Source organism: Crinia signifera, chromosome 3, assembly GCF_055691185.1.
Source record: "Crinia signifera chromosome 3, ASM5569118v1, whole genome shotgun sequence".
Taxonomy (NCBI): domain Eukaryota; kingdom Metazoa; phylum Chordata; class Amphibia; order Anura; family Myobatrachidae; genus Crinia; species Crinia signifera.
This window is the reverse complement of record NC_139219.1, coordinates 106,789,764-106,933,738: the sequence shown is the minus strand read 5'-3', so window position 1 is coordinate 106,933,738 and position 143,975 is coordinate 106,789,764. Positions and strand designations below refer to the sequence as shown.

General features: G+C 43.2%; 1 protein-coding gene and 1 long non-coding RNA gene across 5 annotated transcripts; both read right to left on the bottom strand.

The window, feature by feature from the left end:
* Nucleotides 1-34,261: 34,261 nt before the first annotated feature.
* LOC146063713 (uncharacterized) lies at nucleotides 34,262-44,226 on the bottom strand. The gene is made up of 2 exons (XR_014471644.1): nucleotides 44,025-44,226; nucleotides 34,262-37,071 (listed from the first exon to the last, which is right to left on the bottom strand). It is a non-coding gene; the product is annotated as an uncharacterized LOC146063713 (long non-coding RNA).
* A 5,343-nt stretch (nucleotides 44,227-49,569) lies between these two features.
* On the bottom strand, nucleotides 49,570-126,789 carry TRIM67 (tripartite motif containing 67). Of its 4 annotated transcripts, none has more exons than XM_083176354.1 (10): nucleotides 125,210-126,789; nucleotides 88,228-88,323; nucleotides 86,680-86,802; nucleotides 79,533-79,643; nucleotides 68,441-68,600; nucleotides 65,193-65,350; nucleotides 62,706-62,844; nucleotides 56,958-57,261; nucleotides 53,923-54,085; nucleotides 49,570-49,790 (listed from the first exon to the last, which is right to left on the bottom strand). In XM_083176354.1, exons 1-10 carry the CDS (start codon nucleotides 126,110-126,112, stop codon nucleotides 49,728-49,730), a joined length of 2,220 nt encoding a protein of 739 aa, XP_083032480.1. In that variant the 5' UTR covers nucleotides 126,113-126,789; the 3' UTR covers nucleotides 49,570-49,727. The 4 variants fall into 4 exon arrangements, with proteins under 4 accessions (XP_083032480.1, XP_083032482.1, XP_083032481.1 ...); XM_083176356.1 differs by having other exon boundaries at nucleotides 65,193-65,338; XM_083176355.1 differs by having other exon boundaries at nucleotides 68,447-68,600.
* Between the last annotated feature and the right edge of the window lie 17,186 nt (nucleotides 126,790-143,975).

The following is a 143,975-nucleotide window of genomic DNA, read 5'->3' as shown; positions in this document are numbered from 1 at the left end:
CTTGGTTCAAAGCTTTGTTACAGTGTGAATGAATATGAATCGCTTGCAGTAAAATAGTCATTCAAGAACTGAAAAATGGGTGGAAGGAGCTAACCATAACAGTTTAATCCAGGCATGTCCAAACTGTGGCCCCCCAGCTGTTGTGAAACTACACATCCCAGCATGCCTTGCCATAGTTTTAGCATTCCCTAATAGCAAAACTGTGGCAAGGCATGATGGGACTTGTAGTTTCACAACAGCTGGAGGGCCATAGTTTGGACATGGCTGGTTTAATCTATACTGATTGCTAATATACCGATATGCACCAAAAGCCCAGATTCCTTGATTGGATTTTTCGTTATCCGGTTATATTTCATCTTTCTTTGTGGCTCAAAGAATTTTAACTCCTCCCTTGCAAAAAATGAATTGGCTCTGCTTGTTCCTTTTTAAAACTGGACTACATATTGCTCTACGTTGTTGTTTATTCTTTTGGTGGAAGTATTGGCTGCAGAGGGTGATGTCTGCTCTGCAGCACAGCAGCATATCAGACATTCGGACAAATGGCCGGTATATCACAAGCCTGTCAGTGGATGTGCAGCACCGATTGATAGTACAGGTCGAGTATCCCGTATCCGAATATCCGTTATCCGAATTATTCCGAAAACCAGACATTCCAGAAAGTGAAAAAATTATTTTTTTTTTGCTAAAAACTCACTGGGGACATTTGTAACAGCATCACTGGGGACATGATATGTAACTGGCACTATATATGTGCAAGACAATGATTGCTTGGCATTCAAATTCAGTGCTGACATAGTACACACATTTTGTTTCACGTTTTGAAACCTTGTTTTTAGAACAAATAAAATATATTTGTGTGTATTTTATGTGGTAAAATATATTTGTGTGTATATTATGTGTTTTATACAGCATAAATGCAAGATACTTCAAAATACATCATTGAAATATTAAAATATTCCAAAATACGGAATAATCCGTTATCCAAAATTCTCCTGGTCCCGAGCATTTTGGATAAGGGATACTCAACCTGTATGTCTAAAGATATATTGGCTCATCTGGGCAGGCAAACTCAAATGCCAGCACAGTTGTTTGTCTTAACCAATATATCAAGTAACAAACCGCTAAAGGTGCGTACACACGGGGTAATATGATCGCTAGCAATATATTGCTCAGCAATCATATTGCTCAGTGTCCCGTTTTCATCTGCGACCAGAGATGGTCGCAGATGAAAATGTCACACTGCCGGGAGAAGAGGCAGGGGAAGTCGGTGGTTGGAGGAGCATGCTCCTCCGACCAGCAACTATTCAGGGGCTGAAAACAGGAGCGCGCACTCAGCGATTTATAGCCGGTGCACACTCCCATGGCTGGCAATATGGTCGCTCAGTGACCATATTTCGAACGATATTAGACAAAATCGCCCCCGTATATGCTTACCTGAATAGTCTGCTCTGTTGGCAAAACATCAGACACACCATCAAGTCATGATGGTGTGTACCCAGATTAAGTGATTTATTGTATTGTTGTGTTTAATACAAACTCTGCATATAGTTGAAGCATTCTCAACAACTGAGATACTGTATATGGTATAATGCATTCTCTACACCAGGGGTGTTCAACATGCAACTGTTCAGCTGCTGTGTAAGTACACATCCCTGTATGGCCTATCACAGCAGATGGAGGACTGCATGTTGAATTGCCCTGCTCTAAACAGAACTTGAATTGACAGAGACTCTTACTCATTACTAATCACCATGACCCCAAAAAAAATAATTTTATTTGCACAGAATATAATTCTGCCTGTTTTCTGTTCTGTTGACTCTGCTTATTGCAGAACAGTGTTGTATTCCCCTTCGGCTGTTATTTTACTTAACTTAATAAACATTATAAGATAGTTTGTTGTGGTTGTTGCATAGCATACCTCTGGTGTGGTTATGCACACATAAATACCTTTTAAGAAAGAGTGTACAACTGTATATACTATTGTATTGTGGTCTAACACACAAAACAGGTTTAATTAGCAAAGAAAAGATATAATAACAAATATAGATAAGCACAGTAGGTATGAATATTTTCAACAAACAGATACTTATAGCAATCTAGATAGGATAAGTATCTCTTTGCTGTAACTTAACAGCCAATATTATTACAGCAGATGTATCTAACATAAATTAGAATTTTAACCAACAAATATACATACGTATGCAAGCGCGTCCGGGATCCAGGGATATCAGTCTTCAGTCATCATGTAGGTGTGTTGCCTTATACCTCTGTTGCCTGATATTTATGTACTGTATACAATAACACACAATGCACTCATGGAACCTCATTTCATTGGTCTAAGAGACACACACCCTCCAAGTCATCAATTGTCCATAGGCTGGCTTTGTTCAGTATATAGTTTCAGGGTCCCACTTTGCAACTCATCTTGATCATAAATATCTTTGTACAAACATATCTACTTATACTCATAACTTGCGAATGCAGTGTGCGATTATTCATCCGCAATAACTGGGTTACTGCTGGTAAAATACTGATTCATTTGAGACCAAACATGATACAAAAAACCTTTGGATATATTTATAGCTGGATAAATGGGGGAACTGTATTTTTAAATCTTAAGTATAATATATATAATAGAATGCAGTTGTTTGTCTGGCTTTTCCCAGCAATAACATTATATCGTAATGCACGTGAGCAGCAAATCTATGCAAACATTTGCATTAGCATTTAGTGTGCTATCCTTTCAGACGCAGTTGGCTACCTCACAAAGGTAGTTTTGCATCAAGCAAATATCATAGTTCCTGCCTTTCAACCCTAATACGCTAACCATATTCCCTAAAGTAAACCGAATAGCATAACTTAAACCACTTAACACACCGTAATTCTAACCCTAAAGAGCAGACAGGTTGGGCCATATGGTTGTTATATACCATCAAATTCAATATTTCTATCTATCTGGGGAAAGAAGACACATCCCCTCCCATATCTCCATATGCGATGCGATCAAAATGATGATTTAATTGTCCATGCACCCTGATGGGTGATTAGTATGTTATATGCACCCCCATGTTTAACGCCACCGCCACTATTAACGCCAAGCCGAAGCGTGGCGAGAGCCCGCGAGGGGCGGTGGTACACGTCTTCCGACCTTTTCATACCCCCCACTATCCACGTCTCCGCGGAGTTGATTATATATAGTGTGGCGAGCCCGAAGCATGGCGCTCACTTTCTGAATCTCTCCTCCTATTAAATGTCACTCATATTCTCTTAAAAGCGATGTGTTGAGAGTGACTGACTGTTTCTGCTGACCCTACAATTGCATTGCTCCACCACATTACACAATTTAGTGGGGACAAATATTCTTGGCACATCCTAATTTGTACAAAAGCTACCATTGTCAACTTTAGAAATCTACCTCAATACCTTATTGTAAATAAGGTTCATTAACTCTTTTTTTTATTTGAAACCACTAACTGTAAATACTCCTCTTTTGGCCTCTCCAATTTTGAGATGTTTTAAATGTAGAGAATATCGGGAGAGACAGGGTCAGTCCATAATATATTGTGATCCTATCAACTTTTCGATTCTACACTCTTCTAGTCTTGAAAATCAGTAAGTTGTTGGTGTAATAGAGCATACACACGGTGAGATATGCACTATTTTTCTAACGATTTTGCTTTGAGATGCAGAATCGAATAGAAAATCCAATGTGCATTGAATGTTTTTTCTGCATTCGATGCAGATTCCATCCCAATGCGCACTCCCGTGTAGTGTTAATCAAAAAGAAAAATAGTCTTGGCAGCCAAGACTATATAGTGGAAATCTAATGTGTTCACTGCAGAATTCAATTCAATGTCCATCTCCTGCATGAAGCCAGTGTAGATCTAATAGCAAATCGAATGGAAAAATCGAATAGAAAGTAGTGGAAATCGAAATAGAGTAGAAAATCGAATCAAAAACGGACTCGAACCGTGTGTACGCACATTTAGGTACAACTTTCATTTATATTGTATCTATTTGTGTATGTGTCTTTTACCCTTTGTTTAATTGTTTAGAAACAAGTGTATATGTTTTAGGATTTTATATACTATAAACTGCGGTCTTTGCTGTTTTCTCATTACTTGTATTTTGGTTTCATTTTTGTCTTTGTCTTAATAAAAATGTATTATGTAACCCTTTGAGTGCCAAGTGAATTTGTCAAAATAGGTGTGAAAATTGCACGGCAAACCTTTTTAGTCATCATAATAGTCTGTAATGTTTACCTTTTTTTTTATAGAAAATATATACTTTTTTTTTACTAGACATCATTATTTGAATTTATATAGTGACTGGCATTTTTAGCAGACATTTTGCACATCTCTCACAAAAGTCTGGCACTCAAAGGGTTAAACATGTTCCTTCACTTGGCTTAAGGGCCCAAGCTAAACAATTTATGTACCCTTGGGTAAAGTAGATTTCCATAATATGTGGCCAATTTATTTACACCTTCCAAAATGGGCAGTGACCCATTATGCTCCCAGAACAAGCCTTTGTTTCCGTAGAATATATTTCTGTAAAGGGTTTTTTTCATGGCAAAGTACAAGCTTTAGTTAAATAGAATTTACCTACTGAACTAAATGCCATCCCAAAGATATTTGGTATTTGACATTTTTTCAAATATTTACTAACTTTCAGTGCTGATGGTTCTTTTTACTGTTGACTAAAAAAGGGTGCTGATCTATGATCTCATTATACTACTTAAAACCTGAGCTTTTTTTCTAACCAATCATTTGTTTTAGCCACCATACGTCATCTACAAAATTAATTTTTTTGAATTTGACACCTTATCAAATCCAATGTCTGCTTGGTTCAAAGCTTTGTTACAGTGTGAATGAATATGAATCGCTTGCAGTAAAATAGTCATTCAAGAACTGAAAAATGGGTGGAAGGAGCTAACCATAACAGTTTAATCCAGGCATGTCCAAACTGTGGCCCCCCAGCTGTTGTGAAACTACACATCCCAGCATGCCTTGCCATAGTTTTAGCATTCCCTAATAGCAAAACTGTGGCAAGGCATGATGGGACTTGTAGTTTCACAACAGCTGGAGGGCCATAGTTTGGACATGGCTGGTTTAATCTATACTGATTGCTAATATACCGATATGCACCAAAAGCCCAGATTCCTTGATTGGATTTTTCGTTATCCGGTTATATTTCATCTTTCTTTGTGGCTCAAAGAATTTTAACTCCTCCCTTGCAAAAAATGAATTGGCTCTGCTTGTTCCTTTTTAAAACTGGACTACATATTGCTCTACGTTGTTGTTTATTCTTTTGGTGGAAGTATTGGCTGCAGAGGGTGATGTCTGCTCTGCAGCACAGCAGCATATCAGACATTCGGACAAATGGCCGGTATATCACAAGCCTGTCAGTGGATGTGCAGCACCGATTGATAGTACAGGTCGAGTATCCCGTATCCGAATATCCGTTATCCGAATTATTCCGAAAACCAGACATTCCAGAAAGTGAAAAAATTATTTTTTTTTTGCTAAAAACTCACTGGGGACATTTGTAACAGCATCACTGGGGACATGATATGTAACTGGCACTATATATGTGCAAGACAATGATTGCTTGGCATTCAAATTCAGTGCTGACATAGTACACACATTTTGTTTCACGTTTTGAAACCTTGTTTTTAGAACAAATAAAATATATTTGTGTGTATTTTATGTGGTAAAATATATTTGTGTGTATATTATGTGTTTTATACAGCATAAATGCAAGATACTTCAAAATACATCATTGAAATATTAAAATATTCCAAAATACGGAATAATCCGTTATCCAAAATTCTCCTGGTCCCGAGCATTTTGGATAAGGGATACTCAACCTGTATGTCTAAAGATATATTGGCTCATCTGGGCAGGCAAACTCAAATGCCAGCACAGTTGTTTGTCTTAACCAATATATCAAGTAACAAACCGCTAAAGGTGCGTACACACGGGGTAATATGATCGCTAGCAATATATTGCTCAGCAATCATATTGCTCAGTGTCCCGTTTTCATCTGCGACCAGAGATGGTCGCAGATGAAAATGTCACACTGCCGGGAGAAGAGGCAGGGGAAGTCGGTGGTTGGAGGAGCATGCTCCTCCGACCAGCAACTATTCAGGGGCTGAAAACAGGAGCGCGCACTCAGCGATTTATAGCCGGTGCACACTCCCATGGCTGGCAATATGGTCGCTCAGTGACCATATTTCGAACGATATTAGACAAAATCGCCCCCGTATATGCTTACCTGAATAGTCTGCTCTGTTGGCAAAACATCAGACACACCATCAAGTCATGATGGTGTGTACCCAGATTAAGTGATTTATTGTATTGTTGTGTTTAATACAAACTCTGCATATAGTTGAAGCATTCTCAACAACTGAGATACTGTATATGGTATAATGCATTCTCTACACCAGGGGTGTTCAACATGCAACTGTTCAGCTGCTGTGTAAGTACACATCCCTGTATGGCCTATCACAGCAGATGGAGGACTGCATGTTGAATTGCCCTGCTCTAAACAGAACTTGAATTGACAGAGACTCTTACTCATTACTAATCACCATGACCCCAAAAAAAATAATTTTATTTGCACAGAATATAATTCTGCCTGTTTTCTGTTCTGTTGACTCTGCTTATTGCAGAACAGTGTTGTATTCCCCTTCGGCTGTTATTTTACTTAACTTAATAAACATTATAAGATAGTTTGTTGTGGTTGTTGCATAGCATACCTCTGGTGTGGTTATGCACACATAAATACCTTTTAAGAAAGAGTGTACAACTGTATATACTATTGTATTGTGGTCTAACACACAAAACAGGTTTAATTAGCAAAGAAAAGATATAATAACAAATATAGATAAGCACAGTAGGTATGAATATTTTCAACAAACAGATACTTATAGCAATCTAGATAGGATAAGTATCTCTTTGCTGTAACTTAACAGCCAATATTATTACAGCAGATGTATCTAACATAAATTAGAATTTTAACCAACAAATATACATACGTATGCAAGCGCGTCCGGGATCCAGGGATATCAGTCTTCAGTCATCATGTAGGTGTGTTGCCTTATACCTCTGTTGCCTGATATTTATGTACTGTATACAATAACACACAATGCACTCATGGAACCTCATTTCATTGGTCTAAGAGACACACACCCTCCAAGTCATCAATTGTCCATAGGCTGGCTTTGTTCAGTATATAGTTTCAGGGTCCCACTTTGCAACTCATCTTGATCATAAATATCTTTGTACAAACATATCTACTTATACTCATAACTTGCGAATGCAGTGTGCGATTATTCATCCGCAATAACTGGGTTACTGCTGGTAAAATACTGATTCATTTGAGACCAAACATGATACAAAAAACCTTTGGATATATTTATAGCTGGATAAATGGGGGAACTGTATTTTTAAATCTTAAGTATAATATATATAATAGAATGCAGTTGTTTGTCTGGCTTTTCCCAGCAATAACATTATATCGTAATGCACGTGAGCAGCAAATCTATGCAAACATTTGCATTAGCATTTAGTGTGCTATCCTTTCAGACGCAGTTGGCTACCTCACAAAGGTAGTTTTGCATCAAGCAAATATCATAGTTCCTGCCTTTCAACCCTAATCGGCTAACCATATTCCCTAAAGTAAACCGAATAGCATAACTTAAACCACTTAACACACCGTAATTCTAACCCTAAAGAGCAGACAGGTTGGGCCATATGGTTGTTATATACCATCAAATTCAATATTTCTATCTATCTGGGGAAAGAAGACACATCCCCTCCCATATCTCCATATGCGATGCGATCAAAATGATGATTTAATTAACCATGCACCCTGATGGGTGATTAGTATGTTATATGCACCCCCATGTTTAACGCCACCGCCACTATTAACGCCAAGCCGAAGCGTGGCGAGAGCCCGCGAGGGGCGGTGGTACACGTCTTCCGACCTTTTCATACCCCCCACTATCCACGTCTCCGCGGAGTTGATTATATATAGTGTGGCGAGCCCGAAGCATGGCGCTCACTTTCTGAATCTCTCCTCCTATTAAATGTCACTCATATTCTCTTAAAAGCGATGTGTTGAGAGTGACTGACTGTTTCTGCTGACCCTACAATTGCATTGCTCCACCACATTACACAATTTAGTGGGGACAAATATTCTTGGCACATCCTAATTTGTACAAAAGCTACCATTGTCAACTTTAGAAATCTACCTCAATACCTTATTGTAAATAAGGTTCATTAACTCTTTTTTTTATTTGAAACCACTAACTGTAAATACTCCTCTTTTGGCCTCTCCAATTTTGAGATGTTTTAAATGTAGAGAATATCGGGAGAGACAGGGTCAGTCCATAATATATTGTGATCCTATCAACTTTTCGATTCTACACTCTTCTAGTCTTGAAAATCAGTAAGTTGTTGGTGTAATAGAGCATACACACGGTGAGATATGCACTATTTTTCTAACGATTTTGCTTTGAGATGCAGAATCGAATAGAAAATCCAATGTGCATTGAATGTTTTTTCTGCATTCGATGCAGATTCCATCCCAATGCGCACTCCCGTGTAGTGTTAATCAAAAAGAAAAATAGTCTTGGCAGCCAAGACTATATAGTGGAAATCTAATGTGTTCACTGCAGAATTCAATTCAATGTCCATCTCCTGCATGAAGCCAGTGTAGATCTAATAGCAAATCGAATGGAAAAATCGAATAGAAAGTAGTGGAAATCGAAATAGAGTAGAAAATCGAATCAAAAACGGACTCGAACCGTGTGTACGCACATTTAGGTACAACTTTCATTTATATTGTATCTATTTGTGTATGTGTCTTTTACCCTTTGTTTAATTGTTTAGAAACAAGTGTATATGTTTTAGGATTTTATATACTATAAACTGCGGTCTTTGCTGTTTTCTCATTACTTGTATTTTGGTTTCATTTTTGTCTTTGTCTTAATAAAAATGTATTATGTAACCCTTTGAGTGCCAAGTGAATTTGTCAAAATAGGTGTGAAAATTGCACGGCAAACCTTTTTAGTCATCATAATAGTCTGTAATGTTTACCTTTTTTTTTATAGAAAATATATACTTTTTTTTTTACTAGACATCATTATTTGAATTTATATAGTGACTGGCATTTTTAGCAGACATTTTGCACATCTCTCACAAAAGTCTGGCACTCAAAGGGTTAAACATGTTCCTTCACTTGGCTTAAGGGCCCAAGCTAAACAATTTATGTACCCTTGGGTAAAGTAGATTTCCATAATATGTGGCCAATTTATTTACACCTTCCAAAATGGGCAGTGACCCATTATGCTCCCAGAACAAGCCTTTGTTTCCGTAGAATATATTTCTGTAAAGGGTTTTTTTCATGGCAAAGTACAAGCTTTAGTTAAATAGAATTTACCTACTGAACTAAATGCCATCCCAAAGATATTTGGTATTTGACATTTTTTCAAATATTTACTAACTTTCAGTGCTGATGGTTCTTTTTACTGTTGACTAAAAAAGGGTGCTGATCTATGATCTCATTATACTACTTAAAACCTGAGCTTTTTTTCTAACCAATCATTTGTTTTAGCCACCATACGTCATCTACAAAATTAATTTTTTTGAATTTGACACCTTATCAAATCCAATGTCTGCTTGGTTCAAAGCTTTGTTACAGTGTGAATGAATATAAATCGCTTGCAGTAAAATAGTCATTCAAGAACTGAAAAATGGGTGGAAGGAGCTAACCATAACAGTTTAATCCAGGCATGTCCAAACTGTGGCCCCCCAGCTGTTGTGAAACTACACATCCCAGCATGCCTTGCCATAGTTTTAGCATTCCCTAATAGCAAAACTGTGGCAAGGCATGATGGGACTTGTAGTTTCACAACAGCTGGAGGGCCATAGTTTGGACATGGCTGGTTTAATCTATACTGATTGCTAATATACCGATAGGCACCAAAAGCCCAGATTCCTTGATTGGATTTTTCGTTATCCGGTTATATTTCATCTTTCTTTGTGGCTCAAAGAATTTTAACTCCTCCCTTGCAAAAAATGAATTGGCTCTGCTTGTTCCTTTTTAAAACTGGACTACATATTGCTCTACGTTGTTGTTTATTCTTTTGGTGGAAGTATTGGCTGCAGAGGGTGATGTCTGCTCTGCAGCACAGCTGAAGTGACATTGCTGTGCCAGTGCAGATTGCCACATCCCATGAGGGGTCATTTGTCAGACCCTGTGTTTGCATCTCTCTACCCCCTCCCAAAGTCTGTGTCCCCTCCCTATCACCCTGTCTCTCTACCCCCTCCGTGCCATTCCACAGCTCTCTACCCCCTCTGTACTGCCCTGCATCTCTCTACTCCCTCCTTACGTCTGTGTCCCCTTCCTACCTCCCTGTTTCTCTCTACCCCCTCCATGCCGCCCTGCATCTCACAATCTCCTACCCACCACGCTGAGTCTCAGCACAACATTCCTACTGCCCTGTGTCTCTCTCCCCCCTCTCTACCACCCCGTAATCTCTCCACCCCTTCCCTGCATCTCACTATCATCCCCCTACATCTCTCTCTGCTCCCTTCTGCCATGCTTTTCTCTATCCAATTTCTACCATCATATGTGTGTCTATCCATTCCCTACTGGATAGGGATAAAATGGATAGGTGTGTATGTCATATAGTGTAAGTGGCATTAAGTTTCATAATGTGTAATGGGCAGTACAGAAAGGGGGGGTGCCAGAAAATATATTGGCTGGGGGGAGCAAAATTTATAGTTACACCACTGTGTCTGTTGCTCTGCTGTGTGGAGCAAGAGGGGATATACACATAGGCACCACACTGTAGTTTTGCTGCTGGGCTGAAATATATTATACCTATATTATAATTGTTGGCAGGCTCTGGGTCATTCATACAGTACATATATATATATATATATATATATAAGTCATAGTCCAGAGCAGCACACCTTAACCAAACGAGCAGTGGACGCGGTGCCTTCCAAACCCCCTCAGGGTACATACAACACTCCAGACGGCGGCACTCGACAAGAACGGAATGTCCAAGCAGGTAAGTATTATCAACGTTTCGAACTTTTACTTAGTTCTTCATCAGGATCCTGATGAAGAACTAAGTAAAAGTTCGAAACGTTGATAATACTTACCTGCTTGGACATTCCGTTCTTGTTGAGTGCCACCGTCTGGAGCGTTTTATATATATATATATATATATATATATATATATATATATATATATATATATATATATATATATATATATATATATATATATATATATATATATATATATATATATAGCAGTAATAAGCGGCACTCGGAGGCTGACGTAAATGGTGAATAAAGAGGAAATTTATTCCATGTGCAGATGAGAAAACGTTTCGGAGCTCTGGGGCCCCGTCGTCAGTTCAGGCTTTTCCCTGAACGGACGACAGGGCCCCCGAGCTCCGAAACGTTTTCTCATCTGCACATGGAATAAATTTCCTCTTTATTCACCATTTACGTCAGCCTCCGAGTGCCGCTTATTACTGCCCCATATACATCCTGAGGACTCATCCCCTCTTGTGAGAGGGCACCGAAGCAAGCATCCTCTGGCATCCACACCCAAGACCTGAGTGCCGGTCTCATGGTAATGAGCCAGTGACGCGGGGGTGGGGGGCGGGTAGCTGACATCACCGGATGTCAGCTGCCCGGCCATATCCACGCCAGCGTGCATGCATATATCAGCAACCGAAAAGTCACTTATATATGCGTGCACGCTAAACATCAAGATGTGGGCGGTTACCCGAGCCATGCGAATGGATGTTTATGCAAAACATCCATTTGCAGCTGTTTGGGCGAAGCCGCACTTTGAGGGGGTGGCAGGGGGGCGGTCGTTCACCGGGCGGGGTTTGGTGGAATCGCAAGGCTGCGAATTCGCAGCCTTGCTAATCAACCTGAATAACCCGCATAGTCTGCTGTGAGCTTTAGACCAGATAGCATGCCTGGAACCAAACATTAATGTGATAGCTATGTGTATTGTAGCTATTTTGAGCAATAGTGTTAGGGCCTGCAGAAAAGTGGGGTCCAGTGAAGGGGGCTGCAGGCTAAAATGCATTGATCAATTCATGAACTAAATCTCCACTATTTATTATTATCAGTTAATTTAGTGCATACCTCCCAACATGACACTCTCCAGGAGGGACACAATGCTCTATTCCTGGACTTCCCTGGTAATGTATGATTACCATCACCAGTGGTGAAACACCTTTCTTAAGCCCCGTACACACGGGGGAGATATATTGCTGAGTGTCTCTCCTGTTCATCAGCGACCAGAGATGGTCGCTGATAATCAGGAGACTCTGCCGGGGGAAGAGGCCGGGAAATAGCTGATCGCAGGAGCAAGCTCCTGCGACCAGCGACCATCAGGGGCTGCACACGGGAGCGCGCACCCGGCGATTCATCGCCGACAGCACACACAAATCACTGGCAATATGGTCGCTCAGCGACCATATTCCCAGCGATATGTGCTGAAATTGCACCTTTATCCATTAACCTGTTCAAAACAGGTATTGGCAGTCATACAGTAAGAGGGAATTCCAGAAACATAGCATTCTGTCCCTCCTGGAATGGGTCATGTTGGAAGGTGTGTTAGTGTGTGCAGAGCCCCTACAATTTCTGTTTAAATGATGTGGTCACAAGCCATAGGGCACTCCAAAACAAGAAAGGTGAGTGCCAATGTTTAGTGTATATTGTTTATTAGATTCATTTTTTAATTAGTCTTATTGTGGTCACATTCTATCATGCACCCTGTTTTAACCTATATTGCATAGCTTATGGCAGGCATGTCCAAAATATGGCACTCCAGATGTTGTGAAACTACAGGTCCCATCATGCCTTGCTACAGTTTTGCTATTAGGGAATGCTAAAACTATGCAAGGCATGCTGGGACATGTAGTTTCACAACAGCTGGAGGGCCACAGTTTGGACATGCCTGGCTTATGGTAACCATTTCCCTAGATGATTAGTGACAGGTGTGTTGGTAGCTGCTCACCTTTAAAGGCACAGTCTGCTGTGAGCCTTAGACCAGATAGCATGCCTGGAATCAAACATTAATGTGATGGCTATGTGTATTGTAACCATTTTGAGAAATAGTGTTAGGACCTACAGAAAAGTGGGGTCCCGTGAAGGGGGCTGTAGGCTTAAATGCATTGATCAATTCATGAACTTAATTCAGGCAGGAGTGCAAATGGCCATGTGCATGGTAGAGGCTGGACCCCAAGGGACAGGGGCACTGTACTGTAGCCGCCTGCAGCACCCGCTGTGATCAACCTGTCAATCATTTACTGTGCAGACAGCCTGTGTCTGTCAGACCTGCATTATTTGCCTGGCAGCCACCTGCACGCCCATCCGGGTTGATCACAGCAGGTGCTGCGGGTGGATGAATAGGGGGGGGGGGGGGGGTGTCAGACATTAGGGGCTGCTGGACAGTGTGTAGGTGCCTCAAATGTTTGGGGCCCCCAGTGAAGGCTGCCCCTGTCGCCCTTCTATAATCCAGCTCTGAACTGATGTAATTATCTTGTGGAGGACTGGTCTACTACTGCATCTTTAAAAACACTGGTTTGCAAGAATCTATGACCTGCAAACTATTTGTTCAAGGGAACAGGATTGCCAGCTAGCAACATCAGGTGGGTAAGGCAGCAAACCTCTCGAATTTCACTGGGACAGGGGAGACTGAATGAAGTTTTCACCTCCCCTGTACTAAAAAAAAACAGAGCAGCATGTCACGTGTACATGAGCCCGGGGCCGCTAGTTCAGTAACAATTACAGTTGTTGAGTCCGGCAGACTTAGAATTATAGTAACTGAGATAACTTGTGTTTCTATTGCTAGTATGCATTTCTTTGTGTCCTGACACTTTTCTAGCAGGACTGATAGGGAAAAAGAGTGGGTATCCATGTTGAACCCGCAAAAATGTATGGGGTGGAGTCAGACTTCTGTGTATTTATAAAGAACCCCAATGTTAACACTGAAAGGGTTAACTCTCTGTGACTCAGGAGGGTGTTGTGGTCTGAGTGTATTAGTAGTATGGGTACTTGTGTATTATCATCGCGCCCGGCTATGCTACGTTTTAAACGTACCCGGCGCCGTGATAATACAGTTGTTGATTGTGTGTGTAGTATTTTATACTTAACCTCCTCCGGGCCGGCCACCGAGTCCATCGTGCCGCTGGGGGAACATCACATGGTTTCCTGCTCCCCCAGCGGCACTACGCTATGCATACATTGTCCAATGCGAGTGCCGGAGGAGGGGAACTGAACGCTGCCGCTGGGAGTGACCGTGGATCGCAGGGAGTCCCGGTGGCCGGCCCGGAGGAGGGTAAGTATAAAGCACAACGCACACACAGAACACACATTTCCCCCACTAACAACGTCCTATCCCCACTATTCACGTCATACCCCCAGTATCCACGTGGGCGTGCAGTTAATTTTATAAAGTGTGGCGAGCCACTGAGCCCGAGGCATGGCGAGGGGATGCATATCCGCGTCTGCTCGCCACACTTTATAAAATTAACTCCACACCCACGTGGATACTGGGGGTATGACGTGAATAGTGGGGATTGAAGCATTGTGTATTATCACAGCTCCAGAACAAGCTACGTAGTTTACATAGCCAACATAGTGGTGTATTGGTATTCTCAAAACACCACTACGTAAACTATTTAATGGGCACCGTGATAATACACAAGTACCGAAGTATGTAATCTAGGTAGATTATTCATTGAATGTGACTCTGATGCAGGTGTGATTACCATTGCTTTTCTTACCCGTGTGGGTTGTGGAAGAGAGGCCAAACACCATAACTCTCCACTGATACCATTCCTCTTTTCAGTAAAATCTGAGAAGATGTCTATAGTTTGGGTGAACTGATATAGAGTGGAAAATTTATATTAAATCTATTTTAATATAGAATCAGTTCTTTCTGGGAAGGTATGGGATGTCTGGAATACCTTCCATGCAAAACCTCCTTGATTTTAGGTATTAGTTTAACGCCTTGACATTTTAAGACCGGTCTTATAGAGTCATCTTGCTTTACTATTGGGACTTCATGGCTTACCCAACCTCTTGGGACTGCAGTTTTTATTTTTCCTTGGTGTAAAGTTGTTGTCAGTACCCCCATCTTATTGCAAAAATCTGAACTAGCAGCCCAGGTGTGCGCTCACGGGATACAGTCGGATGGTCGACAGTCATTAGGTAGACACCACTAGGTCGACATACTGGAACGTCGACAGGTGTCTAGGTCGACATGGCACAAGGTCGACAGGTGGTTAGGTTGACACAAGCATTTGGTCGACATGGTCTAGATCGACAGTCAAAATGTCGACATGAGGTTTTTCGCAGTTTTTTAACCCCTTCACGACATTTGACGTATATATACGTCATGGTCGGGAAGTACTTCCCGACCGTTGACGTATATATACGTCATGGCTTTAAACTGTCACCGCGTCTATAGACGCGGTGACAGTTTGGAGATGTCTGCTGTCCCTGACAGCAGACATCCCCCCTCGCCGCCCAGGGGGGGCAGGGGTGCCCCCCCCGGTCGGCGATCGCTGTGATTGGCTGTTCAAATCTGAACAGTCAATCACAGCGTTTCCTGTGTTACCGGCGGCTAAGCCGCTCGGTAACACAGAAAACGGTGGTGATCGGTGCAGCACCGATCACCACCGAGCGGCAGCACCCCCCTCCCACCCGCCGGGCACTCACCCGGCAGCAGCAGCAGCTCCCCCGGCTCCACCGCTACGTCCGGAGCGCACGCTGCGCTCCCCTCCTCCCCCCTCCCCCCCGCAGCAGCAGCAGCAGCAGCATCATGCTGCTGCTGGAAAAGTTAAAAATAAAATAAAATAAAAAATAATGTGCAAATGTGTATATATATATATATATATATATACACACACATATATATATATATATATATATATATATATATATATATATATATATGTGTGTGTATATATATGTATATATATGTATATATATATATATATATATATACACACATATATATATATATATATATATATATATATATATATATATGTGTGTGTGTGTGTGTGTGTGTGCGTATACCGCACCGATCACCAACGATCGCCAGCCCCCCCCCCCTCCCACCCGGCAGCCCCCCTCCCTCCCACCCACCCGGCTGCCGCAGCGCCAGCACCCCTCCCACCCCCCCGCCAGCCGCAGCGCCAGCCCCCCTCCCAAAGCTGGTGACCAAAATGGGGTCACTTGTGGGGGGGTTCCACTGTATTGGTGCTTCGGGGGTCTTGCTAATGCGACATAGCACCCGCCATTCATTCCACCACCAAAAATCACTCCTTCCCTTCTGAGTCCTGCCATGCACCCAACTGGTATTTTTTGGTCACATGTGAGGCATTGCCGTACCCGGGAGAAATTGGGGCACAGATTTTGGGGTGCTTTGTCTCCTTCATTCCTTGTGAAAATTAAAAATTTTGAGCCAGAACTGCATTTTTGTGTAAAAAATTAAATTTTTTTACACAAAAATGCAGATCTGGCTCAAAATTTTTCATTTTCACAAGGAATGAAGGAGACAAAGCACCCCAAAATCTGTGCCCCAATTTCTCCCGGGTACGGCAATGCCTCACATGTGACCAAAAAATACCAGTTGGGTGCATGGCAGGACTCAGAAGGGAAGGAGTGATTTTTGGATTTTGCAGCACAGATTCTGGTTGAATGACCCCCGAAACACCCATACAGTGGAACCCCCCCACAAGTGACCCCATTTTGCAAACTACACCCCTCAGGGAATTCATCTAGGGGTATAGAGTACATTTCAAACCCCCCGGGGTTTCACCAATTTTGATACAACTGAGCTGTGAAAATGAAAAATTATTTTTTTTCATTTTCACTGCCCAGTTGTACCACAATTGGTGAAACCCCTGGGGGTTTGAAATGTACACTATACCCCTAGATGAATTCCCTGAGGGGTGTAGTTTGCAAAATGGGGTCACTTGTGGGGGGGTTCCTAACTTTTAGCATCTTATGGTGCCTAGAAACCTACATGGTGCCTAAAAAATAATCTCATAAAAAGGAGGCTCCAAAATCAAGTAGGTGCTCCTTCTATTATGAAGCCGGTGGTTTGGTCACCGTGCACACTAGGGCCACATATAGGATAATTATGAAAACCAAAGAATTGGGGGAATCAATTTTTAGTCACATTTCTCTAGTAAAATCTACTGTGTTCCTTAGAAAAATGTATTAAAATTGAAAATCCGAAAAAAAAATGAAATTTTGAAATTTCACCTACACTTTGTTTTAATTCCTGTGAAACACCTAAAGGGTTAACAAACTTCCAAAATGCTGTTTTGAATACTGTGAGGGGTGCAGTTTTTGAAATGGCATCATTTATGGGGGTGTCTCACATACAAGTCCCTCAAAGTCACATCAGAACTGAACTGGTCCCTAAAAAAATCAGTGTTTGAAATTTTCTTGAAAATTTGAGAATTTGCTAGTCATATTTGAAGCCTCCTAGTGTCCAAAAAAATGAAAAGGAGGTTGAAATAATAATTGCAACATAAAGTAGACATATGGTCTTTGTTAGTTATTAACTATTTTGAGTGGTATGATTATTTGTCTCACAAGCAGAAAATGTGACATTTTGCATATTGCTAAATTTTCCATTTTTTCACGATATTTTGGTATTTTTCACAAAAAAACACAGACTGTATCGACCCAAATTTACCACTAACTTGAAGTACAATGTGTCACGAGAAAACAATCTCAAAATCACTGGGATAAGTAAAAGCAAAAAAAAGTTATCCCCACTTAAGTGAGACATGTCAGATTTGAAAAAAAGGGCTCTGTCATGAAGGCACAAACTGGCTCTGTCATGAAGGGGTTAAGCCAACATGCGCCGACAGGCAGTATTTCATGCCCTACCATCCACTAGGGCATGGTGGGAGGATAAAATAGTGCCCGAAGCATGGCAAACGCAGTGAGCTGACAGTCCATGTTGACTGTGTCAACATTCAGAGCAAAAAAAAAAAACAGTGAAAAACCCCATGTCGACCTTTTGACTTTCGACCTAGACCATGTCAACCTAATGCTTGTGTCGACCTAACCACTTGTCGAGCTTGTGCCATGTTCACCTAGACACCTATCGACCTTCCAGTATGTCGACCTAATGACTGTCAACCATGTTTTGGTCAACCCAATGATCCATACCCACGCTCACATGACCGTGTGCGTGAACACGGTGAACGCGCGCCCCTGCTGCTCCATTTTTTTAGTACATGTGAGGTGACTTTCACCTATTCCAGTGAAATTCAGGATGCTTCCTGCCTTACCCCCCTGCTGTTTCTAGATGGCAAGCCTCCCGAACAACAAATAATGGGCATACTGTTTTAGGATAATCTGCCTGTCACTGAAATCGCTGCCTTGAGTGGTCTGCCATAACTTCTTTCAGGCCTACAGTATATTCCTTGGCCACGCTATAGCTGATAGATTTACTTTCATTAACAACTACTACTACTGCTGTGAATGCTGTCCTCTTGGTCTCATTCATTTTTTTTCACTTTAAATGACAATTGCAGATTGTTTTGGCAATTGATTGTTTTTTTTATTTTTTTAGTGTGCATGTGCAGCTCTCTATAACAATGGAGGTAAGTTGGGGACAAGACAAAAGTGCATTCAGGATATATTGGGTGTGAATTTTGGATGAGATGGCTGGTTAAAAGTAGTCATATATTCGCCTATGACTTTGAGTATCCAAACTCGGGTGCCAGTTGAGAGCTAACTGTGATGATAATGACCACCATGTCTGTCATCGAATGGGTATAAGTTACACTCATGAATCCAGATTTACAAAAGTATTTGTTTTCAAAATTGAAGATTGTTATTGTTGTCTGCAAAGAAAAAAGTTTACAATTGTCTTTGTAATCAACTGGCCTCTCACATGCTCCTATCAAATAATTTACTTCGTGACAGATTTAGCAGAGTAATAGTCTTAACGTGCTCATACATTACACCAATTTGACCTGATCCTGACGGATCGGGCCAAGAAATAGGGCCAAATCGGAAGTGTTTGACGTCCCCCTCTGGTCCGATGTGCGGTCACGTGCGGACTTCTTTCCCATCTGACCTCTGACTCGGGCCCAGAGTTGGAGAAGGGGTCGAATTCGATACATTGCCTTTGCAATTGCATTACAAGGGCCTCTTTTTATGTATTGCATGCAATCCTGCCACCTGAGAAGGTCTTGGGTGGCACGAGGGGAGAGGGGGTCGGATGTCCATACACTGCTGTGATACATCTTGGTAGTGTATGACCACCTTTTGCAATCGAAAAATGGTGCTCCAGACAAATTGTCCCTAACTGTAATTTTTTCAAACACACAAACAGATTGGCTGACATTTATATTTAGTAACAAGTTATAAGAATATCCCTTGATGTTAAATCTGCCCCTTAACCCTTTGATTACCAACGTTATATCTTCACTTTGGCAATTTGCTGTACTATGTGTGCATTGTGTGCTACAATTTTTAGCATCTCTTGCAGTCAAAGTGAATCCACACTTTTATTATGGAATTTTTATAAACAGGGGGGATACAAAAGAGAGAGAAGGGTTGGGGGATATATGAGAAATCCATGACCCAATACTTTGGCAAGCAGATAAAAATCTGAAGGGATCCAAAAAAATACTTTGACTAAATAACTGTTAAAACAGAAATGAACGCATCAATAATTCTATGATTTTATTACACTCTGTTTTCTTAAATACTGTTATTATTGCTGCAGGTGGCGTTAGCTTGTTGCGCAAGGTACTAGCCACAGCGTATGAGGCCTACCCTTTGCGCTAAGCAGCATGTGTTTGTTAGAAGCAGCAACCATTTTGTCAACTATGACTTGCACAAAAACATTATAAAATGGCTGAAGATTCAGAACAGTGCTGTATATGTGTTAAATAGAGAATTGTTTTTGGTTTTCTAAGTTTAAGAATGTGATGTTAGCAGTATAGTGGAGCAAGGACAGCCAGCTAGTCTCTACAAACTTATCAACAATATGAGAACAGGGCCACACTTGCGTAGACCCCAAGGCCACTGAATCTTTCCCTAGTAACAAGTTAGGTGGGTGTTGGGTGAATGATGACATCATGATTGAAAGCAAAGCTTGCCAATAAGACTCAATGCTTATGAGTAATTAATTAATTCATGTGATTAAGGTTTAAATATCAGAGTTGGAGAAGGAAAGGACAGGCAGTTGAGGAAGAACAGCCAAGCAGGGCCTGTAGGTAACTGTGAAATGAGGTTTAATGGCTGATCACTGTCCTTGATAGATTTCCATTTTGAGTTGATCTAGAATTACTGTTTAAGTGTTAGCTAATCAATTTTATGTTTCCTGTGTTAGTCTGCATTTGCAAATACCTGTAATTAAGTTAATTTACAAGTAAAGCATTGTCATACATTTTTTTTTACAAGTTTGTGTTGGTGTGCAATTATTTCAGCGTTTGCCGTTATATTTAAGTGTTATAAAGTAATGTTCCATAACTACGCGTTATCATAGCGTTAGTCGTAGTTATAGACATATCGGCAAAAGGGAACCTGGGGCATGCTACCAATGTAAATAGATTTGAACCCATCCCAAAAAGAGAACCAAATTAATAATCATAGTGGCAGGCCAAATAAATGTGAACTGGTCAGTCTTATTCTCAATTAATGGAGTTCCACCTGGACAATAACATAGAGGCTAAGTTTATATTTATTAGCAGAAGTGAGAAATCTGTTATTTAGTAGCGTTGAGAATGTACCATATGACTTTTAATGGGTTTTTATGAATTCAGAAATGGACTGGAATGGAAAATGTATGTTCGGGAGCTGCATCACAATGAGCTGTAAAATAAGGATGGATTGGGTTTATTTTAGGACAGGGCCAGAAGGCGTGAGGACAGAGGATCCAGTCTCTCCAACATAAATTCAAGGTGTAAGGTAAAATTTTAAATAATCTGGTACAAGGTACCAATGCAGATAATCGTATAAGGAGCATTCTGTAATGTGTACTGAAGAGGGTAAGGTTACAAGAAATACCCATGTGCCCTGGTCAAATGTATTATTCCAGTGTTAACTAGGGATGTGCACCAGCCACTTCTAGTGTTTCGTGAAGCATATTATGGATCTGTATCTCTGGCAGTGTTTTGAATCTGGATCTGTTCCAAAACTCCACCCTTAAGTGTTTTTGTGTTTTGTATCTGTATTTAAAAAAAAAAAAATCACTAAAATCGCAGAATTTGGGCTTTTTGCTCCTATGCTTTTATTAACCTCAATAACATTAATTTCCACTCATTTCCAGTCTATCTTGAACACACCACACAATGTTGATTTTAGGCCAAAAGGTTGCACCTAGGTAGCTGGATGACTAGGCTAAGCGGCACAAACACATTGCCCATTTAGGAGTGGCACTGCAGCAGCAGTTTGAAAAACTAGGCACCAAATGACAAAAAAAGAGGTGCAATATGGAATTGTCCTTGAGCCCTCCCATCTACCCTTATGTCGTGTAAATAGGACATGCGCACTGAAGATAATGTTCCAAACCAATTTCCTCCACTTTTTCTTTCCACCTCAAATCACTCGGGGATATAGAAAGAAGAAGAGAATATACAATTGTAATCGGATGACAACACTGAAAAGAATTTCCTCCAAAATCGTGTGAGGGGATATTCTAATAGAAGGTGCTCCCAGAGTTCCCAGTAGATCCAAGGGTCATCAGTATAGGGTCACCACACTCTTGTGCATATGAGCAAATGCTTACATGTATGCTTACATGAATATACTTAGGACAACACCTATAAAGGTATCTTTATGGGGTATAGATTCTCACAAACTTCTCCAGATAAAAAGGTTTTATTCCATTAAAACAAGGCACAGGGCACACTCTTTGACAGCAGAAATCACCACACTAGTTGGAACCCGGGTAACATGTGAGTAATACTGTACTGTATCGAATATGGTCCTGCACCAAATGAACTATAAAATAGACACTGGTTGCGACGCGTTTCGGCACACTGCGGTGCCTTTATCAAGTATTGTGTCTAAAAAAATGCAAATACAAACATTATTATAAAACCCATTAATAATAGGGCATATAAAAACTAAAACAAAATGGCGACTATATATACATATATAAATACAAACATTATTATAAAACCCATTAATAGTTCATTTGGTGCAGGACCATATTCGATACAGTACAGTATTACTCACATGTTACCCGGGTTCCAACTAGTGTGGTGATTTCTGCTGTCAAAGAGTGTGCCCTGTGCCTTGTTTTAATGGAATAAAACCTTTTTATCTGGAGAAGTTTGTGAGAATCTATACCCCATAAAGATACCTTTATAGGTGTTGTCCTAAGTATATTCATGTAAGCATACATGTAAGCATTTGCTCATATGCACAAGAGTGTGGTGACCCTATACTGATGACCCTTGGATCTACTGGGAACTCTGGGAGCACCTTCTATTAGAATATCCCCTCACACGATTTTGGAGGAAATTCTTTTCAGTGTTGTCATCCGATTACAATTGTATATTCTCTTCTTCTTTCTATATCCCCGAGTGATTTGAGGTGGAAAGAAAAAGTGGAGGAAATTGGTTTGGAACATTATCTTCAAGCGCATATATGGACTGAGTTTTTCTTTCTATTGTATGTTTGATGGTCCGGTGACCATCGTCTGAGTTCTTTGCTGCATTAAGATTACAGCGCCAGTGGTGAAATTGTTTTTTCTTTGTTATATAGGACATGCGCACTGTCTTTAACAAAAATCATTTCAGCGATAGGGTCTGCCACAGGAATGTGGCTGAAATTATTGGTTTGTTTGGGCCCCACAAAAAAAGAAGCAAATCATCTCTCCCTGTAGAAAGTGGCTCTACAGAGGCAAGATGTCGTCCTCATCCTGCGATTCCTCACCCCCTTCAGTACATACATCCTCATCCTCACAGATTATCAATTAATTCACACTGGAATACACAATTACAGGTCCCTCCTTAGTCTTTGGAGGCAATTGCTGGTCTTCGTTGAAGAATTGATAATTCATTTTTATGAACATCATCTTCTCCACATTTTGTAGAAGTAACTTCCTACACCGCTCACTGACCAGGTTCCCGGCTGCACTTAAAACTCTTTCAGTGTACACCGTGCAGGAGGGGGGGGGGGGGTGACTCAGGTAAATAGAGCCAGTTTGTACAGGGGCTACCAAACTGCTTTTTTTTTTCCTGTCTGACATGTCTACTTGGATGCTGTCACCAAAGTAATCCTCTACCATTTTTTTCAAAGGTGACCGCATCATATGCAGTGCCAATAGACATGGCAGCAATTGTTGGCAGGTCCTTCAGTCTGGACCAGATGTCTAAGCTCGCTCCTGCCTGCCCTGCATCACCGCCAGTGGGTTGGGTAGGAAATTTGAGCTATTTCCTCGCAGCCACTGGTGTGGTAGAAAATGAAGGAGTAGCTGTTGCCATGTCATGGTCTGCTTCAGATGACAATCTCATTACCAGCGGGTCTTTTCTCAACACACCATTATCACTTTCAAAGCAAGGATTGAGCATGATGGCCAAAATGTATTCCTTTGACTTTAATAGGCTGACCACCTTGTATCCTGGCAAAGCGTATGAAGGGCTTCATCGACAAGAGCTGCACGCTTTCCAGAATCCCATTACTTTAGCTCCTCCTTCAATTTCTCCAGCTTCTTCTGCAACCGCCTGATGAAGAGAATGACCTGACTCAAGCTGGCAGTGTTGGAACTGACTTCATCTGTTGCACGATCAAATGGCTGGAGAACCTTGCACAACATGTAAATCTCCACTGCGCTTGAGTCACTATGCTCGTTTGCCTATGTTGTAGGTAGCTGTGTAGGATTGAATGGTCTTTCTCCTCCATCCTCTGCAGCATATAGAGGGTGGAGTTCCAGCAACCTCTTGTCTGAGGTGATGACAGGGCAAGTTCAGGAGGTTTTGCTAGCACTCCAGTCATTAGCAGGCAGTGGCAATTTTGTGGGCCATCACAAGCATTTCCTACATGCTCCTGTCACCTTCAAATAAATGCTGCACCACCAAATTTATTGTGTGGGCAAAACATGGCACATGTTGGAAATTGCCAGTATATGATGCCTGCACAATGTAACTGGCATTGTTCAACGCCACAAATCTCCAGAGTTAGAGATAGAGAGAGTCTAAGTGGGGTAAGCCACTGCTTAATGATTTCCCTCAGTTTCTCTAAGAGGTTCTCAGTGTTGTGCCTCTTACTGAAACCTGTGATACACAGCATAATTTTATAAGAAGAGAAAGAAAAGTATGTCCTTGACGGGAGTAATACAGAAATCAAAATGCAAGGCAATGCTAATATATTGAGCGAACGAGTAGGCACCACCGATAGCCGGCATGCGTTTCGCCTCCAGCTGTGTGTTAATTCAGTTCATATGTAGCGGTAACACAGGGGTTAGCCGCACCCAAATCAGTACTCCCAACCACGTACACTTGGTCTCTTATGCGTGTGGTATATTCTTGTATTGACACCGTGTCGACCATTGCAAACTAACCAATACCTTACCCATGGTTCCTACACTAAATATAAAGGTAACCTGTACTATAAGTTCCTAGTGGTGATACAATGTTGCAATAAAGTATTTATCTGATTCTGCAACACTTCTTCTTGGACTCGGCACACTATAAGCCTGCATGCCATTTCAGACATGATCATGAGCATGCCAGCATAAATCAATGATATTCCTGCAGATGTAGGAGACACAGTGGGTCAACTTGTAGAGCCATTGAGTCATTATACAAATAAGAATGACCACTGTGATGGGTGTATCTGAGACATCACTGCATTAAAGACCACACTAGAGCAATCGCACTCAAACATATCAGATGTGTGATATATACTAAGTATTAAGAAGACGACACAATGTCGATTGCTGCAATCTGAGCAACATTTCCCACAAGATTCTGCACCCTCAGACTATGAAGGACTCACTTACAATGAGCCTGACATAACAATACAGTGTATCAACATCACAGTTATAAACCCTGCTTATTAAACAAGAGTGAACCTGGGTGCCAATAGATTGCAAGTGAGAATTGCAAACAACCCCATTGGGATAACTCAATCCTTAGGGGAATAGAGTATCCACACAGACCATAACCCCATGTGTTATCGCTGGCACTATACCCTATTTAATAAATAAAGACACTGAGATACAATCTAATTTTATTTGGTACACCAATGTCGACTTCAGATAACATGTAGGTTATTACATACATCACACCAGTGTAGGCTGCAGTTTTTGATAAAAACACCTTACCCTTCCCCTGTACTCACGTTTAAATGTTTTATGTGTGTTTGTCATATTTCGCTAAGTTTTAATAGGACCAATAAAGGTTAAATTTTATTAAGGACTACTTAGGTGCACCCGTCAAGGACATACTTTTCTCTCTCTTCTTATAAAATTATCTAATTTTTGTCCAGTGGTGGCACATCTCCCGTGAAGTTGAATTGTAGGTTGACGCCATATCCAACAAATTCCAGCGGGGTCCTAATCTCCTCAATCTGAATGAGGATCCTGTGCCGATAGCCATCTCTCCTTTTTGTTGCTCTGATACACAGCATAGCCTGCCTTGGAAGGAGCTGGCGTTTCGGAGATGCTGCTGCTTTTTCTGCAGAAGGTGATGCATCTACCCAGTGGGCTGTCACAATCATATAGTCCTTAGTTTGCCCTCTACCACTTCTCCACATGTCCGTGGTTAAGTGGACAGTGGGTACAACTGTTTTTTTCTGACATCTCTGTACATCCTGGGTATCACCTGCCTAGTGGAGTGGAATCTAGAAGGGATTTGGTACCGGGGACACAATACCTCTATAAATCATCTAAATCCCACTCCTCTGCTGGCGTACACTGGACACGCGTCTAACACTAACAAAGCTGTCAAGGCCGCAGTTATCCACTTTGCCATAGGATGGCCACTGTCGTACTTCATCCTCCTCGCAAGCAACTGTTGGGCGGTGAAAGGCTTAGTGAAAGACTTAGAGGTGTTCCGACTTCCCCTCTGGGATGATGAAAGACTCCCAGCAGCAGCAACATTGGCATCAGTAGACACAGCGCTGCAGGATCCTCTAAAGGAATCCCGTACAGATGAGGAGTCAGTCATGCCGGTGACATGGCCTGCAGGACTACCGGATCACAGAGGAAATTGATGAGGAATGACTTGCTGGTGTGGCAACTAAACAGTGACTTATGAATGAACTTCAGGTGATGCATTATTATTATTATTATAATTTTATTTATAAGGCGCCACAAGTGTTTCGCAGCGCCGTACAAAGGAACAATACAGGGAGACAAAACTTGGCATAACATTGAATAAATAACAAAAATACAGTACAAATAAAGAGCACCACAGTTCAATACACATTACAGCTTAAATGTAAGTAGTGAGGACCCAATCCACATACAACTAGAGGCTTGAGGCCAATGATGGAGATGAGTATGAAGATGGTCACTGAGTGTTGGAGTAAAGGAGAGCTGTGAGTGAAATGTGAAGAGAAGTGGGCTTTGACAACAGGAGAGAAGAGGGCCCTACTCGGAGGAGCTTACAATCTAGTAGGAAGGGGAGACAGACAGATTACAAGTGAGGATGTCCCTAGGTGGCCAATGGCCTTACCCATGCTTATTGCAGCATTGCATAAGCTACATATGGCGAGACAATTGTTGTCTCGATCTGGATAACAATGATTCCAGACCAAAGAGGTGGAATTTTTGGTCTTCTGCCCAGGCATGGTGATGGCCTTTTGCATCCCACGGACAACAAAATTCCATGGGTGCTTCCGGGCCCAAGCACCCACGAAAAATATTGTGCACCCACATGCTCGTCATTTACCAATGGGCCTGTGGATGGGTGCCAGAAAATCCGGCCCTGGCAACCTGCACCTGTTTCCAGAGGGGCATCGTGGGTCTGGGCTGGCATGCATCAGGTCATGATGTCACATGGAAAGGAGGGTGGAAAAACAAGACACATATTGCTAAGCTCTCCTCTCAGAATCAGTCTGGAGAACTGCAGTGTTTTGAAAGAAAATATTGCAGAGTAATCCGCATTCCAGTAAGTTTGCATTACACCCTGCCGCCTATTTTACAGATCACAGAATGCATCTAAGGACAGAACTATCTCAGTGGCTGCAGATGTATTGGCATCTATTTGTTTCTACCAAAATCAACGTGCTAAGGTGTGGGGTTGTTTAGGGCACCACTAGCACTAGTACCAGGTCTTGTGACATCACGCATCACCAGATGTAAACCTAATTGCCGGTCCACACCCCATCACCAAAGAACATGCCCCTTTTCATGAGGCCACACTCCCTTTCAACAGGCTTGAGCACCCAACAGCAAAAACATAAATTGGCACCAATACCTGGTATATAACTTTGACACCTTCAAACTCAAAATCAGGAACTGGACTGTGGGGGATCCTTCCAGCATATGCAAATCGTGGAAGGAAACACCTCCTCCCGTACAGTGATGGGAAGGTCAGCCAATGCAACCACCCTTGGACTCTCCTTGGGGATTTGTGATACCATGTCTTTAGAAGGCACAGTTGTTTGTTATGTTTTTGTTAACAGCTTAACTCTCTTAAATTTTCTAGTTGGGGGGGAGATCATTGTGTAAAGCTAAACAACTAGTCATGAACATAGGCCAGGGCCATAGCCATTCCGTGTCTCTCCGTGTTGTAAATGGCATATTGGCAAGCTTACGTTTATCCTCAAATGATTTACATTTATTTTTTCCTTCAAGTTACTGAACTTTGCCATTTTGGATTTGACTTGCGCTCTATGATGATGACATTAGGCATTGACCTTGGCAGAAGACGTTGATGGCACTTCATGTTCTACAGTATGTCATAACTAGTGGAAGCAGCTTCAGCACTAGGAGGAAGTGGTTCTTGCTCTTTCACTATCTCATCCTCCAAATTTTTGTTATCCATTATGTTGCTGGAGTTATACTAAAATGCAGCACAGGAGAGTGTACCCGTAAACCACACACACGGCAAAGCCTAAAACAATTATACGGATTAAAATAAACTTTTTTGGGAGGTTACTTATTATATGCGGCACAGTACAGTGTACCACACACACATGACAAAGCTTTGAAAAATTAGACGGATTAAAATAACCCCCCCCCCCCTTTTTTTTTTTTTTAGAGTGTACATTGTACTGTCACTGGATTTATACAGCTGTCACTGGACTTACCAGTATCACTAGACTTAGCGGCAGTACCAATGAACTTAATGGCAGTACCACTGGACTGTCACTGGACTTATACGGCTGGTGACTGTACCACTGGACTTAATGGTAGTACCACTGGACTTAATGGCAGCACTGGACTTAACAACAGTACCACAGGACTTAACGGCAGCACCACAGGACTTAACTGCAGTTCCACTGGATGTAACGGCAGTACCACTGGATTATCACTGGACTTATACAGATGCCAGCGGTACCACTGGATTTAACAGTAGAACCACTGGGCTTAACAGCAGTACCACTGGGCTATCACTGGACTTATACGGCTGTCGGCAGTACCACTGAAATTAATGTCAGAACCACTGGACTGTCACTGGACTTAATAGCAGTACCACTTGACTTAAGGGCAGTACCACTGGACTGTCACCGCACTTATATGGCTGTCGGCAGTACCACTGGACTTATAGGCAGTACCATTTGACTTAATGGCAGTACTGGACTTAACAGCAGTACCTCTGGACTTATCGGCAGTACCATTGGACTTAACAGCAGTACTGGGTTTAACGGCAGCACCACTGGACTTACCAGCAGTACTGGACTTAACAGAAGTACCACTGGACTTAACGGCAGTGGCACTAGACTTAACGGAAGTACCACTAGATTTATCAGCAGTACTGGATTTAACAGCAGTACCACTGGGCCGTAATGGCAGTACCACTGGAATTTCCGGTAGTACTGGACATAACAGCCATATAATTAAAAAGCCATATGATCTATAGTAGACTCACAGAATGCCACATCACACTGAATCCTTGTTAATCTTGTGATTACCAGTGGTCTAACTCCTGGCTGTATTGGAGTCATCTGCCCTCCAGATGTGGGGGATAAGGGGAGATGCTAGTGCCTGTACTTGTGCTCATCTATAGTTAAATGTAATTATGTGACTACAGACAAAATGAAGGGAGGGCATAGGCATTTGCACAGGGGGTGCCGTACAACGCAGAAGAATAAGGTGCCATAGTAATCCGGGAGCTTACAATGTCTTCTCCATTGCTGTCCAGTGCCATGAATATGATGCTGCCTTACTGTGCGCTGCTGCTTGCGTTATCAGGGAGTTGGGACATTGAGAAGTGAACTGCCCGGAGCAGGAACATGGCTATTTCAAGTCTAGTGCTGGCTCATGGTCCAATCGTAGCTCACGGTCCAGCAGCCAATCAGGAGCTGCAGCAGCAAGATATGAAATAATCGCAGACCTGCTATAATACAGCCAGGCTTCCCAACACTCTATGTCTGGTTGCCATAGCTCTACGAGAATTTAACTCCCCAGTGACAATGAGCATTTAACTACCTGATGGCAACAAGCATTTAACTCCCTCATGGCAAAGAGTATTTAAGTCCCCTGGCAAGGAACATCATAGTATGTGGTATAATGTGCAATGGGCATCACGATGTGTGTCAAAATGTGTAATGGGCATTATGGTGTGTGGCATTATGTGTAATGGGCATTAAAGTGTACATTTTTACAGTGCGTCTTCAGAGCACACTGTCCCTATTTCTAGTGTGTGTGGGGGGGGATGATTAATTTTTTAGCCCATATACAAAAATAAGTCACCTATTTAGTTTGAATTGATGCCCGGTAGGCAGTGATAGACATACCACACCAATGGTGCACCCCCTGATAATATGGTATTCACATGCTTATGGGGGGGTGGTGTATTATTTGCTGGAAATAGACCTATCCATAGTCTTTACCATACAGATGATTTGCTCAGTGCCATGCTTTTAGCCAAATCCATTGCAATCACTAGTGCTAGACTCAATATAATGATACTGATTTGTCCAGTACTGCAAATCCTCACATACTGTAGATTCCCACCAGTCTTCTCCAGCAACCATCTTCCATATAAAGGTTGTCTTCTAGCTATATTGTTTGTAGATACTGTAAGATGCAAAAATACTCTTCCTTCATAGACCATCATGTATAAAATATAGGTTCCTTCAGACCTTTGTGGATTTGGATGTTACACCAAAAATAATTATTTAATTTGTGGTGTGGGTAACAAGATTGGTGAATGTGTTCTAGAACCTGAGCACATGGTAGATGATTCAACTGTTCTGAATGCACAGTCCCAGAGTCAGGTGGTTTATTATTATTATTATTATTATTATTAATAAGGTTCCCAACCATTACAACTTGCATTTTATCAGTGCTTTCTCTGTAACAATTATGTGAAAGTAGTCATTATGCCATGTCTGAGAAAGCTTTCACAATATTACAATCTGATAGACTGTCAGAGGTATTTTGGTATATCAATTTGTAATATTGTCTGTCTGTTTAATGAAAGACATAAGCTCCAGACCCAGATTTCACAAGCCCTCAGCTATCTCCTGTGCATGCAAAGTAAGCCTATATGAGATGTTGTGGTGGTATATACTGTGTAAGTAAGCAATGCTCTTATTGCTGTTGCCAAGATGAAGATCGCAGAGACATATTAACAAACACAAATTGCTTTTGCTAATAAAGCATTTATGCAGAGACATACTTTTTTTTAATAACATGTTTTTACTCCAATTCCAGTCTCTGAGATCATTGTGCATGAATTATCCTAACACTCTGGCCTACATTTGGCCATGCATGTGTATCTGCCTTGGTACTTGGCAAATCTGTAAACACAGCTTTAAGGCTTAACCCTTCGAGTGCCAACATCTCTGTGAGAGATGCGAAAAATATCCGCTAAAAATGCCATCCGTAAAAAAAAAAAAGTTTTTTTTTTTTTTAAAGATTATATTCCCTATATAAGGTAAACATCACATTTGCAATTTTCACACCTATTTTGACAAATTCACTTGGCACTCAAAGGGTTAAATACATTTTGTTCAAAACTAAATATAAGGCAAGAAATTGACAATATTGATTGTTGGCAGTATTATAAGAATTTTATTCAAAATCTGGTAACTACATTGATGCAACATAGGCCACATTCCCACAATGTGAGACGGGAAGAGAGATTCAGTCAGTTCTCACCAAATCAGGACATACAAACATTGATGAAGCAGTACAAAATTAGAAAAGACATTGTTTTACTGTCATGGAGAGAAAGTCAAGGTAAACAATAAGAATCTAACTGAAGCTGCTTACTATAAGAAAAGAAGAAAATGAAGAATATAAACAATACTGGAAGTTGATAAATCGAATTCATAGAACATTGCAACTGAATAGAATTCAGGCCTATGTTTGTAAAATATGCTACTCCATAAGACAATATGGCCGATTCAGTTGGGGATGCAAATGTTGCATCTTTGTACGGAAATATTCAACTGCTGGCTTTTTTGATTAGCTGACTGCATGCAACAAAGCAGCATTTACTCAATATCATAACCATCAGTCAATGTATTGTGCGTTACTCAGAATTAAAAAACTAAACTGCCAGGGTAGTGAGACTACATCCGAGGAAACGCATTCGGGGGTAGATTTATGAAGCCGTGATAAGGGAGGAGAAGTGATAAAGTGCCTGGTACTTTATCACTGGCCAATCAGCTTCTGACTGTTAAGTTACAGGCTGGGTTTAAATAGAGCTGATTGGCCGGTGATAAAGTACCAGGCACTTTATCACTTCTCCTCCCTTATCACTGCTTCATAAATCTACCCCTCACTGACTTTAGCACACTCCCAAAACTCAGGAGACACTCAGTCTTATCCCAAAAACACCTGCTGCATGTAAATCACGCTGCAGTGTCCAGGGTACTCCTACTGGGTTCCAGTGCCGTAACTAGGTGCAAGCACAAAGTCTCTTAGGGTGCACAATCACCTGTGCCTGGCAATAGTGCCCCTACAGTGGCCTGGACTCCAGGGACTTTTCTAATGTGGGCAGCGGGTGACCCCACCCCATGTGCGTGATGTCACACACAAGAAGGCAGAGCCACCATATTGCACTGGGTCCTGATGCATGAACCATCCCAAAAACATTGGTGCAGGCTTGAGTAAGTAAGTGTCAGAAGTAAGCCCCTGTGACGAAGCCTCGGCGGTGGGGCTTTACTGCATATGAAAATGGGGGTTTTACTACATTTTTTGTTGAGTGCAAAATCCGACTAAAATTGCCTCTCTAATAGGGTAAGAGATACCTGTCCCCAAGTTTTAACTAATTACGTATACTCTGATAGTAATGTGCTGAAAGAAAAGAAAATAAAGTTTAACCTCCTTTCCATTGTTTTCTTGGGTTGGGAGTGTGTTCAGAAGGATATTCCTTCAGCATTTGTATCTCTAGTGCCACCACCTCTGCATAAGTGCTCTTAATGTGTTTTACTGGTCTTGAGCAACAAGAAAACTTATGTGAAGTAGTATAGTGTAGCAGTTGAATTTCTGTTAGTAAAACAGAAGTAAAGGAGCAAAAAAAACATATTTTGAGGGATTTCTTTTTATAGCTTGCCAACCATTTTATAACCATCTTCCATGCTTTATAATCACTTATGAATGAAAAACAGCACTAAAACATGCATTTGAATCTACTACTGTATGTGATCCCTGCATTCTCCAAGAACCATACAAGGTGTCTGGTTTGCGCTACAATTCTGTAACAGAGCATTTTGATTTGTCACCTGGGATCTTGACATTGCTTAGAATGAGACAAGGAAACATCGGGGTAATATGTCCACGGTGGAGCAGTTACAAAGCAATGGCACAAGATACTTTACATATACTATTGATCCTACAGTCACATTAAAGGAACATTTTCTCCAACTTTTGATGGTACGGCGTTGACAGAGGTGTGTCCCCGTTTAAATGGGAAGGGTTCTCATGCACGTAAAAAAAATATCGCTCCTCTTTTTTTGGTGCCTCACCAATTTGTAGAAAAACCTATTAAAATAAATCAAGCAATTTTTGTTCCGATTTTTTCAACAGAAAGGCCACTTCTCATGCGGTAGCACAATAATCACAGAGAGGCCTCTTTTTATGTGTTTCAAAAATATGTTTACAGGACCACACCTCTTTGTGGCCCTTTAAACAGATATTGAAGATAATGCATCCAGGAATATAAATGTATCACAGTGGTAAAACTGATTATGTGTTCCTTTGGTGAGGGCAGCTCTGACGGGCAGAATATATACAACATTTAAAGTAGTAAGAATGAAAATTATGAATCATTTAAGAGCCATGACTAATGTTCTTGTAATTGTTTTGCAAGTCACAGTGGCTTCACGGGAAGCCGTATTCATCCAGTGCCATGTTATTTGTGTTTCTGAAAAAAAGTATATATTTCAGGTTGCATTGTATTTACTTATTATAATGCAACTCACTGATTGAGCCATCTTTGAATTACCTTTATGTTGATTCATATCTATTTCACATTAGATTCTTAAAGCTTTCCTGGCTTGTAATGTACTTGAATAAGAAACAATATTTTTAAATTGTATATGAGAGAAGTTTGCAAAATGTGAACTACTGTACTTGGCAATAGTTTCCTGATAAAGTAGTTCAAATAAAAGATGAGAGTAATAATGTGAAGGTACCATCTTGAACCTCATTTTTCGATGGTTGGAAAAACAATTTCAGGCAATAATGATAAAAATAGAATAGATTTTCTTTTTTTTATCAGATTTTAGGTAATTGTCAGTATTAATAAGCATAATGAACAAGTAGAAATTTTGCGTCTCTCTAGTTAAGATGATATGCTAGCATACTCCTGTAGCACTTTACTGCTTGGAACAAATGGTAATAAAACAAGACTGGGTATTAACAGACAAAGAAGTAGGAGGTCCCTGCTCAGAAGCTTACAACCTATTGGAGGTTTCAGATGATGGTGTTTACTACACCCAAATTATACCTCATATAAATTAGATGTTTAAAAAAAAAAGTATTGTAGCATTTAAGGCCTTCTGGCTAGTGTCAAAGTTACTTTTTGAATGCATTGTGATTAGCAGTCTTATGTGTTAGGGGGTAGAGTGTGCCATGCTGGTGGGGGTGTGTTAGGGGGTAGAGTGTACCATGCTGGTGTGGGTATGTTAGGGGGTAGAAGGTGGTAGACTGGCATTGTGGACATTTATGGGTACCACTGTTTGGAAATTTTTCTAGGGCCACTTTGACTTTCCAATCCACCCATGACTCCAGGAAAGGTGTTGTACTGGAATTAGCATAAATCGCAGGCACAACTGCAGAAAAAGACACAAGGATGGCTGCAGCTGTGTCGATGATCTGAGGCCCTATGAGGAGGAAACCCAACCCAGTCACCAGCCTCACCTCCATGAGGGCTGCTTCCAGAAATTTCCCAGGCTGGTTTTCCATCCCAATCTTCCCCTGATGAATTACTCTATGTGTGGATTCTTTGCGGAGAAGAAGAAACATTCTATAAATGGTGCACCCCCATAGGATAATTACAAAGATGTTTTTATCATGTCCTATTTAAAAAAATAATAATAAACCCCGCCCCCTTGCAGAGTATGTCTACACCATGTGCTCTTCCTGTAATGTGTACCTCCACAAATTGCATATTCTTCTAGTGGTGACCTATTCAGTGTACCTCAGATGTTGCCTCAGATGTTTCCTCTGCGGGCAGGATATGTTTCACGTGGATGTTTCCGTCTAGGGTAAATCACACTACTTTACACTCATCTGCTTTCCCATATGTGCATTGGGCCCTTGCATGGTTAATCTCCCACTGTGAACCTTTGTAGTGCACCCAACATGGCTGCCTCATCTGATACACTTGTGGATGGGGTGAAAAATGCATTGACCTGACTGTCTTGTTGGGACAGTATTCTACAATGAAATCACCCATTTTGTGTAATTTCTTCTAAGGGTAACATATTTCACCCAGGGTAATCCTACACAGAATGTCCAAGAAGGCTGCCTCACCTAGTACCTTGTTAGGTGCCTGTACCAATGCTTACTCTGCTCCCAAGGTTTTCTTTTATGTCTGTGACTTGTCTATAGCTGTGCTACCTAAATCCGTGCATTGTTTTAAAATTTGTAAAGCGCTTTGAGTCCTGTTGGAGAAAATTACTTACTTACAGTGTACCTTTACAGTGTACTTACAGTGTACCTTTATGGTTTAGAACAGAGCAATGGGCAAACAGAAGGATGGTGAAACCTAACCACTGATCCATAGTATAAATGGTGCCCTTCTCCTGACCTTTTGCACAACAGTAGCTCATTCCCTAAAAAAAAAATTTTTAATGATTGAATTCAGCAACAAGGAAGAAAACATTCATTTAAAATAGTCATCTTGCAGCCCTCAAATATTTCTTCTTATAACAGATACCTCAGTCTGCACCAAGCCCACTACTGCCCAAAACAACCAGAGTAATATACTATATATGGCTCATTACAATTAACGCATTTCTCCACTTTTTTTCTTTCAGAATATCTAACTTTGGGCATAGAAGAGCAGCCCTCTTTAAAATATGATGTAGATACTGATTTCTAGATATTTTGGGTCTCCCAAATGTTACACATAATGTCATGTTAATAGGTAGTGGTAGAAATACTAATTTGTTCTGGAAGGTGTTAATATTTTTGATGTATTTTTTATGACAACTGTTTTTTACTTTGAATACCTTTTTTAATAGAAGGTACTTTATGTATTCAACAAACATAATTAGTCATACATCTTCCCAGAACTAGTGCATCTGGAAAGTATTTACAGTGCTGCACTTTTTTTTCAAATCGAAGAAATAAGTTTTTCCCCTCAAAATTCTACACACAATACCCTATGGAAAAAGTTTTTGGAAGATTTTTGCAAAATTCTGCAAAATAAAAAAACGAAGAAATCACATGTACATAAATATTCACAATCTTTGCCATGAAGTTCAAAATTGAGCTTAGATGTATCCTGTTTCCACTGATCATCCTTGAGATGTTTCTACAGCTTAATCGGAGTCCACCCGTGGTAAATTCAGTTGACTGGACATGATTTGGAAAGGCCCACACCTGTCTCTATCAGGTCCCACACTTAACAGTGCATGTCAGAGCACAAGACAAGCATGAAGTCAAAGGAATTGTTTTTAGACCTCCGAGACAGGATTGTCTTGAGGCACAATCTGTGGATGGGTACAGAAAAATATCTGCTGCTTTGAAGGTTCCAGTGAGCACAATGGCCTCCATCATCCATAAATGGAATAAGTTCGGATACACAAGGACTCTTTCTATAGCCATCTAAGCTGAGCAATCAGGGGAGAAGGTCCCTAGTCAGGGAGGTAACCAAGAACCCAATGGTCACTCTGTCAGAGTAACAGCATTCCTCTGTGGAGAGAGCGGAACCTTTCAGGACAACCATCTCTGCAGCAATCCACCAATCAGGCCTGTATGGTAGTGGCCAGACGGAAACCACAGTCCTTAGTAAAAAGCACTTGGCAGCCTGCCTGGAGTTTGCCAAAATGCACCAGAAGGACTCTCAGACCATGAGAAACAAAATTCTCTGGTCTGATGAGACCAAGATTGCATGTGGTGTGAATGCCAGGCATCATGTTTTGAGGAAACCATGCACTGCTCATCACTAGGCCAATACCACCCCTACAGTGAAGCATGGGGGTGGCAGGATTATGCTGTGGGGATGTTTTTCAGCAGCAGGAGCTGGGGGTAGAGGAAAAGATGAATACAGAAATGCACAGAAGCATTCTGGATGAAAACCTGCTCCATAGTGCTCTTGACATCAGACTGGGGCAACGGTTAATCTTTCAGCAGGACAATGACCCTAAGCACACAGCCAAAATTTCAAAGGAGTTGCCTCAGGACAACACTGTCAATGTCCTTGAGTGGGTCAGCCAGATACTAGCCTTGGGAAAAAATGAACAGAAAAAAGAAAAGAAAGACCAGCGCTAAGTAATCTGGACGTAATTATAACCCAAAAGATATGTTACCAGTGTTTCCACTACTGCTGCTGTTTTTTGGGACTGCTCAATAAATCCCAGTAAGAACAAACAGAAAATGGGAGAAAAACTGCGCAAGGGGAAACACTAATAATAATCAAAGGAATTTATTACACAATATTAAATGTACATATGGTATGTGGCCACAACCTATAAAAACTTAGGACATAAAATACATCCACATAAAAATGAAAAAATAAACAAAAATAAGAATATATAAATATATATAGTATAAAAACTACATAGCACAAATCACACACAATATCAAGCTTAGTGGGTGCCTCTGCTGATTAATAATGCAGGTTAGTAGATTAGCAAACTGAAAACTGGTATAATTGAATCCAGAAAGTCCATATACTCAAACTGGTAGATTTTTACTTAGATGGAGTTAGTAAACTTGCAGCATGTAAAAGATGTTATAAACTTCAGAATGAGTTAAATAGGTTGCCTGGCCAGACAAAAAAAGTTAATATAAAAGCTGGGTATATACCTTTGGAGACCTGTGGTGAATTACAGTCTCTGATGCCTTCCAGTTGCTAGAACTGAATTTCCAAATTTGTATGCAACTATATCCGGAGTTTGTGACACCAGTGGCTTAGAGATGAATAACAGGTCCCCTCAGTGCAGTATCAATAGTCTTCAGTGATCTGGAGAAGTGGAAATAAGTCTCTAACGCGTTTCCCCGCCTGCTGTGAGCGTCGGCGGCTTCCTCAGAGAGAGAGAGAGCGAGTAAATCGTGCATAAAGTATCAGCTGCTTCCAAGGGTGTATTTATACCCCAGTGTCTCGGCGTGTCTGCGGCGCATATCGCTGCCGCGCACTTCCGCCTGCGTCATGCGTGTCATTCAGAGAATGGTAATAATCATTGGCTCCGTTTGGTTGACGCGTACTTCCGCATAGCGTCATGCGGGTCACTTGCGGCGCATATCGTTGCCGCGCACTTCCGCCTGAGTCATGCGTGTCATTCTGATAATGGTAGTGATCATTGGCTCCGTTTGGTTGACGCGCACTTCCGCGTAGCGTCATGCGGGTCACTCGTGTATCACCTATTACAGACCCGTTTCCGGGTATCATATTTCTTGTGCTTTATTAATCAGTTAGGTATTTACATAGAACGGAGTTCTTGGTCGCCATTTTGGATAAGGGTAATGGTGTGTATATGCCCTTTCTTCACTGTTTGTTTTTACTAAGCGTATGGGCATTATAAACAGCGAATACAATAACCGATGACCTGCATTACATATTAAATAGTCTCAAGAATAGCAGCTTATTGTTTGGATAATCCATACTAACATTTAAAAACTACAAATATATAAATATATCAATTCATATACACATATCTATCTCTTTATTTAGAAGGAGTCTGTAATGTTAGGAGTACATAAAAAAAATTTTCTATTAAAAAAAAATTTTTAGTCTTTATATATCCATTAAATCGACTATAAATATCTTTTGGGGTGGATAAAAAAAATAAAAAAAATAAAATAAATTTTTTTTTTTTTTTATTATTTTTTAATTTTTTAATTTTTAGTTTTTTAGTTTTTTGTTTTATTATTATTTTTTGGATGTTAACTATACTCTGACATGCATAGGATAAAGCAATTGAAATGCACATTGTATGAGGTATGGAGGTCTCAGTTTAATCTGGCCGCCATAATTTCTATTTTAGTCCAATATAATAATTATTAAAGATACAGGCTGTATATTGATACATTCACTTAAACATTTATAAGATGTTTTACTTTATATTAATTTACTATGCCATTCCTGTTTATCAAAAGACATAGCGCACACTGTTTGGTGGGTTCATGAGAGTTTATATGGAACCAAGAACATTAGTATTCATACACATATAACAACGTATTCGAGTGTAAACCTACACCAAAAGATGTTCAGGAGCGCCTGGCTCGGTGGTCCAGATGGACCTCCGGTTCCACCGGGCCAAAAAACGTCCCCAATTCAAATTCAGTGCATATATTAGCTACATTGCTAAACATAGGCATATCCAGGGTCGTTCTATTCAATGGAACAGATAGACCTCTGGTTCTACTAGGTTACTCATATTTCCCTTCTTGGTATGCCACTATGGTGATACACACATATATATAGGCATATAATTTCATAATCAAATTACCAACACCAGGCTACATTTTATTTTTATTATTATTATTATTATTGTGGGCAGTGGAGATGGTGGGGCATAGCTTATGTCTACAGTCTTGATGGCCCCCCATTTTTCCATCTATCGGAGCGCTCTATCCTCAGTGCCCAAAATAAAGCTCGTATGGAGTTGTTTCAAGATTATTTAAATAATAGAACCCCTTAAAGACAGTTTAGCTCAATAGTGTCATTTAGACCGTATGGAGATAGAGATCCTATCCGGTAGATCCAGTAGGCCTCGCGACTGCATAGCTTCTTAAATCTATCTCCTCCTCTGATGGTATTTCTGATGGTTTCTATTCCAATTAGTGTAACTGCTTCTATTTTCCCTTTTTGGCATGAGAATACATGGCTTGATACTGAATGTGATTTCAGGCCACTAAGCATGTTTCTCCGATGTTCCATGGCTCTGATGTGGACAGTACGTGTAGTCCTGCCCACATACTGTTTGCCACAGCCGCAAGTGAGTAGATAGATTGTGTAGGTTGATCCACAGTTGATAAAGCTCTCTATTTTAAAGCTTTCTCCATTTGTTGTGGAGTTAAAGCTCTCAGTTTTTCTTGGGGCCATTTTGCAAACCATACATTTATCTTTACCACAACGATGGTATCCTTTTGGTCTTTTTGGGAGCCATTGTGTTTCCTGTTTTGTTGTTTTGTTTTCCTTTGTTTCCATAAAACCTGGAAAGTGGCTCTGGGTAAGTTTCATTTTCAGGTTATCCGCCCTTCTGAATATCATGTTACCATCTAGTTTTAAATTTGATTTCAAGAGTGGGTCTTGGGTTAGTAGCATTGTATTTTTTCTAATAATACCACGGATTTCTCTTGCGCAGCCATTATACTGTGTGGTAAACATATCTGACCTATTGTTAGTTTCTTTGGGATTATCTTGTTTTGATATGTCTTTATTTTTTCTTTTTTGGCTTTCTAGCAGTAGAGACCTATCCATTTCGCTGACCTGTTTATATGCTTCTTTTAAGGTGTTCTCAGGGTACTTCTGTTCTCTGAAAGCTTCTAATAAGGTCCCTGCTTGTCTTTTGAAACCTTCCTCACTTGAACAGTTTCTTTTCACCCGTACCAGTTGTCCCTTGGGTATGTTTTTCTTCCACCCTGTGGCATGTGAACTTTCATAATTGAGATATCGATTTTGGTCAACCGGTTTCACATATGTCTCAGTACAAATGGAACCGTCAACTATCCGAAGCGCAACGTCCAGAAAATTAATAGAAGAGGTGCTGTTTGTGCTTGTAAATTTCAAACCAAATTTGTTTAAATTAAGATTATCAGTGAATTCAGAAAGTGAATTAAGATCCCCATCCCAAATAATAAACAAATCGTCAATAAATCTGCCATAGAGGACCAGGCTCGCACCGAACCCCTCCGCCCACACATGTTCATCTTCAACTATGCCCATATATAGGTTGGCGAAACCGGTTGACCAAAATCGATATCTCAATTATGAAAGTTCACATGCCACAGGGTGGAAGAAAAACATACCCAAGGGACAACTGGTACGGGTGAAAAGAAACTGTTCAAGTGAGGAAGGTTTCAAAAGACAAGCAGGGACCTTATTAGAAGCTTTCAGAGAACAGAAGTACCCTGAGAACACCTTAAAAGAAGCATATAAACAGGTCAGCGAAATGGATAGGTCTCTACTGCTAGAAAGCCAAAAAAGAAAAAATAAAGACATATCAAAACAAGATAATCCCAAAGAAACTAACAATAGGTCAGATATGTTTACCACACAGTATAATGGCTGCGCAAGAGAAATCCGTGGTATTATTAGAAAAAATACAATGCTACTAACCCAAGACCCACTCTTGAAATCAAATTTAAAACTAGATGGTAACATGATATTCAGAAGGGCGGATAACCTGAAAATGAAACTTACCCAGAGCCACTTTCCAGGTTTTATGGAAACAAAGGAAAACAAAACAACAAAACAGGAAACACAATGGCTCCCAAAAAGACCAAAAGGATACCATCGTTGTGGTAAAGATAAATGTATGGTTTGCAAAATGGCCCCAAGAAAAACTGAGAGCTTTAACTCCACAACAAATGGAGAAAGCTTTAAAATAGAGAGCTTTATCAACTGTGGATCAATCTACACAATCTATCTACTCACTTGCGGCTGTGGCAAACAGTATGTGGGCAGGACTACACGTACTGTCCACATCAGAGCCATGGAACATCGGAGAAACATGCTTAGTGGCCTGAAATCACATTCAGTATCAAGCCATGTATTCTCATGCCAAAAAGGGAAAATAGAAGCAGTTACACTAATTGGAATAGAAACCATCAGAAATACCATCAGAGGAGGAGATAGATTTAAGAAGCTATGCAGTCGCGAGGCCTACTGGATCTACCGGATGGGATCTCTATCTCCATACGGTCTAAATTACACTATTGAGCTAAACTGTCTTTAAGGGGTTCTATTATTTAAATAATCTTGAAACAACTCCATACGAGCTTTATTTTGGGCACTGAGGATAGAGCGCTCCGATAGATGGAAAAATGGGGGGCCATCAAGACTGTAGACATAAGCTATGCCCCACCATCTCCACTGCCCACAATAATAATAATAATAATAAAAATAAAATGTAGCCTGGTGTTGGTAATTTGATTATGAAATTATATGCCTATATATATGTGTGTATCACCATAGTGGCATACCAAGAAGGGAAATATGAGTAACCTAGTAGAACCAGAGGTCTATCTGTTCCATTGAATAGAACGACCCTGGATATGCCTATGTTTAGCAATGTAGCTAATATATGCACTGAATTTGAATTGGGGACGTTTTTTGGCCCGGTGGAACCGGAGGTCCATCTGGACCACCGAGCCAGGCGCTCCTGAACATCTTTTGGTGTAGGTTTACACTCGAATACGTTGTTATATGTGTATGAATACTAATGTTCTTGGTTCCATATAAACTCTCATGAACCCACCAAACAGTGTGCGCTATGTCTTTTGATAAACAGGAATGGCATAGTAAATTAATATAAAGTAAAACATCTTATAAATGTTTAAGTGAATGTATCAATATACAGCCTGTATCTTTAATAATTATTATATTGGACTAAAATAGAAATTATGGCGGCCAGATTAAACTGAGACCTCCATACCTCATACAATGTGCATTTCAATTGCTTTATCCTATGCATGTCAGAGTATAGTTAACATCCAAAAAATAATAATAAAACAAAAAACTAAAAAACTAAAAATTAAAAAATTAAAAAATAATAAAAAAAAAAAAATTTTATTTTATTTTTTTTATTTTTTTTATCCACCCCAAAAGATATTTATAGTCGATTTAATGGATATATAAAGACTAAAAATTTTTTTTTAATAGAAAATTTTTTTTATGTACTCCTAACATTACAGACTCCTTCTAAATAAAGAGATAGATATGTGTATATGAATTGATATATTTATATATTTGTAGTTTTTAAATGTTAGTATGGATTATCCAAACAATAAGCTGCTATTCTTGAGACTATTTAATATGTAATGCAGGTCATCGGTTATTGTATTCGCTGTTTATAATGCCCATAGGCTTAGTAAAAACAAACAGTGAAGAAAGGGCATATACACACCATTACCCTTATCCAAAATGGCGACCAAGAACTCCGTTCTATGTAAATACCTAACTGATTAATAAAGCACAAGAAATATGATACCCGGAAACGGGTCTGTAATAGGTGATACACGAGTGACCCGCATGACGCTACGCGGAAGTGCGCGTCAACCAAACGGAGCCAATGATCACTACCATTATCAGAATGACACGCATGACTCAGGCGGAAGTGCGCGGCAACGATATGCGCCGCAAGTGACCCGCATGACGCTATGCGGAAGTACGCGTCAACCAAACGGAGCCAATGATTATTACCATTCTCTGAATGACACGCATGACGCAGGCGGAAGTGCGCGGCAGCGATATGCGCCGCAGACACGCCGAGACACTGGGGTATAAATACACCCTTGGAAGCAGCTGATACTTTATGCACGATTTACTCGCTCTCTCTCTCTCTGAGGAAGCCGCCGACGCTCACAGCAGGCGGGGAAACGCGTTAGGGACTTATTTCCACTTCTCCAGATCACTGAAGACTATTGATACTGCACTGAGGGGACCTGTTATTCATCTCTAAGCCACTGGTGTCACAAACTCCGGATATAGTTGCATACAAATTTGGAAATTCAGTTCTAGCAACTGGGAGGCATCAGAGACTGTAATTCACCACAGGTCTCCAAAGGTATATACCCAGCTTTTATATTAACTTTTTTTGTCTGGCCAGGCAACCTATTTAACTCATTCTGAAGTTTATAACATCTTTTACATGCTGCAAGTTTACTAACTCCATCTAAGTAAAAATCTACCAGTTTGAGTATATGGACTTTCTGGATTCAATTATACCAGTTTTCAGTTTGCTAATCTACTAACCTGCATTATTAATCAGCAGAGGCACCCACTAAGCTTGATATTGTGTGTGATTTGTGCTATGTAGTTTTTATACTATATATATTTATATATTCTTATTTTTGTTTATTTTTTCATTTTTATGTGGATGTATTTTATGTCCTAAGTTTTTATAGGTTGTGGCCACATACCATATGTACATTTAATATTGTGTAATAAATTCCTTTGATTATTATTAGTGTTTCCCCTTGCGCAGTTTTTCTCCCATTTTCAGATACTAGCCTTGAATCTGATTGGCCATATCTGGAGAAATCTGAAATGGCTGTGCACTGACTCTTCCCATCGGAAGCGGTACATCTGTCAGAACAGACTTAGGTCTACAGTCATTAGGTCGACCCCGGAAGGTCGATTGGCCCCAAGGTCGACAGGGTTCAAGGTCGACATGGGTCAAGGTCGACATGACTTAAGGTCGACATGGGCCAATGTCGACATGGGTTTAGGTCGACAGTCATTAGGTCGACATGAGTTTTTCACAGTTTTTTTTACCCGAATATTGACACAGTCGACAGGGACACAGTTGGAGTTGAACCGAAGCCCCTCGCTTCGCTTGCAATGCTTCGGGCACGGTGCCTCGCTACGCTCGGCACACTATTTTATTCTCCCACCATGCCCTAGTGGATGGTAGGGCATGAAATTCCGCCTGTCTGCATGTCAGCTCAAAAAACAGTGAAAAACTCATGTCGACCTAATGACTGTCGACCTAAACCCATGTCGACATTGACCCCTGTCGACCTTTAACCCTGTCGACCTTGGGGCCGGTCGACCTTCCGGGGTCGACCTAATGACTGTCGACCTAAGTCTGTTTTGACAGATGACCGTTTCCCTTCCCATCCAACCTGTCGGAACTTGAGAGGTGCTGCAAAGAGGAAATGGCGAAACAGCGGCGCACAAAATTGCCCCCCCCGGGAAAACTTCGGCGACCCCTCCCACCCCAGTTAAGAAACAAAGCCCCCCTCCCAGCCCAGTTAAGAGACAAGACACCCCCCCCCCCCCCGGGAGCTGGCAGCGGGGTCCGTGTGGCACGGGGGTACCTGTGGTCATAGAGGTCCCTGCAGTGCTGAGTATTAAGTTGGCAGGGTCCCTGCAGTGACCTGGAAATAACTAGTGCTGTCCGCCAGGCAGCGGCAGGGGAAGCGCTGCTAGGTTTGAAAACACTGTTTCACGCTGATTGGCTGATTCAGCCAATCAGCGTGCGGCCAGTGCTTTCAAAATCAGAAGCAATTCCCAAGCCGCCGCCCGGCAGATAGCGCTAGTTATTTCCAGGTCACTGCAGGGACCCCGCTAACTTAATACTCAGCGCCGCATGGACCTCTATGACCGCAGATACTCCCGCGCCGCACAGACCCCCCTGCCAGCTCCTGCTAGCTCCCCGCTGCACCCACAAGGAGGGGGAAGCTGGGGGAGTAACAATAGCACCCGCAGACCCCCGGTGCCTCCCCGCCATCCCGGGGGCTGCTGCGCTATAGTTACGCCACTGGGGCGAAACTGCCCACAGATAGGTGTGCCAAGCTTGTGGAATCATATTCAAAAAGATGATCCTGTAATTGCTGCCAAAGGTGCATCAACAAAGTATTGAGTAAAGGCTATGAATACTTATGTACTGTACATGTGATTTATTAGTTTTTTATTTTGAATCAATGTAAAAAATATCCCCCAATTTTTTTTTCTTGTTGTCATTATGGGGCATTTATGTAGAATTATAAGGTAAAGAATGAATTTATTTCAATTTGACAAAAGGCTGTAATATAACAAACTGTGAAAAAGGACTGTAAATATTTTCTGGATGCACTGTTTATGTATTATTCATACACAGTAGTTATCTACTGTACTGCTCTGCTATACCTACTGGTAAATCAGACAATGCAACAAACCACTGTGCAAACTGGATCTGCCTCTGGCACTGGGGATTCAAAAGTGTCACCTAACACCTACTGTATAGCTAAGAATACAAATTACAATGTGGACCTTTGGCAGTTGAGGCTCAAAATTTGGAATAAAGAGTTGAATCCTATCACTTCCGGTCCCGGGGTGCACGTGGCATGTACACGTGGCTGTGGAACACACACTTCCAGTTTCAGGTGACACGAAAAAGCTGGAAAAAACAGGTATTAAAATTCAGAATTTTGCCTATAAAAACCTTTTACTGGAAATGTGGTTCTTACACTTGAAAAAGGCCTTCCGTCTGAATCCCAGTTACCTGTGGAGGGGACCTTTTCTGCTGATAATCCACTTGTAACAGTGGGGCTTAACTGGGTGGTATGTGGCTGAAAAAGCCCATTCTGGACACCGAGATATCCCTATAAAGCACACACCAGCAGCTACTTATGGTATACTCATTTTTTGCACGTTAAGAAAAAAAACGGCAATCATTACATGTACCTACATATGGTATACCTTTTGTGGGGTGTGGTACAGGGTTCCAACAGTCATTAGCCCGACGTCGGGATCAAGACTGGCTGGACTCAGACAGCGTGGCGAGTGCAACAAAGCCCCTTGCGGGCTCGCTGCGCTCGCCATGCAGCGGGCACGGTGGCTCGCTACGCTCACCACCTATTCTATTCTCCCTCTATGGGGGTCGTGGACCCCCACGAGGGAGAGTAGCCGGTGGCCGTTGGGAACCCGTGTGCTGGTATTCCAACAGTCGCGATCCCAAAGTCCGGTAAATGACTGTCGGGACCCCATCCGACACCCCCTTTTGTCTACATTGTTTGCATTTTATATGCATACTGTATCTGAACTTTAAAGGAAATAACTGCAATTATTACATGCACTTTATTAATATATGGTATACCTCTTGTCTGCACCGTATGCACTTTCGACCTTATTCTGCTTCACATGCAACGTTGCAACAATTCGTTCACAACCACCCCCCTCACACACCAAGATCCCCCGCACGGCTGCGAATTGATGATTTGCATAATCATTCATTTGCAGCTTTGGGTGCGAGGGATAAATCATTTGATGGTCAGCGACCATCGAATGATTTCTCCATCGCTCGCAGATCAGAGACACCTCTATGGTGTCTCTGATCTGCAAGCGCCCTGTGCAGGAAGCAGGCAGGCAGCTGATATCTGCTGACATCAGCTGCCCGTCCCCTGCACCTGCGTCACCGGGTGATTACCATGGGAACTCCCAGAATTTTCATGGGAATTCCCATGGGCTATGCCCCCCCCCCGTGAGTGTGACGGCAAACATGTAGTTCACCATGCCCGCTTGCACCCTGCATCTGCACATGTGCGGAAATGCGCAGACCCAAAACATCGCCCCCCTCTGCGTGCAATCGCGCGGGGGACCGATCAAATTAGAATAACCCCCTTTGTATTTATGCATCTTGAAATTGATACCCCCAATAATTTTTTAACATTAATTAATTTTAATATTTTTATGTAATAAAAATCTTGTGTGCATTGTCAATTTAAGGGATTTTATTGTTGATAATCTGTATAACCACTATTATTGTGAAACTGTCTGTATAGTCATTATTCCGTTCAATGACATACATGAGAAGGTAGTGCTACATATATTCCATTCTATTCATACTTTTCCTCGTTTAGTCAATACAGGTCAAAGGTGTTACCCTGTTTATAGTGGAATACGTTGCTGCTATATTCAGATAGCTGGGCAGATTTTTACTCACTTATATACAGTATTTATTCTTACATTTTTGAAAGGAGAATGAGACCACTGGAACTACATTATACAATACTACTTACAGGCTAGAAACATCCCTTAAAGCGTGAATGCCTTATGTCTAACAGTATTACACTATATGTACTTTTAAGTTTAAAGAACTATAAACAAAACACAAACCTTTTTTTATTTTCACAGGTGTCACTTTCAATAGTATGTCACATAATTTATTCTACACATATAGCACTTATTTATTTTACTATATGAGAGTGCCAATTGCAAAAGATCCACATTGTACAGTATTTGGTAAATCAGACCACTTAAGGCTTGGCTGCTTAAAACCAAAGGTGTTTTGGAACTGAGCCATACATTGTAAACGGGGAAATGTAGCTAAAAAATTGCAGATATTTTTATTATATCTGTATTATAAACTGGAGAAATTACCCTAAATCAATAACAACCATTAAGGGATATTGTAGTTCTATTAACATGTTGAGGGATCCCAGTTCACCAGGGCCTATCCTAGTAACCTGGATGCCAGTGTCCCTTAGCCCTGATAACCAATGTTATTGATTATTAAACCCCTGATAAGCAGCCACCTGGACCTGCGATAACACATGGAATTGGGGACTTATTAACCCTGATTCCATGTGTTTTTGCCTGATCGCAGGTGCATTTTAGGCCAATAAAAACAGACACTAATTAGCGCTAATTAGACACTAAAATACCATGATAATGACCATTGGTTATTAATTGCAATATCTGACCGAAACGGCATCAGAGCTAATAGAATAGAATCCAATTATTGTATTATCCCTTGAGGTCAATGTTATTAACATTACATCTGAATGCAAGAAAATGTTCTGCCACTGGAAACAAAGCACAGGCTACAGCAAACAGAGTATGCTTATTTAAAAATTACAGTATAGCTGGCAGCAGGAATTAAATGTTAATAAGAAATGACCATCAACTTCTCAGTAAATTGTGAGTGAATCGGCTGGTATTTCCAACGTAACAGACTTGTAGATTAATTTACTGTAGCGATGGTAGACCTATGGTTTTAAGATGTTAAAACTTGGAAGCACTGAAAAATTCTGCCTGGCCACTGGTGTCATTCAGGGGGAAACAAGTCATCTACTTGCATGAAATAGCCTTCAACATAAATCTTCAGAGCACAGAAACATGGCTGATTAATGTGCGTTATGTAACGAACTTGAAGCCATCCACAGATTGAATGAAACAGAATAATAAAATACTGTATATATATTTACAGACCCTATATTCTTAGCACTTGGGGTTAAATAAAGACAGTCATAACAATTCACCCCACTCACTGCTTTGAATCGATCTTGAAAAGGTTGCAATAACCCTGTTAAGACTTACTTTGGTAAGTCACCCTGTAATTCCATGATGCCTGTAAGACAGTACAGCTCCTCCATATCCTGGAATCATTCCTTCTCTTTTAGGCAAAAGGTAAGACTGTAGTATAAGTACTCTCATAGAACAGTATAGCACCAAAGGCTGCATTTAGATATTCATATACAATACAGCAGCCTTTAAATACATAACATTGTATCACAAACTACACAAAACATATGGTATACCTAACAAATTCTGCTCATATATACACTTTTGAACTACTAACCACTATAATGGCTAAGAACATTGATCTCATAAGAGAACTTTCAAAGGGGGACTGAGCAAATATTCTTTGCCATTATTGCCAGGACTGGATCAAATCTTATATTATCTTATAAAAATGGCTGTAAAAAACCCAGAATATTAGAACAAAGCACTGTATGTTACAATTTGTCAATGGTAAACACATAAAAAAGCAATATAATTAGAGAGAAAGCTAGTGACATGGAACTAAAACTACAACATGTGATCCAGAGGCAGGAATAAGTGCCCCCGACTTGCACCTCACTTTCCACAGCTCACCCCCCATGACCAAGAACTCTGAACTTGCTTCCTCATTGGATACATACATTTGTTATTTTTTAGACTTCAAATGTAAAAACAGCACATACTTCACGTGCTCTCATCCTACTTCAGAGAGGGAATATTTGATTCACTGTATAATCCCTATTTTTTTTTTGCATTTGTCTAGATTTTATCTCACACTGGTTTTCTGTGCTTCCAAACAAAACAAAATTATATTTTCTGTTTTGAAGCATTCTAAGGCGAATACACTATATAAACATTGTGTGCATATGGGATCACTGATGACAAGGATATCATACACTTATAAAAGGGAAGCCTAGAAAAATCTAAACCAACTGAAATGGATCCGGTTCAGACTGGTGTCTTGCTCTGCCTGAGGATTGTTGGAACCTCCAGCCCCGTATGTAGAGTAACCTGTGGAGAAATAGAAGAATGAATAATTTTGGACTGACCAGAAACATCTGATTGCATGCACACAGAACAAATGGTATGTATTTAAATTGCTGATGGAAGGAATAATGATTGACAGAATCTCCGCAACTAAATGCCAATAGACAATATACTGATACATACACAACGCTGATAATTGAAACACCGACAACATCAAAATACTGACGAGTAAAACACTGACACAACCACAATGCCTAAATAATGACAAATATTGGCGAACACAGTTTTTCTTCAAAGACCGGCTTATTCATACTTTAACATCTCAGTGGGCATAGACGGAGATATAAAAGTGTGTAGAGCACAGCGAGGCACCGTGCCCAAAGCATGGCGAGCGCAGCGTGTGGACAAGGTACACGAATACGGTATCCATGTTGACATTATAACTGTGTCCATATTTTAACATGTTTGGTATTATGATCATGTGAATATATTGAATGTAGTCATTTCAACAGTCGGTAAGTGTCGGGATATTGACCATAGGTATTTACACCCTGTCGGTCTAACAGTGTCAATCAAGTAATTGTCAGTAATTCAGTTGTAGGTAAATCATGCTGATCCCGAACAAATACATTGGATATCATACACACCTACAACCTAGTTTAAGTTCTATCTAATAAAAAATAGTTTATATTCGTTAAAACTCAAAAATTCTGCATCAGAGGTAAATGATGGAGATATGGATAAAGGTGTTTAGATGACGTATATATCATTTTTATTCTCCCTTTCTCCAGATGAGCACAGATAGAGTTTAGAAAATGTTGAATTGATGGATTTGTATTAGTTTCCCAATACTGGACAGCATAGTAATTAATTACTAACATTTACTATTTTCAGGAACACCTACTGTATAAGTATCTGTTTGTGGTCATTATTTAGGTGCAGATTATTCAATTCTGGAGAGCAGATTGCTATAGTTACTTGGTTATATTCCTGGCAACTAGCTCTGGAAATATGTGTGAGACCACATACTTGCATAAGCTACCAAGGAAAAATGTTGCCAGCCCTAAACTGTACTAGAAAACATTTACTCCTATATGTGTGTGTGATCCCCTCTCTGTAGAATGGGTGCCCTTTAAAAATGTTGCTATGGGAACAATGCTAATGTGGACAAATGCAAGGTCATGCACCTTGGGAGACATAACCAGTGTGCTAGTTATAACCTAAAGGTGCCCACAGACGCATCAATTATCGAATGCATTTTGTACTTTTTAAGTACAAAACGCATCTTATGTACAATTATCGGGTGGTGTTTATGGGCTTGTGCGACGCGATGCGCGTTCCCGGGAGCCCGATATTGTATGTCTAAAAAAGTACGTGCTGCACGACTTTTAGACTACATCTGAAAATTAACAGTACAAACATGGGTTCATCACATCGCATCGCATGCATCCAAGTGCACATCGTATCGCAAGCTGGAAGAAAAATTGTATAGAACCATTGTACAGTCAAATACGCATAGCACAGTAAAATTGATGCGTCTGTGGGCACCTTAAGAGGGGATGAATTGGGTCATTCAGTACTCGAAAAGGATCTAGGAGTCCAAATAGACATAAACTGGGGTGTAGTGCTCAATGTAATATAGCAACAAAAAAGGCCAACAAAAATATCGCATGTATTAAAGGAGCATGGAAACTAGGGATTCAAAAGTAATTATGCCTCTGTACAAATCATTGGTTAGACCACACCTCGAATACGCAGTGCAGTTCTGGGCCCCGCACTATAAAAAGGACATCATAGAATTAGAAAAAATCCAAAGAAGAGCAACAAAGCTTATTAGGGGAATGGAGAATTTAAGCTACAAGGAAAGATTAAACAATTGGGGACTATTTACACTAGAGAAGAGACGTTTAAGGGGGGACATGCTCAACATGTATAAATATATTAGGGGCCCAATATAAGGAACTGTCAAACACCCTTTTTTCTACTAGAAAGGAATCTAGAACGCAAGGGGACGAGTTTAGATTAGAAGAAAAAAGATTTGGTTCATCTAGAAGAAACATTTTCTTTACAGTCAGAACAGTCAAACTTTGGAACTCTCTTCCTGAAGAAGTGGTGTCAGCAGACACTATAAATACGTTTAAAATAAGGTTGGATAAACATTTATTGGTTACAAACATCCATGGGTACGAATAAGTAACATAATCTGTCTTTAAAATATCAGAACATACTACACAACAAGGGAAAAACTATTATAAACATAGGTTGAACTAGATGGACGCAAGTCTTTATTCAGCCTCACCTAATATGTAACTATGTAACCACAAAGTTCCACATACGCCCCTGATAGAACCTTTCTCTAGATCAGTGATTGACAACAGGCAGTCTGTAGAACTTTGAGCTGCAAACCTCTTTTTTATTGAGGTCCAATATTTCATTGTTGCTTTGTTCCCTGTCATTACCAGAATTTATTCTGTAATTTCTGCACCATTGATTGATCTTTGCATGTCAAAATGGAACCTCCTCCGTGCTTAACTTTGGGCTGAATGCAAGCAGAAATGAATGACCTTGCACCTCTTGGACCCAAACCCCTCATTCTTCAATTTGTTAGGGAAAATAAACTTCCACTGACAAGTGGTCCATCTCCTTTGCATTTTAAACCACAATCGCCTCTTCTTTTTTATTAATACCTAAGCCAGTGGTTCCTTAACTGTGTACCGTGGCACCCAGGGGTGCCTTGGGGAACTTTTAGAGGGGTTCCCTGGATTAGTGGTCTATGCCCAAATCAAATTATCTATGACCAATGTACAGTAATAGGCAAATTGTGGACAAACAGAAGTGAATCCTGACCATTACCACATAACTGACCCTAAAGATGACCTATAAATACAATTCATTTAATTTAATATGTTTTTCTGATTTTCTCAAAGAGAAACTTTTAGCCTAGCGGTTCTGTAAACAAAAAAAAATTCTGATACACAGGATCCACCGCATGTTTCTAATGTCCACTGAACAATATTGTTAATGAAATCATTCAGTGTATATGTATTTGTCCAGGAGTATATGGCAGTTCAAGGGGAAATTGTTTGTGATATTGTTCATAAACAAGGCCAAACCTTGGACTAGTAAAACAGTGGATAGAATCAGTCATTTTAGGATTATTGAATGCAGGGAAGGTGAGTGTTAAACAAACTTTTTTAACCAAATGTTTCTAAAAACTTATATCCATGTCAATCGAAACTGTTTCTATAAGGGAGTGCTAAGATTTGGTGGTCTGCATTTTAAAGTTACCTCGAGACATGAGTGAAACCAGTCTGTAGAATAGGGGTGGGCAATAAGTGGGCCACTTAATGCCCACCCCTGCTGTAGATAGTAATCAAATAGCCAAAACCCATTTTTAGTCCTGTTATGCTTCATTTTTAAATGAAGCATGCATGTTCCATTGTCTCCAAAATCAAATGTATTACTATTTGTATTACTACATTGTAGTTAAGATAATTGAGACAGCAGAGGATGAGTCTGAAAAAAATGGGCATGGTCTGTGCTGAAAGGGGCATGTCTTGGCTATGAGCTACACCCTCATTTTCCCGCACTATGGTGGCATGGCCAGCGCTCTGTGAGCTGCTGACATGCCCCCAGTCCCTCTCTGCATAGATGCTTGCATTATATTAAGATGCCCCTATTTGTACTGGGCAGCCATTATAACTTTAAACATGATGTTTTTGATGAATAATTAAAGTTCCATTGTCTGCATTGAAAAAATCCTTCAAGTGTCAATGTTACTGAGTTACTGATTCAGATTTGTACGTAAACCTTATGGTTGAAGTACAAATGGCTAGTTGTCCGCGCATGCGCAAGACTCGTTCTTTGCATGTGGAGAAACAATACTGCAAGTAACCCGTTTGATGGGTTCAATGGGGGTGGCAACAAGCACTGTTCTTTAAAATGGGAGCATGTCATCCCTGTTTTGTAGTCGGACTGGGCCCATAGTCTGCACTGTTGGATGCTTCCCAGTAGCTGTGCAATTACATTGGAATCAGGATACTACCGCTGGCATTCTACTGTCTTTCCTGACAAAGTTACCATTGACCTAACTTATGTATCCTGAGGCACAATGGCACACAGTGTCGTTCAAGTTTTTACAAATTTCATGACTTACTTGTACATTTCGGTTGAGACTTATTGCTGGCATAAACACACCATCAATGTTCTCAAAGGCTACAGGTCCCTGCTGCTTCCCATTAATATGAAAAATGAGTATACGTTTGTTAAGATCCAGGAGTATGCCTACTGTGGTTCCCTTGCTCACACCTCCTTCTGTTCTATAAGATAAAACAAAGTTAATAAGGAACAAATAAGTACAAAGCCAGTAACCAAATTCCCAATTCAAAATAGTTACGTATATTAAATAGAAAATATACAGAAAATACTTATACTTTATGGTTCTAATGCAGCTGTAACTTGCAAACAAAGGTTAATTGCAGAAACCCTCAAGGATTGTAAAATTACATAATTCATATAATAATTTATGCATTTACATCACAAATTGTAGCTCCAAAACAGGATCAAGGTATTTGAAACTTGGATCTTTGCACAGTTCGGGAGGGGATGCAGTTAATATCCCGGCGGTCGGGATCCCGGCATTCAGAATCCCGACGCCGGAATCCCGACCGCCGAAATACCGACCGCCGAAATACCGACACATTCTCCCTCCGTGGGTGTCCACGACACCCCTGGAGGGAGAATAAATTAGTGTGCCGAGCGTAGCGAGGCACCGGGCCCGCTGCGTGGCGAGCGCAGCGAGCCCGCAAGGGGGGGGCGATCCACGTCCCCCCTTGTCGGCATTTCGGCTGTCGTGATTCCAGCGTCGGGATTCTGAACGCCGGGATCCCGACCGCCGGGATTCAGTACTGAATCCTTCGGGAGGTCTCCATTCTAGAATCCTGCAAAAATGCTCAAGATGTCAGTCACTGGGATTCCCCTCAACCAATCAGACTGAGTGCCACACCTGATTGGATGAAGCAGTCTCCACAGCCCAGGGGTGGTGGAGACAGCCTCAGGCATTAGCACTGGATGAGTTAAGCCAGGGGAAGGGACCACTCCCCTAAGGACCCTGCCCAGGGCTGACCAGCCTGGGTGTTAATGTTTCAGCTGGGGGACCTTGCGTCAAAAGTGTCCTCGGATGAGGCATTACACATCACGGGGCTGATTTCAAAATATGGGGGACCCCTATTCTTTTTGTTCCCTATATTTTTGGAACCAGGACTGATCCAAGAGCCTAGTGCTAGTGCTTGTTTCTAAAAACAGAGGGGTCCCCATCACTTCCCCCCCCCCCCCCCCCCGTATTTGGGAAACCAGGACCAGCTCAAAGACCCCAAAGCATTTTTTTTTTGTAAAGAAAAAACTTCCATTACTAAAAAAATTTAAATTGCAACTTTACAAAAAGAAAAATAACACACTCCCACATTTCCGGTACAAAAAAAAAGTGATTTCTGGTTTTGTCTAAAAATGCGCATCCTATTACATGTGCATTTTTCGGTTGTGACATGTGCAATTATTATAGCTGTCTTAAAAAAAACATTGCATCCTATTACATCTCTCCTCCTATGTTTTCTGCAGTACAAGGTAACATTGTCTGGGGATCATGGGTAATCACCAAATAAGTATTAAGTATCATTTGAAAGAGGAATATGCAGAAGACAAGCCCCACTCATCGCCTGAAGCAAAGGGGTTGATCACAACATTTTTTATTATATGTAGTACATATAATGACTGCAGATGTCACATTTACATAACTAAAATGCTTTTCATTCCATAATAAAATGTAGGTTTTTTTTAAATCTTAACTTACTCTGAAATAGGGAACTGTAAAGCAATCTGATGGGCATTTCTGCAGTCTCTAAAGTAATACATGCATACCTCCCAACTGTGGCTACCAGATAATTGCATACCTCCCAACTGTCCAGATTTTTGTGGGACAGTGTCGTTTTTTGGGACTGTCCCACTTCCCACATGGGGCTGGCAGTGTCCCGCGGTGAGGTGGGGGGTGGGCTTTTGGGAGTCCCCCATGCATAATGCTGCTTTGCTCAGCCAAGCAGTGGCGCTGGGGGCTTGGTCTGTTCCGTGGTCCCTGTTTTCCTAATTTTCTCAGCACTGCCTGAGCATCTCCTCCATGCACTGCTAGATGCTGTGTGAATAGGCATGACATCTATCGAGTGATCCCCTGCTGCTTTGCAGTGATCACTGTCTGTGCAGGACACTGCAGTCTGTGAGTGTGACAGCGGGACAGTGTCTAATTAGCGGGACTGTCCTGCTGTAATCAGAACAGTTGGGAGGTATGAATACCATGCATGTGATTTCTCAATGAAATTAACATTTCTCAATGAAATGAACTTGTCTCCCTATTCATCGCTGCAGGGGCTTGCTGCCCTGCGATTTTGAGCAGGGAACGGAAGGCATGCAGGGAGATGGAAATCTCCCTGTCTGCCCCAGAATGTGTGTGGGGAGGGGGCGGAGGAGAGCTCCCGGGGACACAGGCAGCACAAGCTGCCCCCCCTGGGAGGGCTTGCAGGGGCTCTGTGGAGGGAGCCGCTGCACTGGTCCCACTTGTGCATATGTAATGAGCGGGACCAGTGTGAAGTGAATATATAATGAGTGGCCCCCTGCTGGCGAATGTGTAAAAAAAAAAATTATTAAAAATGAAATATATATTGAAAAATAGCATGCCCCTTCACAGAAAAAAATTACTGATTTTTTTGCACCCCCAAAAAAATACCCTTTATTTTAAAAGATCACATTCCAGTTCACCTTAAGTTGTCGAATGCAAATGGTGAATCATGGCGAAAATCATGCTGAAAGCAGTTCTTCATCCTAGCATTGAATACACTCTCCGTGAATCGCAGTGAAAACCACATTGAAATACACCAGCGAATTGCAGCGAGCATGAAACGCAGAACTGGCCAGCATTCACTGTTTGCTTTTAGCGAACAGTGAACATTGAATAGGATGAATCAGATTTTCAGTGAAAACTGCCTGATTCGCCAAAAAAAAAAACAGTGAATCGGGAGCATTGAATACTGCCCAAAGGGTTAATTAAGACTGCAGTATTAGACAGATCAGTGCAGCTTACTTTCAGGCAATGTATATTAATGTGTAAATTCATCCATGCTTTAAGACATTTTAGTTACAACTTACCGGTTAGTATGAGAGTTGCAATGCATGAACCAACTACGGTTATTGTCCACATACATTGCCCAGGCTTTATCATCCTTCCCAAGCATCATATCTTTCACCACATTAATTCTGGCAACACCAAAAGCTGGATCAGGATGGTTATCATATCTGTCGACCTGTACCTCCCAATAGTGGACTCCTTTGGAGAATGCAGCAGTGCCTAACACCACCCTGTCGTCATAACTGCTACAAGAAGCTGTCATGTTTTCATTTGATAAAACAATATCCCGATGTGCAGAGTTTGAGTCAAATGTGAAAAAAGCCACTGGTAGAAAGAAAATGAAAGATATCAGTGACATTTGTCAGACATGTTATATACAGTACTGTGCAAAAGTTTTAGGTAGGTGAAAAAAATGCTGCAAGGTAAGAATGCTTTCAGAAATAAAAGTGTTAATAATTTATTTTTATCAACTAACAAAATGCAACGTGAATGAACAGAAGAGAAATCAAAATCAAATCTTTATTTGGTGTGTCCAACATTTGCATTCAAAACAACATCAATTCTTCTTGGTACACTTACACACTGGTTGACTCGCAAGGGTGAGAATTTGCATCCGAGCGAGTCATTCAGAATAACCCCCATAGTGAAGAATTTTTTAGGATTACAGTCAACCACTGGTGATTACTGTCTTTATTTGTATATGTCGGTTGAAACAAAGTCATTGACTGATGAGTTAACATTTAAGTTTGTTCACCAAATGGCTGGAAAGTGGTACAATTATGTCTGCAGGCAACAGTGAAGCATGGTGGAGGTTTCCTGCAAGTTTGAGGCTGCATTTCAGCAAATGGAGTTTGCGGATTTGGTCAGAATTATTGATGTCCTCAAGAAAAATACAGGCAGTTACATATACATAATGCAATACCACCATGGAGTCATCTGATTGGCTCCAAATAGGACCCCAAACATACAGCCAATGTCATTAACAACTATCTTTAGCATAAAGAAGAACAAGAAGTCTTTGAAGTGATTATATGGCCCCCACAGAGCCCTGATCTCAATATCAAGTCCATGTGGGATTATAGAAGGATTTGAGCAATCCTACAGCCACAGAAGATCTGTGATTAGTTTTCCAAGATGATTGGAATAACTCTCCTGCCAAGTTCCTTCAAATGCTGTGTAAAAAGTGTACCTAGAAGAATTGATTGGACAATTCATGTTATTAGGTCACATTCATTATTACCCAACAACCTCACACTTTCCAGTATAACTGCATATCTGTGCAATATATGATACAGCGCTAGGGTTTTACTGAAAGAAATTTACAATTACCTTGGTAAAAATCATTTTAATATGCATTCATAAATAAAAAACACACACAATATACAATAATATTAAAAGCATAATGAGAATTCTCTTGATGTCAATTGGGTATGGGGCAAAAAAGTTAGGTTTAAAAATTAGGCCAATATGTTACAGCTAGTATGAAAATTTCATGGAGGGAATAATAAGTGATGAGTACAAGCTTCAGCAAGAGAAAATGAAATAGGGGTGTGAGGGGGAGATTCACTATATAATATAGAAAAGGGGGAAGGGGATAGACCGTGAAAGAAGGGGGGGGGGGGGCATTATTAACAGGATCACAAATATAATAATAGAACACACAACAAGAACCAAAGGTGTTAATAATAGAGGTTTTTATATTCCTGAGTAGCAAAAGAGCAGCACATTAAGCAAAGTGAACATTTTTATATCTTAGATATTTTTACACCTTAGACCAGGGCTGGGCAACAGTGGCCCTCCAGATGTTGATAACCTACACATCCCAGGATGCTTTGCATTAGTTTTGCTTTGTGGACATGCTGAAACTGATGCAAGGCATGCTGGGATGTGTAGTTCAACAACATCTGGAGGGCCGCTGTTGCCCAACCCTGCCTTAGACCTACAAGTAGCTGGAACCGGGGAACGACAGCTGAAACGTCACACTGCAACTAAAGTTACATCTTAATAGATATATGTACCTAGAATTATAGGGGATTTGTATATGTTAAATGTATGATGTATGTGTCTTTAATGTGCACAAAAACAAAATGATGACACAGATAAATATTTTAAAAATCTGTGCATGTATATTAATGTTGAAAAGTTTATAATAAAGAGGAATAAAAAAAAAGAAATATCTCAGCTGAGGATATTGTACCTAACATTAAATATCTCATCAAATAATACAAGCTGGACACCCCCCACCCACCTCCATCATCCTCAAGAGGCGCTCCACAGAACGGTGAGAGACAGGAGCCCCTGCTACTCTCAGTGCCAGCAGCCATTTTAGGCTGCGAGTCATCCCTGCAGTAGCTTTCCCAATATGCCCGCATTTTCCCCCTGCATTCCTCCACTGACTGCTCCTTTTCTGCTGTCGGCGGGCTGGGCCAGCAGAACCGGGAAACACTTCACGTAAGCCTGTGGGTTGCAGCCTGGCTGCCCTAATCAAGCCGGGGCATAAATTCTGGTAGCGCCCGGCGTGGCACCACGGATTGCGCAAGTACAGGCCTGGAAGAGGTGAGCTAAAAAAAGGAGGGCATTCAAAGCGTTTAAACAAGATGGGACACCCAAATTATTTGCCGCATATAAAGAATGTAATTAGAAATGTAAATATACAATCAAGATGGCTAAATTACAGACTGAACGTAAAATAGCCACAGATAGCAAATCTAATCCCAAAACATTCTACAGTTATATAAACAGAAAACTGTTAAGGAAGGAAAATATTGCCCCACTAAAAAATAAGCAGGGTACCCTGGTAATAGAAGGAAAAGAGAAAGCGGAATTATTCAATGAATTTTTTGCTTCGGTATTTACAAGGGAATAATCTTCAGAAGATTTCCCACAGATTAAATGCTCTTGATTGCTCCCAAGCTGTGTGTTTGAGTGAGGAAATAGTTAAAAATAGATTACAAAACCTAAATAGTAAAAAATCTCCTGGCCCGGACAAAATACACACTAGGATACTAAAAGAATTGAGTTCTGTCATAACACTACCATTATATTTGTTATCCGAGGAATCAATAAACTCGGGGATGGTGCCAAGGGACTGGCGAATAGCTAATGTAGTACCAATATGGAAGAAAGGTAGAAAACTAACCCTGAAAATTATAAACCGTTCAGCCTAACATCCATTGTGGAGAAAATATTCGAAGGAATAATAAGAGATAGTATCCAACATTTCTTATAACAGGAGGAAGTAATACATAAGGCTCATCATGGGTTCGTCAAAAATACATCATGTCAGACTAATTTAATTAGCTTCTATGAGGAAGTCAGTAGGGGGCTGGACTTAAGGAAATCTGTTGATGTAATACTGCTTGATTTCGCTAAATATTTTTACACAGTGACTCATAAAAGGTTATTAATGAAACTAGGTAAATGGGGTTAGAAGATAACATTTGTAATTGGATTAAAAACTGGTTGCACAATCGGGGACAGAGAGTGGTGGTAAATCGCATACATTCCAGCTGGGGTAAGGTCCAAAGTGGAGTCCCGCAAGGTTCAATATTGGGACCCACCTTGTTTAATATATTAATTAATGATATTGGAAGTAACATAGGGGGTTATTCTGGTTCACTCTTTCTGACAAAATCCTTCTTAGATGGACAAAACCATGTGCACTGCAGGGGGGCAGATGTAACTTGTGCAGAGAGAATTAGATTTGGGTGGGGGTTTTACTTCAAAGTGAGATCTATATTGCAGTGTAAAAATAAAGCAGTCAGTATTTTCCCTGCACAGAAACAAATTAACTCACCCAAATCTAATTCTCTCTGCAGTTGTTACATCTGCCCCCTGCAGTGCACATGGTTTTGTCCATCTAAGAAGGATTTTGTCAGAAAGAGTGAACCAAAATAACCCCCATAGTGAGTAAAATTGCAATATTTGCACATGACATGAAATTGAGTAAGGTAATTAACTCAGGAGAGAATGTGGAAACACTACAAAGTGACTTAAATAAATTGGAAAGGTGGTCGGAAAGGTGTCAAATGCAGTTTAACGTTGATAAATGTTAATTATGGGAACAACAAGGAACAAGCTACTTATAGGCTAAATGGAGTTATTATCTTTATAGGGAATTCTGCTGTAGAGAAGGACTTGGGGGTAATCATAGATTAACTGCATGCATTAAAAGGGGAATGGATTTAAGGATGCAAATGTGATAGTGCCTCTTTACAAGGCATTCGTGAGACCACACTTGGAATACTGTGTTCAGTTCTGGGCACCGCACCTTAAAAAGGACATAAATTAATTGGAACAGGTACAGAGAAGGGCGACTAAGCTAGTACAAGATCTCAAATCACTTGAATACAAAGATAGAATAACCAAGCTGAATATGTTTTCACTGGAGAAACGGAGGTTGAGAGGTGACATGATTAGTATGCTCAAATACAGGATTGGGAATCATATGGAACTGGGAAATGATTTGTTCACTAACAGGCCTAGACTTAGGACACTCGGTCATGTACTGAGGCTCGAGGAAAATAAATTCCGAACTGAATTAAGAACAGGATCCTTCACCATTAGAGCAGTCAAATTCTGGAACTCATTGCCTGTGGGGGTGGTTACAGCAACTACTCTTAATGAATTTAAATTAAAACTGGATACATTTTTGGCCACCATGGAATCCTATAGATACAACTTAGTCAATTCAGTAATAGCAAGTCAAATACTGTAGGTTGAACTTGATGGACTAACGTCTTTTTTTTCAGCCTTAATTAATATGTTACTATGTTACCTCTATCTGGCATCCCGTATTGGGCATAGGGACACCCAGTCACAGGCTGGTCCATGTCTGGTAGTGCCACCCTGCCCTTATTGATTTACACCCTCACTGCATCTAACATATATGGTTCCGACCCCAGAGCACTGTTAGGAGGTTGCAGTGCTATTATTGCCCTGGCTGTTGCCTACACCCCTCCTTATGACTCACAAGTAAGAGAATTTGATGCAGGGCCGACAGCCAGGCCTCATACCCTGCGAGTACAAGAGATTAAAGGCAGGCAATTATTATGTACAGAAATGTGTTCTGTTTGTAACAAATTTGTATCCTGCAGAGATTTAGAGAAAATCTTTTTACAAGAGATTCAGTAAATTATGAATTTAGACTGTGGAATTCCCTTTTACAGAGAATGTTATAATGCAAATGCTTTCAGAACTCTTAGCTCTAATTTCAGTAGTTTGGAAAGAATGGGAGTCAGGAAATATTGAAACAGGAAAACACTGGTAAGAAAACAATGGAACTTAAAAACACAGATTTAATGTTAACACAATACAGACCACATAATAATAGATCAAAAGAATTAATATTAGTAAAAATACATGTACAGTATGTAGCAAGTATAAACTATACATCTATCCTCCATGAGATCCTAGTTGCGTTGTAGATAATTGACAAACATTTTTCATTAAAATGTGTCTGCATATAAAATGGAATATTAGTGTTCTCCAGGAAAACACTGTAATGTACAATTTTGTATGCAGATACAGCTGCAGTTGCACACAAAATTGAGGCATGTAGCAATCACATATAATTTTAATCAACAGAGGTTGCTTGTGTGTCCTATACAATCTGTTTTGCCAATAAGATCCATTTTTATGGGAAAAATTGCAAAACAGTGACTAGAAGGGCTGTTTGCCTAAAAGGTGGCTAGATGTATGTGAACACATATGTATCATAGACCTCTAATTGTGCATATATGAACTTTTTAAATGTGAACAAAACATACCATCAGATGTCTGTAGAACTACTGTTTTGCTGTAAGGTCCAAGGCCTGTTGAATTAAATGCTTTGACTCTTGCATTGTAAGTGCTGTTGAAGTGAAGACCGTCAATTGTGCATAAAGTCTCTTTTCCCACATAAACTTCCTAAAATATAGAGCAGCAAAAACACACAAATAGGTAATTATTCTTCTGTTCATCTACTAATGTTATACAGGAATATTAGACAATGATTCAAATATATTTGTATGCTGGATCATGATACAGTTGAGCAAGGTTTCATTTGAAGCCTCTTTTATGGACTTTTATATGATAGCATGTGTCTTTGGGGAAAATGCAGTATTTATAAAACCAAAATTTAGTATTTCTGAAAAATCCAAGTTTTTTTTTTGGAATACCAATGTTGTTTTTTGTGGGGATTATGATTGGATTATCAGATACAAAAGGTTTCACTTTGGATTGTTTGTTACAGTAATGAAAGTAAGACCTACCTAAACATAAAGGTGTACAGTAATTGTGGGCTACATGCAAAATCAGCCAGTATTTCCATGCATAGAAAAAATGTATCCCACCCAAATCTAAATCTCACTGCACATATTACTTGGTATTCGGATAATAGGGCAACCGTTAATAAGTCAATACCATATGGTCGACCATTTCAAAAAGTCGACATAGTCAAAAGGTCAACATTCACAAGGTAGATGGTACAAAAGGTCAATGGGTTCAAACGATTGACACATATGTTCTATACATGTTTTTTGTTTTTCAAACTGAGGCATGAACTTTAACTGGGAATAGTAACTTCTGGCGAGTGCAGTGGTAATGGAGTGAGCCACAAGGCCTGAAGCATGGTGAGCAAAGCAAGCTCACAAGGGTACACATTTCTACTAATTGGGGTCACATATAGTAAAACATACAATTTGATACCCACAATAAAAAAGACCTTGCACAATAAAAAAGGCCTTGCGTTGACCTTTTTTGTGTCTATCATTGCCATGTCGGAGCTTTTGACCCTGTTCACCTTATGCATGTCGACCTATTGATTGTTGATTACTGTAGATCTTTTAATCCACAGCTGTTACATCTGCCGAGGGTGGACAATCCTGGGATCGGGATCGGCGGGATCCCGGGATTTTGCACGAAATTGCCGGGATTTGAATCCCGGGATTGGAGCTTCCAATCCTGGGATTTCGGGATTAAACTAGTCTAATGCTGGGCAACGTCTGAGCACTCGCTCAGACGCTGCCCAGCTACTCCTGTCCTGGCTGCGCAGCGTGATGTGGTCAGAGGTCGCGCTGCGCGTCACACTGTGCAGCCAACTGAACACGCCCCCGCTCTCTACTACCGGAGCTCTTCACTGAGAACTCGCCTGCCACTGTGATCCGGTTAGGCATGACTGTGTGTGGCCGGGAGAGGTCAGGCGGCGAGCGAGTTGTGACACCGGAGGTGGAGAGCTGTGGCCTGCGGAGCGTGACCTATGGGTCACGCTGCGCGTGCTTCAGCACTGAACCCGCTAGCCACCCGACTTCTCCCGGCTGCACAGTGCAGTGACACACTAACATCCCTCCGGCATCACACCAGCAGCCTCCCTCAATTCCACTCCCGCCTGTCCCGCTCAAAGTAAGGCAATGTGGGGGAGAGTGGGGTGGTTTTCTTATTAGGGATGCCAATCCCAGGATCCTGGGAATCCCGAGATTAAGCATTTCCAATTCCCGGGATTGAAAAAATGCCCCGGGATTGGCATCCATACATCTTCCCCACATGCGGTGCAACATGATTTTGCCTAGTTGCTGACCCGAGTCTAGTCGCTGTCCCGGTTCTAGTTGCTGACCCGGGTCTAGTTGCTGACCCTGGGTTGTAACTGTGTACAGAAACTTGCATCGGACCTGAGTTTTAGAAAAGATCATTGCTATATAAATGATCTGAGTAGAAGACTGCAAGGGTTGTCCCACATATACTGGGTGGAATACAGTAAAATAAAGACTGACAAAAAACATTTGGAGACTGGTTAGCCCTGTATAGAAAGTGGCATATGGATTTAATACACAAGAATGTACCCTTTGTCCAGACAATATAATCTAGTGAAAAGTGAGGGTGGTATTAGATTGCTAAAGCGGAATACATACAAAATCCCGGTGGTCAGAATCCCGGCATTCAAAATCCCGACACCGGAATCCCGACCGCCAAAATCCCGACAACGGGGGACGTGGATTGCCCCCCCTTGCGGGTTCTCTGCGCTCGCCACGCAGCGGGACCGGTGCTTCGCTATGCTCGGCACACTAATTTATTCTCCCTCTATGGGTGTCGTGGACACCCATGGAGGGAGAAAGTGTTGGGCTTTCGGTGGTCAGGATTATGGCGGTCGGGATTTCGGCGTCGGGATTTTGAACGCCGGGATTCCGCCTGCCGGAATTTCAACTGCATCCCGCTAAATCTATGGAGCACTGTACTTCATTACATTACAATAAAATGGAATATATAATTTCCTTTCTTACCCTAAATGGACCACCATCTCCATCATCTAGTTCCAAAATATATCCTTCCACAGGATTGTGGGCAAAGGGTGGCATTCTCCAAGCCAAAGTAACACTATTATTTCTAGTGCAGCATTTCTCCAGCTGTAGTAATGGTACTGGGGGCACTGTAACGGGAACTGAATACAGATTAGTGTAACTCTGCCCTTACCCCTCCAGCAGTTGTACATAGATGAATTAGCGGGGTATTTCTTGGAGCCACACAGACACAATTGAACACGTGATATGCTATGCTGTACTGATGACAACTGATGATGTAGTGATGACAATATGTCTAAATAAAATGATATTGAAGCTTTAAAATGAAGGAAAAAAACTGCATTGATGAAAGTTGCATGTTAGTCATCTCAGATTCTCCAAAAAATGTTAAATGTTTCACAGATGCAATATTTCCTTATCAACCAGACTTTTCTAACAAAGTCCATTAAACGCCGCATGCACGCCAGCCCACCCCCCCCTCACATAGCGAATTCCCCCGCACGCGTAGGAATGGATGTTTAGCATTAACATCCATTCACAGCTTGTGTGCGTGGAGGAAATCACTCGATGGCCACCAAACATGGAATCATTTCTACAGTGCACGCAGACCTAAGACACCTTGGTGTCTTAGGTCTGTGGGCACCCTGTGCGGGAAGCGGGTGGGCAACTGACATCCGCTGATGTCAGCTGCCCTCCCTGCACCTACATCATCTGTGAATTATAATGGAAATGCCCATGAAATGCTGGCCATTCCCATGGGTGTCACCGCTCGACAACGCCCCATGCCCCCCTCCCACATTGCTGTGTGCGAGTGTCCGGCGAATAGTCAATTTGGTCACTGGCGGGCCCTTTCAATATCTTGCTATGGGGTCCATAAAAGGTCTATTTTACACCCCTGGCTTCAAGGTATGTGGAAATAGAATACGGTCATTGGGTCTACAGCAAGTTGGTCAACAAGCATTGGTTTGACATCGTTAGGTCGACATTGTTCGAGGTCGAAATGGTTCAAGGTCGACATGGATCAAGATCGACATGGGTCAAGGTCGACATGGGTTAAGGTCAACAGGTCATTAGGTCGACACAAGCATTAGGTCGACAGTGTCTAGGTCGACAGTCAAAAGGTCGACATGGGGGTTTTCACTGTTTTTTGAGCCGACATGTGCAGACAGGCGTTATTTCATGCCCTACCATCCACTAGGGTGTGGCGGGAGAACAAAATAGTGTGCCCGAAGCATTGCGAGCGAAGTGAGCGATGCAAGGGGATGTGGTGCACTGGAAACTGTGTCCACGTCGACTGTGTCGACATTCGGGTAAAAAAAACAGTGAAAAACCCAATGTAGACCTTTTGACTGTGGACCAAGACATTGTCGACCTAATGCTTGTGTCACCTATTGACCTGTCAACCTAAACCCATGTCGAACTAGACCCATGTCGACCTTGTCCCATGTCGACCTTTCCCAAGTCGACCTAAAGGTGTCGACCTAATGCTTGTCAACCAACTTGTTGTAGACCAAATGATCCCAACCCGCTGAAATGTAGAACTTCACCTAGATGTAGAGTGTGTGAGAAGATAGAGACTATTAAGACTATGACAATCAGTTTTTATTAACTAAACTGACCAATTGGATGTTACTTCACTGTAAAGATATTACCCTTACTGAAGTCTGTGTAGATTCGACTTTACATTACATTACTGTCCGCATTTGTTTTTGACTATCGGTGGCCGTTTTCACTGAAAAAAATTGACAAAATTGAATAGGTCGAATGTCAATCCAAACTAATCTTGTCCGAAAAGGACAATTTATTACAGATTTATCGTCGGGCATTGAATACCACATCACCCCTCTTACTAATTTGGTTAATAAGATGATGAGTTCCCCTATCATTTTATGCTCTGTAGAGAGGAGCTAACTTATTTTGGCATCATAACTGTCCCAAAACTGGCTTATGCCATTTAATGTAATGATGGAATAGTTTCTTCTGATGATTTTGGCCATCCTAATTAGAATTCATGACTTAAAATGTAATTATTCAAATTACTATTTGTTCCATTATAAAGTGTAGGAAACATTAGGAAAATGTACATCTAAAGTTAACGCAAACATTTAACTCTTTTGAAAGACATACAATATGTGACAATATTTATGAAAGACATATGGACCATGGCATAATAATAATAATACACTATAAAGTCTAAAGTGTACTCGTCCCCTATACACAGTGTACCGTTGTTTCCTCTAGTTTTTGGCGGATGGCGATCCGGTGGACGGTGCCAGGACATGGACTCACGAGCGTCTAGATCAGTGGTAGCCAACCCTAGCCCTCGAGAGCTACCAACAGTTCACATTTTCCAGACAACCTAGCTGCTGCACAGCTGCACTCATTAATCACTGACACATTTTAAAATATACACAGATGGAGCTAATTAGCTCACTTGTGATTCTGTGAGGAGACCTGCAAAACATGCACTGTTGGTAGCTCTCGAGCACTAGGGTTGGCTACCCCAGGTCTAGATCCACATATATGTTCAGCCTCCAGCTTGCACAGCAAGGGTAGTTCAGATGTGGCTGTAGTTGATTTACATTCACCAAAGTACTGATTATCAGTAGTTTGTTTATGTGCAGGACCCATTCTGCGCATAATTGGCATCAGTCTTAGTGATTGACAGACTGATGCCATTTGGGGGTGGGGAGGGGGGCTTCAAATGGAGGCATGTTGTTGCAAGGGAGGGAATAGGTCAGGATCTCAGTCAGAGAATGGAGTTTCCTGGCCTCTGTATAGGACTTCCAGTGGCCGGCTTGGGTCACACAGCCGGATGATGGTGCTGGGCAAGATCCAATACTGCGTCCTTGCACACAGTTTGGATCAGTAATGCAGCAGGAGGCGTGACACCTTCGGCATTATTACCATATTAGTGTTATTGCTGCTGCTGCTGCTTCTATATAACAACTCCAACCACAGGCCCAAACTCCAATCAGCCCCAAAGACTGACACATGTACTCTCTGAAATCACATTGAATGAGACACTCCCAACCAATTATATATATACACAGTATATATATATATATATATATATATATATATATATATATATATATATATATATATATTGTAAAGACTGTCAACTGAACTGTGTTCATTTAATTATACCGTCTCATCACAGGTGCACACATTTTCATGTTGTTCATGTACATCATAAAACACAAAGAAAATGAGAACTATGAGCTCACCCTTACATTTCATCTGAATAAAATCCAGCTGGTGTATGGCCTGAAGTAAAGGATCGCTGTCCAATGTGAGGTCAAAATCAGGAGACACTTTTGGTTCCAGTGCACCTTTAACCCACTGGTCCTGGGAGCATTGAACTCGCTTTATCAAAGCATCTGAAATCTTTAGTAGAGCACCAAAGTCAATATAAAAACGTATTTTCTCTAAATATTAAAAGTTAACCACGGTGTGATTAAAACAGATATACATCTTATTATAGAAATATAGTGAATCAGTTGCTTAATGAAGGATTCGACACTCAACAAAATTTCTGCAAATCATGAGCAAACACAGGATTTGCAAGGAGGGGGTCCAGGGAGGGGAAGAGTGATGCATAGGGTTGAGACTGAGGTGAATCAGTATATAGCAGGTATATCAGGTCCATTAAACAAGTGTAAATAGATACATAAATTATTTACATAATATCTGGGTGTGATATGACTGGCCGACGGTCGGGATCTCGCTGGTCAGTATACTTAGTATACCCGGCCGCCGGTATTCCAACAGAGCGGCGGGTGCAAAAATGACCCTTGCGGGTGTGGTGGCTCGCTGTGCTTGCCACAGCTTCTATACTGCTTCTCTGGGAGTTGTGGACCCCCACGAGAGACTAGCCCCTGTTAGTTGAGTTTCCGACTGTCGGCAAGTCATTCGGCACCCCAATATCTATCTATCTATCTATATATCTACTGAGCTAGCCTATATACCGGATACATAGATTAACCCTTTGAGTGCCAATGCTGCTGTGAGATATGTGCAAAATATGCCAACCTCGCTTGGAGGAACTGTTTTTTTGGGGTGCAATATTTAACTAAACTTCAGTAGCAGATCATTGCCAGCAATAACTAAAGTCAAACATACAGGAAAAACAGGCGCTGGTGACTGTTGGTGGTGATGAGATGGTAATATTACTAATAATCTGGCACAGCTAAGGCTCCCAATATACAGTATTACAGCAAATGATTTCTGTCAATTAAGAAAGCACTGCTGTGTCAGCTATAAAAGACTGAAAAACATATCGTTCATGAAAAAAATTATTAGAAATTTATGAATACACATAAGTATTAATTTAGGTAAAAAGTCGTAAAATACATAAAATCACAAAACATTACGTATAAACAAAACCTACATAATTATCTAATCCTATTGAGACATGGAAAATTATATATTCTCAAAAAAATATAGAAAGTCATATTATTAAACAAAGTCCTGCTAATAAGGTTGTAGGACCTCTTTTTATCAATCAAGTCCTGCTATTGAAGCTGAACTTTATAGTAACAATTCTTGTTGGAAGTTGCAACATTGTATATTTGCAAATTAAAAGGCTGCATTTGGCAGCAGGGGGAATCCAGAGGTTAAATAAAATACAAAGTAGCAACTTCTAACAAGGATCGGTTTTCTTCTCAACCCACGATTTGCGGGTGTTTCAAAAGGGGCGGGGATAATTCCGAGGGCAAGGCTTAATCCCGGGCCATGGCAGTGAGTTTAATTCGGCACTGGGGGTTATTCAAACCTTATTGGTTCTCTGCTGATTTGCAGAGACCTGCAATCAGCTAGCCGAAGCCCCGCCAGAGTGATTACCTAAAAATCCATTCTCAAGTCATTATCAAATGATTGTTCCAGTATATTCTATCTGTGCGTAACCCAGGACTTACTAGTACGGTGCAACGTCACACGACTTTCCTGAAAATACCAGGCTGCTCCTAAAACGGCCAACAACAACACCAACAAATGCTGGCTTGCATATGGGCAGAGATTAAAAAGACGCTGGATATTATCACTGGATGGCTATGTGAGCCATACGCATACAAAGGAGTTTGATTATCACCCGGCCTACGAATTTGCTGCCTAGCATCATAGAAATCAGGTCTAACGAAACCCCCTAAATGATTAAATGCTTGAGGTTATTTCATTACAGCTGGCAAAATTCTACATGTGTATGGCGAAATACATAGGAACATTTTGTAAAATAAATATGACTAATGATGTGATATTTTATCTTTGCATCATCACCATCAACTCCAAAGATCATCTTAGCCTTTAAATAATGTATGTAGTTCATTCATTGCGTAAAATGCTTTTTGGTGTTGTACAGTATTTGGGGGTTTATTTTGGGGGGAGGGGGGTCTTGGATCACATATGCTCTACACATTACAGGGACAATTTAATTGTAGATGGTGTTACATCATATAACACCATATCTTGAACACATCACCCATACATGCAGCAGCCCAACGTCCTGATTTTTTCTGCACACATCTATAGGGAAAATGTGTGATGTTGAGATGATGTTGGAGTGATATCATGACAATATTTTAGACATTTACCCATCATTGCTCCAACACAACCTGGAATTAATGCTCCCTAAGAATAACAGTAAAAAGCAATAATATATACCACAATTCACTACAGTATATTAAGATAGATTGCTACTAGCCAACATTGATTATAATGCATTGCAGCCACAGCATGACCTAGGAAACTAGGATACCATAATATTTTACACAAGTGAATCATTTTACGCTTTAAACCACTCTTAAGCTTCTATAAAAGACTGAAGGGATTCAGTAAATGAATCCACTTATGTTTCCTTGACAAATCCACCTACTTTACTTTACAGATTTCATTGTGACTGTCATAGTGAAATTTGTATTTGTAGTGTGAGTTTTACTAATATTTGAGTATGAACATGAGCATCATTCGTTATAGTAAATTTCACCCTCACATATAATTCTGTTGGTTCCAGCAATGCCGCATTGCTCGCAACAGGTCGACTAAACTCACTCACTGGTCATCTCGCAGCTTGACTACTGCAACATTTTCCTCACTAGTCTCCCATGCTCCCATCTTGCTCCTCTCCAATCTTTTCTCATCATCACAGCTGGACTTATCTGCCTCTCCCGCCACTCCATATCTGCCACTCCCCTTTGGAAAAATCTGCACTGGCTCCCATTCTCTACAAAATCCTCTTCAAACCTTCACAAACAAGGCCCTCTCTGACTCCACTGCTCCCAACATCTCCAACCTCATCTGCATGCATATTCCTTTCCTCCGGGACAATAGTTTTATCTCTACTCTGGTCACTGCGTCCTATGGGCAAGACCAAGATTTTGCCCACGCTGCCCAACTTCCCTTGCACTATTAGACTCTGCCCAAATTTGCAAAGCTTCAAACAGGTGCTGAAATCCCTCCAGTTCATCACAGTTGCTTTCCCAACCCCCTGTCACATGCCTTGTTTATCTCTGCCTTGCTTATTTCTGTCCACTTTCCTCTTGCTCGCACCTCATGTCACATGTCTGTCTCCCCCACCCCCTAGATTGTAAGCTACTTGGAAGGGGGATCTCTTCCCTCCTGTTGTCACAGTCCATTTTCTTGCCCTTCAATTATAGGTCTCTCTTACAGTACTCAGCAACCATCTATACTGTACCTGCATTTCTTCTTGTTTGTAACCCTTCATCTATTCCTTATCTAAACCCTTCATCGATTCTTAAACTAAACATGTCTAAAACTGAGCTGATCATCTTCCCACCCTCCCACATTACCTCACCTTCCACAATATCACTTTCTATTGATGGAACAACGATCTCCTCTAGCCACGAAGTACGCTGCCTTGGCGTTACTTTTGCTTCCACTCTCTCATTTAAACCACACATTCAGCATCTCTCACAGTCCTTTCCTTTCTATCTCAAAAATATTTCCAGGATCAGACTCTATCTCACCCAGGATGCTACAAAAACCCTCATCCACTCGCTAGTTATATCCAGATTGTAAACTACTACTTTCTGGCCTCCCTGTAAAACACCTCTCTCCAATCTATCCTCAATGCTGCAGCCCGTCTCATCTTCCTCTCCAAACATACTATGTCCACCTCCCCTCTCTTACAAGCCCTGCACTGGCTCCCCTTTCCCTTCAGAATACAATTCAAGCTCCTTACGCTCACTTACAAAGCCATGACCATTCTTCTCCCACCTACATATCTGACCTTGTCTCTCTTTACACTCCCACCCGCCCTCTCCACTCCACAAATGCACATTGCCTCTCCTGCAAACTGGTTACTTCCTCCCATTCCCGCCTCCAGGACTTTGGCCGTTGTGCACCGTATCTCTGGAATTCTCTACCCCTCTCTATTAGACTTGCCACCTCCCTACAAAACTTTAATTGGGCACTCAAGACCCACTTCTTCATTAAATCCAACCATCTCTCATCCTAACCCTATTTTTATGTTTGCTTCTATCCCTGCTGTGTCACCCCAGTTTGTCTGCTCCGTACCTTTAGAATGTAAGCTCTAACGAGCAGGGCCCTCTCTCCTCATGTGCTTTTCTTAGAATATATCTCTGCCACTGTTATAATTACATCAGTGTCCGCTGCTGCAACTGTCTTTTCATTTACTATGTACTTGTCCTAATTTGCATTTGTACTGTAAATCACAATCTTTCTTGTTTTGTTCTTTGTATTGTCAGGCGCTGCAGAACCCTTGTGGTGCCATATAAATAAACGATAATAATAATAATAATAATTCCAATGGCTGCATGCCCCTATAGTCCACCAATTATTCCTCTGCTTCCTTACATCTCAGCTAAAGTTTGTGGTGCTCATTGTTACTTGTGCTCTGTTTTACTTTTTATTGTTGCAATGTATGCTACATACACGGCAATGCAAATCACTTGTGGCTCCTTGTAAATGAAATAAATAATAATAATATTAATTAGCTTGTCTTTGGAACAATGAAGCATAGACCGGCAGAGGATAAAAGGTCTATATCTATTTACCTCCTTAGGATGGTACAGGTTTACCATGTACCCCCTACTAGGAATCAGTCTATTCTAACTTTCACAGGTAATTTGTAGTACAAGTAGCGAGCATGCAGTTTGTCAGTGTACAAAATAAATATAATTACTGAATACATTGACGTAACTACCGAGGTTGCAGCTGCTCCGGGGCCCGAGCTGTCTGTACAGAAGGGCCCTCAACTTCTCTGCACCAAGTTACACTGCATTGTATAACAATTTGAATATGCAGAGAAGTGCGCTGGAACCGCCGTAGTGGCATATCCACCCTCCCACTCACCTTAGATTGGAGGCATCATGCAGACATTCATTTTAGTTAAAGCAATATAACATCAAACATAGCAATAAGGCAGGGGTGGGGAACCTTTTTTGTGCCAAGGGCCGTTTGTATGGGGAAAAAAATTATTTGGGGGCCATAAGTAAAAATTTCCCTTACAAATTGTCCTGCTGCAGCCGTCCCACGCTCCGGCGGCTGCTGTTGAATAGGACTGACAGTCTCCGGCTGCTGTTGATTAAGAGGAATCTCGCGAAAACTACCGACCTCACGCCAGAATTCCCCTGTACTTGACTCCCGGCAAAGCCGTCGGGCGGGTGGGAGGGCCACTCAGACCGGCTACGGGGGCCGCATCTGGCCCCCGGGCCTGAGGTTCCCCACCCCTGCAATAAGGTATCATATTTAAAGCGATAATGCAGACATGGTTCAAATGCTTTATTTAACATTACTACCATGTTGGCACTTATATTTTGTACACTGTTGGTTGATCCTTTTATGTTTAAAAGTCTATTGCAGAGACTAATAACTTAGGGATTCAGATACTCAAAACACACTTTCCTGGGAGATAATGCAGATCATGCTTCGCCTGTAACCCAGGCGAAGCAGGAAGTGTCTACAGTGATTGTTTCTAAACACAGCCCCGCCAAGTGGAGTGCTGCAGTGCCAGCAGTGATGCACGCTGACTCCTTCTGGATGCACTGTGTGCACTCAATAATCTCTCCAGTCCTGTTAAGTTATTGTAGCAGCATTTCATTTTTTAAACAAATTTCATTGACACTCACTTGTGCTTCTACATTGAGGAGAAGCAGATATCAGCAGCTAGAGGTGATGATGAAGAAGCTGACGGTAAAGCTGGGTACACACTTTTTTTGGCCTGGTACGTGGTTTCTGGATGAGTCAGAAAACAACCTGTTCACGTAGATGGGCGCCGCAAATCTAGTCACCAGAGACACGTATAGTCCATGTCGGGGCATTCGCTCAATGATCGGCAGAACGGGCCGGGCAGAGGGCGGACGCAGGGGCCCGGCCAGCAATTTATGGAAGTGCCCACAAAAACGCTGGGCATATCCCGGCGTATGCAGGCGTACTCATGCATCCTCGGGGCAAGCAGCTGATGTCACATGACAGGGAACTCTTACGCCTTATCAGCTTGTTTGGCGCTGAGGAGACAAGTATAGGGATTAGTGCGGCAGCTTTTTAAAGTGCAGCGTCTGGGCCACTGTCAAGCAGCACGGATTTAAAGGGCTCTGTTAGAGTATATAGAATGTCCTGAGCCAGTCAACTCTGTTTGAACTGAGTAGACAGGACAGGTATGGGCAGCAAAGCTGCAGGTTATACAGTGCAGTGTCCCAACCAGTGTCAGCTGTGCATCTATACTAGTTAAAAAAACTGGGGCCTGTCACTTTTGTTAGCACTGCAGTGACAGGCATGGTCACCAGTGCTACAGGATATACATTGCAGTGTGCTTTACCGTGTCAACAGCGCTAGAGTGAAGGGGGATGTGCTCAATAGGTTGACAGTCAACAGGTCGACACATAAAAAGGTCAACATGGTCAAAAGGTCAACACAAGCAATATATCGACATGGATAAGGTCAACATTAAAAAGGTCGACGGGAGTTTAACGTTTCCTTTTATATTTTTTCATCCTACTGTAACGATCCAGGTGGACATAAAGGAAGAATATAATAGTGTGCTGAGCGTAGCGAGGCACCATGCCCTAAGCATGGCGAGCAAAGCAATCCATGCGAGGGGACGCGGTACACTTATACAGTATAAATGTCGACTTATGTCAACATAGACACCAAAAAAACATGATAATTATGTTAACCTTTTCCACCTCGACCTATTGCTTGTGTCAACCTTTTGACCATGTCGGCCTAATGCATGTCGACAGTTTAACTGTCTACCTGTAATAATTGACCTGTTGACTATCGACCTAATTACTGTCGACTCTATGACCCATACTGCGCTACACTATTATGGAACTTCTCAGCCTGTCAGCCATTTTTGTGCTTATGTGACAGGTTTGGGGTCCGGAGCTGCAGGATTATACAGTGCAGCATGGGGGGCAATGTCAGCAGGGATAATGGACATGCTCACAGGCTCAGCACTTCCATGTTAGTGTATCTGTTAAGCTCAACACAAGTGCAGCTGACATTCCCCTGTACGCTGCACACTCCGCCAGCTCCTGTCTCCGTGGCTTTGTGAGGGATGAGGCTGAGAAAGGACAGAGCACCTAATTTTAATGTATAGATCCACTTCTGTTTTTTTACTAGGATGTGACGTTAGGTGAGGGCGAAAGTTGTTAGATGCATGATGGGAAAAGTAAAAATACAGAAGTGGTTCTAGCCGCAACCTACTATTAACGGAGCAGCACTGTCAAGGTTTTCACTACCTCCTGCTGACAGCCCACAACTGCCTCCCCAGAACCGTCTCCTTTTGGATGCCCACAGCCTCCTTCCCACGGCTGCGTAAAGCTGGGCACATGCGACCGCCACTCCACAGCTGTCTCCCGCTGACTGCCCACCAGAGTCTCCCGCTGCCACCAGTGAGGTGACAGCTAAGGAGTGGCTGGGCAGAGCGGATAGAGAAGAAATGATCATTTGTGATTTTATTGTGTGTTTTTTATATATTTTCATATTATATATTATAATGAATTGTAATACCCAATTGGTCAAATACAATTTTTATTAGCGCTCCACCACCCCTTTCTTATCACCATAGCATAACCTTTTATAAAATCACCTCCACTCCCTGTTGATGCTCCAAAAAAAAAAAAAGTACCTAAACATTTGAATCCCGGTCATGAATATTTGGCGCGATTGCCGTGATTTTGAAAGGGTGGAATAAATGCCCAAATGTAAACATTTGAATTCCCCCCAAGGAGTCAAAAGAGCTATCCTATAACCATGTCTGTATAAGTGCAAGCTGTGCAACATAATACTAAAAACGGAATTGCATAAGTGCTTTAACACCGCATACTCTGGACCAAGTAAGAACATCCAATCATATCAGGGTTTATGACTTTAAGGCTGCCAGCTCCACGAAATAGAGGGTGGGGCCAGCGAATGTGCCCCAAAAGAGGGTGGAGCAGGGACTAAACAAATAAGCATGTGGGGGCATAGCCATTGCGATTGCATCAGATGAGCAAATTCAGCTTCTTTCTTTCTATAAAATAATTCAAGCTAATGCGTGGTGAGCTGCTGTAGGGGACAAACGGAGACAATGCTGGATTTGTGAGGGAAAATTAGTGTGTGTGTGTGTTTATACTGTAATAAAGTTTTACTGTTCTCTGTGTCTGTGGTTTTTTTTAACTTTCTTTTTACAGGTGGACTACAAGTCCAAGGTGGCCCCTATAACTCCCTGCATGCTTAGACTTGTGATTCGCCAAGTACCAGAATGCAAGGGGGGGGCTGCTAGGACTTCACCTATAAAATGCAATTTTGTTTTTTTCCACCGCCCACGAATGCCAGGGACAGCCCCGGGCTTCAGCCCTGGATGGGTGAAGCCTGGGGGCGAGGCCCTTTACTGGGGGGGTCTCCCCTCCCCCAGGTACCCCATCCAGGGCTGACCAGCCACGGTGAGCATGATAGGGCCAGGGAACCTTATGTAAAAAGTGTCCCCCGGCTGTGGCATGACACCGCAGGGGACCCCCGGTTATTTTGTCCCCCATATTTTTGGAACCAGGACTGGTCCCAGAGTTCGGGCTGGTTTCAGAAATATGGGGGACCATACGCTTTTTGTCCCCCGTATTTTTGGAACCAGGTCCAGCTCAATGGGCCCAGGGCTACTTATGCTCAGGAGGCACCCCATACTGTTTTTTTGTCCACAAATTTGCTAATTTATATGACTAAAATTCGCACATTTTCATGACTAAAAATTGCAGCATATTGCAGTTTTTGCAGCAAATTCACGTCTATGTCTATGTTAAATAGACATTTGTAGTATATGGGTACTTCTGTACGTGCGTCTCATTTCGCTATTTAATACACATAGGTGCTATGGTGATACAGCAAGCATACATTCACCATACTGCCTGTAGCAGGCCAGATTTGAGCAAGCAACGGGTTAACAAAAGGCTAACAAGCATGAACCACATCTATGGAGCGAGCAATGGCATACTGTAGGTTTTACATGTCTAAGGGGAATGATGAAGGTGCGTCCCATTACACTAGTTAAAACACACAGGAGCTGCTGACAAAGGCACAGACCAGTGGCGTAACTATAGAGGGTGCAGGGAATGCAACTGCTATGGACCTGGCGGGTTGGGGGGGGGGGAGCAGGCAATCCCCTGCACCCTTTTTATTTATTTTTCTAAATTGCTGTGCTGATATCCAGTGCGGGGGATGCTGTGAGGTGGCTGGCAGGGGACGCTGCAAGTAGGTCAGAGGCTGTGGGCAGGGGACACTGTGGAGGACACAGAGGCGGCAGGCGCCAGTGAGGGTAATGGAGATCCAGGCAGCTTTCAGTGCCGCAAGAAAAAAAAAAGTGCATACAATGAATGGGCAGCCAGTGATTGGCTGAGAACTCTCTCAGCCAGTCAGCAATAGGCTGAGAGAGCACTCCCTGCCCGACTCTCTGTTACTCTCGCCGGCATCTGCCGCCTCTGTGTCCCCCGCCAGCCACCTTGCAGCGTCCACCACCCCTCTCCACCTCACAGCATCCCCTGCCCGGCTGCACATAAGATTTAGCAAATCTTATGTGTAGCTGGTCCGAGCTCCCGACTCCGTTCTGATGCACACGGGACCACGCATCAAGTCAGACCGGGTGTCTAGACCTGCGATTTGGCCAGATTTCACTGCCCAATCGGGACCAAATCGCATAGCCTTTCATCTTTACTAAAATTTTGATTCACAAGTTGGAGCATAGACTATTGCATAGGTCAACAATGTCTTGGGCTTGGACAGGGCAATTGGAATCTCTTCTGCTTTTGGACCATGCCACCACAAAACTACTTATGTTACATTAGTTTATGAGATTGATGATGCTTCTCTGGATGCGGCCTCTATTCTGTCTAGGATGTCCACATTGGTGGTTTCTGGTAGACAATCTCTTTAACTCAGGGATTCATACCAAGCATCAGAACACACGTTAGAAGCAATCCCATTTGTGGGAGAGTATCTCTTCAGTCCAGACTTGGAGAGGATTACATTTTAGGCTACTGCTAGTTCGGACTGAAAAAACTGAAAAAGTCACTTGATTTTTATACTTCTCTTTAGCTGAATAGGACAGAAGTCAATCCAGATTTCAATATTAATCCTTTGAGTGTCAATATCTCAGCTAAATAGCAGCTAAAAATGCACACATCTCTGAGAGATATTGCAAAATATCGGATAAACATGCCACCGCTGCTCACATTTATTATATAAGTTCAAATACAAATATTGTATAAAAAAGATTATATTTCCTATGTAAGGTAAACATTACAGGTCATTATGATGACTAAAAATGTTTGCTTGGTAATTTTCTCACCAATTTTGACAAATTCACTTGGCACGAAAAGGGTTATGGACAATTCAAGGATAGTGGATGAGTGGATAAGATAGTTACCCACTGAACCGGTTTAAAACTAATGACTAAACAGTCCTCTTGACTTTAGTTGCTAGAATCCCATATTCTCTGATTCAGGGATGGGGCAGTTAAAGAGAGGGCTCATGGCTACAAAGGTAAAAGGCATTGTTGTTGCTACACATATATACTGTATAAATAATATGTACATTTTTATATTTTATTTTATATATATATATATATATATATATATATATATATATATATATACATATATACAATATGTGTGTGTGTGTATATATGTATGCAACTTTAATTGAATGAAAATGAACATTTATTTAATCTGGATATTGATATATTGATGCACAGAGGCGCCACATATATAGTAATAGAATATTAACACTAATGTACCTCAAATGTCATGTGAAAAAGTTCCTTAGATATCACTTATCACATTATAATCAGTAAGGCATATATTGTACATGTACCTGTAAGAAGCCAGATGGATCATTTTCTTTGATTACTTCAAGGCAATACTCCATCAGCCCTGTCGACTGGCGTAGTTTTAATGTACAATGATTTATCTGGTCCCAAACAACCTGAAAGTACAGTAAAGCCGCAAATTTCAGATAATCCCCTTTGAAAAGGATTAGGAGATACTGTAGTATTGTTGGGTTTGTACAGCTGCAAGATGAGGTTTTAGAAGTACATCTTATTTAACTGTCACGTGGCTGAGCAATTTGTTTGTTCCTCCTTCTCTTGTACTGCAGACATTTAGTATACATCTAAAGATGTCTTTAGAGTCAAGCTTTCAAAAGTAGTCCCCCTAGAAACGTTAAAAAATTTGCGTTTACATGTAAAAAGATGGGACTCCAGCAAATTTCACTGATATCTCCTCTTTTAAACCCCACCTTGTTACATAGCACTGAAATATAAGAAAAAATAAAGACTACATTGTTTGTTTTTATAAATAAACCTTAACAACTATATAAGAATAATCATGGGCAGAAGTTATAGGATGCTTGCAAAGTCAAACACAGAGGGGGTGATTCTAGTTCACACACAAAGCTTCACAATTCACAGCTTTGGGCAGTATTTATTGCTCCCGATTCACTGTTATTTTCGGCGAATCGGGCTGTTTTTTCACTCCCTATTCAATGGTCACTGTTCGCTGAAAGCCGTGAGTGCCGGCCAGTTCTCCGTTTCATGCTCGCTGCAATTCGCTGGTGTATTTCAATGGTTTTTTTTCACTGTGATTCGCCGAGAGTGTATTCAATGCTAGGATGCAGAACTGATTCAGCAGCGAGCCCCTGCGGCGATGACAGGGAGGGCTGGCAGCGAATGCTCCGGAACCCTGTGAATGCGCAGCAAATCCTAAACAGGATTCGCTGCACATTGCGAGAAATGACATTGAATACCTGCCTTTGAGTGTTCTTTAAATGCCACCCGTCACCTGCGCACCGAGTTCCCCTGCACGCGTGCGAATGGCTTGCATGCAGGGAGGAAAGCATTCAATGGTCGACTACCATCAAATGATTTCTAAGGTGCACGAAAATCTAAGACATTGGTGTCTTAGATTTGCGGCTACCTTGTACAGGAAGAGGGCAGGCAGCTGACATCCGGTGATGTCAGCTGCCTGTCCCCCGGCACCTGCATCATCACCAAATTACCATGCGAACACCCAGCGTTTTCATGGGAACGCCCATGAAACACTGGGCGGCGTACCCATGGGCACAGCCCATCGCCACCACACACGCCCCCTGCCTGCACTGCTAGGTGTGAACAGAATGGCAAACAGTTTGCCACACCTGCAGACACCAAGCGACTGGACATGCTCATGAAGTTTATGCGCATGCACAGTCGCTCAACATCACTCCCCTGAGCAATGAAATGAGAATGACCTCCAGAGTCTGAGTGTGTGAGAATGCAATACTAAAAAAGCCTCCATTACTTACAAAACAGGCCACAGTGGTCATTTCAGAAGGTCCACAAGCCAGTGGTTTTTAAGCTGTGTCAATATTAGAGGACAGTGACTGTGGAAGTCAAAACTGCAGTGGTTAGTGGTTCCAAATTTTAAAACATTGGATTAGTTTAAATAGTTGGCATAGCACTTCACCCAATCTGTTCTAACTGGAGTGACTCTGTAGTTATCTTCGCTCCTGAGATTTACAATGCTGTTGCTGACATGTTTGTATTCCTGGAATGGGATCATTCGTCAGACTGCATTTAGGTCTAAAGTCATTAGGTCGACCCCACTAGGTCGACTGGCAGGAAGGTCGACCTGACTTAAGGTCGACATGGGCCAAGGTCGACATGACTTAAGGTCGAATTTGCATAAAGGTCGACATGAGGAAGGTCGACTGGTCATAAGGTCGACATGGGTTTTTCACTGTTTTTTGATCCGAATGTCGACACAGTCGACATGGACACAGTTGGCAATGAGAATCGGACCCTCGCATCGCTCGCTTCGCTCGCAATGCTTTGGGCACGGTGCCTCGCTGCGCTCGGCACACTATTTTATTCTCCCACCACGCCCTAGTGGATGGTAGGGCATGAAATACCGCCTGTCGGCACATGTCGGCTCAAAAAACAGTGAAAAACCCATGTCGACCTTATGACCAGTCGACCTTCCTCATGTCGACCTTTATGCAAATTTGACCTTAAGTCATGTCGACCTTGGCCCATGTCGACCTTAAGTCAGGTCGACCTTCCTGCCAGTCGACCTAGTGGGGTCGACCTAATGACTGTAGACCTAAATGCAGTCTGACGAATGACCGCATCCCGTATTCCTAATATTGCTCTATTCTTTATCATGACTGTAGATGTGTTGCAACAAAATCAGGATGACACGTGCAGCATGAATGTAATGCAGGACTTTACTCAGCATAAGCCAGACAACAAGTGAAAGTAACAGGAGACAAACAGGAAGTGAGTCGCCTCAGCATGACATCATCTCCCATGATGCACAGCATGCATTTACAATGACCATTTCTATTTTTTATAAGCATGATTTAATTGCTGCCAGCATTGACTCTAGAATGGTTAACACTATTGTATCTGTCTCCATCCCTTAACCCCTTCAGTGGTGTTTTTTTTTTAGTGAGCACTCCCAACAGGGCAGGTCTTTTTGAGAGAGCGCTCTCTAAAATAACCCCACCGCTGTGTGTCCTGGGACTGGGCAGAGCTGCTTTGCAATATATCTGCCACTGCCAGGTCCTGCCCCCTGCAACCGGGAATGCCAGTGTTAGCACTGAAGCGTAGCATGGAAATTTCCAGGATTACCAGTGAAGGGGTTATTCTTGACATGCAAAATTCGATTTGTTTGATAATTATTAAGATGTGTATACCTGGTGCGATTTGGGCTATCAATTTTTGACTATATACTAACGTTAGCAAGTTAGTGCAAATTGCACCATGTTTGCCAGCAACTGATCCCAATGCGAGTCCAGCGGCTTCGGAATTGAATGTAGAAATAGTGTATCTGATTCCACTCTACTTGAAATTTCATCTTTTGTACACTATTGCACAGTACTACACCAGCAATGGACTAACTGTTCCTCAAGATCTACTAACAGTTCATGTTTTCCAAACCACCTAGTTTTAGTGATTACTAACGAGCACATTTTCAAGCATATGCTGCATTCTTTCCTAATTTAAACATTCTACAGATATACAGGGGGCCTGGAAATGACTGAAGACAACCCTGTACTACATCAAATTTGCCATTAATCAAATTTACAGTAGTTCACTCCAATCTTCTCTGGTTTTTTTTTTAAGGGAATTTTTTTTATTGAAATAATGAGAGACAACGGACAAGAGATCCATAAAAGACAAATTACATAACAATACAAAGAACATAAACACCAAAAATAGGTCACGCTCAGTGGCGTAAACAATAGCACCGTAGCCCCCACGGTCACGGGGAGGCACTGTGTAAATGCGGGTGCCGGGGGCTGCGGGGCTATTGTAATCCCCCCATCCCCTGCAGCTTTACCTGTATTCGCTGCGTTGTTCCCAGCTCCCCTCCTGGCTTCATTCTGATGATATGGAGACAGACCATCATAAAGGGCGGGATGCTATATAGCAGAAATGCGGTAAAAACCCCGTTTTCGGGGTTTCTACCGCATTTCTATATGCTATATGGCGCCTCCGCAGTGTCAGCGCTGCGGAGGGAATCGCCAGCTAAAGCTGGCGAATCCCTGCAGAAGCCTATGGGCTTCTTACCGCAGCGCTGTTTGAGGGATCCGTCACGGATCCCTCCCAGCGTGCCCTGCGGCCGGCGCCGGGGTCTGCGCATGCGCAGATGGACTCCCGGGTCACAGACCCGGAAGTCCAGCGCCGGCACCGCATCGCAAGGGACAGCTCTTACCGCAAGAGCTGTCCCTTGCATGAATAACGGCATATGTTATAGCATATGCCGTTATTAAAAATGCGATGTCCGGCGATAATGGGCGCGGATGTTACAACATCCCGCCCAAAATGTCCGCCCCCATATAGTAGACAGTTCTCTGAAACTGTCTGCTATATGGGGGCGGACATATAGCACATACAGACACCATACCTCCCAACTGTCACGATTCCGTCGGGACAGTCCCGATTTTCGGGTCCTGTCCCGACGTCCCACCCGCGGCAGGCATTGTCCCGCTGCGGGGGGGTGGCAGTTGGGAGACCCCCCAATGTAGTAGAATAGACGCTGTGCGCATGCGCACAGCGTCTATTCTCGTATGAAAATGAGGTCGCGGCTAATTAGCATAAGCCGCGCCCTCATTTGCATACGCCACGCCCCCTTTTCGGACGCTCGCGCGGCTTCGCCGCGCGAGTGTCCCTATTTCTTAACTATTTCTTAACATGAAAAGTTGGGAGGTATGAGACTGTATGGGGGCGGACATTTTGTGATGGTCCGTTCTTCATAGCATCAGATTGAAGCCAGAAGGGGAGCCGGGACCACAGGTAAATCTGCGGGGGAAGGGGGGGGGGGTCATGGGCGGCCAGGTTGGGGGACATGGGCAGCCAGGGAGGGGGGGGTGGGGGAATGCTGCTTTATTATAGCCGGGGGGGGGGCTCAAATTACAGTTACGCCACTGGTTAGTATTTAAAAAAGATTACAGTAGAAATATGAATAAGAATTTCAATAAAAAAGGAAAGTAGAGGGCTTTGGGGTGGCTACCCACAATCACAAGAGGAGAGAAAGGTGAGCAGGGGCAGCCTGTCCAAGGCCAGAGTTAAGCTGCAGTGCATACACACTATGGCCCTTATTCAGATCTGATTACAGTACAAATTTGTTTGGAAAATGGGCAAAACCATGTGTACTGCAGGTGGGGCAGATGTAACATGTGCAAAGAGAGTTAAATTTGGGTGGGGTGTGTTGAAACTGAAATCTAAATTGCAGTGTAAAAATAATGCAGCCAGTATTTACTCTGCATAGAAACAAAACGACGACAATTTTTTTTGCAGCGGGGAGCAAAATTTATAGTTATGCCACTGTTTGACCGTGCTGCACCCCTTCAGTGGAACACACTCCCTCGCTCCATTAGACTCTCACCGACCTTGCAAAGTTTCAAGCACGCACTGAAAACTCACCTATCCATCAAAGCATACCCTTCCAAAAACTAGTCCTACATAAACTAGCTGGTTCTCCGACCCCTTGCCTGTTTACATCCTGCTATCTAGCCACCACCCACTTGTTTGCACCTCCTGTAATCTGTCTGTCTCCCCTTCCTACTAGATTGTTAGCTCCTCCAAGCAGGGCCCTCTTCCCTCCTGTTGTCTAAGCCATCTTCTCTTCACATTTCACTCACAGCTCTCCTATACTCAAACACTCAGTGACCATCTTCATCTGCCTACTCATCTCCATCATTGGCCACAAGCATCTAGTTGTATGTTAATTCAGTTCTCACTACTTATATTTAAGCTGTAATGTGTATTGAACTGTGGCGCTCTTTATTTGTACTCTATTTTTGTTATTTATTCAATGTAATGCCAAGTTTTGTCTCCCTGTACTGTTCCTTTGTACGGCGCTGCAAAACACTTGTGGCGCCTTATAAATAAAATTATAGTAATAATGATAATGGTGAAAAACGTTCAGTGTGATCACATTAATGATGGGCGCTCCTGTGGCTCGTTATCAACGCCCCTTTCTCATCTGTACATGCAGTTCAATTTTGCCTATGTCATTTCTACCTAGGTGCATATCATTCATAGGGCCCGATTCAATGTTGTTCGCTGGGCTGCGAATTTGCAGCACAAGTGATAATTGGAGGACTGCGCATGCGCACGGTCCTCACTGTGCATGTGCGAGCCACTCCGTTTGCTCAAGCTCCGAACGCCTGTGCTCGCATTGACAGTGAATAGCTGTTTTGGGGTGTGCTGCAGGCGTTTTCTGGATGTTCCCCAGAAAACTCAGGCTTTCCCTGGCCAGCAGGAGGCAGGGCCACTGATGTCCTCAGCGGCCTCCTTCTCCCCACAGCTTTTGCAGTACTGAGTGAATCCTGGCTCATTCAGCGCTACAAGCAGGGGGGGGATTATTCAATGGTGAATAATTTTTACCCTGTATGCACGGCTGCGAATGTGGGGGGAGTGCGGTGGCATCCGTACTGGGCTCCAAACACTCACAGACCAGCAAGTAAGTCTGAATGGGGCCCATTATGTATGAATGATAAAGATAAATATTACATAAAACAACATGGTCAGTGGTGAAGCAAACTCTTTGTCTTTATCTTTATCATTTGAAATTGTTCAGTGTGTATGCTCTATATCGTTCATTCTGTAGCTCCGGTGAGTTCAAGGGAAATAATGAAATCATTAGCTCCCTTTATTGCAAAGTGTGTATGGGGCATCTGTGAGGGAAGTTGGTAGTAGGATAACAGTTAAATCAGGCATTCCCAACCACGGTCCTCAAGGCACACCAACAGTGCAGGTTTTAGTGATATCCAGGCTTCAGCACAGATGGTTTAATCAGAATCCCTCAGATAATAATTAAGTCACCTGTGCTCAAGCTTGGATATCTACAAAACCTGCAATGTTGGTGTGCCTTGAGGACCGTGGTTGGGAATGCCTGAGTTAAATGCTGGGGGACACAAGAATGGGAAGTCCGCCATCTCCTATTACTAATAATATCCTTTAGCTACAGTACCATCCCCAGCTATTAAAGTGACTCTTGTAGTCTCTTACCCCAAAATATAATGGAACAACATAAAAATAGCATTTAACAGAGAAATAACAGTAGGTGCACTGTTATACCCCTTTCACACCGCACTTGTTAAACGGTATATTGCCGTTTTTTTCCATTTCAACATGTTTAAGGCTGCAGTGGGAAAGCGCCAGAGTTCTTTTTCACGGTTAAAGATAACCGGTATTTCAAAACGCTTACATGTCCTACACGTTTCAGAGCAGTTTTTTATGCAGTGAGAATGGCTCTGAAACAGTATTTAGTTAAAACAACAGATTACAGGCCTGTCATAGGCTGTCCCCTGCATTCTGCCTTGAAACGTGTTCTGTGGATTAAACGGGTTGACTGATGTGAATGGTTTTTAAAATGGTATTTAAAACGGTAATCTACTGCAATGTGAAGGCTCAGACCTGTTTTAAATACCGTTTAAAAATACCGGTTTTAAAAAGTTTGAATATGGTGCTCACCTTGAATTTATGTTCTCGTTCTTTAGTGACTTTGGTGAGTAACTTCGCTTTCTGACGATTTAATGCATCCACCAAAGCATCACATTGAGCAACCAAGCATGCTTCATACTCCAGTCCATTTTCCTAAAAGCAAGTCAATCATGCGAAAGGTGTTAGCTATACTGAGAGAGAATAGGGAGAGAAACTCTAAAAACTAACAATATATATATATATATATATATATATATATATATATATATATATATATATATATATATTGCTAAAGATTAATATTTAGATTTGTAGTTCTCAATCCTAGAATACTCTTTGCTCATTTTATCTTAATAGTATTTTATTTCTTTTTGCTTAAAATGTCAAAAGGCAATACAGTTAAACATTGATTATATACAGTATTATGTATAATAGTGTGAAGACATTTTTGTTGTACAGTATACGCACTCCCATGTGCACTTTTTCATAGAGAGTTATGGGGCCAAATGTAATAGGGTGTGAGAAACAGAGAGTGAGAGGTTTTGAGTTTTCCCATTTTTTAAAAATGGCAATCATTTACCATGTGCTGTGGAGATGGCCATCAACCATTGATGTTGTGTAATCATCGATGGTTTATGACCGATGTAGAACCCAATGGTTTCCCTCCATCAATGACTCAGTATAACCGAACAAAAAAACTTTTTCACAAAGGAATGCTGAAAACATCGGTACTTATGTAATATCTGGGCTCCCATTTTTCTTATGAGACCGCGTCCGCTCGCCACGCTTCGGGCACGGTGGCTCGCTGCGCTCGCCACACTATATAAAATCAACTCCATGCGTAGTTGGATAGTAGGGGTATGAAAAAATGGGGTGCATTCAACATGGGAGCCCAGATAATACATAAGTACCAAAACATCATTATTGAACTATTAAGTATCTGGGTTATTCACCTGCTCATATTATGATGAAACTTAGCAATATTAATAAGAGAAGAGCATGCACCTATTTTCCATATACTATATGAGAGAATAGCTGTAACTGTAATAACTACAACACTCTAAGACTATGTTGTCCCAGAGTGCCCACCCTGCGGAAACCCCCCCTCTGCCGTATCCCCTAATGCTTGTGTCAAGCTAATGACATGTTGACTTAAGCCAGGCATGTCCAAACTATGGCCCTCCAGCTGTTGTAAAACTACAAGTCCCATCATGCCTTGCCACAGTTTTGCTATTAGAGAATGATAAAACTATGGTAAGGCATGCTGGGATGTGTAGTTTCACCTTCCCATGTGTCAACCTTGCCTCATGTCAGCCTTCAGTCATCGACCCAATGCATTTTTTTTAAGACACCTGTAATTTTATATGCATTTTGCTAAGGAAAATAACTGCCTACTGTATTTGTCTGTTCTGCTAACCAATCAATAAACAGGCTTAATCCATCTGCATCATGATTTTTTTAGGGGTAAAAGGAAGGATAAAAAATCCCTATGTAATAGGATCACTTAATGTAACAATCGTTACACAATGGTGTCTTGTATAACTTTTTTAATGCACTTGCATAAGGGAGATATAATACCTGAATTTGCTGAAGTATGTTCTTTAGCTGAACCAAGAATTCTTTGGCTTCCTTTGCTTTATCAGAAACTCCACTCAAAGCCTGGGAAAGCTGTGCCTGTATAAGAAGAGAAAATAAAATATCACAGATGTGAACATCATTTCCATCTATTAGTATTCAAGGAACTTTTACGTGATTGCTGTGCTCTGCTTGTAATTCTCTATATGTGTCTATAAGCATGCAAATGTACCAGTTTCATGCCTAATCTATACATCAGCCCTCACCATTAGGGGAATCAAAAACAGCCTAATTAAGTTTGCTATTCCTGAAGAGAACTTTTATGGGAAATAAAGCCACTGAAAGACCTTATGAACTCATATGAAAAGGTAAAATGCAGCTATATGTTTTTTAATCACTACACTACACTTCATCCCTGTTTATTTCAGTTTGATTTCCATTTTACTATAGGTACATTTAAATAAAGCTAATATAAGTATGCAATGAATACTCTTTATAATCTTTCAGCTTGGTGTCTTTTAAAAAAAATGATATTTATATAATTATTAAGAATATTTTTAGTAAGTGTAATAGTACTTTGGAGTGTTTGTGCGATATTGACTGTATGTTTTTTTTTTTTTTTTTTAAAGACATTTTATTCGAAAATTTTCCAATAATATTACAGACATAACAAATAAAAGAATACATCGTACAAATAAAAGGAATCACTTGTAGTCATTTGCAATCATCTCAAATTGGACCACCTAACATTTCACCTTGAAAGGTCAAAACAACACATCCATATCAGTCTCGAATATAGTAACTAATCAGTGAGGTTGAGACAAAAAGACGATTCTCTCATATAGTGTCACTCGTCATGATCTCACTGGTCCTGAGAAAAAAGGGAACCCGAAGGTATGGCTTCTCTGATCATTGCAGAGTATTGAGACAGTCCATGGGTAGACCAAAGAGTGAGGAGTGAGTAGTGAGATATACATCTAAATATGGTATATTAGAATGTTTCGAGGTTTTATGTCCAAACAGAAATCTATCATATTGTGACTCCTAATATAGCAATGCAACAAAAACAGTAATCAACATACTTAGAAATTAAGGGGGAAAAGGGAGGAGGGGGGGTGTGAAGATAACAAACAGGGGAGACAATACAACATTCATCGAAAGATATCTTTGCAGAAACACTGGATCTAAGTGACCTGGCGTAACATAAACCAAGTGGTGTTTTCAAAGATTTTTTGAATGGATAACTGAAGCTCAGGGTCAAGCGATTGTATATAGATTATTATAGGTATTACTCCCTTTTCTATATCACACAGTGTTGCCTGGCGTTCATAAAACAATATATTAAGAAGCGAGTTTTTCAATTCCATAAGTGATGGGGCAGACTCGTGAATCCAGTGGGTCAAAATGAATTTTTTAGCCTGAACTAGTATTAGAGTAAGAAGTGGGATTATTTTTTTTATGGGGTCCAAGGTTCCAATTTGACTTTCTGTTTTTATGTGGAAAGAGTTAATGAGTTTATTGAGGGTCATGTGAAGTTTGATCAATTACAGATATGTGTAGGTGTAGAGTGTTTATTGCTATGCTGAGAGATAAACCCCACTCCCAGACGAAGTCTATGACAACAAAATTGGTTGGAGGTGGCTAAACTAGGAAGGCACAGTCACCCAACACCAGAATGGGGCTTGAATTGTGTGATGTCAGAACTGGTGAATTCTGTATTCCCAGCTGTGACCTGTGTGGGCTAGTAGAGGTGCTAGTAACTGAAAGCAGGATGGTTTGCTGAATCAGAAGGTCATACAGTGATACACATGAGAGCAGCTGGAAAAGAGAGTTTGGCAGAGACCAGGAACAGGGGCGAGGAGTGTAACCTGCCAGTGGTCTTCGCCAGGGAGCCCCACAATGAACTTTGGACTTTTCTTCACCTGACGAGCAGGTTGTAGCCCCCTGCCCTGGTCCTCTGAACACTGTGGACAGATGACTAGATAACAGGAAACTCAGGGAAGTGTGCATTTGAGTGATTGAGACAATTGATGGTGAGACTATCAGTCTGAGAACCAATGGTAACTGGTAGCTTGAATACTTGGTGAAGATAGTTGTCCTGGAAATCAAAGGAGAGATCTGGCCTGGGAGCCAGAGAGGTACTGTATGTTGTACTGGGAGCCAATGGAACCGAGAACCGATATTGATGTCTTTCGGTCTAGTAACTGATGTAGGAGTCCTTCGGCTTGGGAGCCAGGAGAGATAATGTACAAAAAATTGGATCCGATGAGAAAACAATCGATCTGGGAATCAATAGTTTTAATATCGGCCAGGGAGCTGATGGTATAGTCTGTGAACCGATGGTGTGGCCTGGGAGCCGGTACTATAGTTGGCATGGCCTGGGAGCCGGGAACAATATTTTGGCACCAATGTATTCTTTGGCCTGGGAGCCAGGAGCGATGTTTGACTATCTGTCTGAGAACTGATGTTATATACATCGTCCGACGATGCTAGTACTTCGGCCTGAGAGTTGGGGATGTTGGTGTAACAGTCTGGGAACAATCGGTCTGGGAACCGATGGTGACTATCGGCCTGGGAACCAATGGTGACAATCGGCCTGGGAACCGATGGTCGGTTGTTGGCCTAGGAGCTAGTAGTGACCTCTCCTGGGGATAGCTGGATGTGGCAAAGGCTACTTCAATAGGCAGCTTCAGGTGCAATAAGCTGGAAGGTAGTCTGGCAGTTGGAGAGTTAACAAGAATGCTTGGTTAGCAGCAGCAACAGGTCACAGGTGGATATTAATGCTAGATAAGGGATTGCCTGAAGCCTAGACTGCTGACTGGAGAATCACACACACTGGAAACAGACTGGTAGTTCAATCCCCATGGCCTGTATGTCATTGGCTGTAAGCCACAGCATCTCTTAACTCAGGACCTACCTGTGCACACATTGATCATGTGATCAAGTGCAAAGGTAAGAGGATCAATGCTTGCAGGTAGTCTATTGGAGCAAGAGTGTCAGCTGACTAAGATGTCATGGCAGCGCCAATGCAGGGTGGGCCTGGCGTGGGATCATCGTAGGATGCCAACTGGACACAGGAGATAACAGGTAACATCCTACCATGGACTGCATCCGGAGACAGCATTGACAATGTTTTTTTTTTAATTAGAGCCATATTAATTAGAGATGGAGGCATTAATTATATTGCAGACTTAAATTGACGCATAGTTTAAAAATGTAAAATAAATGATAGTTTTTATTTTTTGCATGTAGGTGAGGGCCCAATTTTTATTTTTTCACATGGGCCAACCACACACTAGTTTTGCACATGGGCCAACCACATCACTGGAAGAAAAAAAACAATCACTGCACTAGGTGATAATAGTGAACGCTCTAGTGTTTCAAGAAAATGCCACAAATGGCGTTAACATACAGCATACTGTAAAATATACACATTTTATTGCACTTATATATATATATTTAAAGCAAAGACATATTAAAAAATTCAATAAAATAATATTACTAAATAATTAGATGTATATACAATATCACACATAAATAATAGTAATAAGCAGGAATATTAATTAGTGGATTAACCCCTTCAGGGGTGGGGTTTTTTTTGGGGGGGGGGGGGGAGCGCTCCCCACTGGGCAAGTTTTTTATGGGGAGCGCTCCCTTAAAAAAAAAAACACCACTACCTCCCCAGGTCTGGGCAGCGCCGCTGCACTGTCAATCAGCGGCTGCCCGGACCTGCACCCCCCGCGCCGCGTCCCTGTCCCTGGCAGCAGGCTTGTCATAAGCCGGCGCCGGGGACTTCAATAAGAAAACTGGAGGGGAGGGGGGAGGAGGAGGGAGGAGGCGGCGCCGCAGAGGGGAGGGAGCTGGGCAGCACGAAGCTGCCTGAGATCACTGTGTGAACTCAGCAGTGCTGCCCGGCTCCAAACAGTGACAATCCCGAGAATTTTCCAGGCTTGCCAGACTGGGCACTGAGGCACAGCCCGGAAAATTCTCTGGACTGCCACTGAAGGGGTTAATAACTGTCCAGATAGTGTACTACTTAACTTGTTAGTATAGGATTTGTCTCTTTATTTATTTATTAACCATTTCTTAAATAGCGCAGCATATTCCGTTGTCTCTTTAGCATTGCACTTTAGAAGGCTTTTTATAATGCTTTATATAAATATTTTATGTGCCTGACCACTCTGGCCAAAGTTGTAAAAGCTAGAACTTTATTATACAATTTCTTATATAGTGCAGACATATTCCACAGCGCTTTACAGATAAGTTTTGAACATTCACATCAGTCTCTGCCCCAGTGGAGCTTACAATCTATATTTCCTACCACATGCACACACACTCATTCATTCTAGGGTTAAGTTTTGTTAGGAGCCAAATAACCTACCATTATAATTTTGGGAGGAAACCCACGCAAGCACAGGGAGAATATACAAACTTTACAGAGTTAGAGCCATGAGGGGAATCGAACCCATGACCTCATTGCTGTGAGGCAGTAATGCTAACCATTACACCATCTGTACTGCCCCAGATTCCCCCCTAATCTACATATATGGAAGGCTCTGATTAATGACATTGTGGAGCAAGAATTGTATCTATTGTATACAGCCCAAGGAATGCTACTCACAAGTAACACAAGATTAGAGATTGAGATTGGTTTGCTGCATATGTACAGTATATAATGCATTCTCTTGTTGTATTTTACAGATTAACACCCCACAGCCTATGACATAATGGAAACCATATGGCATTACCTACAGTATATGGGATGGGTACGAGATACCGGCAGTCAGGATATCGATACCGGCATCCCGACTGCCTAATACAGTGGTTCCCAACCCTGGTCCTCAAGTACCCCAACAGTGCACGTTTTCCAGGTCACCCGGCAGGTGCACTCATTATTCAGGCACATTTGAAAAGATCCACAGGTGGATCTAATTATAGCACTTGTGATTCTGTGTGGAGACCTGCAAAACATGCACTGTTGGGGGTACTTGAGGACCAGGGTTGGGATCCACTGACCTAATATACCGAACATGTTCACTCAACTAAAGTAACCCTAACACTCCCCCTAACACTCTCCCTTCAGGGTAACTTTAACCCTACCCTCCCGCAGCCTAAAAAGGCAGTCATGCTGTAAATTTCCCCCAACCCACAGCCTAACCATAACCCTCCTCCTGTATCCTAATGCTACCTGGCATACTTACTGATTAGGGTTAGGTATTATGCCTATCGGGATTCTAGTTCTAGCTTTCGGACAGGTGTCGGGATACGGCAGTATTCTAATAATCACCTGAATCCCATCGGTTGAGATGTCAATTACAGCCCATCTATGAAGAATTGTAGGATTATACCTATGGGTGTTAAAACTGTGCATATGCCAAGTGGATAATGGTTGGAAATGCAGTGTGCAATATGTGAATGTGGAATAATAAGTACTGATGCGATATATTGGAAAATATAAAGTTATTAGGTTTAAGCACTAATACAAACCATTAATAAAAGATTAAACCAAGAATAAAAGTACAGTAAGGATATTAGCAATGTTGGTGTGGAAGTGTAAATGTTTACCACAGGATGTGGGTGTTCTGGTCATCAGTCAATCACAATGTTAACAATGCAGTACCAAGAATCCCACTGACTGACTGAATAGCAGTGAGTGACATATTAATTCAGTCAGTTGAATACTTGGTACTGCATGGTGAGCATTTACACTCCCACACCAACATTGCTAATATCCTTACTGCACTTTGGACTCACATCTCACTTGTATGAAGATATAGCCGCAGTCACAAACAGAATATAGGCATGCCATATATCATGTTAATCAGCAATGTCTGCCTTTTCATTCGGTTGACATCACAATGCAAATAAGATGCATTCATTAGATTACACACACCACGTCTCTCCCGCTGCATGGCATAGGGCCTTCTTCTGGTTCACTCTCAGAGGCAAATTCCTTCTCAAATGGACAAAACCATGTGCACTGCAGGTGGGGCAGATGTAACATGTGCAGATATAATTAGATTTGGGTGAGTTATTTTGTTTCTGTGAAGGAAAAATACTGACTGCTTTATTTTTACACTGCAATATAGATATAATTTTGAAGTAAAACCCCACCCAAATCTAATTCTCTCTGCACAAATTACATTTGCCCCACCTGCAGTGCACATGGTTTTGTCCATTTGAGAAGGAATTTTCCTCTGAGAGTGAACCAGAATAAGGCCCGATTGATGTATGAGGACAAATCTGTATGGTGTATGATTTGCTGCAGGACTTTAATTCAGCCTTATTAAACAATGAGCTACTGGAGGAGATTTATATGGCAGCCAGTTAGTGGAGGTGATTTGTATGGAGCCATCAGAAAACTACAGTGTTAACTCTTTGAGTGCCAAGTAAATTTGTCAAAATAGGTGTAAAATTGCCAAGCAAACAATTATATTCATCATAATGACCTGTAATGTTTACCTTATATAGGAAATGTAATCTTTTGTTTTAAACATAACATTTTTTATTTGCATTTATATAACAAATGTGAGTGACACTGGCATTTTTAGGTGAGAAAAAAGTGTTTGTTAAAGAACATTGAAATGTGGAGGCTTGGACTGTTATTGTTGACCAAGATGATGCAATGATCAACAAAATCGTTATGGCAAATGCTAAACCACTCAGGATAACAATTCTAAACCACTCAGGACAACAACTGACAAAACTCTAAAAAATAACAAAAGCTACAGTAGGTGTCCAGGCAGAATCAGGGGGTTATTCTAGATGAATTTGCAGCCTTGCTAGTCCACCATAGCCGCCTTGCGAATGGTGGCTTGGCCACCACCCATTCATAGTGTGCGTTTGCACACACTGGCAGCGAATTAATGTTTTACATAAACATCCAGGGTGACATTCTATGGGATGCGATTATCGTTTTTTTGCGGTAATTAGACCACAAAATGGCGATATCGCATTTTCCCATTAAATCGTTTATTTAATGGGATGCGCTCAGGGACTGAAATCGCATATTATGTGCGTTAAGGTATGCTGAATAAAAATGCGAGATTAATTCGCATTTTTATCGCATCCAGATGTTTTCGTATAGAAAACTATACAAGTCGCTTATTTAATGCAATGCGCATTTGCACATCGCATTATTTAGGTGACTAATTATCGCACTTATTTCAGACCAGGGTCTGTTAGGCGAATTAGCCAAAACCCTGCACAGATCTCAATGTTCTGTGCAGGGTTCTGCTGTAAAAAATAAAAGAAAGGGTTAAAAAAAAAAAAATACCGAGAGCGGGGTCCCCCGCCCGAGTATAACCAGCCCCGGGCTCACTGAGCCGGTGCTGGTGACATAAAATCAGGGTCCCCAACAAATAGGGGTCCCCTTGATTTTATGAAACCAGCACCAGGCTCAAGGTCCGGCGCTGGTTCCCAAAATACGGGGGACAAAGTGACTAGGGGTCCCCCGTATTTTAAGAACCAGCACCGGACACAACCAGCCAGCAGGGTAATGCCACAGCCGGGGGAAACTTATTATATAAGCTCCCGCGGCCAAAGCATTAACCCCCTGGCTGGTCAGCATGGGCAGGGGTCCTGGGGAAGTGGGGACCCCCCCAATGAAGGGGTCCCCCCCCTCCAGGACTTACCAGCCCATGTTGATAGTCCGGGGCTGTCCCCGATGCCCCTGGGCGGTGGGCATCGGGCTGATGATTTGTGTAAAAAAAAAGAATTAAAACTAAACTAGGTCGGTCCCTGGATCCTGGGTCCGTCCTCCGGGGCTCCAGGGCAGAAGAGTCCGGTTCCGGGGCCTTGGTCCTGGTTCCGGGGCTGGTCCTGGGGTTCCGGGGCTCCTGGGCTGCAGAATCCGGGGTCCGGGATCCGAGGTAGTCCCCAGGGGTACCTAAGGAAGCAAATCCAACTTACCTGGTCCCCGGCGGCGACCTCGGACTCCTCACCGGTGACTGCGCTGCTCCCATCTGGTACCCGGCTTGCAGGACTTTGACGCTGAGATGTTTCCTCCTCGGCGTCTCTGCACAGAATGATTTCTTGGCCAATCAGGAGCCGAGAAAGTCGGCTCCTGATTGGCCAGAAATCATTCTAACTAGAGACGCCGAGGAGGAAACATCTCTGCTCTAGATGCGCTGAGATGTTACTTCCTCGGCGTCTGTATTCAGAATGATTTCTGGCCAATCAGGAGCCGACTTTCTCGGCTTCTGATTGGCCAAGAAATCATTCTGTGCAGAGACGCCGAGGAGGAAACATCTCAGCGCCGGTCAAAGTCCTGCAAGCCGGGTACCAGATGGGAGAAGCGCAGTCACCGGTGAGGAGTTCGAGGTCGCCGCCGGGGACCAGGTGAGTTGGATTTGCTTCCTTAGGTACCCCTGGGGACTACCTCGGATCCCGGACCCCGGATTCTGCAGCCCAGGAGCCCCGGAACCCCAGGACCAGCCCCGGAACCAGGACCAAGGCCCCGGAACCGGACTCTTCTGCCCTGGAGCCCCGGAGGACGGACCCAGGATCCAGGGACCGACCTACGGGCTCAAGGTAGGTAAGTATCAGTGTGTGTGTGTTTTGTGTGTATTAAAGTTTTATTTCACAGTGTGTCAGTGTGATTTTGTGCACTATTTTTTGCACTGCAGAACTACAAGTGCCAGCGAGCCCTTTAATGCCCCGCATGCTGGGACTTGTGGTTCCCCAAGTCCCAGCATGCGGGGTAGGCTTGCTGGGACTCATAGTTCGCCAGTATAAAACAATAGTTTTAATACTTTTTTTTTACACAAATCATCAGCCCGATGCCCACCGCCCAGGGGCATCGGGGACAGCCCCGGACTATCAGCATGGGCTGGTAAGTCCTGGAGGGGGGGACCCCTTCATTGGGGGGGTCCCCACTTCCCCAGGACCCCTGCCCATGCTGACCAGCCAGGGGGTTAATGCTTTGGCCGCGGGAGCTTATATAATAAGTTTCCCCCGGCTGTGACATTACCCTGCTGGCTGGTTGTGTCCGGTGCTGGTTCTTAAAATACGGGGGACCCCTAGTCACTTTGTCCCCCCTATTTTGGGAACCAGCGCCGGACCTTGAGTCTGGTGCTGGTTTCATAAAATCAAGGGGACCCCTATTTGTCGGGGACCCTGATTTTATGTCACCAGCACCGGCTCAGTGAGCCCGGGGCTGGTTATACTCGGGCGGGGGACCCCGCGCTCGTTTTTTTTTTTTACACTTTGCGCTGTCCTGCAAATGTGCGATTTTCAGACATGAAAATCGCACATTTTCAGGACTAAATACAGCGCCCCTCTTCGCACTTTTCAGCCTCCAATGCGCATCACATTAAATATGCGCATTTTGACTGAAAAATGCGATTTCTAAAAGTGCGATTTGCGGCGATGTGGTGCGCAAATAAAACATGCGCATTTAGTGCATAGCATAGAATGTCACCCCCATTCTCCCACATCATTCAATGGTCACGACCATCTAATGATGTGGAACATGCACGCACATCTAAGGTTGCTCAAAGCAACCTTAGATCTGCATGCACATTCTGAGGGAAGTGGATGGGCAGCTGACGCCCCCTGCACCCATGTTATCGGCCCATTAGCATGAGAACACCCAGCGTTCTCATGGGATCGCCGATGAAACGCTGGGTGTTTCCATGTGCTGATGGTCCACACCCAACCCCCTCTGCCCTCCGCTTGCAATGTTTTGCGTCTGCACATGCGCAAGGACATTTCTGCGCATTTGCAGATACAAAACATTGGACCCCTTGCAAATGAAGGGGTCTGTGGAAGGTTAGAGTGGGACAGATTTCCTTAACAAGTACCTCTTTTATCTGTAATACATGCAAGTGTTGACACAAGAGGAAAGTATGACTGGCGTGAAACAGATACTGGAATACCTGAAGTATACAAGCTCCTTAAAACAAAAGTTTTCAAAAGCATTTGGAGATGCAGGCCTTCTGTGAAGCTGAATGGGGATCACATGACATAGACATTCATTTGAGATGTTGATGTTTCACAAGGGGACCTTCAAGGGTAGGAAGGCAGTGCATTTCATTTTCTTGCTGAAGTGTTCAAAACTGACAAAGACAGGGAGATGGCTGGGGAGTATAGTGAGATTCAGGGTCTATGAGATTGAAGAGTCTCAATCAGTGGCGGCTCCTGCCTTTAGACTTAAGGTGCCCACACACTAGAACGATTTTTGGGCCGATTGGCCGATATCCGATAAATCGGCCGATATATTGTCCGATGTTTACCGATAATCGGTCGATGCGCGCTCCCATGGATCTTTAGCTGAATCTTCTGATCTTACGTGCTGCACTAAAGATCAGAAGATTTAACAAAAGATCCATAGGACCGCACACGGGATCTTAAGAAAAATCTTAAAGATGTGCGCTTGCATGAAATCTTTTGTCCAGGACGGAAAAAAGATTTCAAGGCTAATTTATGCGCACATCTTACGATCGCAGATCTTTCTATTGTGTGGGCACCTTTAAGGGGGGCTGCAATTGCCTGGTTACTGTTCATTGCAAACGGAACGCAACATACAGATACTCTACTTGAAATCACCTTAAACTATGGAATAAAGTAACCTTGATAATGATTACTCTGTACCAGTGTTTTTGTTCATATACTGTAAACAAATTATGTACCCATATGCACACAAACACAGGTACAGAGCAAAATACACACTTTGAATAACTTTAATATTAATTAAAGTACAGAAAATGTTACTCTTATTAAAGATCTACACACAAATAAATAGTTTAAATAAATATTATTCACAGAGGCTCAAATACTATACAAATAAAAAACTTCCATGCACCTCTGTATTGCATGCTGTAACTTCCTTCAGCTGCATCACACTGAAGTCTGGGCATGCTCACTGCAGAGGATTTGCTTCTGCTGGGCTGCAAAGGCAGCAGCCCATGGAAGCACTGTAGCTCTGGTGATGTGCACAGAATGGCTTCCTGTTGGAAAGCTATTGCTGTCATAGCTCCATGTACTGGCAGCCCAAGTGGGGGAGGAGTTTTCAGTTCTTATGATGGGCAGTAGCAGCTTCCAATAGGAAGCTACTACATGCTGAACTCCTCCCCACATGAAAGGAGGTCACATATGGAGCATGACTCCTGACAGGAAAGACATGTGATCATGTGACACATTAGGACTGGGAGAGACACAATCCATCCAGCCAAGCATTGACTAAGACAGCAAAAACGTTTTGGCCGCTAATAAAAAGGGATACAGATCTACCGCTCTTACGGAATTCGGTCCTCACATGTTTCAGAAGAGGGCGCAACATCAAGCACAGGGTCATGAAAGCTGAAATAACGGAGCGGACTAAAAAAAACCTGGGACACTTTCGCACTAAAAACACGGGGAATTACTGCTGTTTGGGATGCACGACCTGCAGCTACCTAGAACCGGGACCTACATTTACACACCCTCACTCAGGAAAAGTGTATAAGATCAAGAGAATATATTCATGAAATTCCTCCTTTGTCATCTACCTGCTGAAGTGCCCGTGTGGTCTTGCCTACATAGGCAAGACCACACTCAAATTCAAGGAAGAATGGCAATGCACAGATGTGCAATTTGCCATGCTATTGAGGGCAAAACCTTGGACCAGCCAGTAGCACGGCATTTCGCCGAAGCATGGCATGGTCTATCAACTCTGCGGTACAAACGACGTGCCGGCATCCATACGAGGAGGTAAAAGAGACCGCCAACTTCTACAAAAAGAAGGCAGATGGACATACGAGCTGAATACAGTTAGTCCACATGGCCTCAACGAGCAACTAAGGGGCAGATGTATTTAGCCTGGTGAAGAGATAAACTGGAGGTAAAGTGGAAGGAGATAATGCACCAGCCAATCAGATGTGTTTGAAATATGACAGTTGGGAGTTGATTGGCTGGTGTGTTATCTCCTTCCACTTTTTCCACACTTTATCTCCAGTTTATCTCTTCGCCAGGCTTAATACATCTGCCCCTTAATCTTAATTGCTTTTTGTAACAGCATGTCTCAGCCTGCAGAACCTTGAGTAACTATGTATGTACGGGAGCTCAGAGACTATGATAGTTTACTGCACAGCCTATTGTAATTGCCTCTATCATAGCCACCACGTCTTTGAGCACTATATTAAAATTTATCACATTTGGATGTTTTTGTGGGTTACCTAGCAACCAGTCAACCCCGGCAGCGTGACGTCACCAGCTGAGACGCATGCGCTGCGGGACTGGTTCACGTGCACTGGGCATCTTGGTGAAGGGATAAAGGTATGATTCATACCTTTGATTCATGTTATGTACTTCTGATGAAAATTTGTTTAACACGAATTGAAACGTTAAGGCAATCTTTGTCTCCTTGAGTTTTTCTTATGCTGAGAGTGCCGCCAACCCCCTTCAGGATATCTATGCTTTTTTGCTTATAGGAAGGCACCCAGGATCTTTATATACAGAGAGTGGAGTGCCGACATCCACGTCCTCTCTCTCTCTCTCTCTCTCTCTCTCTATATATATACATATATACTTTTTTACTTTTGAATAAAACTGGATACTGGGGATACAACAAACACGGCAAGAAAATAAGAATTTGTTGTTGATTAGCATGATAAGAACTCATGTTCTAATACACATGGAGTAGTGTTATGAGCTGTTGTGGCTTACACTATGCTTCTGGGTACCAACCATCACTAGGAGACCGGATGCCGGAGCAGCTGTTGCTAAGAGACGAGGATGCCAGCAGCAGCAATGAGTCTTAGCTGGTGTTATTAACTTGCTGCTTTCTACGTGCTGTCTCCAGTGGCAGACCTACATTTTTGAGACAATGAAGCTTGAACTATTAAGGGGGTCTCTTTTCAACCAGCAGCAGTGAAAGGGGGATTTCCTATTGCACCTTGTGGCCTCCCAAGCGGCCCCACCCCAAAGTAGATACATCCCCTGCACCCTCTATAGTTACACAACTGAGTACAGTATATACCCCATATACTTAGAGACTAAATAAAGTACATACATACACTTTTGATGCAACAGCTGGCACTCTCCCCATCTTACAGCATAGCACATAATAAAACACAAAATAGGTGTCCCCAGAGTGATGAAAACAGGGCTTCTCATAAGGCCATGACCCTTTTTTGCCACACAAGGAATGCCACTGGGGTGGGTATGTAGGCTTTCCTTTATCATCAGACATAAAATCTGTGCTCCTAGTCTTTGGTCCAGTAGTGCCTTTTAATGAATCTGTTACTGTACACTCAGCCTTACATTGGATACATGATGCAGCACTGACCGCCACGACCCCTATACACTTCTATACACCTGCCATACACCTCCCAGACACCTTACCTCCAGCATGCATTAGCAGCAGCCATCTCTGTGGCTACTTGGGTGTGTGACGTGATCCACTGGAAGGGCTAATGTATGTGGGTAAATGGTGTGCAGCAGTAGCGCATCAAGTGGGTCTGGTAACCTGCTGTGAATCAGGTGAGGATTTATTAAGCCTGGTGAAGTGATAATGTGGCTGGTACTCTATCACTGGCCAGTCAGCTCCTAACTGTAATCTTTCAAACCCAGCCAATAACTTGACAGGAGATGATTGGCTGATGATAAAGTACCAGCCACTTTATCATTCACCATGCTTAATAAATCTGCCCCTCACTTCTGAGCCCTTCTGTCTGGCATGCTGCTCTATCCATGTATGAGTGGATTTAAGGGTAGCTGTGGGCCATGGAGACAGCCAAGGCCCCATTGCTTCTGCATTTCCTACACTTACAGTAGCTGCACCACTGCTGGTAACCTCATATTATTATCATATATTACAAAGGGAAGTCATTAATTCATGCCTGGTTGATGCCTATAATGACATAAATATCAGCATATTTTGGGTGGCTCAGGTGGATTCAGTATCTCACAAAAGTGTAACACTAGCATGATATGTAATGTAATGTACGCATTGTATACTATGTATTACATTACATAGAAACAGGGGCATAGGGAGGGCAGAGCCAGCGGAAGTACGAGTTTCGGGCGCCAAAATATCACAGGGCGCCAGAGCCGTGCAACTCAAGCTCTGCCACCGGCACCCCGCCCTGCTCGCCCGCTGCGCTATATTCAATTAAAGTCTCCCGCAGTGTCAGTCACGAGCAGCGGCACAGCCTATTGCGCAGGCTGACAGAGAGTTCCGATGCTCCTATCAGCCCACACCACATCTCTGGTTGCCAGGCAACCAGAGATGCTAGTTCTCCTTCTGCCTCCAGCAGAGATCGCATCTCTGGTGCGGGTTGCTCGACAACCAGAGACGCTCAGGCATTTCTGTCCGGTGGTTCTTCCTCCAGGCTGTTGCCAAGGCAATGGGGATGCCAGCCAGTGCGCCATTACTCATGTGCAACATTAGGGTAAGGGGGCTGGTCAACCTGGCCACTGACTATTGGTCACCATATCCCTTTTAAGGGATTCAGACCTGACCAGCCTCTGTCGGTAATAGTTCTTGCTCCACTGCAGGTCCTGTTGGTCTTGTTTACTATCCGCTGTGCCTGGTCGGGTCTGTCCTGTCCTCTCGTCCGAGGAGGCTTCTGCTGTTCCCTGTCTCAGTAAGTGCTCCAAGTCAATTCCCTGGTGTTATTTTATTTCTATATTCTTTTTATCTGCAATTTGCAGTACAGAATTTCTTTATCATGTGTAGTTTTCTTGTTCAGGCCTTGGCTGGTTCTGAGTTTGCCGTGGGGTTCCATTTAGCCCTGAGGGGTGAGTTCTTGTCTTTAGTAATTGTTGTGTGTGTGTTACTATTTGCTCTTGTATTGTTTGGTGTTTTACTGTGTTGTAGTGGGTCTGCGATGAGGTCATGTGTTTCTGGTTGCTTCTTTGATTTCCTTTTTCCTGGTATTGCTTCAGGAGCCATTAGTTAGCATCACCCCCAGCTAGGCCCTGCTAGTATTTCCTTTTGGTCTTCCCCAAACAATCATCAGTACCATGTTCATCTTAAGGCCTGGTTGCACCGGAGTTGGCCCGGACTTAATTCGCCCCTTCAAACGTGGCGATTATAGGTGAAGCTTAGCAATTGCGGGTACTGATCATTCTTTGGGGCAGGACAACAGAGTTAGTGTAGGACTCGCTGTGGCCATCCTAAACAGCGGTCACAGCTGCTGGGTTAACACCCAAAATCATAACATGCTGGACCACTAGCCAATAGGTGCTTGCGATCCAGCAGCCAATCAGAAGCAGCATTGGCTGCTGGACTGTGAGCGTCTATTGGCTAGTGTTCCAAGGGGGACACTTGTGATTGAAAATGGCGGTGGGGAGTGGAAGAGCTGGGTGTGCGGGTGAGCGGGCTGCATTCCCCCTTGGCAACACGCTATTTCAGTCCCCCTTGGCAAAGAGCTATTTCAGTCCCCCTTAGAAACGAGTAATTTCAGTCCCCCTTGGCAACGGGCTATTTCAGTCTCCCTTGGCATCAAGCATGAAGCCCCCTGGTATCGAGCATGAGGCCCCTGGCATCGAGCATGCAGATCCTAGCAATGAGCAAGTAGGAAAGTTGCACTTATGTGTCAAATGTGTAATGGGCATTACGGTTTGTTACATAGTATGTAATGGTCATTACGGTTTGTTATATAGTATGTAATGGGCACCATGTATGACCTTATGTGTAATTGGCATTATGGCATGTGGCTTTATGTGTAATGGGTATTACAAAGTCCGCTAAAATGTGCAATGGGCATTACGGTGTGTGGTATAATGTAAGGCCGTGCCCCCTTTTTGCAGTGCAAGAGCCCCGCCTACTAAAAATCAGTGGGGGGGGGGGGCGCAAAACATGCCCTTGCTCCGGGCACTGTGGCACCTAGCTACACCACTGCTAAGAAAGATTTATTTCACATTCTACCCTGCAAAACAGAGTATGTCTGTCATAGTAAAATCTGTTTATGTGATAATGATAATGATCTGGGGCTAAATGCTGTAAAGACTGCTATGCATACTGTATATACTGTTTTGCCTTGTTATTGCATTAATAGTTATTTTCAGTATTCTAGTTTACACCTACTGTATGTGTTTCTGTTTCAATTACAATTGGTGGTCTTAGTATTAAGTCATCCTTTAAGTACTCGCAGACCAGGTTTTATTATCATTCCTACAGCGCACACAGCAAGAACTTTTATTAATGAAACAGATTTATAGCATATTGATTTGCCACTGTACTGAACTGCTACAGTAGACTGCAGTTTTCAACAAGAAAATAGCTAATGAGATCATAGATTCTGAAATGAAGACTGCCATATGACTTTTTCAAGGAGGTCATTTATTCAGATCTTAGTCCTAACCAGGGCTTAAAGTGGTCCTGGAGAGGTCGTGGAACTCCTTTCCCCTAACACCGAACCCCTCATTAGGCATTGCCTAGACCAGTGCCAGGGAATTTGTGCCCTGCCTCCCACAAGGAAGAGGTCTGGTCACACAAGAGTAACTCCAATTAAAATGACACAGTAGCACAATCATATACACATTACCCCGCATGTAGTGCCCTTGATTCATATAAAATCACAGAGCAGTTCCCCTTATACACATAATGTACACAGTTGTGCTGCTTATACACATCTGTCTCTGTCACTCCATCAGTTCACTGTCCATATCCCTTAGAAGCTCTGTGCCCTGTGTCCCTCCAGCAGCTTCCCCACCTCTGAGCCCCTCCAGCCCCCTCTCACCATGTCTTCAGCAAGCACAGAGCCTGCTCCTCTTAGTAGCTCTTCTTCACCTCAGAGGCATCGATGTCATGACATCACATATGCCGTGCCAGAAGAAGAAGCCGCTGGGACAGGCTTCTCTGTTGAAATTACTGTTCAGGTCTGTGATTAGAGGTGGTGAAACTCATTTCCACCGAGTCCCCCCCTTACTTTAACCCTAACAGGAATCTGTCATTGAAATATATCACACACTCTAAAGCTGGCCATACACTTGCGTGACTTCTCTAAGTGGAGAAATCATACGCAATCCCCCTTGAACTGCCTGGCAGCTTCCCATGCAAGAGGATCACATATGGTACACCGTATGTGGTCCTTTTTGGCTGGCTTAGCTGTGATGCGACACACCCTACATGCAGCACGAGAGACCCAGTAGCTCTGATGCGATTCACACGGGACCGAGCATCTCATCAGACCTGATGTCAAATATATGTAACAAGTGCCTAGTTGTTCAAGAATCCATGCAATGTTATGCTTTGTTTTGAATACCAAAAACATATTTCTTTGCCAGGTTACCCTGTACTGTTTTACTTCTGGCCACTATAATACTTACTGCTTCGCCACATTAACGAGGCGAAGCAGGAAAGGACATCCACAAGATGTATTAACATCTTGTCTGCTGAAGTGGGGTTTAGCGCAAACTCCCCCCTCCGTCGATGACCCCCTCCTAGAGACAGTAAATCAGTTCACACTGACACGCTGTCTCCTTCCCCCCTGGCCAGCTGGACTGGGCATGCACGGGATCTTGCTACTCACACAAGATCTCCAGCGCAGCCCAGAGCCAGCAGCAGGGACAGCACTGGCTCACCGGCTCCTTCATACAGGGTGGAGAAGCGGTATCAGTGCACATAACGTGTGATGATACCCCTTCTCCCCCATAACGACTCTTCATACATCTGCTCCATTGTTAGTACTGGCATACCCTGCACCCATTTTGTTCAATACTTACCCTTTATTGTCCCACATCAGCAGCAGCAGCGCTGCAGAAATCACTAGGAAAATGGCATTTTCCTGGCATTTCATGCATGCGCAGTATAAAAAGCACTGGGGAAATGCCCACTGAACCATTTTCCTGGAGATCTGTGCATACACAGTAGACTCTAGAACAGTGCTAGGGTCGAGCCCAGAGTCTACAGTAGTGCAGTCTAGAGAGACTTGTACTTGGGGCCTCTATTCTACCGAAGCCATTTCCTTTTGCTTGGATTGTTAGGGGAATAGAGAATGGTGTAGGTCAACATTAGGCATCTATAACCAGGGAAGGATAAGCTGAAAGCAGGGCATAAAGTGGTCATGCAGAGGTGGGGGAACTCATTTCTTTATGCCACCTAATTACACCCCATCCCCTCCCCCCATTAGGCAGAGACAAGGCCAGTAGTAGGGTTTTTGGCATCCCCCTGCAAACTAGAATGCGTTCCTGTAAGGATTACTGTGCAGGGCCAATGTGGAGGTTAAAATGTTCCATCTCACCATTAGAGGTGGTAGAACTCAGTTCCACCCATTCCCCCTCACATTAACCCCTGGCTGAAAGTATGCCTAACCTTGATGTTTGCATCAGGACAATGAAAATACATCACCTTAATAAAAGCCAGATACAATTTGACATTTATTAATGTGGAGCCAGTAAAACCTGGTGACTGTCTTGAATGAGAGGCTGTTGTACCAAATTACAAAAAGAGGTGAGGATGTGGTGAGGAACAGCAGGTAGTTCACCAGCAACTTTATTAGACCTTGCTCAAGGTCACATAGGGGGCTCTTAGTGGGTTAAATATCTCTGGGTCTGTGGCTCGCTAAACCCAAACCTATTTCCGTAGCAAGATGTAATCACTGTATACTTTGATCAGTTGGTAAATCATTTTAACTGCTGATATGACCTTACACAGAGAAATCTGAATACACTACACACTCAATATTTGGCCATGTTTCTGCAAGCCCTGCCATCTTACAAGTGATGTTGTGACAGTATCATCTATATATATATATATATATATATATATATATATATACTGTATATATATATATATATCTAGTGTCCGCTTGTGTGTCTCTGAAACATTGCCGTCTGTTGGCAGCGAGTGAAACTACATCTCTTTCACACACATGCCCAAACACAGAGGAAATCACAAGGTAGCAGACTAGTTTTTGAAGTATTTGCTTTGAGCAGGCTTACTAGTGACGGATATTAGTCTAATGACCGTGTGAGGAAGCAGTGGTCTACCTACTGTGGGCTGGAGGGAAAATAGATTGAAATATAGAGAACATTACACATGTGACAGGTAATGTTACCTTGCTTATTGAACCAGTCTAGTACTACACGCCTGTTGCCAGCATACCAATAACTATAACCCAGACCTGACTCTGGGTCACACGTAATGCTGATGCATTTGAAAAGCTACAAAGTCCCACAAGCGCATGCATCCCACCGTATGTATGTACAAAGCTTCACTTGCGATATACATTCTCAGAGGGGGAAATTTACTAAGATGGGAGTTTTATTTCACAAGAAATGTTGCTATGGGTAACCACTCAGAATCTATCAGAGGATCCTTGAGTGCTGCACCTACTGCTGCTGCTGTTGCTGCTGTGAGTCGACTGTCATCCCAGAAAGGAAGTCGGAAGACCATTTCTACTACTTTAACTAAGCAATTGACTGTCCAACAGTCCTTTGCGATGAAGTATGACAGTACACACCCTGTTGCACAGCGGATTACTGAGGCCATAACAACTCTGCTGGTGTTAGACCTGCGCCCAGTATCTGCCTTCAGTGCAGTGGGATTTAGACAGATGATGGACATACTGTGTCCCCGGTATCAAATCCCATCTAGATTTCACTTCATTAGGCAAGCGATTTCCAGACTTTACAGGAACACTATGAAAAGTGTCCTCAAAAATGCTGTTGTTCCCACTGTCCACTTAACCACAAGCATGTAGACAAGCGGAACAGGGCAAACTAAGGACTACATGACTGTGACAACTCACTGAGTAGATGTATTGCCTTACGCAACAACAGCAGTACGTTTTAAAAATGCACACAGAAAACGGTAGTAGTGATTTGCAAGATATTCACATTTTTACATAATTGCATCCATATTCTCATTCACACATGAAACAATAATTTGAATAATTAAAATATAACAGTTTATAAATTGTAGAGGAGACTGGATCTAAATAGCCTAACAATTCTATTCTAGTTCACAATCGGAAATTACACTGTATACAGTATCGTAGGTGCTGTCACACAAAGTATCCTTTATTTATACTATACCAACAATGTTTCCTCACTAATGTGGTAAACCTATGAGAAGTCTTATCTACAATAGTTAATAGTGAGGGATACATAAAGTAGTACAGTATATACTCATATTGCAGCATTGACTGCAGCACTACTGCACTTACAGTATATATGGCTAAACAGGGCAGCGCTACTGGACTTATATACTGTATGTCAGCACAGGGCAGCAGTACTGTCCATATCTACTGCACTTATATATGACTGCACATGACAGCTATTTGGCATCACAGGACAGCAATACTGGACTTATATATGGATGTAAAGTTTAGCACTACTGGACTAATATACAGTAGCGCCGGGCAGCACTACTGGACTTACATGGCTTGTGCACTTATATATAGCAGCACAGGGTAGCACCACTGCACTTATATATGGCCGCACATGGCAATGCTACTGGACTCTTATATGGCTGCACAGCGCAGAGCTACTGGACTTACATGGCTGCACAGGACAACACTTGTGCACTTATATATAGCAGCACAGGGTAGCACCACTGCACTTATATATGGCCGCACATGGCAATGCTACTGGACTCTTATATGGCTGCACAGGGCAGAGCTACTGGACTTATACTGTATATGGCTTCACAGGTCAGCACTACTGTATTAATATACACCAGCACAGGGTAGCTATACTGGACTTATATATGGCTGCATAGCTCAGCACTACTGGACAAATATACAGTAGCACAGGGCAGCAGTACTGGACTTATATATGGCTACACAGGACAACAATACTGCACTTATAAATGGCTGCACAGGGCAGCACTACTGCACTTACATATGGCTGCACAGAGCAGCACTACTGGACTTATATACCGCAGCACACGACAGCACTACTGCACTTATATATGGCCCCACAGGGCTGCCCTACTGGACTTTAATATGGCTGCACAGGTCAGCAATACTTTTGTAATATACAGTAGCACAGGGCAGCACAATTGGACTTATATTTGGCTGCACAGGGCAAAACTACTAAATTTATATATGGCAGCATAAGACAGCACTACTGCACTAATATATTGCTGTACAGAGAAGCACTACTGGATTTATATATGGCTGCACAAGGCAGCGCTACTGGACTAATATACAGCAGCACAGGGCAGCACCACTGCACTTATATATGGCTGCACTGGGCAGCGCAACTGGACTTATATATATCAGCACAGGGCAAATCTACTGGACTTATATATGGCCGCACAGGGTTGCCCTACTGGACTTTAATATGGCTGCACAGGTCAGCACTACTGTAGTAATATACAGTAGCACAGGGTAGCCACTGGCGTAACTATAGCACCGCAGCCCCCGCCACCGCGGGGGGGCGCTGTGCATATGGGGGCGCCGGGGGCTGCGGTGCTATAGTTACACCTCCCCCCAATCCCCCGCAGGCTTACCTATTTCGCCTATTTTGGCCGCCCCCATATAGCACACAGTTCTCTGAAACTGTCTGCTGTATGGGGGCGGCCATTTTGTGGTGGTCCTCAGCAGAAGAACGGAGCCGCCGGGACCAGCGAGAAAGGTAAGGCTGCGGGGGATTGGGGGGGTTTGAATGGGCGGCGGGGGGCGCCCCCCCCCCCTAACGGCGGGGGTGGGGGGGCGCCCAAAACGTAGCTACGCCGCTGAGGGTAGCACTACTGGACTAATATAAAGAAGCATAGGGCAGCGCTACAGCACTTATATATCGCTGCACAGGGCAGTGCTACTTGACTTATATATGTCTGCACAGGGCAGCACTACTGGACTAATATACACCAGCACAGGGCAGAACTACTGCACTTATATACAGCATCACAGGGCAGCACTACTGGACTTATATATTGCTGCACACAGCAGCACTACTGGACTAATTTGAAGCAGTATAGTTCAGCACTATTTGGCTAATATACGGCAGCACACGGCAGTACTACTCAACTTATATATGGCTGCACATGTCAGAACTAATGGACTAATACAGATGTAGAGCCTCTTGTTCACCACCAGCTCTCACCAGATCCCCTCCGCTGGTTAGGGCTGGCTGAGAGGTGACACATCTGCCAGGGACGTGTGAGCGTCTCACACGCATGCGCGTCCCCATCACTCGGCGGCGGGGAGCAGAATCCCTGCCCGTATCCAATTAACGGAGGGCAGGGTTAGGGGGGTGCGGCTGGCTGAGGGCAGCAACGGGGGAGCAGCGGGAAGGAAACTGAGGGGGGCAGTGGGCTCAGACGGAACAGGGCACAAGGGCGTCTCATACGTGTGCATCCCCTGCCGCCTGATGGCGGGTCCTGGCAATTGGCGATAGAATCACCAGGACCAACACTAATGAGAGGCGCTTCAGCCATATACAGCAGCACAGGGCAGCACCACTGGACTTATATGTGGCTGCACAGGGCAGCGCTACTGGACTTACATATGTCATCACAGGACAGCACTACTGCACTTATATTCGGCTGCATAGGGCAGCACTACTGGACTTACATATGTCATCACAGGACAAAACTACTGCACTTACAGTATATATGGCTGCACAGGGCAGCAGTACTGAACCTATACAGTATATGGCTGCACAGGGCAGCACTACTGGACTTGTGGTGTATAAAGGGCCTGATTCTGGTTGGTTTGCAAAAGCAAACTCCTTCTTTACTGAACAAAACCATGTGCACTGCAGGTGGGGCTGATGTAACATTTGCAGAGAGTTACATTTATCTGAGGTATGTTCTCTGTGTGAAATCTAAATTGCAGTGTAAAAATAAAGCACACAGTATTTACTGTAATAACTTACCCAAATGTAACTCATTCTACACAAGTTACATGAGCCGTGTCGTAGAGAAGCGCTCTGCACCTGATCACTTGAGCGGCAGCAACAGCAACCTGATGGCTGTGTCCGCCTGCGCTCCCTGTCCTGCTGGTGGGCAGTCCCAGTCCCCACGCGCTGTCAGATTGACAGTGCACCTGTGTGTCCCGCGCTGTGCTGAGGAAGGAAATCCTGCTTTGCACAGTTCAGTAGTGTGTGATGACGGTGACATTATAATATATCCTGAGTTCCGGCACTTCTACCTGCCGGAGAGCAGGCCTGTCCTGTCAATCCCCGACAGAGCGTTCCCAGCAGTAGCCCTGCTGTCAGCCCTTACAGACCCACAGCGTCAAGCCTGCCACAGAGACCTCCAACCAGTTAACCCTTGACTACTTGTTAACTCTGTGCTCACTACAATAAACCACAATTCCTGGTTAAGCCTACAAAAGTGTGTAACAACACCACAAACACCCCTATATACTCTGCCAAAAAGCCCCGCCTGCAGTGCACATGGTTTGGTCCATTAAAGGAATTTACTTTTGCAAACCAACCAGAATCACCCCCAAATTGCACTTTCACATGGAAACATAGGAACACCAAGCAAAGGTATGATCTACGATGGTTTACCATCCCAACATGAGTTGTAAGATGGCAGGGTGGGTGTGATGTCTGCGTCTAAAGTTCCCATCAGCAGCTGAAATTCATTGCCATATTTTCGAGGTGTACAGTGATAATGCCATAACACAAAAACAGGCTTGAGTTTGGTGTATTGCCTTAGATAATAGTAGGATAGACATTCAAGATGAGCAGCAAATCGTTTGGCCAAGCATGTCCAACAAAGGCTCTGCACCAAAATTAAACCTGTTTTAATTACATGAAATTATAATGGAAATTAATTCAGCTGCTGAAGTTCACTATGGAGACAGAAATCTGATCACACTATACACCTCAATAATTGACAATGTTTCCGCCAGCCCCACCAACTGATGTTAGGACAGTATGACTGATATGAGACACAGCCTATTGGTCTTTCTGGGAAGCAGTGTTCTACCTACTCTAGAGTGGTGGAAAATTAAAATGAAATATAGAGAATATTACACATATGAGAGTTATCTTCATTAATAAACCACCCTTGTGTAATGGATGCAGGATATCACACAGGCCTACACCACACACCTTGTACCCATGTAATTATTAGTATTGCTGCATCGGCTGGTATGGTGTCCTTTTTCCTGGAGATTTGTGTGTGTGCAGTATAAACATCTATTACCACTTTTACACCAAAACTGCTGGGTCGCACCCAGGTTTTTGGACCCGGATGCGACCCGGCAGTTGTTCCCTTTTACACCAGCGTCCCCTGGCATGCCGGGTAGGGGATGCCAGTGAATTTGGGCCCTGAGCCGGCTCTCGGAGATGACATCATCTCCAAGCGCCGGGAAACCCGCTGACCGTCACCCCCGCTGTGCCGCCTGACACCCCAGCAACGACGACCAACATGCTGGGGGTAAGCCCAGCACCCAGGTAAGCTGCTGGGCTGCCCCCAGCCTCCGTGCGCCCCCAGCCTCCGTCAATGAGGTGACACAGGCATCCATTCACCTCTGCTGCTGTCTGCATAGTACCGCAGACAGCAGCGGAGGCTGTACGCAGCCCCTGCCCAACCTCCGGACTGGCCTCAGGGAACTGCTGTCCGGAGGTTGGGGCTCCCTGATTGGAGGAAAAAGGTTACCCATTTACACGGCCCCTGACTCCGGGGAAGCCCCTTGTCCGACCCTGAACATTTTCCGGGTCGGACACCGGGTAACGGGACCTGGGTTATTTTTTTTTTTGCCCTTTTACACCAAGCCCCGTCCCAGACTGGAGCAGCAATAATCCGGGTCGTGGCTCTGGTGTAAAAAGGGTATATGTGAACATATAGAGTCATATTCTTTGAGACCTGGGCATGTGCAGTAGGCTCTGGCATGGAGTGTGCCACAGCTGCCAGAGAATAGGGGGTCCCCTTCCTCTCTTAAAAGACCCCTGTGTCTAATACTAACAATATCATAAAGTCACACATGATACAATGTCAAAAAGACAAAAAGGGGGTATTTAAGGCCCATACACACACAACAATGTGTCAGTAATGACCCATCATTAACTACCATTGTTTATTTTCACCCTTGAAGTGAAAATGAACGACCTCAGCATTGCCGGTGATCGCTGGTGCACGACGGATGACAAATGACCACAAAGGATTCAGGACATTTTTCTATTGAAAAAACAAACAATGTTAACGAGCATAGCCAAATTGATCTGCATGCATGGACGATGGCTATGGTCTTTAACGACCCGCGGGTAGGCACATCGTTGGTAGTCCTCCGTTATTGACAGCATAAACACTAGACAATGTAAAAAGATTTACCTCCTAAACGACCCTGAACTAAGTCATTCTGGGTTGTTCAGGAGGTGATTTATAATGGGGCCCTTCATCATCATTAAGAAGACATCGTTGTGTGTGTATGGGCCTTTCATTTAGCTCAGAAAGTGACGTAAACACATGGGTCGACGGTTAATTCACAGATCCAGGTGTTTTTCCCCACTGTCAAACTTTTCACCTAAAAAGACATAGAGAAAAGTGTAGGTTTTTAAACCAGGCCAAAAATCGGCACTTATTGAATACCCTGCTAAAGCGGTGTGCAGTTCTGACCATATGTACTCTATGGACAATTGAAACCGCATGAACACTTGCTGGCCAGAGGCACTTCTGTTGCTGTGCTATTTTTTTTTCCACTATGCAATAAATGAAAACACAATAATTATATAACTATAACTAAAAAAAAAGTAGAAAAAATTGCATTTTCATAATGGTGTGTGTTTTAATAGCCTTTTAGTGCTGTTTCACTTTAATCTGTTCTGTTATCTTTATTATTAGTACAGCAAAAGGAAGAAGAAAACAATAACATTGCATTGCTCAATATTCTGATGCAATATAAACCAACACCGCAGTCACACCTATAGCATCTTCTTATTATCCCGGAATAAAAATAATATACAGTAGTATGTACTGTAGTATGTACTGTAACACTAGTCAAATAATCACAGACTGTTATATAATTAGTTCTATATTCCTTCATTGGTAAGTGGGAATTAGGTAAAAGGAAATTATAAAATAAAATATAAAATATAGAGAGATAAAGTGGAGAAATGTAAAGAATCATCCAGTAAGCTACTAACTGTCACTTTATAGGCTGTATTTAAATATGGCAGGAGCTTATTGGTCAATACTTTGGGCTGATTTAGAACTGGTTGTATATGAAAAATGGTGTTCTAGCCAGTCACGTGGCCCCTCCACTGCGCATACCTTCCAACATTTTTATCTGACACCACAATCCCTAAAAGGGGGTGTGGCTTTGGGAAAGGGGTATGACTCTGCAGAATGTCCACAGTCGCAAAACCGCATTTTGCCGCTGTGGGGGCATGGTCAGCCCTCTGTGTGCTGGTGGCCATGCCCCCTGTCCCGCTACCTCCCTGAACAGATGCTGAACTAGGCAAAGCAGCGACAGGCAGATGGACTCCCAACTGCCCCCCACCCGAGGGACATTGCCGGCCTCAGGTGGGACATGGACAGTTCCCAAAAATTGGACAGTTGGGAGGTATGGACAGCGGTCACATTTTTTACAATGCAACCATCGATTCAGGGCATGACCGCATACGCAGATTGTCTAAAACGGCGGATTAGCGATTTTTGGCAATTAGTGTCGCTTACTGAATTAGGCCCATTGAGCTCACCTATAGTAATCAAAATGTATGTTGATCATTTATTCAATCACTGTAAATCCGTAATGACATTTCTCAGATTTGTTATAGACAGTTCCATTAATTATGTATCATCTTACATCTTTATGCTGTAAATGTCAACTCCTGCACATTAGCAAACATCTGTTTTATCTAAATCAAAAAACATTTTCAATTTATGCCATTAATGTTAAAACTGATGGTATTGATATCCTGGAGCACAGGATCCCGACAATCAGAATACTGACTGATCATTGTGAATATTTTCACCATAACCCTTCCCAAAGTCTAACCCTAGCTCATTCCTCCTGCAGCCTAACCCTAAATGTCCCCTCCTGAAGTCTGACCCTAACCTCCCCTCCACAGCCTAATCCTAACCAACCACTAGGGTGCCAAACACTAGTATTTATCATTGGGTCGGATTCTGACCATTGGAATCCTGCTGTCAGGATCCTGACCACAGGTCATACTGTACTTGCCAACCTTATGGCTGCTTCCTTTGGAGCATGGGTCCACAATAGTGGCCTAATTCAGTATCAGCTGTAGTTTTGCGAGAAAAGGCAGCACAAGGCAAGGCCACCCTGCATGCCAAGTCCCTCCCTGTGCTGTGGCAGAGGGCCGCCTTGTTTTAGATCGCAGCAGCTACATGTGATGTCATGCCTCTCCCAAGTGCCTCTGACAGCAGGCTCCCCACACGTCGGCCACAAGCACAGGTCGAGATGAACAGGGACGGGGGTGGGGGTGTTGTGTGACTGGCTAGGCTACTGACACGCTTCCTTGGCTGCACTATTGAGGCTGGCTGTACTGCTAAATCTAACCCTAACCCTCCCCTGCTGCAGCCTAAACCCTAGCTGTCTGTTCCGCAGCCTAAACTTCCACAGCTTAAAGCCCAACTTTTCCTCCCTCAGCCTAACCCTAGCCTTCCCCCCTGCAGCCTAAACCCCAACCTTCCTTGCCAACTTGAACCTTCCCTGCCGCAGCATAAACCCTAACTTTCCCTCCGCAGCAAACCCTAATGTTCACTCCCACAGCCTAAACCCCAACCTTCCCTCCCACAGTATAAACCCCAACCTTCCCACGCACAGCCTAAACCCTACCCTTATCTCCAGCAGCCTAAACCCCAACCTTCCCTCGCACAGCCTAAACCCCAACCTTCCCTCGCACAGCCTAAACCCCAAACTTCCCAGCTGCAGCCTAAACCCCAACCTTCCCTCGCACAGCCTAAACCCTACCCTTATCTCCAGCAGCCTAAACCAAGCCTTCCCTCCCACAGTATAAACCCCAACCTTCCCTCGCACAGCCTAAACCCTACCCTTGCCTCCAGCAGCCTAAACCCAACCTTCCCTCCCACAGTATAAACCCCAACCTTCCCTCGCACAGCCTAAACCCTACCCTTACCTCCAGCAGCCTAAACCCCAACCTTCCCTCCCACAGTATAAACCCCAACCTTCCCACGCACAGCCTAAACCCTACCCTTATCTCCAGCAGCCTAAACCCCAACCTTCCCTCGCACAGCCTAAACCCCAACCTTCCCTCGCACAGCCTAAACCCCAAACTTCCCAGCTGCAGCCTAAACCCCAACCTTCCCTCGCACAGCCTAAACCCTACCCTTACCTCCAGCAGCCTAAACCCCAACCTTCCCTCCCACAGTATAAACCCCAACCTTCCCTCGCACAACCTAAACCCTACCCTTGCCTCCAGCAGCCTAAACCCAACCTTCCCTCCCACAGTATAAACCCCAACCTTCCCTTCTGCAAGCCAACCCTAACCTGTTAATTATTGAATTCAGGTGGATAAAATCAAGCACCCTTGGTGTGCCAAATTTGCAACTATGGTGAGAAACACCATGCTGCGATATTGCCACTTAATGCTTTTCTATGAGCCACTGTGTAGCGTTAGATGCACATGCATGAAGATGGGAGTCACACGTGGTGATTCGTGGGACAATGATGAGTGTGGCTACATCTGTAAGCACAAAAAAAATTATCAATTGGAGCTTAATGGAATGGTTTTCCATGGCCAGGCAGCTACATGCATGCCTCACATCACCAAGTCCAATCCAAGTGTCAAATGGAGTGGTGTAAATCACACCAACACCAGACTGCGGAGCAGTGGAAACATGTACTGTTTACTGACGAATCCCACTTCTGTTTGGCAGTTAGATGGGAGAGTCTGGATTTAGCGGATGCTGAGAGACTGTTACCTGCCTGAGTGCATTATGCCAACTGTGAAGTATGGTGGAGGAGGAATAATGGTGTGAGGCTGTTTGAAGGGTTTTGGCAATGCCCCTTATCGCCTGTAAAGGGTACTACTATTGTATGTGGTGTTATTGTGTGATGTAATGTGACCAATGGACATTACTGTGTCGTGTAATGTGAGTAATGGACAGTAATGTGCAGTGTATTGTGAATTGGTACTATTATGTGGTCATGTAACTAAACCCCTATATATTTGCTACAAGCCTTAAGCCATACTCTCCAACATGATCCATTCCATTAGGTACAAAATGCTCTGCTTCTGGACTTCTTTCTTAATTTAGGATTGCCTTCACCTTTTCTGGATCACTGTTATCATTACTGAACTAGTTCAACACAGGTGACTGCAATTATCAATTAAGAAAGAAGTCCAGAAACAGAGCATTTTGTACCTAATGGACTGGGTCATATTGGAGAGTATGCTTAAGTATGCACTATCTCGATTGTTAGTATGGGCAGAGGGGCACCAAAATGTCTAGTTACAGCTTTGAGTGTCATCTATCAATCAGCAGTGCTAATAGGTAAAATAATGTGCATTGCACTGTGACATGACCATGTTCCATTTTGTAGTTTTGTAAGCTCACTGGGAGTAATGAAACTTGTTCGTTGATGGGGAGCATTGGCCCAGAACCTAGTGGTAAATACACCATTGCATTGGTCCCTGTGATATGGATGGTTACTCCCCCCTTCCTCCTACCTGGATTAGCCATAAACCACTCACTGGTACAGTACTTGGGTGTTGATGTACCTCACACCTTCCCCCCCATGCCTCACAACTCTATGATGAATTATTAAGGAGGGAGGGGTAGGGTCTGCAGGTGATAAATGACTAAAGCTTGTTAGTATTGGGGTAGGAGGGGCACCCTGGTTATCCCTGTTACTTATAATATCAAGGGAGAACTTCTCCATGGTTTACATAGTCTCTGTATCATGGGCCTTAACCCATTTAGCCAACGTGTGATTGAGAAATGTATCTTTCTGTAGGAAAAGGGTTATCTTGCTTACCCCTTCACTTCTAGATGTGTGGTCTATCTGAGGGTGTGGGATATCCCTGCTTATGTCATTTCTCATAAATATCTGTAGATATGTGGTCTCGTTAACCCCTCTCCTGTTCCCCATCCAGTGTGTGCAGTTGTATGTGTGTGGCACTTTGGAGCAGTGTGTGTATGTGAGACTGTGGGGCAGCATCTTGCAAGGCTGTGGGGTCAGTGTGATGCAATGGGGATGTTGTGCTGCTATGTGGTGTGTTTTTAAGGCTAGGGGGCACAGTGTGATAGACTGTGAATCAACGTGTGTGTGAGGCTATGGGTGGTTGCCAAAGGAAATTGTCACCCTAGACTCCACATGGACACCAATGGCCCTGATATGCTTCCTCAAATGTTTTGCCTCACAGCCCTAATGATTACTGGCAAGAGTCCTTTATGTAGTTAGGGGTGCATTATCTTTCTATATTTTTGGCATTTTCCTAGTAAAATTTTATGGTAAATACCCACAAAAATTGCATATCACCCAAATCTGTTAAGGATGGGCTGGAGCAGATACTGAAAATAACTGCGGCAATAATAGCATTTCCAACACCAGCTGAAGTCTGCATAGGTTTCTATGGCGGATGCAATGCTTTCTGATTTACCGGAATGCAAAACATTGAGTGTGGCCCTCACAACTGATGTAGCCTATGGGCAACACTTCACCAAATTTGCTTGCAATGGCCGCAGCTCATAAAATCTGTAGACTATGCAAGCACAGAAGTCTCGATAGAGGAGAAAAGAGACTGAGATTGGCAGGATCCCTGAATTTTAGGTGAAAATCTGTGGTATTTCAATCCTGGGTCCTGCTCCAATCTCTAGATTTCGGGACTGGGTGATGCCTAGTCTTGTGCCAGGCAGCGCTGAGCACTCAGCACAGCCGTACACAACACATTGGCCCTTATTCTAATTCGGACGGTACGGCCCGCGTGCGGCCGTACCGCCGATGTTTTTATTCTGCACATGCGCAGAGGTCAATCTGCGCATGTGCAGCCCCCTTCGCCGCAGACGTATTTCGTCCGCCGCAAAGGGGGCGTATAGGGGCGTGAGGGGCTTCATACCCTCATTTCCCTATGTGTACGCCCCGCGTTTCATGGGCGTTCCCATGCAAACGCGGGGCGTATGCATGGTAATGAGGGTATGACGCAACTCATGGGGGCGGAAAGCTGACGTCGCCGGATGTCAGCTCTCAGCCCCCATACAAGCTAGCACACGGACGATTGTCCGTGTGGTCTCAGCTTGCGGGAGCTGCTGGGGCGTGCGGACCTGCCTTCGATGGTCGACGACCATCGAATGCAGGGGGCAGCTCCCACCATGGTGGAGGCGTACGCCTCCACCATTTTTATGCGGATCGCCAGCCGTCCGTGTACGGACGGCCGTGGCGATCCGTCTCGTGGGCGGGGATTGGTTTGTGCGGCCAGAGCACCGTGTGCGGCTCTGGCCGCACCAACCAGAATAAGGGCCATTGTGACGGCTGAGGTTGCACTGCGCCAATTGACAGCTGAGGTCACACTGCACAGCCCTACACCCACACTCCAGCCAGCTGAGCCAGACCGTCTCCCCGCCAGTCTGCCTGACCCCCTGCCAGTCCTCAAGCCAGGTGGGCCAGACCGACCAACTGCCAGCCAGCATGTCAGCAAGCAAGCCAGCCAGCACACCACCCAACACTTTAGCCACTGACTGACAGGCGGCCACTGTTCTTTTGGAGAGGGAGAGTGATCTATATATACTCCACCAGACTCCACATAGGCCTAGACGCCAACCGTGGCACTCTAAATTAACGAGACACCTACAAAATATCTCACGCAAAGCTGAGCGTAAATGGCGTAAATCTCACAGTCCAATGGATTTCTTTACATATAAGAATATCTACCAGTACTATAGTTATGCCCTGGAAACTGCCAAACAAACATATTTCCAAACTCTCATTTTTGCTCAAGCTTCTAACCCAAAACGTCTTTTTAATACATTTAAATCCCTTCTCAACCCTCCCTCACCCAAGCCACCAACCACTATCCATGCACAAGATCTTGCTTCCTAATTCAGGGATAAGATTGACAAGATCAGAGATGAATAGGTATGCTCCAACTCAGTTGGTGATATGCTCAATTCCATACCTGAGCCCTCTGAAGCATTTGCTTAATTTGATCCCACAAATGAAGATGAAGTATCTGCACTTTTCTCTGCCTCCCACTCTACTACCTCTACTCTTGACCCTATACCCTCGCAAATAAGTAAATCTCTGTCTCCTGTGCTCATCCCAATCTTAACTAAAATCTGTAACCTCTCTTTCTCTACTGGTGTCTTTCCTTCATTGTTCAAACAAGCAGTTATTACTCCGATTCTGAAAAAACAGAATTCTGATCCAAGCTCTCTCTCAAACTACCGTCCCATTTCTCAACTTCCATGCACCTCCAAACTACTTGAAAGACGTGCCTATACTCGCCTCACACACTTTCTTAACTCGCACAACTTAATGGACCAGCATCAGTCAGGCTTTCGTGCCCAACACTCCACAGAGACAGCACTGACTAAAGTTGTGAAGGATCTGGTCACTGCTAAGTCTAAAGGCCACTACTCACTACTAATTCTTCTAGATCTCTCTGCTGCTTTTGACACTGTTGACCACACACTTCTCATACAAACACTACAATCCATAGGTCTTAAAGACACAGCCCTCTCTTGGATCTCATCCTACCTATCTAACCGCTCCTTTAGTGTTCGTTTCTCTGATTCTACCTCCTCTTCGCTACCTCTTTCAGTTGGAGTAACTCAGGGTTTAGTTTTAGGTCCCCTGCTTTTCTCAATCTATACCTTATCTCTTGGCAAACTAATCAGCTCCTTTGGATTTCTACCTATCCTCCCCGGACATGTCCCCATCTGTATTGAGCCGTGTCTCTGAATGCCTTTCTGCTGTTTCATCCTGGATGTCATCTCGCCACCTCAAACTTAATATCTCAAAAACAGAATTAATTATATTTCCGCCAATAAATAGTAGTTACCAACCTGATATCTCTATCGCTGTTGAGAAGATGACAATCACTCCTACCTCTCAAGCTCGCTGCCTAGGTGTTATCCTTGACTCAGAACTTTCTTTTGTACCCCACATTCAATCTGTCTCAAAATCATGCCACATGCACCTAAAAAAATATTTAAAATTTGCCCTTACCTTACACAAGACACTGCAAAAACTGTAATCCATGCTCTCATCATCTCACGCATTGATTATTGCAATAGTCTCCTTATTGGCCTTCCCCAATACAGACTCTCACCACTACAGTCCATTATGAATGCAGCTGCAAGGCTAATCTTCCTAGCCAGACGTTCATCGTCTGCAAAGCTACTCTGTCAGTCACTTCATTGGTTACCTGTATTATACCGTATTCAATATAAAATTATTTTACTTACACACAAAGCCATAAACCAAACTACACCAACATACATATCTTCTCTTACCAAAAAATATCATCCAACATGACCTCTACGCTCCTCCCAAGATCTGTGTCTCTCCTCCACACTCATTACTGGCTCCCATTCCCAACTGCAGGACTTTCTACAGGCTGCACCCACTCTGTGGAATGTCCTCCCAAGCACAATAAGACTCCAGTCTCCAAACCTATAAGCGTTCCCTAAAAACTCATCTCTTCAGGCAAGCTTATCAAATTCCAGAACCAGTCATAGCACCTTGCATTCTGGTGGAATCGATGCAATAAAGAATACAGTATGTATCCTTATGTATCAATGCCTATTTCCCTATAGATTGTAAGCTTGCGAGCAGGGCCCTCCTACATTTTGACTGTAAATACCCTGCTTTGTTGTATCACTGTCCCCTTTGTAAAGCGCAACGGAATATGCTGCGCTATATAAGAAACTGTTAATAAATAAAGACGAAACACTATATATAGACAAAGCATCCAATCTCCTCTACTAGCAGATACAGGGTATCTGCTAGTAGAGGAGATTGGATGCTGTTACTGGGGCTATCTACCAGCATTATATCATTTGCCAGCAGTTTTATCAGGAATTACATTTTTATTGGAACATTACCCTTTGAGGTGAAGGTACTTGTGGACCGGCGTGTCTTATTAAAAGATTGGCTAAGTGGGTGGAGCTTATCCACATACTACTAAGATCATGGTTATCTAAACCTCTTAAGCATAAGAAGACCCGTCTTCATGGATTGATAACAGGATTCCCCTGAAGTCATAGTCTTATGCGCAGGAATTAGAATTGATAGATTTTATACAATTGTGTGAAGACACTTTCCCACACTAATCTTGCTGTGAGGTTAAAAAACTTCTTTGCCATACCCCTGACAAAGTCCTCTGCGACGAAACGCATTGGGTTTTATGAATAAAGGATCACTTGTCTTAGTAGGAGTCTCCTTCTTATTTGAAAAGTGGATGGAAGAACTGTTTTTCTTAAATAACTGATAAGAGCATCAGTGGAATGGACTAACTGAGAACTGGCTAGGTGGTACTCACTATAGCGCACTCCGATAACCCCCATTTGTATATTTGTGCACCCTTGGCTCTCACTAACAGGAGAACCTTATCGGAGGAGCTGCTGTCATTTTAGGATTAGCGCACTATGAAGGTTAACCCATTTTACATATATATGTATATATATATATATATATATATATATACATACATACATACATATATATGAAAATATGCCTAGGTGTCAACTTTGACTCCGAACTTTCCTTTGTTCCCCGCATTCAATAAAAAACATATTCAAAATTCATCCTTACCTTACACAAGACACTGTTAAAATTCTAATCCATACTCTCATCATCTTGAGCATTGATTATTGCAATAGTCTCCTACAGTAATTGGCCTTCCCCAATACATACTCTTAATGCAGTCCATCATGAATGCAGCTGTGAGTCTAATCTTTCTAGCCAGAGGTTCATTGTCTGCAAAGTTACTCTGTCAGTCACTTCATTGGTTACCTGTATTCTACCGTAATCAATACAAAATACTTTCACTTACACACAAAGCCATAAACCAAACTACACCAACTTACATCTCAACTCAAAATATCTTCCAACCTGACTGACCTCTTCGCTCCTCACAAGATTTATGTCTCTCAACTACACTCATTACTCATTCACATTTCCAATGGCAGGACTTTCGTCGGGCTGCACCCACTCTGTGGAATGCTCTCCCACTCACAATACAACTATCCTCCAGTCTCCAAACCTACAAGCATTCCTTGAAAACTCCCCTCTTTAGGCAAGCTTATCAAATTATAGAACCAGCAACATAACCTTCATACGGTATACCTTTCCTATCCAATCACATCCCCACTGTACAGGCCACACATATCCTCTCTCTTTCTTTTCACATTTTCCATCCTCCTGGCCCCTGGTCAAACTGCTGGGCCACCATATCATACAGCACACCATGAACCTTTGCATTCTGGTGGCCTTTATGCAATAAATAAATTATATTCTTGTGTAGCAATGCATATTTTTCTATAGATTGTAAGCTTGCGAGCTGGTCCCTCATACCTTTTGACTGTCTGCAAATACCCAGTTTGTTGTATCACTGTCTCCTATTGTAAAGTGCAACGGAATATGCTGCGCTATATAAAAAACTGTTAATAAATAAATAACTGGTATATATATATATATATATATATATATATATATATATGTATATATATATATATATATACATGCACTCTCTCCGTCGGACAAGTGGCACTTGGAGACTTGATAGTGAAAACAAGTATGTGTTTATTGGTCACATCAACGTTTCGGAGCCTGCGCTCCTTTGGCAGCGCAGGCTCCGAAACGTTGATGTGATCAATAAACACATACTTGTTTTCACTATCAAGTCTCCAAGTGCCACTTGTCCGACAGAGTGGGTATACAGGGTTTTTGCAGTCCAACTAGGAGGCACTGGAGCAAGAAATTCCTGGGGACACCAGAGTGCCGGAACTCGACTAGTATATATATATATATACATTTTTTTTCTCTTATTCTGGCCCAAAATAATATTTTCATTTGTTAACTCAATCCCGGGAATACTGGAATTGAGAATTTTTCAATCCAAATCCAAAGATTGAAAAAAAAAACACAGAGGATTAGCATTCCTAGTGCTGATGCCTCTCTTCACTACTCACACAGCTGATTCCCTGTTGCTCACAAATTTCCTGTTCCTACATGCAATCATTAGTAGATTCAGTGATATATCAATTGCATACTGCATTCCGATTTTGGATGCTTGCTAATATCACACCCATATAGCACTGCAAACGCAATTAATGATAAATATGCTACTTAGGGAGAAACTCTAAAGGGCTTATCTCCAGTTAAGAAATATGGGTGTGAAAAGAAGTAGAGTTCAATCAGCTTAAGTACAAATATTATTTAGATCAGAGGCACACTCTTAAAGTGGACCTGGAGAGGTGGTGGAACTAATTTCCCTTGCCATGACACCCTCCCCCGCATTAGATGGAGCACCAAGGTTTTTGGTACCACCTGTAAACTACAAATTTTGTCCCCTACCTCTCATACTTTGTAATGGACAATAGGACAATAGTACCCCCAATTCAAATTGTGCCACACACCAGCTCAATCATATTCACATTAATTACACCAAATAGCCTCTTATTCACATTATATACACAGTAGTGCCCCTTACTTAAGTAACGCTACACAGTCGTATTCCTTCTATATGTATGCTACAAAGTAGTGTAGCCCACAGTAATATTGCTTATACAAATAATGCCCACAGCAGTAGTACCCATTACACAAAATAGCCACAGTAAGTGCCCTTCATACACATATCTGTCCCTGCCCCTCCAGAAGCTTCCTCTCCTCTCTTCTTCACTTCAGTGTTGGTGACAGAATGACATCACATACACCATGCCCATAAAGGAAGCTGCTGGGACAGGCTTTTCTGTTGAAATTACTGTGTATGGCTATGCTGGAGGTGAAACTGAATTCCCCCTACCAATACTGGTGTTGGAACTAAATTTCACCTTATTCCCCTTACTTGTAATAATCTTAGTAGCCTATATTATAAGCATGTGTATGAAAGAACTACAGTATTTGTGTAAAGATAGTAAAGAAATATGAAACTTTTCACAACAGGTCATTTTCAGCTATTTAAAAAAAGTGATTTGTGTAGGGCATGGAGTCTTAGCCCCTCTAACCTTGTGTTGCTTCCACATGATCCCAAGAGCTTTCATCTCATGCTTGGCATGCTTCCCCTCCTGCAGACACTGGTAGCACACAGGAGTCCTGCAGCTCAGGCAGTACATGCTATAGTTCTCCAGCTCATGATCAGCACAAGTGGGGAACTTGCGTGCTATGTTAGGTGGTCCTAACGCTGCCCCGGCTGCTTTCTGACTGCCAGCGGTGGAAGATGCCAATTGGGAGGGTGGCACTAGCCGATGCTTAGCAAAGGGTCCCCTGGTAGGGTGGCATTTCCTCTGGCAGGAAGAACAGTACAGAACATCACACTGCTCGCACATCACTGCGGCCTCCGCTGGGTTTGTATCACACAGCTGGCACCTGGCATTGGCCACAGATCCTCTGGATGCCTCGGATGCAGCGCTGCCTTCTGCATCGGGTGCTGCGCTGCGCTCTTGCTGGTACCTCTGCACTATAGTCTCCAGCAGCCGGTTGCGCTGGAAGCCTCTCAGCCCTCTTTCGTCCAGGGATGCGCTGCGATGGCATTGCGGACAAGTGATGGAGGAAGAGCTGCATAGACTGCCATGCATACCCCGCGAAGCTGCTCCGGATGAAGCAGCTAAGGATGGTGCCGGAGCTGGGGGTAATACCCTTACGCCATTGGGGGACTTGAGGCTGGGGGTGTAGGAACCATAGCCGCTATCCGTCTCGCTGTAGAGGCTCATCTTATCCAGGTGGTCGGGGTAATCATAGTCAGCCCCCATAAGCAGCATAGGGCGTGCTGCATGAGGTAGGTGCTCACTCTCAGGGGTCTGCACTACAATAGTACGAGCACAGGGCAGGCAAACGTTGTGTGAGCAGGGCAGGATCAGAGGCTCCCGGAAAAAAGAGCCACATACAGGGCACTTCAGCTCTTCCTCCATTACGCTGGTGTAATTAATTGTCTTCTCTCTCCTCTCTCACCAACGCTGATGTGTCATAAGACGATACAGAGGAGGCCAAAGGGAATCAAAGGCCGAGGAAATAGCTGGTAACAAATATCACTTATTTATAAATGGAAAAAGAGAAAATATGTGGTCAGTGCAACGTAACGTCCGCCAGCTGGGGAGGGGAGAGAAGCATGAACAGCTCCGGTAACGCTGCAACATCCAGTGATAAATCCCGCAAATGGTAGGAAACAATCAGCGATTACCTGTGTGCTGACATGGTAATAATACAAATACTCATGTGGTGGAATAAAGTAATTAAGGAATGATATAGAAGGCGGAGAGGTAGAAATGGCAACGGCAGGAGGGACGTATGAATGCTGCCAGTGCGCTGTTGCTGCTGCTGCTGCTGCGAATCCCTTGTTCTCCTCTACACGCCTCCTCCGCTCGCATAGGCGGAATGGACGCTGCTGGCTTCAGCACCATGGGCCAGCGGACAGCGCCTAAGCCAAGCCGACCACAGGATTCACCTTGATTGCGCCAAGACCTGGGCTCCGCCCGCTGTGCGGCTCTCTTTCTTGGGTCTCTGCAGATAGCCTCATAAGACCATCCAGCCGGGCAATGATGACTACAGCTGCTCGGATTTGGCTGGCAAGACAGATGAGAGAGAAGGATGAGAAGAGGAGGAGGAGGAGGGATCTTGCCGGGGGAAGAAAAATAAAGAGGAGGGGGTAGAGCAAGAATGAAATGCTGCAAATAAGTGCAAGGCTTGCTACAAACACCCCTGGTCAGAATATTAAGCAGTGAGAAGGGATTTATACCGAGTTCATTACAAAAACTAATATTAAAGTTTCTCCATCCGGCTTTCACTGCCCTTAATTTATATATCCAGGCATAAGAAGCAACATTTTCACATTTGCGTGATGGAAATTGTTTCCCCATTTTCATTGAAATTTACAGTCTATCTCTCTATCTCTTTATCTATCTATCTATCTATCTATCTATCTATCTATCTATCTATCTATCTATCTATCTAGTTACACATATGATGCAATCGTGAGGCATATTCAAGATCCCTTGTAGGCCTGTTACACAAGTGGAAATGCAACATTTAATATTGAGTTGACAATGGCTATTCATGTTATAGGATTACATTTGCAAAGGATGGCACTATTCTATGAGTCCATGATGAGAAGCATTGTAGTTTCATAAGTACAGTATCAGGCTTACCTTTATCTTTTGTGTTTTCTAAGTGTTTTTTTTATGTATTCAGTGATAGTACTTGTTTGTCTCAAGTGAGAGATCACCAATTCCTTTGCTAGCAGTTCTGCTTAAAGAAGTAGATTGATATTGGTCACACTGACAAGGGATTAAGTGAAGCTCATAAAACGACAGGCCCAATTGCAACATCTAAAATGCAACTACAATGGTTCTTTATTAACATGCCCAATAAAAATCCTGTTGAACACTGTAGTATTGTGGCTGTTACTCCAGTCATCCATTTATAAGACCCACCCTCAACTAGAATTTGCAACCTGATTGGTCTTTCTGTGAAATGCCCATCAAGTGAGTTGCTCACTTGCAGGGTGACATCACTTTACACACAAACACACAGAAACAGCTCTCCCCCCCCCCCCCCCCCCCCCCTCCCTATCTAGGAGCTTAGTGATTGCATGTGAGCCATGACCTGGATTATTTATCATCTACATGTCTAATTCGACAAATCAGGAGCAAACATTTCATTTTCTCTCTTTGTTAAAAATGTGAAAGACAGGTATATCTTAAAGAAAACAATTATTTATATTTTAATATTGAAGATTTACATTTATTTGCAAATATATTTATATACAGACATATATATATATATATATATATATATATATATATATATAGCTACACTCACAGCATTGTGGTACCTTATAATATGTATGGAAATTAGTGTGTACGGTTCCTATCTATATACAGTCACCTGTATTTCAGAGACGCTAGTTATTATGATGTCCCACATAAAAACAGAAAATTCATAGAACAGGTTACCATAGGAAAAAGGTCACCTTGTAGTTGATGAGCATCCACAGTTTGATCAAGGTGTTCATTAAAAAAACGTATTTATTCTACGAACAAGATAATAATGTCTGTTCCAGATTTTAAGAAATATTTAAATATGGTCTTCAGAGCAAAACGTTTGCCCTAGTATATTATGGGGGCTATTGTGGTTCACTCGCAAAGGCACAATCACTCTCTAATGAACAAACCATATGCACTGCACCGGCACTCACACACTCCACCGGCGGGGGGCATGATGGTGCCAGGTGATACAGTGCAGGCCGCCTCGGCACTTCACGAAGGGGGTGCGGCGGGCGATTTTGCCGTTGTGTCTACTCTCTACATGGGGTGGGGAGGGTGTGATGGTGCCGGGCGATGCGGCGCTCCACAGCGTGCCTAGTTGCTCCAGGGGGGTGGGGGAGAGTTGGGGGACCTCCTGCTCCAGATCACCTCCAGTGGCCGCAGGTGGGGCTGATGTAACATGTGCAGAGAGAGTTAGATTTGTTTTTTTATTTGGGTGTTTTCGGTGCAGGGTAAATACTGGCTGCTTTATTTTTTCACTGCAATATACAGTAGATATCAGTTTGAAGTACAAACCCCACCCAAATCTATCTCTCTCTGCTCATGTTACATCAGCCCCACCTGCAGTGCATATGGTTTTGTCCAATAGAGAGTAATTGTGCCTTTGCGAGTGAACCAGAATAACCCCCTATTTGTATTTTTCTTTTGTAAATAGTATATTTATTGGATGGCGCAGTGTGAGCCCAAGTGCAAAATGATAATTTGGGCCCCTCCTTCACAAAGTATGCAACACGGCAGTGGGTGACAGGGAGAGGCAGGGGGAGCAGAGTATAACATGGAAAAACAGTGGGTTACAGGAATCGGGTGACAAGAGCCAACTGCACCTGCTGCACCAATGGTAGTTCCACCTCTAAATCTCATATAAAATACAAAAAAAAGAATGGGGACCTGGGTACCTTGGTACATCTAGGTATAAATCAGTGGCAGCTCTTACCATTATGGAGGAGGGGGGCTGCCGCAATGCACTACCCCCCCTCCTCCGATACCGCTGCCGTCCCCGGCCACTGCCTCCATCTCTGGCCATAACTTCATACATACTTGTACGGGGCCAGCGCATGCGCAGTAACTACTTACATACTGCGCATGCGCTGGCCCAAGCCTCCGGGGGCTGCCTATGCATCCCGGAGGGAGGGAACACCTCCCGATGGGATGCCTTCCAATAGGAAGTCACTGCCAGTCACGGTAAAGCCAGTGCATCCTAGAGGGAGGGAACACTTCCCGATGGGATGCCTTCCACATAGACTGCATCTGGCTTCACTTTAGGCAGAGACAGTGGCGGATTTTACCTGGGGGGCCTGAAGCCCTGCAGCCAATAGGTAAAAACCGCCACTTTTATAAATTGAAAAAAGAGTGCAAAGAACTTACATTCCTCAAATAGGATGTAACATGAATAAATGATCAATGGCCTAACAAATGTGTATTACATTTTTACAATAAAAATAGGAGGTGGAGGTGGAGTGGCAATCCCCAGGAAAGAATAAAAGAAAAAGGAAAGGCATTGGACCCAGATGGGAGGGGCTATTAAAAATGGATTAAGTAAACTGGTAGGGGCATGACTAAAATTTTGGGTGTGGGGTGTGGCCTAGCTGCACAGGAGTAGAACCTGCTTTTAGTGTCTTCCTGACCTACTCATCCTGACTACCCTCCTGCAGCCTGGCTTGACCATCCAAAACCAGTCTTGTGTATAACTTAAGCTGCCCTGGCAAGTCTTACCTCCATGTTGTGCACTTGTAAGCAAGTCCGCTGCTTAAGCCATACAGATGGAGCCGGGCTCCCTCTTGCTGGCGAATCGCCAGACTGTCTCCACGCGCACGCGATACGGCTTGCCGGCGGTCACCTGGGGTCCCCAACGCCTCCCCGCTCCCCCCCCCACCGCCTCCCCTAACCCTGTCTGTCTCCCTGAAGCGGAGACGGACAGGGTTCCCGTCGCCCCGCCGTCCGAAAACTGAGACGTGCGTGCGTGTTAGACGCGCGTGCGTCTCAGTCAGATAAACGCCGGGGCTGCTGGCAGATCGCCAGTGGAGACAGTCTGGCGATTCGCCAGCAAGAGGGAGCCTGGCTTCATCTGTAGTTTGTTTATTTATAAGGCGCCACAAAGTGTCCACAGCGCCGTACATAGCAAACATAAAAACAAATTACAAGGTAACGTACAGGGTGTGATGATAAAATACAGCATAAATAGGGGTATAGCTGGTAGAACTAAAATCAGCATAAATTCTAAAGTACGTGTCGAAGTTGTCGAGGAGACTGAAGATGAAGTAGAGGAAGGGAAGAACAGTGCAAGAGTGCTGGTGAGGTAAAGAGGTAGGATGTGTACTTGAGGAAGGAGCAGGCCTGGCGACAGGGGGGGTCAAAGGGGACAGCTGACCCGGGCCCGACCATCGGAGGGGCCCCAGAATCAGCCACACATCCGTGCAGTCAGCCGCCTGGTACCCGATTGCTATGGGAGGCAGACACATAACACGAATATACGCGGCCGCGGCGCTGCAGACTTGGGAGGGGAAGCTTCCCGGGGATGCCTGTCAGAACACGCAGCTTCCGGCCGCCGCTTACACACACTGACATGAGCACCACAGCAGCATGGGCTCATGTCAGTGTGTGTAATGTGTGTGGGGGGGTGTTATGTGTCAACCGCCCACAGCAATCGCGTGCCGTGCGGCTGACTGCAGGGGGTGGGGTGTCCTGGGAAGGAGGACCCTACTCATAAGAGTTAACAGACTAAAAGGAGATGGGTGGACAAATGAAAAACAATAGGATAAGTAGGAACGGATGAGGGGTAGGGTAGGCAAGATAGGAGAAGCGGAAGAGGTTAGGAGGAGGAGGGATAGGCTAGTCGGAAGAAGTGGGTTAGGGAATCAGAAAGCCTGATGGGTGGCGGGAGGTTGTTCCAGTGAAGGGGGGCAGCTGTGAAAGTACAGTCCAGTGATACTGCTGTATTATTCTAGTCCATTGATACTGCTGTATAATTCCAATCCAGTTAAACTAATGGTGCATAAATCCAGTCCAGTGATACTGCTGTATAATTCCAGTCCAGTGATACTGCTGCATAATTCCAGTCCAGTAATACTGCTGCATAATTTCAGTCCAGTGATACTACTGGTGCATACTGTAATTCCAGTCCAGTGATACTGCTGCATAATTCCAGTCCAGTTATACTACTGGTGCATAATTCCAGTCCAGTAATACTACTGGTGCATAATTCCAGCCTATTTATACTACTGGTGCATAATTCCTGTCCAGTGATACTACTGGTGCATAATTCCAGTCCAGTGATACTGCTGGTGTATAATTCCAGTCCAGTGATACTACTGGTGCATAATTCCAGTCCAGTGATGCTGCTGTATAATTCCAGTCCAGTGATACTGCCATTAAAGTCCAGTCCAGTAATACTGCTGTAATAATACTGCTGTTAAAGTCCAGTCCAGTGATACTGCCTTTAAAGTCCAGTGATACTGCTGTATAATTCCAGTCCAGTGATACTGCTGTAAAAGTACAGTCCAGTGATACTGCTGTATTATTCTAGTCCAGTGATACTGCTGTATAATTCCAGTCCAGTTATACTACTGGTGCATAAATCCAGTCCAGTGATACTGCTGTATAATTCCAGTCCAGGGATACTGCTGCATAATTCTAGTCCAGTAATACTGCTGCATAATTTCAGTCCATTGATACTACTGGTGCATAATTCCAGTCCAGTTATACTACTGTTGCATAATTCCAGTCCAGTAATACTACTGGTGCATAGTTCCAGTCCAGTGATACTACTGGTGCATAATTCCAATCCAGTAAAACTACTGGTGCATAATTCCAGTCCAGATATACTACTGGTGCATAATTTCCATCCAGTAATACTACTGGTGCATAATTCCAGTTCAGTGATACTACTAGTGCATAATTCCAGTCCAGTGATACTGCCGTTAAAGTCCAGTGGTACTGCTGTATAATTCCAGTCCAGTGATACTGTTGTATAATTCCAATCCTGTGGAAGAGAGTTACTGCTGTAAATTTAAAATTGCATTACTGGTGAGTGACGACACATCCGGGCACTGTGAGAGATGGATGCTACTGTCCTAGGGTACTGTATCAGATATTAAATTGCATTGAAGAGTAGATACTGTATACTGGTGTAAACGTAAAGGTAGTTTTTGCAAGGCCCAACTGGAACATTGCATTTTTTTCCTACCAATATATTGCATGATTGTAAGCTTGCAAGCAGGGCCCTCATACCTCTATATCTGTCTGTTACTAGTACTACCCAGCTTGTTTTATCAACGGAATATGCTGCGCTATATAAAAAAACCTGTAAATAATAAATGATAAAAACTGTCTGACATGCCTACTTGGATACTGTCACTGAATAAATATAATCCTCCACCATTCTTTCAATGGAGACAGCATTATATATAGTGACAATAGACATGTACGTCATTGTAGCGGATGTGTTTAGAAAATTTCGTTTTCGGGGGCGTGGCTTCACGGGACATGGAGTAGACGTGCTGGGCTGAGCTCTCCGTCCCTGATATCCTGATAGCCCATCCTAATTGCACGATACCCGAGCCCTGGACCCACTGACACCCGGTGGAACTACCACTGACCTGCGGAAGCCTAAAAATTCTGGAATCCCCCCCGCCTGTCTGCACGCTGTGCCCCGGAAGGCTGTTGGAGCTCGTGCTGGGGGACGCCGGCGCCATGTTGGGATCACGAGCTGCATCACTCTGCAAGCTCCACGGAAGAGTCCCCGGCAGGAGGAAGATCAAGTGAGGCGAGTGGACGAGGGGGTGACAGGGTTGGATGGTCCTGCGGCTCCGGTGCACCGCCCGACACCTCCATCCAGACAGAAGATGCGGCGGGACCTGTGACGCGAGTTACAGGCGCCATCTTCCCCCGCCCGCCGAGTGCAGCCACGGAGAGAGAAAAGTGCCCGGAGACACAGAGGCAGGTGAGCAAGCCGCTGGTGAGCCAGAGCATCCACCTATGCTCCCGCGGCAGGCCGCCTGCATTTCCCCGCCGGCTCTGGAGACGCCGCACTGACTGCTCCTAGGGCTGCTGGCGCCTCCATTCCCCCCTGCCTGTCTGTCACTGCCGAGGGGCTCCATTACCATCCTAAGCCATTGGGTGCGGGACCCCCCCCGTGCGGGCAGCTGTGACTCGCTGCCATGCCCCTGGGCTGGCCTGGACCCCCCCTGCTTGGCTCCCATTGACCTGGATGTCTGCCTCCATACCAAAGCCCACACTAATATAAGGGACACAGCCCAGCATACTGTATTGACTGAGGAGAGTGCTGCAGCAGCACCTGCCCCTGTGCCACTACACCCTGGACTCCTGTTCATGCTCAGGTGCCCCCAGGGGCTGACAGCCAAACCTACCTGCTTTCATAGAGCCAGGGGCCAGACTGCTCCCTCCCCTCCTTGATCCCCCCTTATTCAAAGCAGCATCCTTGCGGCCACTATAAGATCCTCACTGGTGCCCAACAACAACAGGGGGACTGAGACCCTCAGGTGGAACGTGCTCGCCGGGTGTGCTGCGGTTTCATTGACGATTTGACACTTGCCTGCTGGCGTGAACTGGTACATTCTCCACACATAATTTTGTGGTCGTACTTTTGTTATACTAACTGCATAACTCCTCAACATGGGTAAAGTGCCACCTCCAAGCTGAAGCGTTATGCCAGATCATCTACCCCCAGGGGGCGCTCCCCCCCCCCCCACCGACACAGTATATGCAAGATGAGCATAAACACTAATGGTGTATTTTATGCATATCTTTTGCCCTCCCATCTTGTTTTAGTCTGTTTGTTAGGTCCCCCATTGTAATACGGGCCGTAGTATGACACACGCTTGGTAGACTGTATGCATTTGTATGACCACCGATGTGCGGGCTGGCCTTTCGGGGGTGGGTCTTCATTGTGGGGGATACCCCTAACGGTGCTGAATGGTGTCACATTACCAAATCACCACCGTTGGTGAGAATGACTCAATCCTATGTTTGGGTGGCTGGGGTGGGGGTTGACTCCGGTGGGTCGCTCCCGTGGGGCCCTAAAAAAACACTTATGCACCAACCACGTTTGTTACCAACTAGGTACCCGGTCAATATACCAGATGCAATGTGTGTCTATGTTCACAGATCTCTTACACAATAGACTCTAGTTAAGTGCAATGATGAGGGACGGACGGCTTGGCCGTGCACACATGCCCAGAAGCCACTCAATCTTTTGCCTCATATAGATATTAACCACTAGGGTTAATTGTTCCTTTTCTGGTTTGGTTAAAGGGAAGAGATGTACTTAGTTCCGAAAAGTATACAGGGAGGGGCGTATGTGTTTTCCTAATAGTTTAGGGCTAGTTTTAAGGCTAACTTATAGGTCAATGTTTTGATATTGCTGGAAATGTTGTTCATGCATGTTATATGTCCTACCGATACTGGTGTAATACTTTGCCTGCACTCTCATGGTCACACGCACACACTACATTACAGATAGCTGATGGCGTCGAATAAAATCAAACTCCTTGGGTGGAACGTTAGAGGCCTAAATGACAGAATCAAGCGCTCATTAGTACTTCGACATATTAAATTGTATGACCCCGATGTTGTGTGTCTCCAGGAGACACACCTGGAGGGTGCTAAGATCCTGGCCCTCAAAAAACCATGGGTGGGTTGGGCATACCACTCTACTCCCACTTCGGCATCGAGAGGAGTGTCCATTCTGATACGTAAAACCGTCCCATTTCAGCTAGAACAAGTACAAATTGACCCGTGGGGCAGGTCGGTTTTCCTGAAGTGTAGGATTCACTCCATGTCACTACTGCTGATGGCTGTGTATATCCAACCCCGATGTGCTCAAGAAGGCCGCTGAATTCATGGCCGCCCATCCCGATACGCCTACTATCATCTTGGGTGATTTTAATAACATCATGGACAATACACTGGACAGACGCACAGCATCTGGGGATACGCGTGGACGGGGCAATGGTCAATTCCGCGCACTGGTGGAGGGGATGGGTATGATAAATGCGTGGCGACATAAAAATCCAGGTGTGAAGCAGTTGTCCTGCTTCTCGGCAGCCCACACTGCCTTTTCTAGAATAGACATGGCCCTGCTCAGTCCTGATCTCTTGCCCAGAACCTGATCGATCCAGTGTGAGACCAGAGGCATATCCGACCATTCCCCCTTGGCGCTCACGATGGACGTGGGGGGCCTGAGGGGGCAGGTACACTGGAATCTTAACCCCTTCTGGCTTACGAGGTTGGGTGAGGGGCGGGAACTAGAAAACCTTTGGCAATAATTCTTTGAGACAAACATGGGCTCAGCGCCGCCCACGGTGGTGTAGGATGCGTTCAAATCCTTCCTTAGAGGAACAATGATACAATCCATCTCCACCCTTAAAAAGTCTTACAAACAAAAAGAGTTGGCTTTAGAAACCTCTTGTCGATCACTATAGATGGTATATCTGGCTGATGGTCTGGAAGTGTCTAGGGAAAATTGGATGGGGGCCCAAAAGAAGTGGACCGATTGCATTAGAGATAAAACATGCACCAAACTACTATTCAATAAAAGTAACCAATATCATGCGGGGGACAGACCCGGAAGCTTCATGGCGAGACTGGCCAGGGCCGATGGCCTCAATAATACTATATCCGAGATAATAGACAACACTGGGACTAAATATGACAGCACACCAGACATAGCACAACAGTTCCAGGCATACTATAGCAAACTATACAGCACCAGATTGCAGCACACAGATGGGGCAATTAGGGTGTACCTGGCCCGCATACCCATGCCCACCCTGTCCCCTGAGGCAAGAGACATCCTCAACTCTCCCCTCCGGATTGACGAAATAGAGGCAGCGGTTAAGTCATTCCCGAGTAACAAGGCCCCGGGTTTGGATGGCATCCCCCTGGAATTGTATAAAAAACACATTACATTTTATGCGCCCAAACTGCTTGAAACCTTTAATGGGATATTTGACTCTGGCACCCTCCCCTGCTCTATGTCGGAAGCATTTATCATAGTACTATTAAAACCTGACAAAGACCCACATAAAGTGGAATCATACAGACCCATCTCCCTCCTTCCCACTGACATAAAAATACTGGCCAAGGTCCTGGCCATGAGACTCAATTCAATCATCGGCCAGCTAGTGCATAACGACCAAACCGGATTTATGCCGGGCAAATCCACACTAAAAATAAATATCCGTAGACTATTTACCCTTCTACAACTTCCCCGTGGGGACGCCCCGACATCCATAGTAGTATCGCTTGATGCTGCAAAAGCATTTGACTCAGTGGAATGGGCGTTTCTATGGGGAACTATGTCTAAATTTCATAAAATCAGGGTTCATAAAATGGGTGCAACTCCTATATTCCTCACCAAGCGCCAGGGTTTCGGCCAACGGGTATATTTCCCCCGCATTTCCACTATTCAGGGGCACCAGGCAGGGATGCCCCCTTTCTCCTGCCCTGTTCGCCCTGGCGGTGGAGCCGCTGGCTTGCCTTCTTAGGCACAATCGGGCAGTAAAGGGCTTCGAGACAGGTTCCAGGTCAGATAAAATAGCGCTATACGCGGACGATATATTACTATTCGTCTCGGACTACCCAACTACCATGCCTATAGTGCTGGACACTTTGGTAAATACTCTGGCCTGCTAATAAACTGGGGTAAGTCATGTATTATGCCCCACACTGGTCCATGCCCGAACAGCATGCCCATCCCCCTCCCGCTTAAATGGGTAGACAAATTCAAATACCTGGGGATATGGATATCTAATAACCCCTCCAACTATATATCACATAACGTCCAGCCTCAGCTGGAATACCTACAGTCCAGGATCGCAGTGTGGGGAAAATTGCCCCTCACTGTTACAGGCAGGATCGGACTTGTTAAAATAATCGCACAACCTAAACTACTGTATGCCTTACAGCACTCTCCAGTCTATATTCCCCAGTCTATATTTAAAAGAATTGACGGACTTCTGTCATCTATTATATGGTCTGCCAAAAGGGTCAGGATCAGCCTTAACACCTTGACCCCCCGAGAGACATGGGGGGCATGGCAGTGCCAAATTTTCGCCTTTACTATCTGGCCTCACAACTATCCCACATATACTCATGGATAAACGGGGTGCCTGATGGGGCCTTGCCCATACAAATAATATCTACCCTAATTCCGTGACTCACACCGTTACAGCTCCTCCTCTCAGGCAATACTGCATTGATCAGACTACCCCTGATCAAACAAGAAATTTTGGTCTGGAAGAGGGCAAACAGTGCCATGGGAGCTGTGGGGTGGGATCCAGACACCCCGATAGATGGTACAGTAAGCTTCAAAGAATTAAACGGGAAACAACTTCGGGGGGTCTGGGGACGGTATAACCTCCATAGGACAGTTATATACCACCAACGTGTTTAATTCCTTTCAACAATTGCAAATAGCCCACCCAGTACCCAACGCTTACTTTTTCCGATACCTTCAACTATGGCATGCCTGCAGTGCTCAATTTGCTCAGGGCCATCCCAACATATATGTGGCCCCTGTTAAGACCCTAATAGGAACCCTGGGTACCTCTCGCTTAATATCCAACATCTACTCCGCCCTACTCACCTCCCATCACAATAATGTGCTTCCGAGTTTGAAGACACGCTGGGAGGAAGACCTGGGCCCCCTATCCTCTGAAACCTGGGAGCTGGCCTTGACTAGTCCGCGTGTAGCGACCTCCTGTGCACACTTCTAACAAATTCAATTATATATCCTACACAGGGTGTACCTGACCCCAACTCGCCTTTGTAGGATGGGAGGAAGAGCTGACTCTAGGTGCCCCAAGTGTGCTCACCTGAATACTGACTTCTGGCACTTAATATGGGCCTGTCCTGTGGTAAAAGCTTTCTTGCAATGGATCATTCACACTATTGCGTCCACTGGTGTGCCCCTGGATGCACTCACACCCGTGATATGCCTTCTGGCTGCCGCGGGAGACGATGTACTTGACGAGACACTCAGAGTTACATAAATGTCCTCTGTACGTTGGCCAAGGTCTGCATTGCGCGGGTGTGGCTGGCCTCCAGTGGACCATTTCTTGAAGCGTGGGTGGCGCTCACCAACGACACGGCCTGCCATGAGAGATTTGTGCACATGGCTAGAGGCACTGAGCCCAAATATCAGAGAATCTGGGGTGGGTGGTTGTCCTCCCCCCTATATGTGCGACCGTAGATTGACTGAACCTTGACGTGTATCCTCTGCCTGTGCCGGGGGCGGAACCCAACGCGACAGATTTCCACAAAGTGACGAGGTAGCCTTAGTGGATTCATCCAGCACACAGTTACAGTATAAGACCAGGGATGTGCTTATTAGTTTGTATAACTTGGTAGGAAACAAGAAAAAATATACGCTACGCAAAATATTTGGTAAAACACCTTTATTGTATATGTGAATACAGATAATACTGTTTGCAATGCATGTAGATTACTTTAAAAATCCAATGTATCAGCAACAATGTTAAAGTAGGAATGTTGACTGCTTGTTAATACGCGAGACTACTAAAATCTCGTATGTATGTATGTTATTTTTCTTTTCTTTTTTGTTTCCTTGCTCTTTTCTTTCACGCAAGACAAAGATACCAATAAAAACTATTGAATTTAAAAAAAAGAAAATGTCGTTTTCTCCAGCAGTTGCCGGAAAAAAAGAAATAAGGAGATGTTACATAAATAGTAACAGTAATTAAGGCAGAAAAAAGACGATAGTCCTTCTAGTTCAACCTATCTAACTTGTAACTACTGACTTGAGTAAGTCATATCTATAGGATTCCCTTAGTGGCCAAGACTGTATCCAGTTTGATTTAAACTCATTAACAGTAGTTGCTGTAATCACCCCCACCGGCAATGAGTTCCAGAATTTTACTGCTCTAATGGTGAAGAATAATCTTCTTAATTCAGTACGGAATTTCTTTTCCTTGAGCCTCAGTACATGCCCGAGTGTCCTAAGTATAGGCCTGTTATAGACAAGCAAATCATTGGTGATCGATCTCGATCTTGAAATCTACATAGAAGACGGTAACCTTGAGACCCGCAACCACACAAAGACAGTGAGAGGAAACAACGCGCTGTCCAAACAAACAGAGCCAGATTAACAATGGGCCTGATGGAGCTATAGCTCCAGGCCTACTCTCCAAATAGGCCCATTTTGTAGCTGAGTATGTATGTATTATATTGTATACTGTATGTACAATTTTTTTTTTTATTCTGATTATTATTCTCTATTAGGTGATGGCTTTTCTTGCTTCAAGCATGTGCATTGGGCCACCTGGACACTTCCGCCCTCACTACGGTGGACAGGGCTGTGACATGTGTGCAGCGACTGTCCCCAAATAGGCCCATTTTGTAGCTGAGGGTCAGGGCTTTCCAACGAGACCAGCCACGCGTCGCTAGCCCCCTGGAACCGGAGATACCGCAAGGCAAACCTGGAACGTTTTCCCCATAGGATAACATGGGACCCGCTAATTCCGACCTCCACCCGGTTCCAACGGCTGCCAGTTCCCCCTACAGTATCACAGAAACTCGAGGTTGATCTCAGTCTAACCCAAATTGCTGGGCCTTCAATCTGATACCTGGCCCATATGGGTTCATTGGTTCTAGCGATATTGCAGGTAAAACTTTTTTTTTTTTTTTTCATTTCTGAAATGTAATTTCATGGCTGTTCATGTTGTTTGAGGACAGATTTCTCTAGACCCAAATGGCCCAGCTTCACGGGACCAAAATCATTCGAAGGCTACATGTAAATGGGTCAGTTGGTTCCGAAGATATAGCTGGTTGTTTAAAGGGGGGCGGGGTTGTTTTCTCTCCCCCTCACACCAGAAAATGCAGGGACTAGGCTGGTGTAAAAGGGGCCAGTCCGAGAATGTCCCTGCATGATCCTGGGACCATATTCCCTGCATTTTCTGGTATGAAAGGGGTATTATTTCAAATAGCCGGGACATGCAGTGCTCTGAATACAGCCGAGCAGCCCCCTGCTCTCTGCCCGGCTGTTAATGGCTGTCATTTCTGCCTGGCAGCGACTGTCCCCCAGTTACCACGAGCATGTATTCCCCCTTGGCAATGAGCATGTAATCCCACATGGCAACGAGCATGGAACCCCTGGCAATGAACATGTAGGTAAGAAACACTTATGTAGCATAATTTTTAATAGGCATTATGGTGTTTGGCATAATACGTAATGGAGATTATGGTGTGAGGCTTAACATGTAATGGGCATTATGGTGTAAATTTTTAATGTGCGCCATATTGTGCATTATTGCTCAATCTGTTTGGTATAATGCAGGCATGTCCAAACTATGGCCCTCCAGCTGTGAAACTACAAGTCCCATCATGCATTGCCACAGTTTTGCAATTAGGGAATGCTAAAACTATGTCAAGGCTTGCTGGGACGTGTAGTTTCACAACAGCTGGAGGGCCACTGTTTGGACATGCCTGGTATAGTGTGTATTTTGGCTCAATCCATGTGGCAAAATTTGAATTTTGCCTTAATCTGTGTGGCATAACGTGAATTTTGACTCAATCTGTGTGCCATAGTGTGAATTTTTGCTCAATCGGTGTGAATTTTGTCTCATTCCATGTGGCATAATATGTAAGAAGCAAGTACAGTATAAGGGGTTACTATTGTGTTGCATGATTTGTATAAGGGGTATATGGTGTGGTAAACTTAGGTTACCACATAAAAGGTGCTGACATATTGTCTACCAAGTTTCATTTTTCAGTATTTTTTTATGACTGGTGTGCCGCCTCACCCCGCAAGTATCTTAGGATATCAGCATCCTGCGGGTGCACCTTTGGAGGGCACCCGCCAATATATCTCCCTGCATTTTTCCTATGCCAGCCCCCTGCCTTTTCCAGGCATATATAATTAGTAGAAAGTATTTACACAAATACAGACACACCCATGAGCAGACCACCCAACCAGAACACTGGTCACGCCACCCACATTATTAGGTGCTGGCCACAACCCCTATTATTGCGCATAATAGGCCCTTGATCATTTTCAGCTCCAGGCCCATTTAGACCTTAATCTGGCTCTGCTACCCGCAATATTTTAAATAGAAAAAGTGCACACATTTGGTGCGCAGCCCAAACAGGAGTGTGTTCTTGCTGGGAAGGTCATGGCCACACAATTTTACCCCCAATTCAAATTATGCCACACAGTAGTGCAACTTTATTCACATTATATCATGCGATGGTGTCCCTGATTCACGTTACATCACACTGTAGTACCACTTTACCTTATATACATTACTCCTCACATTATTCACATTATACCCTTGGAAAAAAATCCTGAGAAAATATTGTATTTTAACCATCTCCATGGCCACACTGCAACCCAGCACAAAGCAGTGTGTGCTGGGCAGAGGAGAAGAGCTGCAGCTGCTACTGTCATTTAAGGGGAGGGGGCCCGGGGCCCACACTGGGCCCTCCCATCAGACTTTGGCCTGGGTAATTTGTACCCCCTACCCCTTTCTCTCGGCACCCCTGATAATACCACACAGTAATGCCCCTTTCACAGGACACACATTATTAATGTCCTTATAACCATAATGCCCCTTACACATTATGCCAACCTTTATTAATGCCATTCATACACATAATGACACACATAATGCCCCTTACACATATGTTGCACATTATTAATGTCCTTATACACATGACACACATAATGCCCATTACACATATGTTGCACATTATTAATGCCCTTATACACATGACACACATAATGCCTGTTACACGTCGCACATTATTAATGCATTTATACATGACACACATAATGCCCCTTACACATATGCCGAACACTATTGCACAACCAACCCATCCGCAGACAGCACTCGCACAGCCGCTAACACTGTAACCTCTGCCTCTGCTTGGATACAGATGTTTCCTCATACATCTTGCCTCAATAGGCCATGCAGCTCCTGGCCAGTTCTGCTAACGTTGGGTGCCTTTTTTGCTGAAAATTCGTCTTATTTGCATTGGTATGACCAGCACACACAAGGAGCTTCCGATGATTAAAATGATATGCAGCATGCCTATATTCTGTGTGCGACTGTGGCTGTACCTGCATATGGAATGCTATGTTATAGTGATTTCCATGAATACACTAATTCATATGCAGATACAGCCTCACTCACACACAGAATATAGGCATGCTGAATATCATTTTAATCAGCAGAAGCTGCTGATGCCCCTAGGCATTCCAAATTCCCTAGGCAATTGCCTAGTTTGCCTATGCCTAAGGCCGGCCCTGTGTACACACACACACACACACACACACACAGAGCGCATCTCAGCCAGCACTGGTGCTCGCCAGATTGCCCCGGCTGGCGGCGACCTGTTTGAAAGCCTCTACTGTTTGCCTTGAACAAGACCAGATGTCTCCAGTTCACCAAGGAGCACAAGGATTGGACAGTTGATGACTGGAAAAGGGTCATGTGGTCCGATGAATCGTGTTTTCAATTACACCATGCAGATGGCGGTATCTGGACTGATCATAGAATGACTCAAGATAGACATATGGTCGACCACTAATGGTCGACAGTCAAAAAGTCGACACGGGCAAAAGGTTGACAGTCAAAAGGTCGACAGGGTTTAAAGGTTGACATGGTTAAAAGGTCTACATGCATTTTTTTTTTACTAAATTTTCAGCCAACATGTGCTGACAGGCAGTATTTCATGACCTACTTTGGCTGTCAACCTTTTGACCCTGTCAACCTTTTGACTGTCGACCTTTTTTAATGTTGATCTTTAGACCCTGTCGACCTTTTGATACTGTCCACCATTACTGATTGACCATATGATTGTAGACCTAGACACTGTAGATGTTTTATACCATAACCCAGATGGCAGGGTGCGAATATGGAGAAAACAGCACGAAAGCATGGACCCCAAATGCATTGCCACAACACTTCAAGCTGGTGGAGGCAATATTATGGTTTGGGGGATGTTTTCTTGCCATTGTATGGGTCCTTTGATTCCTGTGGAACAACGTCTGAATGGCCAAGGGTATTTGAGTGTTATCACAGATCAAGTACATCCTGTTATGTTAATGGTGTACCCTGCCGGGGATGGATACTTTCAGCAGGACAATGCTCCCTGCCATAAAGCTGGCATTGTCCGCAGATGGTTCGAAGAGCATGACAGAGACTTTACCTTGCTTAGTTGGTCTGCACAATCACCAGATCTCAATCCAACTGAGAATCTGTGGGATGAGATTGAATGGGCCATCGGGCAGCTGGATCCAGTACCATCAAATCTTAAGGAATTGGAAAGTGCAGCTCATCGGATATGGTCTCAAACTCCTCATACCACCTACCAACATCTCATAGAGTCCATGCCAAGAAGAATGCATGCAGTATTAAGGGCAAAATGTGGTCCAAAATTGTATTGAGGGGGTGGTCATAATATTTTGGCCACTCAGTATGTGTATATATATATGCTGTGTGGTGACCGGCACTCCCAAATAGTAGGCCCAATGTGTGCCGACCTGGTGCCTTCCAGTATGGACCCTCCGGTCCTGTTATAGAGTGTAGGAATCAGGCGGCACTCTCGGATTCAATTCTTGTGCAGAAATGCTATTTATTATCCAACATGTTTCGGGCGTGCTGCCCGTCCTCAGGGATCAAAATCAAAGTGACAGTGCAAAACATATATACTCACACAATCAAAGCAAAACCCTCCCCCCTGTGCTGTGCGGCTG

Bases quoted from the DNA above. Each gene is read 5' to 3' on its own strand.
- TRIM67 (XM_083176354.1), bottom strand. From the start codon at position 126,112: ATGGAGGAAGAGCTGAAGTGCCCTGTATGTGGCTCTTTTTTCCGGGAG. The intron at 88,324-125,209 runs GTTAGAGGGGCT...CTTCTTATACAG, and splicing joins TCATGTGGAAGCAACACAAG to GCACAGCTTTCCCAGGCTTT. The intron at 79,644-86,679 runs GTGAGCACCATA...CTGTACTTTCAG, and splicing joins AACGAGAACATAAATTCAAG to GTTGTTTGGGACCAGATAAA.